Below are 144,179 nucleotides of genomic sequence, written 5' to 3'. Positions count from 1 at the left end.
CTAGGCCCAGGCGCGGATTCTTTGCGGCCCAAAGCCGTCCGCACGTCTTCCCGCCGCGGTCTCCGCACGCCGTTAGGGCGCAATAATCGCGGGACGTGGGGGAGTGGGCGCAGTAAATCCCACGTTCCTCCCCACGCCTTGCCTCCTCGGCTTCGCCACACGATGCTATAAGTAGGGGGAGGAGGGGGAAGCGGCAGACGCTCGCACGCTCCTCTCCGCCATCTTCTTCCTCCTGCTTTCCCTTGCAGCAGCGCCTCACCGCCGCGCCGTCCCACCATTCTTCACTCCGCCCCGCAGCTTTGCCGCCGCAGGGCCGTGCTTTCTCTGCCGCCGCACTCTTCCTCGCTAGCTACTCGCCACCATGCAGTACGGCGGGGACTGGGACGGCTCCAACGTCCACATGGACCACATCGAGTTCCTCCGCAAGACGCGGCGGTTGCCCGACGCGGACCAGGTGGGGGTCCGTCTCGCGCCTGAGAGGGAGATCACGCCGGAGCCGGAGGAAGGCGAGCGGGTAGTCTTCCGCTCGCATTTCCTGCGCGGCATCGGCTTGCCGGCGAGCGCTTTCTTCCGCTCCTTCCTCGACTTCTATCTACTCCAGCCGCACCACCTCACTCCGAACACGGTGGTGCTGCTGTCCGCCTTCGTCACCTTGTGCGCTACTCATAAGGCGCTACAACTAACCCATAGCAGCAGCGCGTGCGCGCCCGCGCTACTGCTATACAAGTGTAGTAGCAGCATGCTGCGTGGAAGCTCGCTACTGCTAATAGCTCTAGCGCGCTTTGGCCGTACATGCTACTGCTATAGTCACGCTGCTGCTAACTTTCCTCCACTCGCTACTGATACGTCTCCATCGTATCTACTTTTCCAAACACTTTTGCCCTTGTTTTGGACTCTAACTTGCATGATTTGAATGGAACTAACCCGGACTGACGCTGTTTTCAGCAGAATTGCCATGGTGTTATCTTTGTGCAGAAACAAAAGTTCTCGGAATGACGTGAAACTTCATGGAGATTATTTTTGGAAATAATAAAAAATACTGGCGAAAGAATCAAGGCCAGGGGGCCCACTCCCTTTCCACGAGGGTGGGGGGCGCGCCCCCTGCCTCGTGGGCCCCCTGGAGCTCCACCGACCTCAATTCCAACTCCATATATTCGTGTTCGGGGAGAAAAAAATAAGAGAGAAAGATTCATCGCATTTTACGATACGGAGCCGCCGCCAAGCCCTAAACTCTCTCAGGAGGGCTGATTTGGAGTCCATTCGGGGCTCCGGAGAGGGGAATCCGTCGCCATCGTCATCATCAACCATCCTCCATCACCAATTTCATGATGCTCACCGCCGTGCGTGAGTAATTCCATCGTAGGCTTGCTGTACGGTGATGGGTTGGATGAGATTTATCATGTAATCGAGTTAGTTTTGTTAGGGTTTGATCCCTAGTATCCACTATGTTCTGACACTGATGTTGCTATGACTTTGCTATGCTTAATGCTTGTCACTAGGGCCCGAGTGCCATGATTTCAGATCTGAACCTATTATGTTTTCATGAATATATGTGAGTTCTTGATCCTATCTTGCAAGTCTATAGTCACCTACTATGTGTTATGGTCCGGCAACCCCGAAGTGACAATAATCGGGACCACTCCCGATGATGACCGTAGTTTGAGGAGTTCATGTACTCCCTCCGTCCCAAAATTCTTGTCTTAAATTTGTCTAAATACGGATGTATCAAGTCACGTTTTAGTATTAGATACATTCGTATCTAGACTAATCTAAGACAAGAATTTTGGAACGGAGGGAGTATTCACTATGTGTTAATGCTTTGGTCTGGTACTCTATTAAAAGGAGGCCTTAATATCCCTTAGTTTCCATTAGGACCCCGCTGCCACGGGAGGGTAGGACAAAAGATGTCATGCAAGTTCTTTTCCATAAGCACGTATGACTATATTCGGTATACATGCCTACATTACATTGATGAATTGGAGCTAGTTCTGTGTCACCCTATGTTATGACTGTTACATGATGAACCGCATCCGGCATAATTCTCCATCACCGATCCAATGCCTACGAGCTTTTCACATATGGTTCTTCGCTTATTTACTTTCCCGTTGCTACTGTTACAATCACTACAAAACCCAAAAATATTACTTTTGCTTCCGTTACCATTACTTCCATATTACTTTGCTACTAAATACTTTGCTGCAGATACTAAGTTATCCAGGTGTGGTTGAATTGACAACTCAACTTTTAATACTTGAGAATATTCTTTGTATCCCCTTGTGTCGAATCAATAAATTTGGGTTGAATATTCTACCCTCGAAAACTGTTGCGATCCCCTATACTTGTGGGTTATCAAGACTATTTTCTGGCACCGTTGCCGAGGAGCATAGCTCTATTCTTTGAGTCACTTGGGATTTATATCTTCTGGTCACTATGAAGAACTTGAAAGACGCGAAAACAAAAATTTATCCCTCAACTATGAGGGGAGGTAAGGAATTGCCATCTAGCTCTGCACTTGATTGACCTTCTGTTTTGAGTAAGCTTGCGACACCTAAACCTGCTTCTGCTATTAATTCTGATAGGTCGCATGTTATTGATGATGCCACTTCTGCTATGCATGATACTTATAATGAAACTACTTCTATGATTGATACTACTGTGCCACTTGGTGAATTTCTTGATGAACAACTTGCTAGGGCTAGAGAGAATGAAATTATTGAAACTGATAATATTGATGGAAGTGATGATGAAGACTCTCCCCCGAAATATGAATTGCCTGTTGTGCCTGAGGGCTATGTTATGGATGAAGAAACTGCTAGAGACTTTCTTGCTTGCAATGATAGAAGTGATCTTAAGAAATTACTAGCTAAGCTGAAACAAAAAACTTTGAATGCTAGAATGGAATATGATCCTGCTTATGCTACTTCACCTATCTTTGTTACTGATAAGGATTATGAATTCTCTGTCGACCCTGATATAACTACTTTCGTTGAATCTGATCCTTTTTATGGCTATGAATCTGAAACAGTTGTGGCACATTTTACTAAATTAAATGATATAGCCACCCTGTTCACTAATGATGAGAAAACTTGCTACTATTATATCCTTAAGATATTTCCATTCTCATTAAAGGGAGATGCTAAGATATGGTTCAACTCTCTTGATCCTGGTTGTGTGCATAGTCCCCAGGATATGATTTATTACTTCTCTACTAAATATTTCCCTGCTCATAAGAAACAAGTTGCTTTATGGGATATATATAATTTTGTGCAAATTGAAGAGGAGAGTCTCCCACAAGCTTGGGGGAGGCTTCTCCAATTACTCAATGCTTTGCCTGATCATCCTCTCAAGAAAAATGAAATACTTGATATCTTTTATACTGGACTAACCGATGCTTCCAGAGACCACCTGGATAGTTGTGCTGGTTCTGTTTTTAGGGAAAGAACACCAGATGAAGCGGAAATTCTATTGAATATTATGCTGACAAATGAAAATAATTGGATACTTCCTGAACAACTCCTAAGCCAACTCCGAAGAAGAGGGGTGTTCTATTTCTCAGTCCTGAAGATATGCAAGAGGCAAAGAAATCTATGAAGGAAAAAGGTATTAAAGCCGAAGATGTTAAGAATTTACCTCCTATTGAAGAAATACATGGTCTTAATTTACCGCCTATTGAAGAAATATATGATCTTAATCCAATACCTATTGAAGAAACTCATGGTCTTGATAACCCGACACAGGTAGTAAAGGTAAATTCTCTCTATGGATTTGATGAAGGTGATATTCCTCGTTATAAGTCTGCTAGACAATGCTTAGAGGAGTTTGATAATTTTATTGTCAAACAAGAAAACTTCAATGCTTATGTTGGTAGAGAATTAAAACGTAATGCTTATCTGATTGAGCACTTGAGTAATTATATGTCTAGAGTTAAAGGTGAACTTAAACTCATTAGTAAACATGCTTCTATGGTTACCACTCAAGTAGAACAAGTACTTAAAGCTCAGAATGATTTGCTCAATGAATTGAATAGTAAGAACAGTGGCTATGCTGTTAGAGTGGCTACTAGAACTGGTAAAATGACTCAGGAACCTTTGTATCCTGAAGGCCATCCTAAGAGAATTGAGCAAGATTCTTAGAGAAATAATATTGATGCATCTAGTCATTCTAAAAAGAAGAAAAAGAAAAATGATAGGACTTTGCATGCTTCTAGTGAACCTGTTGTTGACACACATGAGAATCCCAATGATATTTCTATTTCTGATGCTGAAACACAATCTGGTGATGAACATGAACCTAGTGATAATGTTCATGTTGATGCTCAACCTAGCAATGATAATGATGTAGAAATTGAACCTGTAGTTGATCTTGATAACCCACAATCAAAGAATCAACGTATGATAAGAGAGACTTTGTTGCTAGGAAACACGGTAAAGAAAGAGAGCCATGGGTTCAGAAACCCATGCCTTTTCCTCCCAAACCATCCAAGAAAAAGGATGATGAGGATTTTGAGCGCTTTGCTGAAATGATTAGACCTATCCTTTTGCATATGCGTTTAACTGATATGCTCAAAATGAATCCTTATGCTAAGTATATGAAAGAAATTGTTACAAATAAAATAAAGATACCGGAAGTTAGGAGACCCAGGAGTACCCTCTATACCATGCTCCATTAAAGGAAATTATGTTAGAACTGCTTTATGTGATCTTGGAGCCGGTCTTAGTGTTATGCCTCTCTCTTTATATCGTAGACTTGATTTGAATAAGTTGACACCTACTGAAATATCTTTGCAAATGGCTGATAAATCAACTGATATACCTGTCGGTATTTGTGAGGATGTGCCTGTTGTGGTTGCAAACGTTACTATTTTAACGGACTTTGCTATTCTTGATATTCCCGAGGACGATAGTATGTCTATTATTCTTGGAAGACCCTTTTTGAATACCGCACGGGCTGTTATTAATTGCAATAAAGGCAATGTCACTTTTCATGTTAATGGTAATGAGCATACGGTACACTTTCTGAGGAAACAACCTCAAGTCCACAGTATAAATTCTATTGGAAAAATTCCATCAATTATTTTTGGAGGTTTTGAATTTCCTCTTCCTACTGTCAAGAAGAAATATGATATTCTTATTATTGGGGACGTGCATATCCCCGTTGAGGTAACATAGTGTTATTCGAAATTTCTCCGGTTTCATGCAATTCAGAATGAGTTTGTTAACAAGACCGGATCAACCTTGTTAGTGGATTCCTTTTGATGAGCATGAGATGGATGAAGTTAGAAAGCACAACCTTCTGTACCCTTCTTTTATTTTTGATATTTAGTTTAAATAAAGCAAAAATAATATTTTCTGTTAGTTTTCTGAATTATCCGTGCAATAAAAAATACCCTGAAAATAAAAGTTCTCCAAATGCCCCGAAATTGAAATATGATTTTTTTCTGGAATATTTGAGAATATCTGGCACTGAGAACACATCAGGGGGACCAAGCACCTGGCCACGAGGGTCCAGGGCGCGCCCACCCGCGCCCCCTGCCTCGTGGGCCCACGGTGGCTCCCCTCCACTTATTCCTGCACCCACACACTCCTTCTTCCTCCCAAAAAAATCACCAACCAGCTCAAGCACGAGTTCTAGCTCATTTTGCTGCGATTTTCGATCTCCTTGCTCAAAGCACCTCTCACAAAACTGCTTTGGGGGATTGTTCCTTGGTATGTAACTCCTCCAATGGTCCAATTAGTTTTTGCTCTTGTGCTTTATTCATTGCAAATTTTTGCTGCCTAGGTGACCATGTTCTTGAGCTTGCATGTCAAATTTATATGGTTCCAAGTAGTTCTAATGCATGATATAGGCTCTAGGCACTTGTAGGAGTAGTTGCTATCAATTTTGTTGAGTTTGGTTCACTTTTATTTGAAGTTACTAAAAATTTCAGAAATTTTTAGAAAATGATGAAGAGATTTTTGAGGGGCTCGTCGAGCCGAAGCTCGAAGGAGAAGCAAAGTGAAGAAGCAGAGATGCCCAAATATAATCTGCCTCGCACCGCGGAAGTTCGGCCGTGTGAATGGCCTGGTGATGATTTCTTGAGAGCAGCCGGGATTTATGATGATTTTTATGAATTGGCTGAGAATGCAGGCCTTACCGACTTCCTCCACGACCAACGCGAACAGTATCTCTTACTCACTAATACCTTTGTGCAAAATTTTCATTTCCATTCTAGGAGGTCACCACCTATGGTGGATTTTTATTTATATGATGAGTATAAGGAGATGAACCTTCGTGAATTCTGTGAGGTGTGCAAGTTACCTTTTCCGGGTTTCATAGAGGAACCACATTGTAATGATGTCGATGGGTTTATTGATACAATTGTTGTAGGGGAAACGAGGAAGGTTTCCGACGCACGAATCACTAGCATACACTGTCATGTTCTACGTTACTTTGCGATATTTGCTAGTAGATGCTTAATTGGTCGCGGAAACTGTGGAAACTTGAGTGTCCCTGATATTATTATTTTGTTCCATGCCTTGTTTCGTGATGACACATTTAGTATGGGCGCTATTGTTGCAAAGCGGTTAAATCTTAACCGTACTAAGGGCCCCATCTTGCGAGGCATCTTCGCCTCGCGCCTCGCTGCATACTATAACATACCTATTAGGCACTATGAGAAAGAAGAAAAGTTGTCGCCTACTATTTTTCTAGACTATAAGAGTATGATAGCACATTATTTTATTGTTAAGAATAGGGAAAGGGCGCTTAAATACAAACTGTTATTTGATAAAAATTACCCTGAGACTATTACCTTGCCTGCTCCTTCCTTGTTTGATTTGTCTGCAGGCAAGTATCTCGTTCCGCTGGCGGCCATCCACGCCTACCAGAACCCTACATCAGCTACAGAGCCATAGCCGGAACCACAATTTGATCCTCCACGATAGTCTAATTACTAGTGGGATCCGGAGGCGATTGCCAACCAGTGGCAATCCGAGGCTTCTTCTCAGTACGACCCCAACTACAACTATGGATATCCGCCAGGCCAGCCGTGGCAATAGACCAACTTAGGCCAAAAGCCTAAGCTTTGGGGAGTACGTATTTCTCACCGACATTACATTTATGTTCACACACTCATTGCTAGATGTCGGTCCTCATATTTTTTCACTGTAATATCCATGCTAGTTTATTTTATTTTTTATGCTTTCTTCTTGTGTGTTTGATAAACCTTAAGAAAAACAAAAAAATTAGTTGTAGCTTTTAGCTAGTTTACTTTCTTGCTTTAGTAGTAATAAAACCCAAAAATATTTCCTGTTCTTCTTTTGCTTGTTGGGAGCTTTCCCATGTAGATAGTTTTATTTATTTTCTTTTCTTCGGGGGTCGATAGGAGAAGACCATAATGAAAATGTTGAAGTGGCTCTTATATGCATTATTGTTGATTTAACCAAGAGCCCATATTGCCTTGTCTTCTCCTGTTTATTGAATGCTCGCAGATTCCAGCTTAGTCCAATGCACGTGCACTATTATTATTATTCACATCGTCCGGTCGTGCAAGTGAAAGGCAATTATGACGATATATGGTGGACTGATTGAGATGAGAGAAGCTAGTATGAACTCGACCTCTCTTGTTTTTGTAAATATGATTAGTTCATCATTCCTGATTCAGCCTATTATGAATAAACATGTTTGTAATGATGATTAGAGATTATAGTTGCTTATGTCATGCTTAATTAGCTAGGAGTTTATAATGGTTTACCTTGCGTGCCAACATGTTATTAAAATGGTTGATGTGGTATGATGGGGTGGTATCCTCCTTTGAATGATTTAAGTGACTTGACTTGGCACATGTTCACACATGTAGTTGAAACAAAATCAACATAGCCTTCATGATATTTATGTTCATGGTGGATTATATCCTACTCATGGTTGCATTCAATGTTTATTAATTTTAGTGCATGTTCATGACAGTTGTCGCTCTCTAGTTGGTCGCTTCCCAGTCTTTTGCTAGCCTTCACTTGTACTAAGCGGGAATACTGTTTGTGCATCCAATCCCTTAAACCCCAAAGTTATTCCATATGAGTCCACCATACCTTCCTATATGTGGTATCTACCTGCCGTTCCAAGTAAATTTGTATGTGCCAAACTCCAGACCTTCAAATGAAATTCTGTTTTGTATGCTCGAATAGCTCATGTATCAACTAGGGCTGTCCGTATCTTCCATGTTAGGCGGGTTATTCTCAAGAGGAGTGGACTCCACTCCTCACTCACGAGAAAATGGCTGGTCACCGGGATGCCCAGTCCCATGCTTTATGCAAATCAAATCAAAATAATTGCAAACAAAACTCCCCCGGGACTGTTGTTAGTTGGAGGCACTCGTTGTTTCGAGCAAGCCATGGATTGATGCTTGTTGGTGGAGGGGGAGTAAAAACTTTACCATTCCGTTTGGGAACCGCCTATAATGTGTGTAGCATGGAAGATATCGCCATCTCTTGGTTGTTCTGTTGACAATGAAAGTATAACGCTCAAAATATTATTTATCTCTATTTAAAAATCGAGCTCTGGCACCTCTACAAATCCCTGCTTCCCTCTGCGAAGGGCCTATCTATTTACTTTTATGTTGAGTCATCACCCTCTTATTAAAAAGCACCAGCTCGAGAGCACCGCTGTCATTTGCATACATTACTATTAATTTATACTGGGTATGACTATGATTTTATCTCTTTTACCATGAATTACAATGTTTAGTCAGTCCTTGATCTTTAAAGGTGCTCTGCATTTATGTTTTGTGGTCTCAGAAAGGGCTAGCGAGATACCATCTTGTTATATCATATCATGATTGTTTTGAGAAAGTGTTGTCATCCGAGATTTATTACTATTGCTCACTAGTTGATTATGACACTGATATGAGTAAACATGAGACCTAAGAGTTATTGTGAATATGGCCAGTTCATAATCTTTGCTGAAAACTTGAATGCTGGCTTTACATATTTACAACAACAAGAGCAAACCGAGTTTGTAAAAGTTTTTGTTTATCACTTTCAGTTTATCAACTGAATTGCTTGAGGACAAGCAAAGGTTTAAGCTTGGGGGAGTTGATACGTCTCCGTCGTATCTACTTTTCCAAACACTTTTGCCCTTGTTTTGGACTCTAACTTGCATGATTTGAATGGAACTAACCCGGACTGACGCTGTTTTCAGAAGAATTGCCATGGTGTTATCTTTGTGCAGAAACAAAAGTTCTCGGAATGACCTGAAACTTCACGGAGATTATTTTTGGAAATAATAAAAAAAATACCGGCGAAAGAATCAAGGCCGGGGGGCCACACCCTTTCCAGGAGGGTGGGGGGCGCGCCTGCCCCCTGGGCGCGCCCCCTGCCTCATGGGCCCCCTGGAGCTCCACCGACCTCAATTCCAACTCCATATATTCGTGTTCGGGGAGAAAAAAATCAGAGAGAAAGATTCATCGCGTTTTATGATACGGAGCCGCCGCCAAGCCCTAAACTCTCTCGGGAGGGCTGATCTGGAGTCCGTTCGGGGCTCCGGAGAGGGGAATACGTTGCCATCGTCATCATCAACCATCCTCCATCACCAATTTCATGATGCTCACCGCCGTGCGTGAGTAATTCCATCGTAGGCTTGCTGGATGGTGATGGGTTGGATGAGATTTATCATGTAATCGAGTTAGTTTTGTTAGGGTTTGATCCCTAGTATCCACTATGTTCTGAGATTGATGTTGCTATGACTTTGCTATGCTTAATGCTTGTCACTAGGGCCCGAGTGCCATGATTTCAGATCTGAACCTATTATGTTTTCATGAATATATGTGATTTCTTGATCCTATCTTGCAAGTCTATAGTCACCTACTATGTGTTATGATCTGGCAACCCCGAAGTGACAATAATCGGGACCACTCCCGATGATGACCGTAGTTTGAGGAGTTCATGTATTCACTATGTGTTAATGCTTTGGTCCGGTACTCTATTAAAAGGAGGCCTTAATATCCCTTAGTTTCCATTAGTACCCCGCTCCCACGGGAGGGTAGGACAAAAGATGTCATGCAAGTTCATTTCCATAAGCACGTATGACTATATTCGGAATACATGCCTACATTACATTGATGAATTGGAGCTAGTTCTGTGTCACCCTATGTTATGACTGTTACATGATGAACCGCATCCGGCATAATTCTCCATCACCGATCCAATGCCTACGAGATTTTCACATATTGTTCTTCGCTTATTTACTTTCCCGTTGCTACTGTTACAATCACTATAAAACCCCAAAAAATTACTTTTGCTACCGTTACCGTTACTTCCATATTACTTTGCTGCAGATACTAAGTTATCCAGGCGTGGTTGAATTGACAACTCAACTGCTAATACTTGAGAATATTCTTTGTCTCCCCTTGCGTCGAATCAATAAATTTGGGTTGAATACTCTACCCTCGAAAACTGTTGCGATCCCCTATACTTGTGGGTTATCAGCTACTGCTAATTTTAGTAGTTTTTTTTCTGCATATTTGTTTTGTATTTGAACAGGCTTTATAAAAGAATCTTTAGCACATACAAATGTCATCTTTATACACATACAAATGGCTGCGAGACCACAAATGTAATCATAGCATATACATACAAATAGTCTCATCATAATCATCATCCAACACAAAGTGGTATCTCATCATCATCTCGAAAATAGCAATACATGCAAGTCTCGAATACTTGCAACTACAACGTCATCCATCTAAACAATGATATACGCGAGAAGTGCTATCACTATGAGTGATAGTGGAACTATGCAGTACATGAGGCGGCGGTCATGAGTCCTCTCTCGCGCTCGCATGAACCTCAAGTCACTAGCTTGTGCTTCTTGTCTGCTTTTGAAGCCTTCATGGCTGGCGCCCGAGACCCCCTGCACTTGCGCCTGACACTCATGCCACTCGTCATACACTCCCGTAACCTTCCCTTCGTACATGACATAGCACTTCGCCATCAAGAAACTAGGTGCCTGTTAGAGATGCATCTTCATCAAGAGGATGTACAATCATATGGAACAAAATATACTAGAGCAACACGAAAAAGAAAGGGTTAGCAACTAGATGCAACATACAGTACGCAAACTAATTAACTAGAGGTACACAGGTCATCGTACACAAACTAACAAAGTAGCGTTACGCAAGTTCGGCAGGGACCATGGACATCACAAAGTTTCATCGCTACAGAAAGTATACAAGTTCAACCGACACATATCATCATCATCGGCATCGTAAATCACTAGAAGTTCCATCCTTCCATATCATCGAGGATGGACCCTAGCTTCTTGAACAGCGTGAGGTCTAGACGTTGCATGCCTATGCGAGTTCGGACGCCAGCTCGCGATATAGGGCCGTGGTGGAACATCCCCTTCTTATCGACGACTTCTTTCATGATGAGCGTTGCAATGTCCCTTTGGATGCGAAAGAAGTCATCTCTAAGTTTATAATCCGCTTCTCCATGAGATTCTAGCCACTTGTGGATATGATCATCATTTCTGCTTATCATGCGAAGCTTTTGGTGATCCGTTCTGAACTCAATCATGAGATGGACGATGTAGAATCCATCCTTCTTGCTTGGTTTTGGGACATGGATGCAGCAGAAGTTAGTTTTATGCGCGAAACCCATCTTCTCGTTCCTTTGTTTCCCGATCTGCATGTGGCCACCTCTAATGCTGAAGCCTTGGAGAGCATCATCTAGAATATTTATTATGTGGGTGTAGTCCTTTTTCTCGTAGTCACTGGAAGGGTCGAAATACACGGCGTGGGAGACTCGCGGGTAAAGAACGATAAGGACGGCGCGCCCGTTGCTGCGGGGAAAAGACACCTCAAATTATTCTCCATATGAGCGAGAAGGAATGATTGAAATGTATGAAAGGGTTGTCCAGAACTGACTTACTTTGGATGATAAGGCAGGAGGACAATTTCCTAGTCCTTATTCTGTACCATGAAGTTTTGGAGGTAGTCCCTAGCAGTTTCACGCTCAAAGTTGCCGAGACTCAAGAAAGACTCGTGCATGTAGTACGGATCCGCCACACAGATTTGCGAGACTTCTTCTCTCTTCATGACGGAGCTCATATGTAGCGCAAAAAGGCGGATGATTGTAAAATTGAGCCGCCTTGTCAGAAACATCTCAAAGATATGGTCAAACCATAGGAAGAACACCTCCGTGGGCCGTGTGTCGACGTAGCACTTCCCCTCAGGCACACGAGCCGCGTATGTCGGATATCCTGGATCCTTCGAGGCTAGTAGGCTTTTCTCAGTCGACAGCACATGGTCGTGCAGTCTCCTGAGATCCCCTGATAGTGCCTCCAGCGGTTTCGGCGGTAGCATCAGCTCGCCCGTGAGATGGAACATGGCCGCACCTTTCACGGGTACACGCTCTTCAGAATCCATCTTCTGGCTGCTATGTGCTCTGGCTTGTTTGGAGGCAGCTATCTTCCCCGATTTCTTCCTCTCCTTTTTCTTGGGCACACCTTCCAGACCCTTGCTTAACCCCTGCCCCAGTGTTCCCGGGCTAAGCACTGTACGACCCCTGGCTAGTTGAGCCTGTGTTGAGGCGGCATCTTCAGGCGTGTCCTGTGAGGATTTCTTGAAGGGAGACTTTTTGCAATCCCTGCTACGACCTTCCTGCCCGGGCAGATCATCCATATCCTCATTAGCATGCTGATAGCCCGATTCGTCATATGGTTGACTCATCTTATCTATGTCACAGTCATACGCGTTTGTATTGAGGAAACCTATAGGGTCGACCTCCGTCTCATCATCCATTCTCTGTTCTACAGGACCGATTACATCAGCCAGTACTATTGCACCCCCTTCATCACATCGTCCGCCGCTCTCACCGGCACTACAGGAGCTGGTAATTGCGTAGGCGGGGTAGTGGTCTCCGCACATGCTTGTTGATGTGTGGTTATTGGTGTGCTCTCGGCCGGCTCCAGACGAATAAGATTCTTCAGCCATAGCAGCACCCAACCCTTGCAGCTTCCAATCCACGGCGGGGTCTCGTCGTCCTCTCCCACATGCTGTACCGGAGGAGGCAAATCCTCGTGCCCTGATTTCACACTGGACAAGCTAACCCTGAAGTGCCCAACGGGGATCGGCTGGTTGTGGACTGTGGGTTGCAAGGGGTTCATTATCATCCCCTTTCCCACGTCCACCTTCTAGCCTTTGATCAAGTAGAGTATGGTGCACGGGGTTTCTTCCGCCTGCAAACACATATGTCTGTGGTGTAAAACATCTGAAAGGCAACGAAAATGGAATATTATATATATATATATGTTGGTGCGACATGTAATTACCGTGACGGCGTCGAGCTCAGCCAAAGACGAAGGCCCACCTAGCGCGCCAGAGACTGAGGACGGGCTGCTATGAGCGGGAGCGACTGCGAGAGGAGGCCCGGTTGCGTGAGCAAGTGATGGTGCGGTGGTGTTGTTGTTCACGGAGTTTCTCCCGACAAAACTGGGCAACGGGAAATCATGTACCGTCTTGTCTGGATTTTCCTTCGTCCAGTTGATGATAGCTGGAATCAAGTTAGTAGAAAAATCATTTCTGCAGGTAGTTACAACTGCATTGACTGCCTGCCGTAGCAACTCATTTTTCTCCTCGGTTGTTTTTTTCACGTCCTCAGCTGCTTTTTTCTCGACCGCAAGCTTCACCTTCGCGTCGATGTCCGCCTGACTAAACTTCTTTTTCTGCTTCTTGGCCTCCGGGCCCTCGTTTTAAAACACCTTCCATGTGGCGCCGTCTCCAGCGCCGTGCACACGACCATATTGCGGCCGCTGGCCCAAAGGGAGTCCCTTAAGTTCGTTCAAGGCCCGGTTGAGAGGGGTGTCCCACTTGGGCCTCATCGGAGAAGTAGGGCTTTCGGCTGCAAGCTGGTGTTGCTTCTCCTGGAGAAGGAGCGTGAACCGTTTAGGAATGTGTAGTCGACTAGATATGGAGCTAAATGTAAGGTGGTAAAAGAATAATTACTAGTAGTTTAATCAATTTCCTCATGATCTGGTCCGTGTAAAAAACCTTCTTTTCCTTGTCCCACTTGTAGCGGGCCATGACGAAGTCACGCTCCAAGGGGTTGGTGAACTTCGCGAAGGGGTCTGGGATACCCGCGGCTTCACGTTCCGCGTCCTCCTTATCCCATATGGGCCTTTTACCGAGGTAGCCACGGCTTCCGAGGTGATGCTTCCCCGTGTTCCTTTGCTGAAGGCTCTTGAATTTCGCAGCCTTAGCCTTGGCTACCTCGGTAGCGCAAGTGTCCTTGAACTTTTTGAACTCCTCTTCTGTAAGTGTCGGATTTTCCTCCAGAATCTTGGACATGGGTTCCTCAGCCTCAATAGCTCGTTTCACCCTCCCTTTCCAGGAGGCCAAATCATTGCTAACATGCCCATGGCGTGATTGTTAATCTTTTTCATCTTCGGATCATCCCACGGTTGTTCTATGTTATCATCCCGGTCGGGGAACTTGAATCTTTTGTGCAACTTCGTCAGGAGCAACTGCGTCAAATGTTCTTTACTCCTTAAGTCATCATCGTTGATGCTCGCGTATTCCCGTAGGATGCATCCTACTTGGTTACCATAGCACTTGCGAGGTTCTTCCGGCTCTAATGGCTCAAACTTGCCAGGTGCCATCTTTGTGATCACTAGTCGTCCAATCCCTAGTTTGTTAGGTTTTCGTATCCTCTGCTTCTTCTGCTTCTTCTTTTCGGTAGCGGCATCGGTGCCGGTACCTTCCCCGCCGGTATCTCCCCCGCCGATCTCGGCGCCGCCATCGGTGCCGGCGCGGTCGGTGTCGATGTCGGCGTTAGTACCATCAACGAGGCCGACCTGCAAACCTTTCTTAGCAGTCAAATAGTCGAGGTACTCTTGTTCACCCTCATAATCCATCTCGTCTGCATCTTGGTCAGAAGGCCCAGTTTCTTCGTTGTTCGACATGTTTCCTATGATTAAGTCTCCTCGTTTAATTCTAAAAGTGTGAAAAAAATGAGAAATGACATAAAAAAGAAACCTATGTTTTCTGGAATGTCGTTTCTCAGCAACTCCCAGCACTCGATATGCCTACTATCTAGCACAAATCATGCCAAAATTCACGGAAAATTTTGGCATGACGTTTGCTAAAAAATGGACATATCGAGCGCCTGAAATTCACCGGAACGGAAATGAATCGTCATTCCGGCGTAACATAGGCCACTCGGATCATTTACCCTGCACATAATCATCATTTTCCAAATATGACACGTCCAAAACATCACATGTCCAAATGACATGTCCAAATTCCAAACATGACATGTCCAAAACATCACATGTCCACATATCACATGTCCAGTTCAAATTTGCATATAAATTCAGCCTACCTAAATTCAGCCTACCTAAATTTGCTTTAACAAGGGATGTTGATTTGGACAATTGCTTAAATGTTGCCTTTTCTTTTAACTACAATTGCTTAACCCTAAATTTCTATCCTATTTTAAAACCTACGGTTCATAAAAACCTAGCTAAATTCATAACTAAATAGATAACCTAATTAACCTACTGCCCTAACTAAAACCTAAGTAAATTAACCGAAGAACCCTAGCTAGCAGAGAGAGGAGGAGCACTGGGGGGCTTACAAAGGGTGCAGGGGCGAGGAGGCAGGCCCGACGACGGCCGAGGTTGGGAGGGGAGGAAGCAGAGGAGGGAGGCGTGGCGCGTCGGGGTCGGGGGCCAGCGCCAGGGTCGGAGCCGAGGCCGGGGTCGGGGTCGGGGGCGAGCGCCGGGGTCAGGGGCGAGCGCAGGGGCGCGGCGATGGCAGGGCCCGCCGGCGGTGCGACTGGGGAAGAGAGAGTGGGGATTTGGGGGGGAAAGACGCGGGATGAAGCAGAGAGAGTGAGGATTTTGGGTTAATTGGACGTAGCAGTAGCGCGTTTAGACCAAATGCGCTACTACTATTACAGGTAGCTATGGCGGTTTTGTACGGAAACCGCTACTGCTACCTTGACTAGCTGTAGCTCATTTTCTGTAAAGCGCTACTGCTATAACCAGTACATATATAACAGTTTTACTTTTTCTTTTCCTTTATTTTCTCTCACCTTTCTTTTTTTTCCAAGAGAAGTGAACGAAGGGAAGGCGATATATATTGCATCATTTGACGGTTAAATATGTATACAAAATAGGAACATATATATTACATCATTGGACCCATGCATAATAATGGCTAAGTGTGTATACAAAATAGGAACATATATATATATATTACATCATTTGACCGATAACATACGGTTCCTCAGCGTTGACGTTTTCGTTTTTGAGTCAGCTTCTTTCCCTTCTTGCTCGTTGAAGAATAATTGAGCCCCTCATTGTGACTTTGCCTTTTCCATGGAGTACGATTTTTCTTAGGTAATGTAGTATTGATTCTTCTTTCGACGTATACTTCATCATCATCGTCATCTTCCCTCATTGGGTTGCCGTACTGATCGTAGTCTTCCTCGTTGGCGACTCCATCCATTCCAATGATGTTCCTTTTGCCTCTCCTCACGACAACACGGTTGGGATTGCACGGGTCGGTTATGAAGAAGCATTGTGTCACGTGCTTAGCGTGTACCCATGGCTCGTTTTTTGCGATAGCGTTCACGGTAGCGCTCTTGGCGTCGGGTATAGTCATGGTAGTGAAATTCTGGTTTTCTCTTTCGACATTCTTAGCCCATCTGACATGGAACATCGTCGCGTTGTGCAGTCCAGAGTAGTCAAGCTCCCAGATCTCCTCGACCCTTCCGTAAAATCTTTCAGTTGCGCCGTTGTCGCTGCCGGTCATGCATTCCATCGTCACCCTGAGTTCTGATCATCACTGTCCACATCTTTGGCCTCCATGTAGAACGTGTATCCGTTGATATCGTACGCCTGATATGTTACGAGGTTGGGCGAGGGGCCATGTGCTAAGGCGTATATGAGCAATCCATCCTTAGAGCCCTCCTCCGAGGGATTAGCAATAATATGCTCTTTGAACCAATGGAGGAAAGTGGAGTTGTGCTCTCTAGTAACTTCGGCGTCCGTCCTGCATACCCCCGGTCACGATACTTCTTTGCGATAATTTCTTTGTGCAGTGCCACGAGAGGATCTACCTCGTCTAGGTGTTGTAGCACTACCAAGTTTGCTCTGTCAAAGTCGCTGTGTCGATCTGAGTATGCCACGTGCAGTTCCCTGCGACCGTTGGAGTGACCTTCTCCTTCGAGCCTCGCATCATGCTTGTTAACGGGCAAACCAACACTAACACCAGGCGGCTGCAGGTCTGCGCTATATAGATTCTCGCAGAAAGAGATGCACTCTTGTGTCAGACAATATCCATGGCACACCTGGCCTGCGACATATCCGTAACCGACATAGTCGTGCACCGTCATGATCATCGCGGCTCTCATGTAGAAATACTCGCCTTTGCTGGCGTCCCATGTCTTGGCCGGTGTTTTCCATAACGTGTCTAACTCCTCTTGAAGTAGCCCCAGATACAAATTAATATTATTTCCTAGTTGTTTTGGCCCTTGAATAAGCATGCTCATGTGAATGTACTTCGACTTCATGCACAACCAGGGGGGAGGTTGTACATCCATACAAACACGGGCCATGTGCTATGGTTGGTGTTCTGGTTGCCAAATGGATTCATGCCATCGGTACACGCGTGGAGCACGATGTTCCTTGCATCACATTCGAAATACCGATAGAAGCTGTTCAACGCTCTCCACTGGCTTCCATCCTTGACGTGTCTCAGCTTCAGATCATCTCCATCGTCGGGCTTCTTCCTCTCCGCGTGCCAGCGCATTAGCTTTGCTTCGTTGGGATCTACGAAATACCGCTGGAGACGGGGAGTGATCGGTAGTACCATACAACTTTCTGGGGACATTTCTTCCCGGCCTTCTTGTATCAAGAAGCATTGCACACCGGACAGCTTGTTTTTTCCGCGTGCTCATAAATTATGCAATCGTTGATGCATGCATGGTATCTAACGTGCGGTAGATCAAGAGGGCACACGATCTTCTTGGCCTCATCAACACTAGTAGGACATAGATTCCCCGCAGGAAGAACATCCTTTAGGTACTTGAGATGCTCATCGAGGCTAGTGTCGGTCCATTTGTTTTTAGCCTTCGTCTTCAGGAGTTGGAGCGTGAAACTCAAGCGGGTCACCTCAGGATTGCAACCATCATACAATGGAGTGTTCGAGTCTACCACCAGTTGCTCCAGTTTAGCCTCCTCTCTAGAAGCAGCTCTCTCAGTACTCGTCTCCTTGCATAGCAGTGCTTGAACATGAGGGTCCCGCACGATTGAACTTAGTACCAACGAACTCTGCTGCGTGGAGTCCACGTCGTTCTCTCCGCCGCCATGTCCGGCCCCTTCTCTGCTGCCATGTCCGGCCTCTTCCCCGCCGCCATCTTCGATCATCTCTTCGTCTTGCCCCGTGTCGTCATTGCCTGCCCCGTCGGCGTCCTCAACATCGTCATCCTCATCTTCAATTATCCACCGAGTATAGCCATCCATGAAACCAGTCATGAGCAGGTGCGCTTCGACACGACCATCGTCATAGGGGTCGAACCAAACTATTCCTTTGCATTTTTGACACAGACATAAAACCTCCGTCCGGTTATTTTCTTTCATGTCCTGCACCGCGACCGCAACCACCTGTCCACCATCGTTCCACTGACCATCATGAACGTCTGCACTGTAATAATAAACAAATTGATTATAAAAATGCATGCGTGCATCAAAGTCATACAAAAAATCGGCATGACCTTCCCTAAAAATAGGACATATAGATCTAGAGTTTACCCAGAATTCGCCAAAACAGAAATAAATTGACATTTCGGCATAACATAGGCAACTCAAAAGCACAATTTGGTGTCAACTCATGCCACACACACAATTTCCATCATATTGCCCAATTATCATATCACACACATACCCATATTTCCATTTTGCAAAAGCATGAAATTTTAATCACCTCTATCTCGAGATCGAGCACACGGTGGAGATGATGATGTAGGGAGATCAAAAGTGCACAAAGCTCTTCTTGACAAAGATAGATCTAGTTAGGGGAAAATAGGTCACTTAACTAAATGCTACGTCTACCTAGCTAGCTAATTTGGGAGGAGACAACTTCAACTAGTGGAAGGGGAAGGAAAGAGAGAAAGGAGATGCATTAATGGAGGTGGTGTAGTTAGCTAGGAGTAATGAAGAGAGAGAAAGGTAGGTAGAAGAGGGAGAGTAATGGGGGGAGAAGTATTGAGGAAGAAGAAGAGTGAGAGAGGGAGGATGTGGGAGGTAGGGGAAAGGGAGGAGAGGAGATGGGGGACGGGACGACGGGTGTAAAGGTGGTGTGGTGCTGCGTCTTAGCAGTAGCGCGGGAGCAAAAACGCGCTACTGCTAAGAGCGTAGCAGCAGTACCCTTTTGTCACACGCGCTACTGCTAAATGGGCCAACCGTATGGAGAATTTCAAAATTAGCAGCAGCGACGTGACTCAAAAGCGCGCTACTACTACTGCATTAGCAGTAGCGCGCATCGTGACACCGCACTGCTGGTAAACTTAGGTTGGCGGGTACTGTCGGTGGATTTTTGTAGCAGCGCGGTTTAGACAACACGCGCTACTGCTAAATTTACATCACTAGCGTGGTTTCCTTACCATCGCTACTGCTAATTAGCAGTAGCGCCTCTTTTTGTGCCGCGCTGCTGCTAAGATTATGTGTATAAGGTTTTCCCTAGTAGTGTAGTTTTGAGTCCCTAGTAGTGTAGTTTTGAGATATGATGATGTGATATGTGAGTCATATTGATGAGTAATTATGCTTTAGTAAGAATATTGGTGTTAAGGTTTGTGATTCCCTATGCAAGCACGAAAGTCAATAATTCCTACTTGTGGTGCATTATTTGGTGTTAATTATGCTTAATGCTCGCTTATGAGATTATTCGTTTCTTGGTTGGTCGCTTCTCAATCTTTTGCTAGCCTTCATTTTGCACTAAGTATGATCACTACTTGTGCATCCAAAAACCTTTAAACCAGTTTTGCCACATGAGTCCACTATACCTACCTATATGCGGTATTCTTTTGCCGTTCTAAGCAAATTTGTATGTGCCATCTCTAATTTTCAAAATGAACTTCTCTTTTGTGTGCTCGTACCGCTAACAAGGCGGTGAGGGGTAGCTAATATTTTCCATGCTAGATGTGTTATTCTCACGATGAGTGTTTATTCACTTGTCATTGCACGGGAGTAAGGCAAAGGTATTAGGGATGCCCAGTCCTGAAATGGAAAATGAATTTACTTTATGTTGTCAAATAATAATTCCTTGGAAAGTGTTGGTATGGAGGGCAACCATGGATACGGCTAGCCATGGAAAGTGAAAGTATGGTTGAAAATGGAATAAACTTTATTTTCTGTTTGGGAACTGCCTATGATATATCTAGCATGGAAAGTGTTGGGAGCTCTAAGTCATTTTCATTGGTGGGAAAAGTATGCCTCTTAAAATGTTTTTATCTCTCAATTTTTGCTTTGAGCTCTGGCACCTCTACAAATCCCTACTTCCCTCTGCGAAGGGCCTTTCTTTTACTTTATGCAACTTTTATTTTTGAATTTGAGTCTCCATCTTCTCTTATAAAAGCACCAACTAGGAGGCACTATGATCGTACTTCAGTATTCGGTGTAGTTAATATGCGAGTGTTTTCATGAATGGATCAATGATTGAGCATGATGGGCTAGGGATAGCTTATTTTTGTTGGGGAACGCAGTAATTTCAAAAACATTCGTACGATCATGCAAGATCTATCTAGGAGAAGCATAGCAATGAGCGGGGAGAGTGTGTCCACGTACCCTCGTAGACCGAAAGCGGAAGTGTTTTATCAACGCGGTTGATGTAGTCGTACGTCTTCACGATTCGACCGATCCTAGCACCGAATGTACGACACCTCCGTGTTCAGTACACGTTCAGCTTGATGACGTCCTTCGTACTCTTGATCCAGTTGAGGCTGAGGGAGAGTTTAGTTAGCACGATGGTGTGGCGACGGTGATGATGAAGTTACCGGCGCAGGGCTTCGCCTAAGCACTATGACGATATGACCGAGGTGTGTAACTGTGGAGGGGGGCACCGCACACGGCTAAAAGATCAACTTGTGTGTCTTTGGGGTGCCCCCTTCCACGTATATAAAGGAGGGGGGGGGAGGAGGAGGCCAGCCAAGGTGTGGCGTGCCAAGGGGGGGAGTCCTACTTGGACTCCCGGTCCTAGTAGGATTCAGCCCCCCCTTTCCTATTCCAAGAAGGAGAAGGGGGGAAAAAGAGGGAGGAGAAGAAGGAAAGGGGGGCCCCCAACCCTAGTCCAATTCGGATTGGGCTTGGGGGGGGGGGCGCCTCCACTTGGCCGCCGCCTCGTCTCTTCCACTAGGGCCCATGAAGGCCCATTAACCCCCCAGGGGGTTCCGATAACCCCCCGGTACTCCGGAAAATGCCCGAACCTATCCGAAACTATTCCGGTGGCCAAACATAACCTTCCAATATATCAATCTTTATGTCTCGACCATTTCGAGACTCCTCATCATGTCCGTGATCTCATCCGGGACTCTGAACAAACTTTGGTTCATCAAATCACATAACTCATAATACAAATAGTCATCGAATATTAAGCGTGTGGACCCTACGGGTTCGAGAACTATGTAGACATGACCGAGACACATCTCCGGTCAATAACCAATAGCGGAACCTGGATGCTCATATTGGCTCCGACAAATTCTACGAAGATCTTTATCGATCAAACCGCATAACAACATACGTTGTTCCCTTTTGTCATCGGTATGTTACTTGCCCGAAATTCAATCGTCGGTATCATCATACCTAGTTCAATCTCGTTACCGGCAAGTCTCTTTACTCGTTCCGTAATACTTCATCCCCCAACTAACTCTTTAGTCACATTACTTGCAAGGCTTATAGTGATGAGCATTACCGAGTGGGCCCAGAGATATCTCTCTGATACACGGAGTGACAAATCCTAATCTCGATCTATGCCACCCCAACAAATAACTCCGGAGATACTTGTAGAGCATCTTTATAATCACCTATTTACATTTTGACGTTTGATAGCACACAAAGTGTTCCTCCGGTATTCGGGAGTTGCATAATCTCATAGTCTGAGGAACATGTATGAGTCATGAAGAAAGCAGTAGCAATGAAACTGTAACGATCAAGTGCTAAGCTAACGAATGGGTCTTGTCCATCACATCATTCTCCTAATGATGTGATCCCGTTCATCAAATGACTGCACATGTCTATGGTTAGGAAATATAACCATCTTTGATAAACGAGCTAGTCAAGTAGAGGCATACTAGGGACAATTATGTTTTGTCTATGTATTCACACATGTACTAAGTTTCTGGTTAATACAATTCTAGCATGAATAATAAACATTTATCATGAAATAAGGAAATAAATAATAACTTTATTATTGCCTCTTGGGCATATTTCCTTCAGTCTCCCACTTGCACTAGAGTCAATAATCTAAATCACATCACCATGTGATTAACACCAATAGTTCACATCACCATGTGATTAACACCCATAGTTCGCATCGCAATGTGACCAACACCCAAAGGGTTTACTAGAGTCAATAATCTAGTTCACATCGCTATGTGATTAACACCCAAAGAGTACTTAGGTGTGATCATGTTTTGCTTGTGAGAGAAGTATAGTCAACGGGTGTGCCATATTCAGATCCGTATGTATTTTGCAAATTTCTATGTCTACAATGCTCTGCATAGAGCTACTCTAGCTAATTGCTCCCACTTTCAATATGTATCCAGATTGAGACTTAGAGTCATCTGGATCAGTGTCAAAGCTTGCATTGACGTAACCCTTTACGACGAACCTTTTTGTCACTTCCATAATCGAGAAACATATCCTTATTCCATTAAGGATAATTTTGACCGTTGTCTAGTGATCCACTCCTGGATCACTATTGTACCCTCTTGCCAAACTCATGGTGAGGTACACAATAGGTATGGTACACAGCATAGCATACTTTATAGAACCTATGACTGGGGCATAGGGAATGCCTTTTTATTCTCTTTCTATTTTTTGATGTGGTCGGGTTTTGAGTTTTGACTCAATATCACACCTTGCAATACAGGCAAGAATTCCTTCTTTGACTGTTCCATTTTGAACTACTTCAAAATCTTGTCAAGGTATGTACTCATTGAAAAAACTTATCAAACGTTTTGATCTATCTCTATAGATCTTGATGCTCAATATGTAAGCAGCTTCACCGAGGTCTTTCTTTGAGAAACTCCTTTCAACACTCCTTTATGCTTTCTAGAAAACTCTACATCATTTCCGATCAACAATATGTATTTCACATGTACTTATCAGAAAAGTTGTAGTGCTCCCATTCACTTTGTTGTAAATACAGGCTTCACAGCAAGTCTGTATAAAGCTATATGCTTCGATCAACTCATCAAAGTGTATATTCCAACTCCGAGATGCTTGCACCAGTCCATAGATGGATCACTGGAGCTTGCACACTTTGTTAGCACCTTTAGGATTGACAAAACCTTCTTGTTGTATCATATACAACTCTTCTTTAAGAAATCCATTAAGGAATGCAGTTTTGACATCCATTTGCCAGATTTCATCAAATGTGGCAATTGCTAACATGATTCAGACAGACTTAAGCATCGTTACGAGTGAGAAAATCTCATCGTAGTCAACACCTTGAACTTGTCGAAAACTTTTTGCAACAATTCGAGCTTTGTAGATAGTAACACTACTATCAGCGTCCGTCTTCCTCTTGAAGGTCCATTTATTCTCAATGCATGGCTTGCCGATCATCGGGCAAGTCGAACCAAAGTCCATACTTTGTTCTAGTGTGAGGACTTAGTCGTGAGGCCAACGCATCCATGTGGTAGATTGAGAGGGGTTGATCGAGATGAGAGACGCGAGGCGGATCAACACACAAGACAAGGATTTAGACAGCTTCAGGCCCCGGGAAACGTCATCCGGTAAAAACCCTACATGTTGTTTGTGGCTAGGTCTCATTATCATCACGAGGGAGTCGCCGTAAACTGGCTCTCCTAGTTGTGTCTAGCCTTAAGATTATTCAACCTCCCCTCTTGGGGTGCCCTGCCCCTCCTTATATAAGTTGAAGGGGCGGGTTACACGTAGAGTCCAACTCGGATTAAGACGTAAACTATTCTGACTTCTCTTCACGGGCTTCTCTCCATGGGCTCCTCACCATGCGCTTCTTAACATCTTGGGCTTATTAACCCCAGGAGACTCTGTTACAATCTGACTTACCATCTGGCTTAGCATCTGGCGGTTTAAACATCTGGCTTAAACATCTGCCGGCTTAAACATCTGGCTTAAACATCTGCCGGCTTAAACATCTGGCTTAACATCTGCCGGCTTAAACATCTGGATTAAACATCTGTCGGCTTAAACATCTGCCAGCTTAAACATCTGCCGGCTTAAACATCTGGCTTTACATCTGCCGGGTCACCAATGAAACACCAAGTCCCAGTCGGGTGATATGTCTCCAACGTATCTATAATTTTTGATTATTCCATGCTATTATATTATCTATTTTGGATGTTTAATGGGCTTTAATATGCTCTTTTATATGATTTTTGGGACTAACCTATTAACCTAGAGCCCAGTGCCAGTTTCTGTTTTTCCTTGTTTTTGAGTTTTACAGAAAAGGAATACCAAACGGAGTCCAATTAACTAGCCAATTTTTGATGATTTTTTATGGACCAAAAGAAGCCCCCGGAGTAAAAGAGTTGGGCCAGAAGAGTCCCGAGCCGTCCACGAGGGTGGAGGGCGTGCCCACCCCCTGGGCGCGCCCCCCTATCTTGTGGACGACTCGGAGACCCACCTGACGTGAGACCTACGCAAAAAATTCCTATAAATACAGAAACCCCCAGAAAGAAACATAGATCGGGAGTTCCGCCGCCGCAAGCCTCTGTAGCCACCAAAAACTAATCGGGACCTTGTTCCGGCACCCTGCTGGAGGGGGGGGATCCATCACCGGTGGGCATCTTCATCATCCCGGCGCTCTCCATGACGAGGAGGGAGTATTTCACCCTTGGGGCTGAGGGTACGTACCAGTAGCTATGTGTTTGATCTCTCTCTCGTGTTCTTGATTCGGCACAATCTTGATGTATCGCGAGCTTTGCTACTATAGTTAGATCTTATGATGTTTCTCCCCCTCTACTCTCTTGTAATGGATTGAGTTTTCCCTTTGAAGTTATCTTATCGGATTGAGTCTTTAAGGATTTGAGAACACTTGATGTATGTCTTGCATGTGCTTATCTGTGTTGACAATGGGATATTCACGTGATCTACTTGATGTATGTTTTGGTGATGAACTTGCGGGTTCAGTGACCTTGTGAACTTGTGCATAGGGGTTGGCACACGTTTTCGTCTTGACTCTCCGGTAGAAACTTTGGGGAACTCTTTGAAGTTCTTTGTGTTGGTTCAATAGATGAACCTGAGATTGTGTGATGCATATCGTATAATCATGCCCACGGATACTTGAGGTGACATTGGAGTATCTAGGTGACATTAGGGTTTTGGTTGATTTGTGTCTTAAGGTGTTATTCTAGTACGAACTCTAGGATAGATCGAACGGAAAGAATAGCTTCGTGTTATTTTAATACGACTCTTGAATAGATCGATCAGAAAGGATAACTTTGAGGTGGTTTCGTACCCTACAAGCTATTAGTGACTTTGTAGTGACTCTTTGTTGCATGTTGAGGGATAGTTATATGATCCAATTATGTTATTATTGTTGAGAGAACTTGCACTAGTGAAAGTATGAACCCTAGGCCTTGTTTCAACGCATTGCAATCCCGTTTGTGCTCACTTTTGTCATTAGTTACCTTGCTGTTTTTATATTTTCAGATTACAAAAACCTATATCTACCATCCATATTGCACTTGTATCACCATATCTTCGCCGAACTAGTGCACCTATACAATTTACCATTGTATCGGGTGTGTTGGGGACACAAGAGACTCTTTGTTATTTGGTTGCAGGGTTGCTTGAGAGAGACCATCTTCATCCTACGCCTCCCACGGATTGATAAACCTTAGGTCATCCACTTGAGGGAAATTTGCTACTGTCCTACAAAACTCCGCACTTGGAGGCCCAACAACGTCTACAAGAAGAAGGTTGCGTAGTAGACATCAAGCTCTTTTCTGGCGCCGTTGCCGGGGAGGTGAGTGCTTGAAGGTATATCTTTAGATCTTACAATTGAATCTTTTAGTTTCTTGTTTTATCACTAGTTTAGTTTATAAAAGAAAACTACAAAAAAATGGAACTGAGGGTGCCCATATGCTTCATCTTTTTAAAATCTTTCGTGAAAATAAGGATTCCGATAATTGTGCCAAAATGTTAGAAGAAGAATGCATTAAAATATTTGGCACTAAATCTTTGAATGATGAGCATGATTGCAATGTTGTTAGTACGAACTCTTTGAATATCCATGGTACTAATGAGGATTGCACTATTCATGATGAAAATGTCTCTTATAAGCATGTCAATTTTTGTGAAGTGCATAGAGTTTGCAAGTACACACCAAATAGGGAAGATAGATTTTGCAAGAGGCATAAGTATTTAGAAACTAAATGGTTGCAAGAAAGGCTAGATTTTTGTGCTGAAAATTTAAATTTTCTTAATCATCCTTGTGAACTTTGCAATGAACGTGGTCATTTAAATATCCAATGCAATTTGTTTCATGATCGTATCATGTCCAAAAATTGTGATGACTTGATTTCCCTTGCACATCATAATGAACTTAGTTTGCTTTTGGGTTATGAAGAAATGAAACGTATAACTAAGGATATGCCAGAATTTGTCCTTGATAAAGTTCTTGATTTGGATCTAGAAGAAATTTTTATGCATTGTGCGGTGAATTGCATTGAAAATCCTTATATTGCCAATTACATAAAGAAAATAAAACAAATAGAAGATGAAGAGAATACTAATGAAAGGGAAGAGACTTCCCAATATCCTCCTATTATTTCTTATGATGAATCAGGAGGAGGAGCTTTCTATTCAACCAATCTCATTAATAAGGAGCTCAAAAAAGAGGTTTAAACCCACACATGATGTGAAGAAGAAAAAGAAAAGACGGAGAAGCAAAGGTAGAAAGGTATCCCTCCCAAATGATGTTGCTCCTATTACTCATTGTGATGATGATAATTGCTATACTATTGGTGCTATCCATACTATTCATGATGAGAGTGATTATGCTTATGATATGAAAAGGCACAAGCTTGGGGATGCTATGTTTGATGAGAATGACATGTTTGAGAATATATTTGTTGAAATTAATGTTTGTCCCAAGCTTGGGGATGCTATGTTAAATGAAGATGATATTTTTAGCCTCCCAAGTTTTGAAGAGCAAATTTATTATGAGTATAGCATGCCTCCTATTTATGATGATTATTGTGATGACACTTATGCTATAAAAAGTAGTGATGATTATATTTATCAAACTTGTCATGATTATGATTACCCTTTTTCTGAACATTACTCTTTTAATGTGGAAACAATTTATAGTATTCGAGTCTCTTATGATACTCCCACTATTCCGAATGAGAAGAATTTTGCTTATGTGGAGAGTAATAAAATTTCTATGCTTGTGCATCATGAAAATAGTGCTTTATGTGATATTTATATTGTTGAATTCATTCATGATGCTACTGAAAATTATTATGAGAGAGGATCATATGCTTCTACATATTGCAATAATATCAAGTTTCCTCTCTATGTGTTGAAATTTTTGAAGTCATGCTTGTTTTGCCTTCCTATGCTAGTTGATTATTGCTCCAATAAATTGTTTGATCACAAAATCCCTATGCATAGGAAGTGGGTTAGGCTTAAATGTGCTAGTCATATTCTTCATGATGCTCTCTTTATGTTTCAATTCTTATCCTTTATGTGAGCATCATTGAAATCATCATGCCTAGCTAGGGGTGTTAAATGTTAGCGCTTGTTGGGAGGCAACCCAATTTTATTTTTGTTCTTTGCCTTTTGCTCCTGTTTATTAATAAATAATTCATCTAGCCTCTGTTTATATCTGGTTTTATGTTTTAATTAGTGTTTGTGCCAAGTAGAACCTTTGGGAAGACTTGGGTGAAGTCTATGTGATCTTGCTGTAAAAAACAGAAACTTTTGCGCTCACGAGAGTAGCTGCCATGTTTTACTGGAGAGTGCTTTTAGGTTGATTCTTTTTGAAGATGATCAATAGACAAATTCCTCAGATCCACCAATTTACTTTAGAATTTTTGGAGTTCCAGAAGTATATGTTTGATACAGATTACTACAGACTGTTCTGTTATTGACAGATTCTGTTTTCATTGTGTTGTTTGCTTATTTTGATGAATCTATGAGTAGTATCGGAGGGTATGAACCATAGAGAAGTTGGAATACAGTAGATATTACACCAATATGAATTTAGAATGAGTTCACAACAGTACCTAAGTGGTGGTTTTATTTTCTTATACTAACGGAGCTTACGAGTTTTCTGTTGAGTTTTATGTTGTGAAGTTTTCAAGTTTTGGGTAAAGATTTGATGGACTATGGAATAAGGAGTGGCAAGAGCCTAAGCTTGGGGATTCCCAAGGCACCCCAAGGTAATATTCAAGGACAACTAAGAGCCTAAGCTTGGGGATGCCCCGGATGGCATCCCCTCTTTCGTCTTCGCTCATCGGTAACTTTACTTGGAGCTATATTTTTATTCACCACATGATATGTGTTTTGCTTGGAGCGTCATTTTATTTTCTTTTGTTTTGCTTGCTGTTTGAATAAAATACCAAGATCTGAAATCCTTAAATGTTAGATAGTCTTCACATAGTTGCATAATTATCCGACTACTCATTGATCTTCACTTATATCTTTTTTGGAGTAGTTTGTCATTTGCTCTAGTGCTTCACTTATATCTTTTTAGAGAACGGCGGTGGTTTTATTTTCAAGAAATAGATGAACTCTCATGCTTCACTTATATTATTTTGAGAGTCTTTTAGAACAGCATGGTAATTTGCTTTGGTTATGAATTTAGTCCTAATATGATAGGCATCCAAGATGGATATAATAAAAACTTTCATATAAAGTGCATTGAATACTAAGAGAAGTTTGATTCCTTATGATTGTTTTGAGATATGAAGATGGTGACATTAGAGTCATGCTAGTGAGTAATTGTGAATTTGAGAGATACTTGTGTTAAAGTTTGTGATTCCCGTAGCATGCACGTATGGTGAACCGTTATGTGATGAAGTTGGAGCATGATTTATTTATTGATTGTCCTCCTTATGAGTGGAGGTCGGGATCGCGTGATGGTTAACTCCTACCAACCCTTCCCCTAGGAGCATGCGTGTAGTACTTTGTTTTGATGACCTATAGATTTTTCCAATAAGTATGTGAGTTCTTTATGACTAATGTTGAGTCCATGGATTATACGCACTCTCACCCTTCCACCGTTGCTAGCCTCTCTAATACCATGCAACTTTGGCCGGTATCATACACCCACCATATATCTTCCTCAAAACAGCCACCATACCTACCTATTATGGCATTTCCATAGCCATTCTGAGATATATTGCCATGCAACTTACCACCGTTCCGTTTGTTATGACACGCTTCATCATTGTCATATTGCTTTGCATGATCATGTAGTTGACATCGTATTTGTGGCAAAGCCACCTTTATAATTCTTCCATACATGTCACTCTTGATTCATTGCACATCAAGGTACACCGCCGGAGGCATTCACATAGAGTCATATTTTGTTCTAAGTATTGAGTTGTAAGTAAATAAAAGTGTGATGATCATCATTATTAGAGCATTGTCCCAAGTGAGGAAAGGATGATGGAGACTATGATTCTCCCACAAGTCGGGATGAGACTCTGGACGAAAAGAAAAAAAGAGAAAAAAAGAGGCCATAAAAAAGAGAAAAAGGCCCAAACAAAAAATAAAAAAATAAAAAAAATAAAAAATGAGAGAAAAAGAGAGAAGGGACAATGTTACTATCATTTTACCATACTTGTGCTTCAAAGTAGCACCGTGATCTTCATGATAGAGAGTCTCCTATGTTGTCACTTTCATATACTAGTGGGAATTTTACATTATAGAACTTGGCTTGTATATTCCAATGATGGGCTTCCTCAAAATGCCCTAAGTCTTCGTGAGCAAGCGAGTTGGATGCACACACACTTAGTTTCTTTTGTTGAGATTTCATACACTTATAGCTCTAGTGCATCCGTTGCATGGCAATCCCTACTCATTCACAATGATATCTATTGATGGGCATCTCCATAGCCCGTTGATACGCCTAGTTGATGTGAGACTATCTTCTCCTTTTTGTCTTCTCCACAACCACCATTCTATTCCACCTACAGTGCTATATCCATGGCTCACGCTCATGTATTGCGTGAAGATTGAAAAAGTTTGAGAATACTAAAGTATGAAACAATTGCTTGGCTGAAACCGGGGTTGTGCATGATTTAAATATTTTGTATGATGAAGATAGAGCATAGCCAGACTATATGATTTTGTAGGGATAGCTTTCTTTGGCCATGTTATTTTGAGAAGACATAATTGCTTTGTAAGTATGCTTGAAGTATTATTGTTTTTATGTCAATATTAAACTTTTGTTTTGAATCTTATGGATCTGAATATTCTTGCCACAATAGAGAAGATTACATTGATAAATATGTTAGGTAGCATTCCACATCAAAAATTCTGTTTTTATCATTTACCTACTCGAGGACGAGCAGGAATTAAGCTTTGGGATACTTGATACGTCTCCAACGCATCTATAATTTTTGATTGTTCCATGCTATTATATTATCTGTTTTGGATGTTTAATGGGCTTGAATATGCTCTTTTATATGATTTTTGGGACTAACCTATTAACCTAGAGCCCAGTGCCAGTTTCTGTTTTCCTTGTTTTTGAGTTTTATAGAAAAGGAATACCAAACAGAGTCCAATTGACGTGCCAATTTTTGATGATTTTTTATGGACCAAAAGAAGCCCCCGGAGTAAAACAATTGGGGCAGAAGAGTACCGAGCCGTCCACGAGGGTGGAGGGCGAGCCCACCCCCTGGGCGCGCCCCCTATCTCGTGGATGACTCGGAGACCCCCCTGACGTGAGACCTACGCCAAAAATTCCTATAAATACAGAAACCACCAGAAAGAAACCTAGATCGGGAGCTCCGCCGCCGCAAGCCTCTGTAGCCACCAAAAACCAATCGGGACCCTGTTCCGGCACCCTGCCAGAGGGGGGGGGATCCATCACCAGTGGCCATCTTCATCATCCCGGCGCTCTCCATGACGAGGAGGGAGTAGTTCACCCTCGGGGCTGAGGGTATGTACCAGTAGCTATGTGTTTGATCTCTCTCTCTCGTGTTCTTGATTCGGCACGATCTTGATGTATCACGAGCATTGCTATTATAGTTGGATCTTATGATGTTTCTCCCCCTCTACTCTCTTGTAATGGATTGAGTTTTCCCTTTGAAGTTATCTTATCGGATTGAGTCTTTAAGGATTTGAGAACACTTGATGTATGTCTTGCATGTGCTTATCTGTGGTGACAATGGGATATTTATGTGATCTACTTGATGTATGTTTTGGTGATCAACTTGCGGGTTCAGTGAACTTGTGAACTTATGCATAGGGGTTGGCACACGTTTTAGTCTTGACTCTCCGGTAGAAACTTTGGGGTACTCTTTGAAGTTCTTTGTGTTGGTTGAATAGATGAATCTGAGATTGTGTGATGCATATCGTATAATCATGCCCACGGATACTTGAGGTGACATTGGAGTATCTAGGTGACATTAGGGTTTTGGTTGATTTGTGTCTTAAGGTGTTATTCTAGTACGAACTCTAGGATAGATCGAACGGAAAGAATAGCTTTGTGTTATTTTACTACGACTCTTGAATAGATCGATCAGAAAGGATAACTTTGAGGTGGTTTCATACCCTACAATAATCTCTTCGTTTTTTCTCTGCTATTAGTGACTTTGGAGTAACTCTTTGTTGCATGTTGAGGGATAGTTATATGATCCAATTATGTTATTATCGTTGAGAGAACTTGCACTAGTGAAAGTATGAACCCTAGGCCTTGTTTCACCACATTGCAATACCGTTTGTGCTCACTTTGATCATTAGTTACCTTGATGTTTTTATATTTTCAGATTACAAAAACCTATATCTACCATCCATATTGCACTTGTATCACCATCTCTTCGCCAAACTAGTGCACCTATACAATTTACCATTGTATTGGGTGTGTTTGGGACACAAGAGACTCTTCGTTATTTGGTTGCAGGGTTGTTTGAGAGAGACCATCTTCATCCTACGCCTCCCACGGATTGATAAACCTTAGGTCATCCACTTGAGGGAAATTTGCTACTGTCCTACAAACCTCTGCACTTGGAGGCCCAACAACGGCTACAAGAAGAAGGTTGCGTAGTAGACATCACCGGGTTATATCTCTGGCCGGGTCATACCGCGGGATATATCCCCGACATTAGCCCCCAGTTTAATTTGGATTTATACATGTTAAACTGATCCTGTAAAACAAAACACAAGAACAAATTTGACTGATTGTCCTCCGGGTTAAAAAGTTCTTGTAAGCTGGCACCTCAACATCCTTAAGTCCTTGTCATTTCCTTCTTCTAGAAAATCCGGGTCAATAGGCCAGCTTCATACTCAATTTGCTGACGTTGGTTTTTCACAGAGAAATATTGTGAAGAATAATCCATTTGATTCAACTCCCAATGCTTAACAAAAAATATTGGTCTTGAAATACTCATCTGATTTTCAGCCTCCCTTATATGGATATCACTTGTAGCCCCCAAGTCTTAAGAAGGGAGCGTAGTAACAGCTTTAAGACTTGCTTCAATATAAATGTTGCAACCTTGAAGAAATCCAGATTGTTCATCTCAGTCACTAGTCATAAACTGAATATTCCACATATGTAGCCCCCAAGTGCCGGGTTGTCATGCTTGCAGCAACCTGGGACTTGTTATTACCTTATACTCATGAAAACTTCAACCAGTATAGCCTCAAGGGCCGGGTCATTATGAAATAATGAGCAGGGTCATTATAGATATGATTATGTAGACTTAAACAACAGCGTGTAGCCCCCAAGGGCCGGCTTAGTAAGACAACATAGTTGGGACTTTATATATACTTCGTTGAAAATAATATCATATGATGAATCTGTTGGTAATCGTAGCATAATTTTAAAATTTTCCTACGCTCACCAAGATGCATCTATGGAGTCTACTAGCAACGAGGGGAAAGGAGTGCATCTACATACCCTTGTAGATCGCGAGCGGAAGCGTTCCAATGAATGTGGATGACGGAGTCGTACTCGCCGTGATCCAAATCACCGATGACCGAGTGCCGAACGGACGGCACCTCCGCGTTCAACACACGTACGGTGCAGCGACGTCTCCTCCTTCTTGATCCAGCAAGGGGGGAGGAGAGGTTGATGGAGATCCAACAGCACGACGGCGTGGTGGTGGATGTAGCGGGTCTCCGGCAGGGCTTCGCCAAGCTTCTGCGAGAGAGAGAGGTGTTGCAGGGGAGGAGGGAGGCGCCCAAGGCTGTAGTATGCTGCCCTCCCTCCCCCCACTATTTATAGGACCCCTGGGGGGGGCGCCAGCCCTTGGAGATCAGATCTCCAAGGGGGGCGGCGGCCAAGTGGGGGGAAGGGGTGCCTTGCCCCCCAAGGCAAGGGGGAAGCTCCCCCCCTAGGGTTCCCAACCCTAGGCGCATGGGGGGAGGCCCAAGGGGGGCGCCCCAGCCCACTAAGGGCTGGTTCCCTTCCACTTTCAGCCCACGGGGCCCTCCGGGATAGGTGGCCCCACCCGGTGGACCCCCGGGACCCTTCCGGTGGTCCCGGTACAATACCGGTAACCCCCGAAACTTTCCCGGTGGCCGAAACTTGACTTCCTATATATAATTCTTCACCTCCGGACCATTCCGGAACCTCTCGTGACGTCCGGGATCTCATCCGGGACTCCGAACAACTTTCGGGTTTCCGCATACATATATCTCTACAACCCTAGCGTCACCGGACCTTAAGTGTGTAGACCCTACGGGTTCGGGAGACATGCAGACATGACCGAGACGCCTCTCCGGTCAATAACCAACAGCGGGATCTGGATACCCATGTTGGCTCCCACATGTTCCACGATGATCTCATCGGATGAACCACGGTGTCGAGGATTCAATCAATCCGTATGCAATTCCCTTTGTCAATCGGTATGTTACTTGCCCGAGATTCGATCGTCGGTATCCCAATACCTTGTTCAATCTCGTTACCGGCAAGTCTCTTTACTCGTACCGCAATGCATGATCCCGTGACTAACGCCTTAGTCACATTGAGCTCATTATGATGATGCATTACCGAGTGGGCCCAGAGATACCTCTCCGTCACACGGAGTGACAAATCCCAGTCTCGATCCGTGCCAACCCAACAGACACTTTCGGAGATACCCGTAGTGCACCTTTATAGTCACCCAGTTACGTTGTGACGTTTGGCACACCCAAAGCACTCCTACGGTATCCGGGAGTTGCACGATCTCATGGTCTAAGGAAAAGATACTTGACATTGGAAAAGCTCTAGCAAACGAAACTACACGATCTTTTATGCTATGCTTAGGATTGGGTCTTGTCCATCACATCATTCTCCTAATGATGTGATCCCGTTATCAATGACATCCAATGTCCATAGTCAGGAAACCATGACTATCTGTTGATCAACGAGCTAGTCAACTAGAGGCTTACTAGGGACAGGTTGTGGTCTATGTATTCACACATGTATTACGATTTCCGGACAATACAATTATAGCATGAATAATAGACAATTACCATGAACAAAGAAATATAATAATAACCATTTATTATTGCCTCTAGGGCATATTTCCAACAGTCTCCCACTTGCACTAGAGTCAATAATCTAGTTCACATCACCATGTGATTAACACTCACTGGTCACATCACCATGTGACCAACATCTAAAGAGTTTACTAGAGTCAACAATCTAGTTCACATCACTATGTGATTATCACTCAATGTGTTCTGGTTTGGTCATGTTATGCTTGTGAGAGAGGTTATTAGTCAACGGGTCTGAACCTTTCAGAACCGTGTGCTTTACGAATATCTATGTCATCTTGTGGATGCTACCACGCGCTATTTGGAGCCATTTCAAATAATTGCTCTACTATACGAATCCGGTTTACTACTCAGAGTCATCCGGATTAGTGTCAAAGTTCGCATCGACGTAACCCTTTACGACGAACTCCTTTCCACCTCCATAATCGAGAAAATTCCTTAATCCACTAGGTACTAAGGATAAGTTCGACCGCTGTCATGAGATCCTTTCCCGGATCACCATTGTACCCTCTTGACCAACTCATGGCAAGGCACACTACATGTGCGGTACACAGCATAGCATACTATAGAGCCTACGTCTAAAGCATAGGGGACGACCTTCGTCCTTTCTCTATCTTCTGCTGTGGTCAGGTCTTGAGTCTCACTCAATACTCACACCTTGTAACACAGCCAAGAACTCCTTCTTTGCTGATCTATTTTGAACTCTTTCAAAATCATGTCAAGGTGTGCTGTCTTTTGAAAGTATCATCAGGCGTCTTGATCTATCTCTATGGATCTTGATGCCCAATATGTAAGCAGCTTTATCCAGGTCTTCCTTTGAAAAACTCCTTTCAAACAACCCTTTATGCTTTCCAGAAATTTTACATCATTTCGGATCAACAATATGTCATTCACATATACTTATCAGAAATGTTGTAGCGCTCCCACTCACTTTATTGTAAATACAAGTTTCTAACAAACTTTGTATAAACCCAAAAACTTTGATCACTCCATCAAAGCGTATATTCTGACTCCGAGATGCTTGCTCTAATCCATGGAAGGATCGCTGGAGCTAGCATACCTTTTAGCATCCTTAGGATCGACAAAACCTTTCTGATTGTATCACATACAACCTTTCCTTACGAAAACTGGTAAGGAAACTTGTTTTGACATCCATCTGCCAGATTTCATAAATGTAGCTAATGCTAACATGATTCCGACGGACCTAAGCATCGCTACGGATGAGAAAAACTCATCGTAGTCAACTCCTTGAACTTGTGAAAATACTCTTTGCCACAAGTCGAGCTTCATAGACGGTAACATTACCGTCCATGTCCGTCTTCTTCTTAAAGATCCATTTATCTCAATGGCTTGCCGATCATCGGGCAAGTTCACCAAAGTCCATGCTTTGTTCTGATACATGGATTCTATCTCGGATTTCATGGCCTCGAGCCATTCGTCGGAATATGGGCCCACCATCGCTTCTCCATAGCTCGTAGGTTCATTGTTGTCTAGCAACATGACTTCCAAGACAGGATCACGCATTACTCTGAAGTAGTGCGCATCCTCGTCGTCCTACGAGGTTTGGTAGTGACTTGATCCGAAGTTTCATGATCACTATCATAAGCTTCCACTTCAATTGGTGTAGGTGCCACAGGAACAACTTCCTGTGCCCTGCTACACACTAGTTGAAGCGACGGTTCAATAACCTTATCAAGTCTCCACCATCCTCCCACTCAATTCTTTCGAGAGAAACTTTTCCTCGAGAAAGGACTCGTTTCTAGAAGCAATTACTTTTGCTTCCAGATCTGAAATAGGAGGTATACCCAACTGTTTTTGGGTATTCTATGAAGATGCATTTATCCGCTTTGGGTTCGAGCTTATCAGCCTGAAACTTTTTCACATAAGCATCGCAGCCCCAAACTTTTAAGAAACGACAACTTAGGTTTCTATAAACGGTGTCGTCTCAACGGAATTGCGTGGTGCCCCTTTTAAAGTGAATGCGGTTGTCTCTAATGCCTAACCCATAAACGATAGTGGTAATTTGATAAGAAACATCATGGTATGCACCATATCCAATAGGGTGCAGTTATGATGTTCGGACACACCATCACACTATGGTGTTCCAGGCGGTATTAATTGTGAAACACTTTCCACAATGTCTCAATTGTGTGCCAAACTCGTATCTCAGATACTCATCTCTATGATCATATCACAGACATTTTATCCTCTTGTCACGACGATCTTCAACTTCACTCTGAAATTACTTGAACCTTTCAATAATTCAGACTAGTGTTTCATCAAGTAAATACACTCAGCATCTACTCAAATCATCTGTGAAGTAAGAACATAACGATATCCACTGCATGCCTCAGCACTCATTGGACTGCGTACATCAAAATGTATTACTTCCAATAAGTTGCTCTCTTGTTCCATCTCACTGAAAACGAGGACTTTCAGTCATCTTGCCCATGTGGTATGATTTGCATGTCTCAAGTGATTCATAATCAAGTGAGTCCAAACGATCCATCTGTATGGAGTTTCTTCATGCATATATACCAATAGACATGGTTCGCATGTCTCAATCTTTTCAAAAACGAGTGAGTCCAAAGATCCACCTACATGGAGCTTCTTCATGCGTTCTACACCAATATGACTCAAGTGGCAGTGCCACAAGTATGTGGTACTATCATTACTATCTTATATCTTTTGGCATGAACATGTGTATCACTACGATCGAGATTCATTTTAGGTGCAAGACCATTGAAGGTATTATTCAAATAAACAGAGTAACCATTATTCTCCTTAAATGAATAACCGTTTTGCGGTAAACATAATCCAATCATGTTCAACGCAAACACCAAATCTCGATGGTAGAGGGAGCATGCGATGCTTGATCACATCAACCTTGGAAACACTTCCAACACATATCGTCATCTCACCTTTAGCTAGTCTCCATTTATTCCGCAGCTTTTATTTCGAGTTACTAACACTTAGCAACCGAACCGGTATCTAATACCCTGGTGCTGCTAGGAGTACTAGTAAAGTACACATTCATATAACGTATATCCAATATACTTCTGTCGACCTTGCCTGCCTTCTCATCTACCAAGTATCTAGGGTAGTACTGCTTCAGTGACCGTTCCTCTCATTACAGAAGCACTTAGTCTCGGGTTTGGGTTCAACCTTGGGATTCTTCACTAGAGCAGCAAACGACTTGCTGTTTCATGAAGTATCCCTTTTGCCCTTGCCCTTCTTAAACTAGTGGTTTTACTAACCATCAACAATTGATGCTCCTTCTTGATTTCTACTCTCGCGGTGTCAAACATCGCGAATAGCTCAAGGATCATCATAACTATCCTTGATATGTTATAGTTCATCACGAAGCTCTACTAGCTTGGTGGCAGTGACTATGGAGAACTATCACTATCTCATCTGGGAGATTAACTCCCACTCGATTCAAGCGATTGTGGCACTCAGACAATCTGAGCACACGCTCAACGATTGAGCTTTTCTCCCTTAGTTTGCAGGCTTAAGAAACTTGTCAGAGGTCTCATACCTCTTGACGTGGGCACTAGTCTGAAATCCCAATTTCAGTCTTCGGAACATCTCACATGTTCTGCGACGTTTCAAAAACGTCTTTGGTGCCACAATTCTAAACCGCACTGAACTATCACGTAGTCATCAAAACGTGTATGTCAGATGTTTCGTAACATCTACAGACGACGCTGAGGTTCAGCACACCGAGCGGTGCATTAAGGACATAAGCCTTCTGTGCAGCAATGAGGACAATCCTCAGTTTACGGACCCAGTCCGCATAATTGCTACTACCAACTTTCAACTAAATTTTCTCTAGGAACATATCTTAACCAGTAGAACTAAAGCGCAAGCTATGACATAATTTGCAAATACCTTTTTGACTATGTTCATGATAATGAAGTTCATCTGATTATGAACTCCCACTCAGATAGACATCCCTCTAGTCATCTAAGTGAAACATGATCCGAGTTTAACTAGGCCGTGTCCGATCATCACGTGAGACGGACTAGTCAAGATCGGTGAACATCTCCATGTTGATCGTATCTTCTATACGACTCATGCTCGACCTTTCGGTCCTCCGTGTTCCGAGGCCATGTCTGTACATGCTAGGCTCGTCAAGTCAACCTAAGTGTATTGCGTGTGTTCCGAGGCCATGTCTGTACATGCTAGGCTCGTCAACACCCGTTGTATTCGAACGTTAGAATCTATCACACCCGATCATCACGTGGTGCTTCGAAACAACGAACCTTCGCAACGGTGCACAGTTAGGGTGAACACTTTCTTGAAATTATTATAAGGGATCATCTTACTTACTACCGTCGTTCTAAGCAAATAAGATGCAAAAACATGATAAACATCACATGCAATCAAATAGTGACATGATATGGCCAATATCATCATGCTCCTTTGATCTCCATCTTCGGGGCACCATGATCATCTTCGTCACCGGCATGACACCATGATCTCCATCATTGTGTCTTCATGAAGTCGTCACGCCAACGATTACTTCTACTTCTATGGCTAACGCGTTTAGCAACAAAGTAAAGTAATTTACATGGCGTTATTCAATGACACGCAGGTCATGCAAAATAATAAAGACAACTCCTATGGCTCCTGCCGGTTGTCATACTCATCGACATGCAAGTCGTGATTCCTATTACAAGAATATGATCAATCTCATACATCACATATATCATTCATCACATCTTCTGGCCATATCACATCACATAGCACTTGCTGCAAAAACAAGTTAGACGTCCTCTAATTGTTGTTGCAAGTTTTTACGTGGTTTGTAGGTTTCTAGCAAGAACGTTTCTTACCTACGTATGACCACAACGTGATTTGCCAATTTCTATTTACCCTTCATAAGGACCCTTTTCATCGAATCCGTTCCGACTAAAGTAGGAGAGACAGACACCCGCTAGCCACCTTATGCATCTAGTGCATGTCAGTCGGTGGAACCTGTCTCACGTAAGTGTACGTGTAAGGTCGGTCCGGGCCGCTTCATCCTACAATGCCGCCGAAACAAGAAAAGACTAGTAGCGGCAAGAAGAATTGGCAAACTCAACGCCCACAACTACTTTGTGTTCTACTCGTGCATAGTAACTACGCATAGACCTGGCTCATGATGCCACTGTTGGGAATCGTAGCATAATTTTAAAATTTTCCTACGCTCACCAAGATGCATCTATGGAGTCTACTAGCAACGAGGGGAAAGGAGTGCATCTACATACCCTTGTAGATCGCGAGCGGAAGCGTTCCAATGAACGTGGATGACGGAGTCGTACTCGCCGTGATCCAAATCACCGATGACCGAGTGCCGAACAGACGGCACCTCCGCGTTCAACACACGTACGGTGCAGCGACGTCTCCTCCTTCTTGATCCAGCAAGGGGGAGGAGAGGTTGATGGAGATCCAACAGCACGACGGCGTGGTGGTGGATGTAGCGGGTCTCCGGCAGGGCTTCGCCAAGCTTCTGCGAGAGAGAGAGGTGTTGCAGGGGAGGAGGGAGGCGCCCAAGGCTGTAGTATGCTGCCCTCCCTCCCCCCCACTATTTATAGGACCCCTGGGGGGCGCCAGCCCTTGGGAGATCAGATCTCCAAGGGGGGCGGCGGCCAAGTGGGGGGAAGGGGTGCCTTGCCCCCCAAGGCAAGGGGGAAGCTCCCCCCTAGGGTTCCCAACCCTAGGCGCATGGGGGGAGGCCCAAGGGGGGCGCCCCAGCCCACTAAGGGCTGGTTCCCTTCCACTTTCAGCCCACGGGGCTCTCCGGGATAGGTGGCCCCACCCGGTGGACCCCCGGGACCCTTCCGGTGGTCCCGGTACAATACCGGTAACCCCCGAAACTTTCCCGGTGGCCGAAACTTGACTTCCTATATATAATTCTTCACCTCCGGACCATTCCGGAACCTCTCGTGACGTCCGGGATCTCATCCGGGACTCCGAACAACTTTCGGGTTTCCGCATACATATATCTCTACAACCCTAGCGTCACCGGACCTTAAGTGTGTAGACCCTACGGGTTCGGGAGACATGCAGACATGACCGAGACGCCTCTCCGGTCAATAACCAACAGCGGGATCTGGATACCCATGTTGGCTCCCACATGTTCCACGATGATCTCATCGGATGAACCACGGTGTCGAGGATTCAATCAATCCGTATGCAATTCCCTTTGTCAATCGGTATGTTACTTGCCCGAGATTCGATCGTCGGTATCCCAATACCTTGTTCAATCTCGTTACCGGCAAGTCTCTTTACTCGTACCGCAATGCATGATCCCGTGACTAACGCCTTAGTCACATTGAGCTCATTATGATGATGCATTACCGAGTGGGCCCAGAGATACCTCTCCGTCACACGGAGTGACAAATCCCAGTCTCGATCCGTGCCAACCCAACAGACACTTTCGGAGATACCCGTAGTGCACCTTTATAGTCACCCAGTTACGTTGTGACGTTTGGCACACCCAAAGCACTCCTACGGTATCCGGGAGTTGCACGATCTCATGGTCTAAGGAAAAGATACTTGACATTGGAAAAGCTCTAGCAAACGAAACTACACGATCTTTTATGCTATGCTTAGGATTGGGTCTTGTCCATCACATCATTCTCCTAATGATGTGATCCCGTTATCAATGACATCCAATGTCCATAGTCAGGAAACCATGACTATCTGTTGATCAACGAGCTAGTCAACTAGAGGCTTACTAGGGACAGGTTGTGGTCTATGTATTCACACATGTATTACGATTTCCGGACAATACAATTATAGCATGAATAATAGACAATTACCATGAACAAAGAAATATAATAATAACCATTTATTATTGCCTCTAGGGCATATTTCCAACAGTCTCCCACTTGCACTAGAGTCAATAATCTAGTTCACATCACCATGTGATTAACACTCACTGGTCACATCACCATGTGACCAACATCTAAAGAGTTTACTAGAGTCAACAATCTAGTTCACATCACTATGTGATTATCACTCAATGTGTTCTGGTTTGGTCATGTTATGCTTGTGAGAGAGGTTATTAGTCAACGGGTCTGAACCTTTCAGAACCGTGTGCTTTACGAATATCTATGTCATCTTGTGGATGCTACCACGCGCTATTTGGAGCCATTTCAAATAATTGCTCTACTATACGAATCCGGTTTACTACTCAGAGTCATCCGGATTAGTGTCAAAGTTCGCATCGACGTAACCCTTTACGACGAACTCCTTTCCACCTCCATAATCGAGAAAATTCCTTAATCCACTAGGTACTAAGGATAAGTTCGACCGCTGTCATGAGATCCTTTCCCGGATCACCATTGTACCCTCTTGACCAACTCATGGCAAGGCACACTACATGTGCGGTACACAGCATAGCATACTATAGAGCCTATGTCTAAAGCATAGGGGACGACCTTCGTCCTTTCTCTATCTTCCGCTGTGGTCAGGTCTTGAGTCTCACTCAATACTCACACCTTGTAACACAGCCAAGAACTCCTTCTTTGCTGATCTATTTTGAACTCTTTCAAAATCATGTCAAGGTGTGCTGTATTTTGAAAGTAACATCAGGCGTCTTGATCTATCTCTATGGATCTTGATGCCCAATATGTAAGCAGCTTTATCAAGGTCTTCCTTTGAAAAACTCCTTTCAAACAACCCTTTATGCTTTCCAGAAATTTTACATCATTTCGGATGAACAATATGTCATTCACATATACTTATCAGAAATGTTGTAGCGCTCCCACTCACTTTATTATAAATACAAGTTTCTAACAAACTTTGTATAAACCCAAAAACTTTGATCACTCCATCAAAGCGTATATTCTGACTCCGAGATGCTTGCTCTAATCCATGGAAGGATCGCTGGAGCTAGCATACCTTTTAGCATCCTTAGGATCGACAAAACCTTTCTGATTGTATCACATACAACCTTTCCTTACGTAAACTGGTAAGGAAACTTGTTTTGACATCCATCTGCCAGATTTCATAAATGTAGCTAATGCTAACATGATTCCGACGGACCTAAGCATCGCTACGGATGAGAAAAACTCATCGTAGTCAACTCCTTGAACTTGTGAAAATACTCTTTGCCACAAGTCGAGCTTCATAGACGGTAACATTATCGTCCATGTCCGTCTTCTTCTTAAAGATCCATTTATCTCAATGGCTTGCCGATCATCGGGCAAGTTCACCAAAGTCCATGCTTTGTTTTGATACATGGATTCTATCTCGGATTTCATGGCCTCGAGCCATGCGTCGGAATATGGGCCCACCATCGCTTCTCCATAGCTCGTAGGTTCATTGTTGTCCAGCAACATGACTTCCAAGACAGGATCACGCATTACTCTGAAGTAGTGTGCATCCTCGTCGTCCTACGAGGTTTGGTAGTGACTTGATCCGAAGTTTCATGATCACTATCATAAGCTTCCACTTCAATTGGTGTAGGTGCCACAGGAACAACTTCCTGTGCCCTGCTACACACTAGTTGAAGCGACGGTTCAATAACCTTATCAAGTCTCCACCATCCTCCCACTCAATTCTTTCGAGAGAAACTTTTCCTCGAGAAAGGACTCGTTTCTAGAAGAAATTACTTTTGCTTCCAGATCTGAAATAGGAGGTATACCCAACTGTTTTTGGGTATTCTATGAAGATGCATTTATCCGCTTTGGGTTCGAGCTTATCAGCCTGAAACTTTTTCACATAAGCATCGCAGCCCCAAACTTTTAAGAAACGACAACTTAGGTTTCTATAAACGGTGTCGTCTCAACGGATTTGCGTGGTGCCCCTTTTAAAGTGAATGCGGTTGTCTCTAATGCCTAACCCATAAACGATAGTGGTAATTTGATAAGAAACATCATGGTATGCACCATATCCAATAGGGTGCAGTTATGATGTTCGGACACACCATCACACTATGGTGTTCCAGGCGGTATTAATTGTGAAACACTTTCCACAATGTCTCAATTGTGCGCCAAACTCGTATCTCAGATACTCATCTCTATGATCATATCACAGACATTTTATCCTCTTGTCATGACGATCTTCAACTTCACTCTGAAATTACTTGAACCTTTCAATAATTCAGACTAGTGTTTCATCAAGTAAATACATTCATCATCTACTCAAATCATCTGTGAAGTAAGAACATAAGATATCCACTGCATGCCTCAGCACTCATTGGACTGCGTACATAAAAAATGTAATGATGATGCTAAGTATGATGCAATATATGATGATGTATGTGTATGATGACAGAATACTTCAATGAAACTAGCCTGAGCCACTGGAAGGTACGTGCTTTCCGTGAGCCGGCACTCACAGTACCCAATCGACATTTGAACCCAGATAAGTTCAGGTCTTATTTAAAGATAAACTTATCAGGAGTACGCGGGGTCAGAGTAGCAGCATGCATCACGGGCCGATTTATCCAAGTTTCAAGGAAGGCGGCTTATGAAGCCTGTATCTATCCTCACTATCTGTAAGCCGTGCTCTCGCATGACAAACCGGCGTTTTAACCTTAACAAGCTCAAATCTTTGGTCGAATACGCCATAAAGATTGATCGTTAAGAGTTCGGCGGGTCAATCAGGATGACCTGATGGAGTTGAAGCAGCTGGTATATAGGTAGGATGCCCCGGAAAGGTTATGTCCTCTTTGGTCGAATACGCCTATGTTTGAACAAGATAACCTGGAAACTTTGGTGAATACACCTGGTGTTCCAAGCCAGTCAAGTGGGTAGTGACGCTATGTTCTCTCTGGTCGAATATGCCTATGTTTGAACAGGAAGCCCCCAAGTGACATAATTATGAGTTGTGCTCGTCGGGTACCTTTCTTTGAGCTGTGCTGTGCATCAAACACTCTTTGGTCCCTGTAACTCGGGCATCAAGCCTCCAAGTTATTTGTAATAAGGCGTGTAAGCCAGATCGGATACCCATGTTTGAACTGTGCATCATGGCAACAAATTCTCTTTGGCAACCTTTAATTTTTCTGAGAACTTGAACTTTGCGAGAGATAATATTCTTCTTGAGCCCGAATTTTAAACCAGATTTGAGAGCTTCAGAGCTTTGTGGGAGAACAGATTGCCCTTGAACCGGATTTTAAACCGGTATTCTTCATTTTGAACCGGAAATTTTCTGACGGCCTTTAAATTTTCATCAATATATCAGTAGCCTCCGGGACCAGGTTATCTTCCCCTTCAACGTCCTGGGGTTCTTGAATTTGCTGATACTGTTTAAGACTTCGCTGAGTCATATCATTGTAGCCCCCGAGTCTTAAGATGACTCGAGGAGTTGGCTTGAGACTCTCCATACTTGACCGTGATATGAACCGGCATATATTTGAACAGCGGAAAGCTGTAATATGTTGAAGCTGGAGGTAAGGTGGCGAGTTGATGATCTTCGCAACACTCATTGTATATCCCAGCATGAGTTATTCAACAAACTCCGTGACATAACGGTCACCTTTGTTGTTGACAATTTTGTCCTGCACATGAAAATATATAGACCAAAGTAATTGTTCTTTGACAAAAACAATATGTGGTAATAAAATAGACTTTAGACGGATATCACCTGATTTATTCGGACGATAGATGATCGTATGATCGTGGGTTGTAAGTGCTAGTTGCTTTTGCCTCTGTTTTCTTGTGAGAAAGTGGAGAAGGCAGTGCATAGTATTTTTTCTTTGATCTTCTGGCTGATTTGACCGCCACAGTAGCATAGTATTTTTCTTTGATCTTTTGTTCGTTTCCAACATCAGTCTTGAGACTACGGGAGCCCATCATGGCTATTGCTGCAGCCCGTCGCATGTCCAACGCCAGCACGACCCGGGCGGCGCCAGTGCCGTGGTTACTGCGCAGCCGACTTGATGAGGGACCGTGGCATCAGAGGCGACTGCTCTGGGCGGCTCACACCGGACGTGCGGCAGCTTAGAATAAGGCCGACCGGATCACGGGTCTCTTGTTTTTTTAAATTTAACCAACGTCTGCAGCTTTAAGAGGCAGACCGGCAGCTGTTAGCGATGTGAAGCAGTGCCGGCTTGCGGCAGAGACTCCAGTGGGCGCCGGCTCACAGTAGCAGCGACCAGCCCGGAACAAAGAATGGGTGAGGGCGACTCGCGAGCAGAGGTTATGCAGGGGCGGCTCAGCGATGCAGGGCCGCAGCAAAAGCGGAGAGCAGCGGCGGCTCAATGGGGGTGCCGGTCGGGTCACGCCCTTGGCGGTCTTCAAGGAAAGGGCACCGGCGGAACAGAGCCCGTTACACTACAACGGCGGCTCTCCTGGGAGGAGGAACGACGCGCTGGTGGATCAAGAACAATAGGGCGGCTCGTCACGTGATAGGAGCGGCTCAACACAGCCACAGCGGTTCTTCCAGGGAGATGATGTGGATGCTGGTGAAGATGTCTTGCAATTTGGCCGCATGGTTTTGAATGCATGTGTGCAGAAGGTGACTCGCGAATTGACAACAGTAGCGTAGCGGACGTTTGCTTCCATCTTGGCAGATTGCACACGAGCCGATCACCACTGCTACGTACGAGTTTAATCAGTTGCAGGAAACCTATTAGTCTTGGCGACTTAAGGTTGGCTCAGAGGCGGCTCACGATGACTCAAACAGCGGAGGCAACCTACATCGGAGGTGAGGCCATAGCTGTGAAGGCGATGCTAGCAAGTGGATCCATGGCGACAGAGGTGGGCCGGTGACGATTTGTCCGCTGTTGAATTGGTCGCCGGTGACTTGACGCAGCGAGTTTGGCGCCGGTGACTTGATACAGTTGTTGGAGAGCACTAACGACGAGCCCGTCTGAAGTGGCGGCTTAACAGGTGTAGCAGAATCGCGGAGCGGCCACTACGGTAGCTTGAAACGAGGCAATAATGAGGGTCAGTGCAGCGTTGAACCGACATGTGCGGGAGCTGTGGGCTCAAACCAGAAAGGCCATGACGATGACTTAGCTGTGGCTTGTGTCGGGTGGTTGGTGCGACATATGCCAAGGGATGGCTTATCATTGTGGGAGCCAATAAAACGTCGCCGGTGCCCGGAAACGGGATGAGGCGAAGACATGCACGCCGGCGAATCTTACCCAGGTTCGGGGCTCTCTGAGGAGATAACACCCCTAGTCCTGCTCTGCGGGGTCTCCGCATGATCACTAGATCGATAAAGGGTAGCTACAATCGCTCCTAGAGCTGTTGAGATCAAGGGAGAAGAAGAAGGCTCGCTCTTGCTTCTCTCTATCTATGGTGTGTGTGCTATGCGTGGGTGCGAACCTAGAAGCGAACCCTTTGCATGGGTGCTCCGGGGGGTTTATATAGGCCTACCCCCCGGGGGTACAATGGTAATCCGACTGGGAACGGGTCCCAGCCGTCAGTGTCTACGCTCGCCGGCTTCTCCGCCGGCTGCTGGGTCCCGCCGGCTGGTGGGTCCCGCCGGCTGCCGGCTACTTGGTCGACAGGCCGGTCCCACCGCCTAGGGTTTGTCGGCGGCTGCTTACTGTAGCCGCGCCTCTGATGATGAGGGCTTTGTCGAGGTGAGCGTGGCTACAGTGGGCCGCCTCGGGGGCTATCACTGTAGCCTCACCTCGTCTTGTCTCCTTAATGGGGCTCCTGCTTCGAGGAAGGGAGTAGCCGGCTTCTGGAGGCCGGCTATACTCTTGGCCGACTAGGAAAAGCCGGGCCGCCTTCACGCCTCTCTCTGGCTGAAGGGGCCCGCAGTCCTTGGGCCGTACAGGAGTGGGTCGTGGATGACGTCGAGGCTAGCGTGGCTACAGTGCCGAGCCGCACGGGAGACGTCCCTCCCGTACGGCCTCCTGTAGCCATGCCCGCCTCGGGCTTCGGGGGTCATGGGCCGCACTGTGGCCACACCCCGTCACGTCGCCGTTATGGAGGAGTGGTTGTGATCTTGGCCGGCTCCTAGGAGTCGGCGTCCTTCCTGGTCGGCTTCTTGGAGTCGGCCACCCCGTAGTCGTCCTGGGAGGAGTCGGTGAGGCTGGGTCGCCTTCCGGGAGTCGGCTTTAGTGGTAGCCGGCCAGGGAAGGCGGCCCAAATGCTTGGAGTGCTTGAAGGCCCAAAGGCCTGATAAATTTTCCGAAGAGCCAGGGGTAGTCGGTTAGGCTACCCGTGGCCATTTACTCCGACAGTAGTCCCCGAAGCTGATTGGGCTTCGAGGTGGAGTGGGGTTCAAGAAGCTCGATCAGCTTCCTATCGTGACAAGCCGGCAGCTGGGAGCCGGCCTTGGTCAGGCGCGCCGCCTTAGTCGAATTCTTCTGGAGTCGGGGGGCGGGAACCCGCGGGCACGTGCACCGGGCCGCGGGCCGGCCTCGGGCCGTTGGCGTGCCACGTGGCCGGAAAGCCTGCCAGCCCACGCGCGTGACGGGACGTCGCCGCAGGGAGGGGGCCCGCCACGTCCGCGCCCCGGCCCAGGCGCGGATCCTTTGTATCCCGAAACCGCCCGCACGTTCCGTGCGGCAGTTTCGGCTCGCACTTATGCGTAATAAACGCGAGACGTGGGGGGAGTGGGCGCAGTTAATCCCACGTCTCCCCCCCACGTCCGGCCTCTTCGGCCGCGTGAGGCTATAAGTAGGGGGAGGTGGAGGGCGGCAGGCCCTCGCACGCTCCTCCTACTTCCACCGTCTTCTTGCCTTGCTCGTTCTCGCGACAGCGCTTCGCCGCCGCGCTCTTCCTCCGCACGCTCCTCCGCCGCCGTGCTAGCTTCCGCTATGCCTCCCCACGTAGAGCAGCTTGGCGGGGATTGGGACGGCTCCATCGTCCATAACGACCACATCGACTTCCTCCGCGACACCCGGCGTCTGCCCAGCGCGGACAAAGTGGAGGTCCGCCTCGCGCCGGAGAAGGAAATCAGGCCGGCGCCGCGGGAGGGCGAGCGGGTGGTCTTCCGCTCGCACTTCCTGCGCGGCTTCGGCCTGCCAGTGAGCGCCTTCTTCCGCTCCTGGCTGGAATTCTATCAGCTCCAGCCGCACCACCTCACCCCCAACGCGGTGGTGCTGCTGTCGGCCTTCGTCACCCTGTGCGAGGGCTATCTTGGCGTCCTCCCCACCCTCGAGCTCTGGGGGGAGTTCTTCCAGTCGAAGCTGGGCACGCGCGTGCGGGGCGTGCCGGCTCAGACCGGCGCCTTCATCGCGTCGCGGAGATCAGGCGCCGACAACCCCTTCCCCATCATCACGCTGATCCAATCGGTGAAGAAGTGGCAGAAGTCATACTTCTACGTGCGGAGCATCGCTCCCCGGGGCGACTACCTCAACTTGCCGGCCTACGTAGCCGGCCCACCGGCGGGCAGGCTGCCCCAGTGGTCCTTCCGGGCCGTGACGCTGTCGCAGGGAGGAAACGCCGCCATCGCCCGCCTGCGGGTGATGGTCCAGTCGGAGGGCCTGACGGGGCCCGACCTCCTGGCCGCGTTCGTCACGCGCCGGGTCCTTCCGCTCCAGAGCCGGCCTCATCTGATCTGTCAGATGAGCGGCCAGCTCGATCCGAGCCGAATGTGCACCAAGGAGATGCCGCAGCACGACGCCGCCGACATGGTGAATTACCTCGCCAACTGCCAACTTTCCGAAGACTGGCAATTCGGCAAGGAGCCATATAGCCGTGCCAATCCTCCGCCTACGGTACGCTCCCCTCGTCTCTTTTTCTCTCTCTCTCTCAGCTTTGTCGCCGAGTTCCTCTGGGCCGACTCTAACTCAGTCGGCTTGCTCTTTTGACAGAGTCCTCTGCTTCGGCCGGCCGGCGGGACAGACGTGGAGCGCCGCTTCGTCCCCGACCGGACCGAACACGACCAGGAGGACCCCGACCTGGGGGCGGTCCATATGGAGGATGCCGTCGAGCCGGCCGGTGGCCAAGCCGGCGGCGAAGCAGGCGGCTCCGGGTTCACCGCTACCTTCGACGACTGGCCGGACGAGGACGAAGCCGAAGCCGTCCCGCACCGCCAGCCGGCATCCGGACGCGGCGCGGGCTCCTCCGGCGCGCAGCCTGCTCGGGGTAGAGGCCAGAAACGTCGCGCCGCCCAGGGCATGTTCGGCAGCCGGACGAAGAAGCCCAGGGGTGGGGCGGCAGCCACCAGGCGGGAAGAGGCGGCCGCGAAGGCGGCTCGCTTCCGCAAAGTGGTGAAGCAGCCGCAGACTGTGTCGGCGTAAGTTCTCTCTTTCTATGTACTCTCCTTCTTTCTTTTCTTGGGTGGTTCTTGAACCTTCGTCTTCTTTTTCAACGGTCAGAGCTCCGCTGTCACTTGAGCGGGCGGCTGCCGGCTCCGTCGTCGAGTCGCCAGGGGGCTCTGGGAGCACCACCCGCCGCGTAGATCCCCGCGCCGCCCTCCTGGAGGCGACGGAAAGGAACGCGCGGGAGGTGCGGGAGGAGCAGGAAGCGCGGGAGGCGGAGGCACGGAGGGCAGCCGCCGCCCAGGCAGCTCGGGAGGAGGAGGCGGCGAAGGCGCTCGCCGAGGCCGCAGCCAAGGCCCAGGCAGAGGCCGAGGCCGAGGCGGCGGCAGGGGAGGCTTTGATGGTCACCCCCCTGCGCACCATGGCGCCAGGGGACGTGGATCCCTCGCCAGGGGGAGCCAGCGGTTCCCAGCCGGGGCTGGGAGGAAGCGGCGACGACGTCATCATCTTGGGGGAGGCGCCGGGGCCGACTCCTCCGACTAGGGCGGCCCAAGGCGGCCAGCCTGAGCCTGCGCCCGCACAGTCGGCGGAGGGCGAGCCGGCCGCGGGAGCTGAGGTGGCGGTCCGGGTTCCGCCAAGCCGGCGTGCAGGGAAGGCCGCGTCGGAGCCGCAGAAGGCTGCGTCGGAGCCACAGCCGGCCGTGGGCTCCAGCTCGTCGGCCCGAGACGCGGAGGCGGCCAGCGCTACCTCGGGGTGGACGCCGGGCGGAGGAACAGCCGTGGTGAACGTCGCTGCACAAGACGTCCGGACCCGGCTCCAAAGCCAAGCCGCGGCGCTGAGGCAGTTCACCGACGAATTCCTCGCAACGCGGGCAGCCATCCGGGTTAGCATTCCTATCTTGTTCTTTCTTGATCTTGATTTCTCTTCTTGATCTTGATTTCTCTCGTGGGGGCGCGTCAGCGCACCCACTGGGTGTAGTCCCCGAGTTCCGAGTCGGCTGCTGAGCAGGCGGCTTGGAACTTCTTGGAGATTTTGTCTTTGCTGCTTTTGTTCTCACTTCGGTCTTCTGTCCGTCTTGCAGGACTACCACAACCTCCGAGCGGCCGCCTTCAACTCCCAGGCTCGGGAGCTGACCCAGAAGACCGCCGATCTTACTGAGAGCCGAGGTATGTGACTTGATCTTTATCTCATGTGGGGGCGCGTCAGCGCACCCACTGGGTGTAGTCCCCGAGATTCGGGCCGACTGCTGAGCAGTCGGCTCGGATCTTCCTTGATGATTTCTCATTGTTCTTCTTCTTCTTCTATCTCTGCAGCGGCCAACGCCGGTCTGAGGGCACAGCTGGGGGAGTCCCAGACTGCTCTTCGTGCCAAGGACGCGGAGCTCGCCGCCTTGGTGCAGGAGCGCGACCGCCTGGTCAAGAAGCTGGCCGACCAGGAGGAAGGCCACAAGGCGGCGCTGAAGGCTGCGCAGGATCGCGAAGCCACCCTCCAGGCCGAGTTCGAGACGGAGGCGGCCGGCTGGGCAGAGGCCAGGCAGACTCTGGTCTCCGGCTATGGCCAGATTGAGGATCTAGTTGACGGTAAGTCGTCTACCCCTTCGTCCTTTCTTGCCATCTGCCACTTTGGCTTGTTTTTCTGATTTCGGTGTTTTTCTTTTCTTTTCTCCTTCGCGCAGAGTACTTCCCTGGCTACTCAACTGCCGCCAACCAGGCCATCGAAGCCCGTCGCCAGGCGAAGAGGCAAGCCGGCTTCGAGATCTCGCCAACCGCCGGCCGCTCGCTGGAAGAACAGCTCCTGGCGATCCAGGCTCGCATCCAGCCGGCTCACAGGCTGCTCCGCCGGCTTCAGCGCGCGGGATCGCAGGTCTTGGCCGCCCTCTGGCCCGGCCAAGTGGTCCCTCGCACCCCCAGTCGGACCGCCGACTGGCTGGAGGTGGCAGTCGGCCGCTTCGAGGCTTGGAAGGCGTCAGCAGCTCGCTCCGGCGCCAGGCGGGCGCTGGAGTTCGTCAAGGCCTGGTATCCCGGCCTGAACCTGGACCAGCTGGCTACCTGGCGGCAGCAAGCCGACACGGAGCTGGAGCCGGCGCGGCCGGCCATCATTCGGCGGGCTTCAGCGATCGCCGACTACACCGACACCAACGTCTTCGCCCCCGAGGTGGACGACAATGGAGTCGCCCAGCCGGAAGATTGGTTCGGGCTGGACCCGGCGTACGGCGAGGACTCGGCGGAGGAGATCGACTCCAGCGACGAGGGCGAAGAGGAGGAGGAGGAGGGTGAAGACGCCGAGCCGGCTGGCGGAGTAGCCGGCCAGCCTGACCGCGCCTCCAGCACTACGTCGCGTGCGAGTGCGTCTCCTGCCGCGGGAGGTGGTCAAGCCGGGACCAGCTAGGCGGCCACTCCTTCAGCCGGCGAGGCCGCCTTCACCGACCAGCTCGGCCTTCCTGTCGCGCCTTAGTCTTCTTTCTTTTGTTTTCCTGTCTTGTTACTTTTGAACAATGTTTGGTTAAGTCTGCACAATTCCACCCACTGGGTGTATTCAAACTCAAGTCTGTTGCCAGCCTGTGGGCGGCTTTATGTATATAAGTTATGCAATCGGTCTTTCCTTGTACTTTCGCTTTTTGTCCTTCTGCTTTTTTCCTTTGCCGCCCTCCCTTGGTTGCCGCCTCCCCAGTCAAACAGTTGCTCTGCAATCTGTGGCCGGGGGGTGCCTGGCCGATTGGGGAGGGGGAAGTACTTTTAGCTCTGCCGGACTTAAGCTAAGTTTTTTAGGAAGCCGGCCAGCCGGCTGCTTTGACAGCCGGCAGGCATATTTGGAGGCCGTCTCTTTGCTATATAGGTTAGTTGTTCCTTAGCCGTTTTTCGTGTGGGCGTCCTTTCTGTCTTCTCTCTTGCTAGTCGGACAGTCAGTTCTTTGAGCTGCGACTTTCAGCAAGAGAGGACTTGGGAGCCGGCGCACTACTTTGCTGACTTCGGGAAGAACTTTGAATATAGCTCAAGGCGGCCAGTCCCCGGGCCGACTAGTCGGACCCGGTGCCGGACAAGAATTCAAAATGTAATAATACATTCATGGATATGATACTCGTCATTCATAGATAAATAAAAGGCAGTCCCCGAGTACTGTTCGGGGGCCTGTTGGTTTGTACTTAATACAAAAGGGGTAGCGTGATACATACTGCTTTTCAGCTGTAAAATCGTCTTAGGAGGTTTGCGTTCCATGGTCGCTCCGACTCCTTGCCGGAGTCGTCTCTCTTGCGTGCTCTTGGTTTTTGCGCGTCGATCAAGTAGTAGGAGTCGTTGCCGAGTGCCTTGCTGACGACGAAAGGGCCTTCCCAAGGGGCCGAGAGCTTGTGCTGGCCGGCTGTTCGCTGGATCAGCCGGAGCACAAGGTCGCCCTCTTGGAAGGATCTTGGCTTGACCTTGCGGTTGTAGTAGCGGCGCAGGCCTTGCTGGTAGATGGCGGACCGGCTGAGGGCTAACAGCCGGCCTTCTTCCAGTAGGTCGACGCCGTCTTCTCTTGCTTCTTTGGCTTCCTCCTCCGTGTACATGGTGATCCGAGGCGAGTCGAACTCGATGTCTGTTGGGATGACAGCCTCGGCACCGTACACAAGGAAGAATGGAGTGAAGCCGGTTGACTTGTTGGGTGTAGTGCGCAGACTCCAGAGGACAGCCGGCAGCTCTTCGAGCCAGCAGCCGGCCGATCGCTCCAGTGGTACAACCAGTCGGGGCTTGATGCCGGAGAGGATAAGTCCATTTGCTCGCTCGACCTGGCCGTTTGACTGCGGGTGGGCAACGGACGCTAAGTCCAGTCGGATGCCCTGCGTCGCGCAGAAACGTGCCAGTGCGCCTTTGGCGAAGTTCGTGCCGTTGTCGGTGATGATGCTGTGCGGCACGCCGTACCGAGTAGTGATGTCGGTGATGAATGTCACGGCAGTCGGCCCGTTCAGCTTCTTAATTGGCTTGGCTTCAATCCACTTTGTGAACTTGTCCACCGCAACGAGTAGATGTGTCAAGCCACCGCGGGCTGTCTTGAAAGGGCCCACCATGTCCAGTCCCCAGACGGCAAAAGGCCAGGTGAGGGGAATGGTCTTGAGGGCAGAAGCCGGCAGGTGTTGTTTGGAACTGAAGACTTGACATCCTCTGCAGCTCTTGACTATTTCTTTAGCATCCTCCAAGGCAGTCGGCCAGAAGAACCCATGGCGGAAAGCCTTGGCCACGAGGGATCTTGAGGCGGCGTGATGGCCGCATTCGCCTTGGTGGATGTCTTTGAGGATTGCCACTCCTTTTTCTGGCTCGACGCAACGCTGGAAGACTCCAGTGACGCTGCGCTTCACGAGCTCCCTGTTGATTATTGTGTATGCTGCGGCTCGTCGTTGCACTAGTCTTGCTGCGATCTCATCAGCCGGCAGCTCTCTGCTGACTAGGAACTTGAGGATGGGCTGGGCCCATGAGGGAGCTGTGACTTCTTCTGCTGTTAATGTGGCCACCATGACTCGGGTGGGTGGGTTGGGTGTTGCATTGGAGTCGACCACCGCTTCTTGTGTCGTTGCAGTCCCCGGGCCGACTGCTGCAGTCCCCGGGCCGGGTTCTGAAGTCCCTGGGCCGGGTGCGACTACGTCAGTCCCCGGGGCAGTCGTCGAAGTCCCCGTGCCGCCTGCGGGATTTCTTGAGCCGGATCCGGCTGTTTCTGGCGCAGGCGGTACGAAGATGGAATCCGACTCTGGAGACGGCTTGATGGACGGCTTGAGGAGGCGCTGGAGGGAGACGCCAGTCGGTATGGCTTGTCGGGTGGAGCCGATCCGTGCTAGGGCATCTGCTTGGTCGTTGTCGGCCCTTGGCACGTGAAGGAACTCGCACCCTTCGAAGTATCCGCTCATCTGCTGGACGAGGAAACGGTAGCTCGCCATGTTCGCGTCCTTGGCGTCCCAGTCGCCAGATGATTGCTGGACCACCAAGTCTGAGTCGCCGTAGCACAGGATCCGGCGTATGCCGAGTTCTTTGGCTAGCCGGAGCCCATGTACGAGCGCCTCGTACTCGGCCACGTTGTTGGAGGCGGCGAAGTGGATCTGCAGCGTGTACTTGAGCTTGTCGCCTTTGGGAGAGGTGAGGACGATGCCGGCTCCCAAGCCGGTGCGCATCTTGGACCCGTCAAAGTGCATCCGCCAATGGGTAGAGTCGGGAGCCGGCGGTAAGTACTGGGTCTCGGCCCAGTCGACGAGGAAGTCGGCCAATGCTTGCGACTTGATGGCGGTGCGGGGTTGATAGAAAATCGTGTAGGGCGCCAAGGCAATGGCCCATTTGGCCACCCGGCCGGATGCATCCCGGCTGCCTATGATCTCGGCGAGCGGGGCAGTGCACACGACCGTGATGGGGTGCTCTTGGAAGTAGGGCTTCAATTTCTTGGCAGCGAAGTACACCCCATAGCACATCTTCTGGTAGTGCGGGTAGTTTTGCTTTGAGCTGGACAGTACTTCGCTGAGATAGTAGACCGGCCTCTGGACCAGCTGGGCTCGGCCTTCCTCCGGGCGCTGGACCACAACAACAGTGCTGACGACTCGGCTTGTCGCGGCGATGTAGAGGAGCATGGGCTCCTTCTCAGTCGGCGCGGCCAGGACAGGCGGAGTGGTCAACATTTTCTTCAACTCATGGAAGGCTTGGTCGGCTTGATCATTCCACTCAAAGTGAGTGGACTTCTTCATGAGTCGGTACAGGGGGAGAGCCTTCTCTCCTAGTCGGCTGATAAAACGGTTCAGGGAGGCTAAGCAGCCAGTGAACTTCTGCACATCTCGCAGCTTGGTGGGAATCTCCATCCTCTCGATGGCCTTGATCTTGACAGGGTTGCACTCAATGCCGCGTTCGGAGACCAGGAAGCCTAGCAGCTGGCCGGCTGGCACTCCGAACACGCACTTCTCGGGGTTGAGCTTGATCTGGAATCGGCGCAAGTTGGCAAATGTTTCCTTCAGGTCTTCCAGCAAGGTACCGCGCTTCTCTGTCTTCACCACAATGTCGTCTACGTAGACGTGGGCATTTCTGCCGAGTTGTTTCAAGAGACATTTCTGCATGCAACGCTGAAAAGTGGCACCGGCGTTTCTCAAGCCGAATGTCATTGTCAGGTAGCAGAAAGCTCCAAAGGGTGTGATGAAGGCAGTCTTCAGGCGGTCAGCCGGGTCCAACTTGATCTGATGATACCCTGAGTATGCATCCAAAAAACTTAACAGCTCGCATCCGGCTGTGGAGTCTATCACTTGGTCAATCCGTGGCAAAGCAAACGGATCCTTTGGGCAGGCCTTGTTCAAACTTGTGTAGTCTATACACATGCGCCACTTGTTATTCTTCTTCAAAACCAGAACTGGATTGGCAAGCCATTCTGGAAAGAACACTTCCATGATGAAGCCGGCTGCAAGGAGCCGGGCTATCTCTTCTCCCACGATTCTTCGCTTCTCTTCTGATAGTCGGCGGAGGGGTTGCTTGACCGGCTTCGCATCAGCTCGGACATGTAATTTGTGCTCGGCGAAATCCTTCGGGACACCCGGCATGTCCTTTGGGGACCATGCAAAGATGTCTCGATTCTCACGGAGGAAGTCGACGAGCTCGCCTTCCTATTTACTGTCCAAGTTCGCCCCAATCACGGCGAACCTCTCCGGGTGCTCCGGGTCTAGAGGTATCTTCTTCGTCTCTTTGGCAGGCTGGAAGGAGCCCTGCGCATCACAGTCCTTGGGGTTGGGGGACAAGGCCGGCTGCTTGCCGGCCATGGCCACAACCCGCTCCAACATCTTCTTCTCTTCGGCCACCACGAGGGACTCGGCCAGCCGGCTGCTGGCCATGGCACACTCGATGGACTTCTTGTAGTCGCCGGCTACCGTGATGATCCCCTTCGAGCTCGGCATCTTCATCTTCAGGTAGGCGTAGTGGGGCACAGCCATGAACTTGGCCAACGCAGGTCGGCCAAGCAGTGCATGATAGGGGCTCTCCAAATCCACCACCTCGAACCATATTGCTTCCCGGCGAAAGTGATCTTTGTCTCCGAAGAGAACATCCATTTTGATCTTGCCGATTGGAGAGCAAGATAGGCCGGGTACGATACCATGGAAGACGGTGCGGCTCGGCATGAGCTGCTTTGCTTTGATGTTCAGCTTGTCCATGGTATCGCGGTACAGTATGTTGATACTGCTTCCGCCGTCTATCAGGACGCGGGAAAATCTGGCAGCTCGCCTCTCCGTCGCAAGGGTGACGTCCAAGACCATAGCATAGGAGCCAGGCGAAGGCATCACCTCTGGGTGGTCGGCCTGGCTCCAGCTGATGGGCTTTTCCGACCAGTGCATGAACTCGGCGGTGCTAGAGGCGACTGCGTTTACTTCTTGGTGCTGCCGGCGTCGGCTGCGCTTGTCGTCGACTTGACTTGTGAAGACGACGTAGGCGTCGTGCGCTTCGGGGAACTCGTCTTGGATGGCGCCGACTGCCGGCCGGGCCGCCGGCTGCTGGGGAGCTGGAGGCGGCGGGCCGGGAGGCGGAGGCGGCACCATCCCTTCGCCCTTGGTGATGCGGGTGAGCCAGTGGCATTTCCGTGTCGTATGGTTGGACGGCTTCGCGCCGCTGTGGAATTTGCAGGGAGCATCGAGTGCTTGTTCGTAGGAGAAAGACGGCTGCCAAGGCGGCCGTCCACCCTTCTTCTTGGGAGCGGGCCGCTCTTCGGGCTGCTCGTCTTCAATGGTGGCCACCTGCCGACTGGAGGAAGTCGGCATGGGGCCCTTGCGCTTGTGGTCGTTCTGGTAGGGGCGCCGGTTAGGGTCGCCAGCCGGCGTCTTGGGAGCCGGAGCAACTACCTTCCCCGAGGCGTCCACTCGGAGCTCGGTCTTCATGGAGGAGTCGGCAGTGGCATACTTGTCGGCGGTGATCAGCAACTCATCGAGGGTAGCCGGCTCGTCGCAGAGGAGTCGGTGCTTGAGGAGGGTGCCCTCTCGGCACCCGGCAGTGAAATACTCGATGGCCTGGACCTCGTGCACTCCCTCGCAGGAGTTGCGGAGCTCGGCCCATCGCGTGAGGTAGTCGCGGGTCGACTCGTTGGGCCCCTGGACGCAGAGGGAGAGCTGGCGAGGCTTGGGAGGCCGCTTGTAGGTGCTGGTGAAGTTGCGGACGAAAACTTCGGTGAAGTCCAGCCAGCTGTTGATGCTGTAGGGCTTGAGGCTGTTGAGCCATGTGCGCGCCGTGCCTTGCAGCATCAAGGGGACGTACTTCACGGCGACGCGCCGATTGCCGTTGGCGATGCTGACGGCTGTGGAGTAGTCGATGAGCCAATCTTCCGGCTTCACCGAGCCGTTGTACTTGGGTGTGTCTCTGGGGAGCGAGAACCCTTTGGGGAAGGGCTCGTCGCGGATGCGGGGGCCAAAGCATGGCGGGCCGACATCGTCTTCTTCTTCTACCGCCAAGGATCGAGCAAGGCGGTCGATCCTGTGGCTGGCGTCGTTTTCGCCGACTCCTTCTCGGCGGCCGAGTCGGTCGCCAAGAGTCGGATGGGTGATAGGCGGTGGAGTGAGGCGTCTTTCTCTTCGAGGCGGGGGAGGAGGCAGGTTTCCCTGGTGCTCTACAGCTCGAGGGTGGCCATCCGCGTCGCGCTCGATGGTAATGCGAGTCCGGCTGCGGCTGGCAGCCGGCTCCTTGTCTTTCTTCTGGCGCGCACCGCTCGCAGTCGGCGAGCGGGACGTCGCGGCGTGCTCCCGGCGCGGGGGATGGCTATCAGCTCGGGCGCCGGCTTCGTGCCGTTCTGCAGCCGCGTCGATCAGCTGCTGGATTTGTCTTGTCATGTAGGGGAGCTCATCGGCTCCCAGCCCATTGAGCTCCTCTGCAGCCGCCTGAGCGGCTCGCAGATTCTCGAGCGGGGTGGCGTAGATAGGGCGATCTGCGCCCAGCATGCTGGCAACGGCTGCGCCGCGCTTCTGGACGAAGCCGGCTCGGCTCGGGCCGCTAGGCGGCGGCGTCCCGAAGGCGGCGCGGTCGACTTCGCGCTGGTGGGCCTCATCGAGGCTATCTTCTTGCCCTCCACGATGAGGGCAAGGCGGCATGTTTCCAGGGTCTCGGCGTCGGCGTCGGCCGGGATGGGGACGGAGAGGTCGTGCATCGCCGCTTGCTGAGCGTCGCGGGCGTTCTTGCTCGAGTTGGAGACGTGGCTGATGACCAGCACTTCAGTGACAGCGCTGCTGCCGCTGTCAGCTCGAGGGAGGGGGTCGTCGAAGACCACCACGTCGGAGGCGTAGGCGTCGAGCGACGCGGTGTCGGAGTCGACGAGCATCGGGTCGGTGGAGCCGACCGACTCCATGTCCGCAGCGGGCTCGCTTGAGACGTGAAGTTGGTCGAGGAGGCTGACGAGGCGGCTCTCGGGGTAGTCGGTGCCTGCGTCAGACGCAGGCTCGTCGGAGATGCGAGTCTCGCCGAGCAGATCGGCGAGGCGGCTCGCTGCGCAGGCGTCGTCGACGCCTTGCAGCGCGTCGGGCAAACGCCATCGGGCGCAGCAGGCTGGCTGCGCTCGCTGGGAAGGAAGAGGGTTCCCGTCCAGAACAGGTCTCCGAACGACGGTGCACCTGGCCCCACGGTGGGCGCCAAATGTCGGGTGGTTGGTGCGACATATGCCAAGGGATGGCTTATCATTGTGGGAGCCAATAAAACGTCGCCGGTGCCCGGAAACGGGATGAGGCGAAGACATGCACGCCGGCGAATCTTACCTAGGTTCGGGGCTCTCCGAGGAGATAACACCCCTAGTCCTGCTCTGCGGGGTCTCCACATGATCACTAGATCGATAAAGGGTAGCTACAATCGCTCCTAGAGCTGTTGAGATCAAGGGAGAAGAAGAAGAAGGCTAGCTCTTGCTTCTCTCTATCTATGGTGTGTGTGCTATGCGTGGGTGCGAACCTAGAAGCGAACCCTTTGCATGGGTGCTCCGGGGGGTTTATATAGGCCTACCCCCCGGGGGTACAATGGTAATCCGACTGGGAACTGGTCCCAGCCGTCAGTGTCTACGCTCGCCGGCTTCTCCGCCGGCTGCTGGGTCCCGCCGGCTGCCGGCTACTTGGTCGACAGGCCGGTCCCACCGCCTAGGGTTTTGTCGGCGGCTGCTTACTGTAGCCGCGCCTCTGATGATGAGGGCTTAGACGAGGTGAGCGTGGCTACAGTGGGCCGCCTCAGGGGCTATCACTGTAGCCTCACCTCGTCTTGTCTCCTTAATGGGGCTCCTGCTTCGAGGAAGGGAGTAGCCGGCTTCTGGAGGCCGGCTATACTCTTGGCCGACTAGGAAAAGCCGGGCCGCCTTCACGCCTCTCTCTGGCTGAAGGGGCCCGCAGTCCTTGGGCCGTACAGGAGTGGGTCGTGGATGACGTCGAGGCTAGCGTGGCTACAGTGCCGAGCCGCACGGGAGACGTCCCTCCCGTACGGCCTCCTGTAGCCATGCCCGCCTCGGGCTTCGGGGATCATGGGCTGCACTGTGGCCACACCCTGTCACGTCGCCGTTATGGAGGGGTGGTTGTGATCTTGGCCGGCTCCTAGGAGTCGGCGTCCTTCCTGGTCGGCTTCTTGGAGTCGGCCACCCCGTAGTCGTCCTGGGGAGGAGTCGGTGAGGCTGGGTCGCCTTCCGGGAGTCGGCTTTAGTGATAGCCGGCCAGGGAAGGCGGCCCAAATGCTTGGAGTGCTTGAAGGTCCAAAGGCCTAATAAATTTTCCGAAGAGCCAGGGGTAGTCGGTACGGCTACCCGTGGCCATTTACCCCGACAACTTGTAAGGCGGAGTATGGCGGCTCATGGATGGCAGCTCTCAACCTTGTAGCAGGCCGGCTCCTCCTTCGAGTCACTCTTATGCCAGGAGATGAGGCGCGATGGCGATTCAGACGGGAGGCAACAGTGGCTGCTGCAACATCCGGTTCAAGGGTAAAACGAGGCGGCGCCGGCGACTCACAGCAACGGGGCGGCTCTCGCAGCAGGGGAGAGGCGCACGGCAGGGATCCGGCGGCGACTTAAAGTGAGGCTGGGACGGCTCAATCCGGCGTAGCACCGGGTGGAAGACAGGCGTGGCCGGCGAAAGGCGCGGTCGGCGAGCGATGACTCAAGGCCGACCGAGGCGGCGGCACAGGGCGCTGCGAGGGTGACCCGGTGAGGCAGGATCCGGTTCAAGGCCGCGCCGGTCGAGGCGGCTTAGGGCTGATGGTGGCTCGGAGGAGTGATAAAGCATGGTGAGTTGCCCACAGATTGAGCCACGGCGGCTCGTGGTAAGCAACGAGGCAGATCGGGACCGTTCCAGCAAATTACAGCCACGGAGGCGGCTTAGCAGCGGAGGTGACGGAGGCGCAGGCCGCAGTCGGCATGGACAGGGCAGTGCCAGCACGAGGCAAGCCGGCAGCGGCCTCGGGCGTAGAAGATGCCGGTGAGGCGGGCCACAGTAAGGCGGCAGCAGGAGGCGGGTCACGCGTTTCGACGAGGGTAGCCGCGAGTGAAATCCATTGCGGCAGTGGTTTAGCGGAGGCGACTTGGCGGCTCAGAAGTGGAAGGCGAGGCGGGCCCGCGGGGGTGGCTCCAGGTGATTCAATGGCGGAGCGAGGAGGGTCACCACAGCAGGACTCAAGGTGGAAGCGAGGCCGTGGATGTGGGCCCCGACAGCGTCTCAGGGCAGCGAAGCAGGGTCGCAGTGGCAACTTAGGCCCACAGGCGAAGGCGGCTTGGAGCAGCAGAGCCGGCGCGGCGGCCGGAGGGGCGGCTCAGAGGCGGCGAAACATGGCGAGTCCGAGGGTGAGGAAGAGCAGGCGCGGCCGGCCAATCCGAGTCCGGCTGTAGTTGGAGTCTGATATGATGCTTTGTTCAATTTCACTACTGAATACGGGCGTCTCATAGAGGACCAAGTCCAATTCCAGTCCAATTTGACTCGCCGCTGTTGATCGATCTGGCATGTTTGAGTCGCCGAGTCGAAATCATCCTCTGCTTGCAAGTTTTTTGTGCCGGCGTTTGATGTTTTTCACAACTCGCAATGGCGGATATTTGCAGCACATACCTATTCATCTTCTGACTTGACAAATCGCCGGGTCATGATCATCTGTTGCAGTGTACGCAACCCTAATTTTTTCTTGAACGCAAGTCTCACCTATTGCTAGTGCAGACCCTTCCAAATCGGTTCTTTCTTCATCCGGAAATTTGCGAACTTCTCGAAACCCTAGAAAGACCCCTTCAAGAACTCAACACCATCGTGCGCAGGCCCCACGGTGGGCGCCAACTGTCGTGGAATTGTCACGGCAGATGTCCTAGTGTGAGGACTTAGTCGTGAGGCCAACGCATCCATGTGGTAGCTTGAGAGGGGTTGATCGGGATGAGAGACGCGAGGCGGATCAACACACAAGACAAGGATTTAGACAACTTCGGGCCCCAGGAAACATCATTCGGTAAAAACCCTACATGATGTTTGTTGCTAGGTCTCATTATCATCATGAGGGAGTCACCGTAAACCGGCTCTCCTAGTTGTGTCTAGCCTTAATATTATTCAACCTCCCCTCTTGGGCTGCCCTTCCCCTCCTTATATAAGTTGAAGGGGCAGGTTACACGTAGAGTCCAACTCGGATTAAGACTTAAACTATTCTAACTTCTCTTCACGGGCTTCTCTCCATGGGCTCCTCACCATGGGCTTCTTAACATCTTGGGCTTATTAACCCCATGCGACTCTGTTACAATCTGACTTACCATCTGGCTTAACATCTGGTGGCTTAAACATCTGGCTTAAACATCTGCCGGCTTAAACATCTGCCGGCTTAACCATCTGGCTTAACATCTGCCGGCTTAAACATCTGCCGGCTTAAACATCAGGCTTAAACTTCTGCCGGCTTAAACATCTGGCTTAACATCTGCCGGGTCACCAATGAAACACCAAGTCCCAGCCAGGTCATATCTCTGGCCGGGTCATACAGCGGGGTATATCCCCGACAGGGAGTGACTTTTTATTCTCTCTATTTTCTATTGTGGTCGGGTTTTGAGTTTTTACTCAATTTCACACCTTGCAATACAGGGAAGAACTCCTTCTTTGACTATTCCATTTTGAACTACTTCAAAATCTTATCAAGGTATGTACTCATTGAAAACCTTATCAAGCATTTTGATCTATCTCTATAGATCTTGATGCTCAATATGTAAGCAGCTTCACCGAGGTCTTTCTTTGAAAAACTTCTTTCAACACTCCTTTATGCTTTCCGGAAAATTCTACATCATTTCCGATCAACAATATGTCTTTCACATATACTTATCAGAAAAGCTGTAGTGCTCCCACTCACTTTCCTGTAAATACAGGCTTCACCGCAAGTCTGTATAAAACTATATGCTTCGATCAACTCATCAAAGTGTATATTCTAACTCCGAGATGCTTGCACCAGTCCATAGATGGATCACTGGAGCTTGCACACTTTGTTAGCACCTGTAGGATTGAAAAAACCTTCTTTTTGTATCATATACAACTCTTCTTTAAGTAATCCATTAAGGAATGCAGTTTTGACATCCATTTGCCAGATTTCATCAAATGTGGCAATTGCTAACATGATTCGGACAGACTTAAGCATCGCTACGAGTGAGAAAATCTCATCGTAGTCAACACCTTGAACTTGTCGAAAACTTTTTACAACATTTTGAGCTTTGTAGATAGTAACACTACTATCAGCGTCCGTCTTCCTCTTGAAGATCCATTTATTCTCAATGGCTTGCCGATCATCGGGCAAGTCAACCAAAGTCCATACTTTGTTCTCATACATGGATCACATCTCAGATTTCATGGCCTCAAGCCATTTTGCGGAATCTGGGCTCATTATCGCTTCCTCATAGTTCGTAGGTTCATCATGGTCTATTAACATGACTTCCAGAATAGGATTACCGTACCACTCTGGTGTGGATCGTACTCTGGTTGACCTACGAGGTTCGGTAGTAACTTGATCTGAAGTTTCATGATCATCATCATTAACTTCCTCACTAATTTGGGTAGACATCACTAGAACTGATTTCAGTGATGAGCTACTTTCCAATTCGAGAGAAGGTACAATTACCTCATCAAGTTCTACTTTCCTCCCACTCACTTCTTTCGAGAGAAACTTATTCTCTAGAAGGGATCCATTCTTAGCAACAAAGATCTTGCCTTCGGATCTGTGATAGAAGGTGTACCTAACAGTTTCTTTTGGGTATCCTATGAAGACGCACTTCTTCGATTTGGGTTTGAGCTTATCAGGCTGAACTTTTTCACATAAGCATCGCAACCCCAAACTTTAAGAAACGACAGCTTAGGTTTCTTGCTAAACCACAGTTCATACGGTGTCGTCTCAACGGATTTTTAGATGGTGCCCTATTTAACGTGAATGCGGCTGTCTCTAATGCATAACCCTAAAACGATAGTGGTAAATTGGTAAGAGACATCATAGATAGCACCATATCTACTAAAGCATAGTTATGACGTTCAGACACACCATTATGATATGGTGTTCCAGATGGCATGAGTTTGTGAAACTATTCCACATTGTTTTAGTTGAAGGCCAAACTCGTAACTCAAATATTCACCTCCACGATCAGATCGTAGAAACTTTATTTTCTTGTTACGATGATTTTCCACTTCACTCTAAAATTCTTTGAACTTTTCAAATGTTTCAGACTTATGTTTCATCAAGTAGATATATCTATATCTGCTCAAATCATCTGTGAAGGTCAGAAAATAACGATACCTGCCACGAGCCTCAACACTCATCGGACCGCATACATCAGTATGTATTATTTCCAACAAGTGTGTTGCTCGCTCCATTGTTCCGGAGAACGGAGTCTTAGTCATCTTGCCCATGAGGCATGGTTCACAAGCATCAAGTGATTCCAAAAGCCCATCAGCATGGAGTTTCTTCCTGCGCTTTACACCAATATGATCTAAACGGCAGTGCCACAAATAAGTTGTACTATCATTATTAAACTTATATCTTTTGGCATCAATATTATGTGTATCACTGTGATCGAGATTCAGTAAACCATTTACATTGGATGTAAGACCATAGAAGGTTTAATTCATGTAAACAGAACAACAATTATTCTCTGACTTAAATGAATAACCATATCGCAATAAACATGATCCAATCATATTTATGCTCAACGCAAACACCAAATAACAATTATTTAGTTCCAATACTAATCCTGAAGGAAAAAGGGAGCGTGCGATGGTAATCTTATCAATCTTGGAATCACATCCAACACACATCATCACCTCGCCTTAACTAGTCTCTATTTATTTTGCAACTCCCGTTTCGAGTTACTACTCTTAGCAATTGAACCAGTATCAAATACCGAGGGTTTGTTATAAAAACTAGTAAAGTAAACATCAATAACATGTATATCAAATATACCTTTGTTCACTTTGCCATCCTCTTATCTACCAAGTATCTAAGGTAGTTCCGCTTCCAGTGACCATTTCCTTTGCAGTAGAAGCACTCAATTTCAGGCTTAGGTCCAGACTTGTTTCAGGCTTAGGTCCAGACATGGGCTTCTTCACTTGAGCAGCAACTTGCTTGCCGTTCTTCTTGAAGTTCCCCTTCTTCCCTTTGTCCTTTTTCTTGAAACTAGTGGTCTTGTTAAACATCAACACTTGACGCTCTTTCTTGATTTCTACCTTTGCCGATTTTCACATCGCAAAGAGCTCGGGAATCGTTTTCGTTATCCCTTGGATATTATAGTTCATCACAAAGTTCCAGTATCTTGGTGATAGTGTCTAGAGAACTCTGTCAATCACTATCATATCTGGAAGATTAACTCCCACTTGATTCAAGCGATTGTAGCACTCAGACATTCTGAGCACATGCTCACTGGTTGAGCTATTCTCCTCCATCTTGTAGGCAAAATAGAGGTCTCATACCTCTCGACACGGGCATGAGACTGAAATACCTATTTCATCTCTTGGAACATCTCATATGCTCCGTGGCGTTCAAAACGTTTTTGAAGTCCCGGTTTTAAGCCGTAAAGCATGGTGCACTAAACTATCAAGTAGTCATCATACCGAGCTTTGTCAAACGTTCATAACGTCTGCATCTGCTCCTGCAATAGGTCTGTCACCTAGCGGTGCCTCAAGGACATAATTCTTCTGTGCAAGAATGAGGAAAATCCTCAGATCACGGACCAAGTCCGCATCATTGCTACTATCAACTTTCAACTTATTTTTCTCTAGGAACATATCAAAAAATAAACGGGGAGCTACATCACGAGCTATTGATCTACAACATAATTTGCAAATACTAGCAAGACTAAGTTCATGATAAATTAAAGTTCAATTAATCATATTACTTAAGAACTCCCACTTAGATAGACATCCCTCTAGTCATCTAAATGATCACATGATCCATATCAACTAAACCATGTCCGATCATCACGTGAGATGGAGTAGTTTTCAATGGTAAACATCACTATGTTGATCATATCTATATGTTGATCATATCTCAGTGTTCCGAGGCCATATATCTGCATATGCTAGGCTCGTCCAGTTTAACCCGAGTATTCTTCATGTGCAAAACTGGCTTGCACCCGTTGTATGTGAATGTAGAGCTTATCACACCTGATCATCACGTGGTGTCTCAGGACGAAGAACTGTAGCAACGATGCATACTCAGGGAGAACACTTATACCTTGAAACTTAGTAAGGGATCATCTTATAATGCTACCGCCGTCCTAAGCAACATAAGATGCATAAAAGATAAACATCACATGCAATCAAAATATGTGACATGATATGGCCATCATCATCTTGTGCTCATGATCTCCATCACCTAAGCATCGTCATGATCTCCATCGTCACCGGCGCGACACCTTGATCTCCATCTTAGCATCGTTGTCGTCTCGCCAACTACTGCTTCTACGACTATCGCCGCCGCTTAGTGATAAAGTAAAACAATTACATGGCGATTGCATTTCATACAACAAAGCGACAACCATATGGCTCCTGCCAGTTGCCGATAACTTTTACAAAATATGATCATCTCATACAACAATTTATAGATCATCACGTCTTGACCATATCACATCACTGCAAGCCCTACAAAAACAATTTAGACGTCCTCTACTTTGTTGTTGCAAGTTTTACGTGGCTGCTACGGGCTTCTAGCAAGAACCGTTCTTACCTACGCATCAAAACCACAACAATTTTTCGTCAAGTGTGTTGTTTTAACCTTTAACAAGGACCGGGCGTAGTCAAACTCGATTCAACTAAAGTTGGAGAAACAGACACCCACTAGCCACCTGTGTGCAAAGCACGTCGGTAGAACCATTCTCATGAACGCGGTCATGTAATGTCGGTCTGGGCCGCTTCATCCAACAATACCGCCGAATCAAAGTATGACATGTTGGTAAGCAGTATGACTATTATCGCCCAACACTCACTGTGTTCTACCCGTGCATATAACATCTACGCATAGACTTGGCTCCGATGCCACTTTGGGGAACGCAGTAATTTCAAAAAAATTCCTACAATCACGCAAGATCTATCTAGGAGAAGCATAGCAACGAGTGAGGAGAGTGTGCCATGTACCCTCATAGACCTAAAGCGGAAGCGTTTTATCAACGCGGTTGATGTAGTCGTACGTCTTCACGATCCGACCGATCCTAGCACCGAACGTATGGCACCTCCGTGTTCAGCACACGTTTAGCTCGATGACGTCCCTCGTACTCTTGATCCAGTTGAGGCCGAGGGAGAATTTCATCAGCACGACGGCGTGGCGACGGTGATGATGAAGTTACCGGCGCAGGGCTTCGCCAAAGCACTATGACGATATGACCGAGGTGTGTAACTGTGGAGGGGGCCACCGCACACAGCTAAAAGATCAACTTGTGTGTCTTTGGGGTGCCCCCCTTCCACGTATATAAAGGAGAGGGGAGGAGGAGGCCGGCCAAGGTGTGGCGCGCCAAGGGGGGAGTCCTACTTGGACTCCCGGTCCAAGTAGGATTCGGCCCCCCCTTTCCTATTCCAAGAAGGAGAAGGGGGAAAGAGAGGGAGGAGAAGAAGGAAAGGGGGGCCGCCCACCCCAACCCTAGTCCAATTCGGATTGGGCTTGGAGGGCGCCCGCCTCCACCTGGACGCCGCCTCCTCTCTTTCACTAGTGCCCATGAAGGCCCATTAACCCCCCGGGGGGTTCCGGTAACCCCCCGGTACTCCGAAAAATGCCCGAACCTATCCGAAACTATTCCGGTGTCCAAACATAACCTTCCAATATATCAATCTTTATGTCCGTGATCTCATCCGGGACTCCGAAAAAAATTTGGTTCATCAAATCACATAACTCATAATACAAATCGTCATCGAACGTTAAGCGTGCGGACCCTACGGGTTCGAGAACTATGTAGACATAACCGAGACACATCTCCGACCAATAACCAATAGCGGGACCAGGATGCTCACATTGGCTCCTACATATTCTACGAAGATCTTTATCGGTCAAACCGCATAACAACATACATTGTTCCCTTTGTCATCGGTATGTTACTTGCCCAAGATTCGATCGTCGGTATCATCATACCTAGTTCAATCTCGTTACCGGCAAGTCTCTTTACTCGTTCCGTAATACTTCATCCCACAACTAACTCTTTAGTCAAATTGCTTGCAAGGCTTATAGTGATGAGCATTACCGAGTGGGCCCAGAGGACCTCTCCGAAACACGGAGTGACAAATCCTAATCTCGATCTATGCCAACCCAACAAATACCTTCGGAGATACCTGTAGAGCATATTTATAATCGCCCATTTCTGTTGTGACGTTTGATAGCACACAAAGTGTTCCTCCGGTATTCGGGAGTTGCATAATCTCATAGTCTGAGGAACATGTACGAGTCATGAAGAAAGCAGTAGCAATGAAACTGTAACGATCATAATGCTAAGCTAACAAATGGGTCTTGTCCATCACATCATTCTCCTAATGATGTGACCCCCTTCATCAAATGACAACACATGTCTATGGTTAGGAAACATAACCATCTTTGATAAATGAGCTAGTCAAGTAGAGGCATACTAGGGACACTTATGTTTTGTCTATGTATTCACACATGTACTAAGTTTCCGGTTAATTCTAGCATGAATAATAAACATTTATCATGAAATAAGGAAATTAATAATAACTTTATTATTGCCTCTAGGGCATATTTCCTTCAATTTTAGCGTTGATATTTTGAAAGACATTTTTGCTTATTGATATGCTTGAGTACTTAAATCTCATGTCAAAACTAGACTATTGCTTTGAACCATATAAAAGTGCAAATGTCCATGCTATGAAGAAAAGAATATGATATGACATGTTAGGCAGCATTCCACATCAAAAATTCTGTTTTTATCACTTACCTGCTCGAGGACGAGCAGGAGTTAAGCTTGGGGATGCTGATATGTCTCCAACGTATCTATAATTTTGATTGTTCCATGTTGTTATATTATCAATCTTGGATGTTTTATAATCATTTAATATCATTTTTTGGTACTAACCTATTGACATAGTGCCAAGTGCCAGTTGCTATTTTCTGCATGTTTTTTACATCGCAGGAAATCAATACCAAACGGAGTCCGAATGCAACAAAACTTCACGGAGATTTTTTATGGACCAGAAGACACCCAATGGGCCAAGGCAGCGCCTGGGGGGTGCTCTGAGGGGAGCACAACTCACCAGGGCGCGGCAGGAGGCCCAGGCATGCCCTGGTGGGTTGTGCCCACCTCGGGTGCCCCCCGGACCGCCTCTTTGCTCTATAAATACCCCAATATTCCAGAAACCCTAGGGGAGTCGACGAAAATCAATTCCAGTGGCCGCAGAGTCCAGAACCACCAGATCCAATCTAGACACCATCATGGAGGGGTTCACCACTTCCATTGGTGATGATGGCATGTACCTAGGGTAGGGAAATAGACCTGATCTAACCACCCTACCCAAGGACACCGCCTTACAGTCAAGGACATTCAAAGGACGGCAAAACTCTATCGACTGAAATCACCAAAAGATACAACCCACTCGACCGTGGGTTCCACTCGGAAAACCCAATTCCATTCGACCAGGATGTAATCATTTGACCATATCAGAAACCACTCGGAGTACAGGAGATCTAAGGTCATTCTGGATGGCAACGGTCGAACATTCACTCCGTAGTCTTAATGATCATTTATACGTCTTTAATGCTGGCTTTACCAGTAACGTCCCCTCTTTATGTACATTGAACCCTGTGTAACTGAGGGCCGGAGAGGCCTGGGGAACTCTATATAAGCCACCCCCCTCCTCAGGAACAAGGGTTCGCACCCCCTGTAACTTCACGCATAATCCAGTCGACCTGCCTCCGGGCACCGAGACGTAGGGCTGTTACTTCTTCCGAGAAGGGCCTGAACTCGTAAATCTTGTGTGCACAACCTCACCGTAGCTAGAATCTTGCCTCTCCATACCCACCCCTCATTCTACTATCAGACTTAGAACCACGACAGTTGGCGCCCACCGTGGGGCAGGTGTCTTAGCGACTTTCCGATGAGGTTGCGATTTTTCCGACTCCCATCATCATGGTTTCCGGCAGCGGATTAGCTGAGGGCCGCGAGATCCGTCTCGACACGCTCGTTTTCGTCACCGATGACTCAGCTTGGCTCCAGGAGGCCCCCTCGACGTCGAGGCGCTCCCCGTCCGCGGGGCGATGCACTTTCGCGCGTGCGTCGGCGTCCTTTTGCGGCAGCCGTCGACCCAGTATCGGCCGGCTCCCGCAGTGTCCTCGCTCCCCGCTGTTCAGCGTCGCAAGCGATCCGGCCGGTCGCGGCTTCAGCGGTGGGTGAGGCATGCGGTGGCGCGCTAGTCGGCCACCTCCCAAGTCATGGCAATCGAGCCCGACGAGTCTCTCTACGGCCTGTTCGATCTGTCGACTGGCTCCGTCGAGACCCTTTCTGAGTGCGACAGTGGTGATCCCGCAGCGGAAGTCTTGGTGGTCGACGCGCCACACAGCCCGCCAGGTTTCTGTCGAGGCGACGGTGGTGATGGCGGCGGTGATCCATCGCGTGTCCACGAAAAATATCATCCCGAAGCCCTCACTTCGCAACAGAGGGAGGAGTTGCGTCGTCGCAACGAAGAGGCGCTCCACACTCCCATCGTCGGAGAAACCTCCGACGCTCGGGCCTTGGAGGCCACGCGTCTGGCCACTTTAGCCGAGCGCACTCGACTGGAGAACCTTCAGCATGCACTCGACGAGCGTGCTCGACAGCAGATCCCTGAGTCCAATCAACGTCGACAATTGTTCCCGCCTCAACCTCAGGTATACCGCACTCCAATTCAGAATCTTACAACCGCAGCCCGTATAGCAGAGTCTATTCAGCCGTCCCAGTCGGAGGCTGGAAGAGGTTTGATGCAAATCAGAGCGTTGCTTCGAGCAGCGGGACAGCAAAACACAGCAGTACCCCAGTCGCGGAACAGAATACACATCATGTCTGTAATGGCTGATACAGTTCAGTCGGCTGACAGCCCAAGATCACCCCTACGGCATGAAGGACGTGGGCATCACCAAGAGCAGTACGTGGGTCGGAACCACGAGCAGTATGATCACCAACTCGATCGTGATGACCGCCGTCGGGTGCCCACACCTCCTCCGAGGAGTGGATCATATGTGCCCGGCAATATGATGATAGGCGTTCGCACAGTGGCGAGCGGAGGGTACCAATCGACCCAAGGGAGCCAGGTTTTGATGCGAGGTCGATCCTCGTTCAAGGTCTGGTATACAGGAACAGAGCACACAGAGAAGGATTTGACAGAAATCATCCAGCTGGCAGCAGAGTCCATGTTTCCGGTCCAGAGTGTTTCAGCAAGGCCTCCAGGGCCGCAGAGATTCCTGCCAACTTCAGATTGGCGACTGGAGTTAGCAAGTTCACCGGTGAGTCCAAGCCTGACACTTGGCTCGAGGATTACCGAGTGGCTGTATAGATCGGTGGTGGCAATGATGAGGTGGCCATGAAACACCTCCCCCTGATGCTCGAAGGGTCAGCCAGAGCTTGGTTGAATCAGTTGACTCCAGGCAGTATATTCAGCTGGGAAGAGTTGGCCCGAGTGTTTGTCAGAACGTTTGAAGGTACATGCAAGGGACCTGCAGGGTTGGCAGAATTACAGCATTGCATGCAAAAACCGAATGAAACTTTGAGAGATTACATCCAGAGGTGGACCACTTTGCATCACACAGTGGAGAATGTGTCTCAGCATCAAGCAGTTTGCGCCTTCAAGGAGGGCATTCAGTATCGTAAGCTTAACCTGAAATTCGGTCAGACAGGAGACATGACCCTGACCCGAATGATGGAAATAGCCGCTCGATACGCAAATGGTGAAGAAGAGGATCGACTCTGCAGTGGTAAGAGCAAACCATTTGGTCAAGACACCGGAGGAGGTAATTCCAATCGAAAACAGAACCGCAAAGCTGAGCCTGGAGGACCTGGTGAAACTGCAGTCGTGATCCAAGGAAAATTTAAGGGAAAACCTAAGGAGCCCTGGACCCCCAAGAAGGTGAAAGATCAAGCAGGGAATGATGTGTTGGATTTGCCGTGTCACATTCACACCAAGAAAGACGAAGAGGGAAATCTGATTTATCCCAAGCATACCACTCGACAGTGTCGACTCTATATCCAACAATTTCGAGAGAAACAACCCAGTGAGAAAGAGAGGGAGTCTGATAAGGATGAGGACAAAGAGGAGGATGATGGCTTCCCCAATGTCAATTCCACCTTGGTGATTTTTGCTGACATTGAGAGCAAAAGTCGACTGAAGGTCATAACCAGAGAAGTAAACATGGTTGCCCCGGCAACAACGACATATTTGAAGTGGTCGCAAACTGCAATCACATTTGACCAGTCCGATCATCCAGCACGTGTTGCCACTCCAGGGCGGCAAGCGTTGATAGTCGACCCAGTTGTTGGAGGCACTCGACTGACCAAAGTGTTGATGGATGGTGGCAGCGGTCTGAATATTCTTTACGCTGAAACCCTGAAGGGAATGCGCATTCCGATGTCCAAGCTTAGTGAGAGCAACATGAGTTTCCACGGTGTTATCCTTGGAAAGAAAGCTGAATCACTCGGCCAAATCACTCTTGACGTGGTTTTCGGCGATTCGAAGAATTACCATAAGGAAAAGTTGACATTTGAAGTGGTGGATTTTCAAAGTGCTTATCATGCTCTTCTGGGCAGACCTGCATATGCTCGTTTTATGGCTAGACCATGTTACGTGTATCTTAAGCTGAAGATGCCTGGTCCCAAAGGTGTGATCATAGCCACTGGTAATCGGCAGAAAGCAGAAGAGTGCCTTCAGAAGGGCTCAAAAATTGCTGATGAACAAATGGCAGAAGTGGAAATGCAAGAATAGCAGAAGAATGCAGATCCGAGTGATTTGTTGCGAGCCAAGAAACTTGCTTCAGATTCTGCATTTCAGTTGTCCGGTGAAACAAAGTCAGTTCATATTCACCCGACCAACCCCAATGCTGCTCCGACTCATATCTCAACAACACTCGACAACAAATAGGAAGAAGCGCTCATCCAATTCCTCCATGAGAACTGGGACATCTTCGCATGGAAACCTTCTGACATGCCAGGTGTACCCAGGGGGCTGGCTGAGCACCGTTTGTGAGTCGACCCGAAGGTAAAACCAGTCAAAGAGCATCTCCGACGGTCCGCCGTACAGAAGAGAAAAGCAATTGGCGAGGAAGCGGCTCGGCTTTTGGCAGCTGAGTTCGTTAGAGAGATTTACCACCCCGAGTGGCTCGCCAATGTCGTCATGGTTCCTAAAAAAGATGATTCACTCCGTATGTGTATCGACTTCAAGCATATCAATCGGGCCTGCCCGATGGATCACTTCCCTCTTCCTCGCATCGATCAGATAATCGACTCGACCGCGGGATGTGAGCGGTTGTCTTTCCTGGATGCATATTCGAGGTACCATCAGATCCGACTGTATGGGCCCGATGAAATAAAAACAGCTTTTATCACCCCATTCAAGTGCTTTTGCTATGTCACCATGCCTTTTGGTCTCAAGAATGCTGGTGCCACATTCATGCGCATGATACAGTAGTGCCTGCTCACTCAAATCAGTCGGAATGTGGAAGCATACATGGATGACATCATGGTTAAGTGACATAAAGGTTCCGACCTGCTGACTGACCTTGATGAAACCTTTGCCAATCTGAGGAGATATGATATCAAGCTCAATCCGTCGAAATGTACATTTGGAGTCCCGGGTGGCAAGTTCCTCGGTTTTCTCGTTTCCGAACGTGGGATCGATGCAAACTCGGAAAAAGTTGGTGCAATACTCTGAATGAAACGCCCTATGCGTGTTCACGACGTTCAAAAGCTTACTGGTTGTTTGGCCCCTTTGAGTTGATTCATCTCTCGTCTCGGTGAAAAGGCACTGCCTCTTTACCGATTGATGAAGAAATCCGATAAGTTCGAGTGGACTCCTGAAGCTGACGCAGCGTTTGCAGAGCTCAAAACCCTTCTTTCCACCCAACCGGTGCTTGCTACTCCAATCAGCAAAGAGCCTTTACTGCTTTATATCGCAGTCACTGGACAAGTTGTCAGTACAGTACTCACGGTCGAGTGGGAAGAAGAAGGTAAAGCCTACAAGGTTCAGCGCCCAGTGTATTATATTTCTGAAGTCTTGAGTCCATCCAAGAAAAGATATCCACATTATCAGAAGCTTGTTTATGGAATATACTTGACCACGAAGAAGGTTGCACATTACTTCTCAGATCATTCGATTACAGTCGTCAGCGACGCTCCATTGTAAGAAATTCTGAACAACAGAGATACAACTGGTCGAGTGGGAAAATGGGCTATTGAACTCCTTCCATTGGATATCAAGTTTGAGGCAAAGAAAGCAATCAAGTCCCAAGCAATAGCAGATTTCCTCGCCGAGTGGGTTGAGCAGCAACAACCGACTCTGATTCACTCGGAGCATTGGACTATGTTTCTTTGATGGATCCAAGATGCTGAATGGTTCCGGTGCTGGAGTAGTACTGGTATCCCCCCGAGGAGACAAGCTCAGTTACGTTCTCCAGATTCACTTTGATTCCTCCAACAACAAAGCTGAGTATGAGGCACTTCTGTATGGGTTGCGTATGGCCATTTCACTCGGCGTCCGCCGGCTCATGGTTTACGGCGACTCAGATCTAGTAGTCAATCAAGTGATGAAGGAGTGGGATGTCAGGAGCCCAGCTATGACTGGCTATTCCAATGCGGTGAGAAAGTTAGAGAAGAAGTTTGAGGGGCTAGAGCTCCACCACATTCCCCGACTGAAGAACCAAGCAGCTGATGACCTAGCAAAGATAGGATCCAAGAGAGAGCCCATTCCCAGCAATGTGTTTTTGGAGCATCTTCACACACCATCAGTACAAGAGGATCCCTTCACAGAAGAGCCCCCACAACCAAAGAGGTCTGTAGATTCGACTGAAGTCGAGATTCCAGCCGTGGTCGACCTGATCATGGAAGTTTTGGTCGTCATCCCCGATTGGACGATTCCATATATTGCATATATTCTCAGGAAAGAACATCCATAAGACGAAGATGAGGTGCGTTAGATTGTCCGTCGATCCAAATCCTTCACGGTAATAGGTGGACAGATTTACAGAGAGAGTGTTACCGGAGTTGCTCAGCGATGCATCACACCAGAAGAAGGTCGGATGATCCTCAATGATATTCACTCGGGGGCCTGTGTTCACCATGCGTCCTCTCAGACCATCGTGGCCAAAGCATACCAAGCGGGATTCTATTGGCCACGAGCAAATGAGATGGCAAAAGACATAGTCGACAAATGTGAAGGCTGTCAGTTCTACTCCAACATGTCCCATAAGCCGGCATCAGCCATGAAGACCATTCCACTCGTTTGGCCCTTTGCAGTTTGGGGATTGGATATGGCTGGACCTCTGAGGACCGGCAGAAGTGGTTTCACTCATGTGCTTGCGGCAGTCGACAAGTTCACTAAATGGATTGAAGCCAAACCCATCAAGAATCTTGACTCTGGCACTTTCGTCAGTTTCATCAGAGAGCTAACATTCAGATATGGAGTCCCTCACAGCATTATCACGGATAATGGCTCCAACTTTGATTCCGATGAGTTCAGAGCATTTTGTACTTCTCAAGGCACTCGAGTCGACTACGCTTCAGTCGCCCACCCACAGTCGAATGGACAGGCAGAAAGAGCAAATGGTTTGATCCTTCAAGGGTGAAACCCCGATTGATGCGTGACCTCAAGCATGCAGCTGGCGCTTGGGTAGATGAGCTTCCATCAGTCCTTTGGGATTAAGAACAACACCAAATCGGTCGACTGATCGAACCCCCTTCTTCATGGTTTACGGGGCTGAAGCTGTATTGCCGAGTGACTTGCTTCACAATGCACCCCGAGTAGAGCTCTTCTCAGAAGCTGAAGCTGAACAGGCTCGACAAGATGCAGTTGACCTACTGGAGGAAGAAAGGGAGATGGCCTTGATCCGATCGACCATTTATCAGCAAGATCTCCATCGATTCCATGCCAAAAATGTGAGAGGTCGAGCATTTCAGGAAGGAGACCTCGTGCTCCGAGTGGATCGGCAATGACCTCACAAGCTTGCCCCTGCCTGGGAAGGCCCCTTCATCGTCACCAAGGTGCTCCACAACGGAGCATATCACCTCTACAATGTGGAACACAACAAAGAAGAGCCACGCGCTAGGAATGCGGATCTGCTCCGCCATTTTGATACTTAAGCACTCAGACGGTTGAGATGTAATAAGAAGTACTAAGGGAGTCCTGGATTAGGGGGTCCTCGGACTGCCGAACTATATACTTTGGCCGCGCTGTTGGACTATGAAGATACAAGATCGAAGACTTCGTCCCGTGTCCGGATGGGACTCTCCTTGGCGTGGAAGGCAAGCTTGGCAAATCGGATATGTAGATCTCCTCCCATGTAACCGACTCTGTGTAACCCTAGCCCCCTTCGGTGTCTATATAAACCGGAGGGTTTAATCCGTAGGACAACAACAATCATAATCATAGGCTAGCTTCTAGGGTTTAGCCTCTACGATCTCGTGGTAGATCAACTCTTGTAATACTCATATCATCAAGATCAATCAAGTAGGAAGTAGGGTATTACATCCATCGAGAGGGCCCGAACCTGGGTAAACATTGTGTCCCCCGCCTCCTGTTACCATCCACCTTAGACGCACAGTTCGGGACCCCCTACCCGAGATCCGCCGGTTTTGACACCGACATTGGTACCTTTCAGTTTATTTATCAAAGACATGGTTTTACAGTCTCCTAAATGATTATTGTTACATGTGTTCAAAATCCCCCAGTGGGTGGCTTAGCTGCAAATCCGATTCGCCTAAGTTTAAAAACAAAATCCTACCGAGTGAAGAGCAAGGCTCTCGCTCGGAGGCTTAGCTGCGAATCCGATTCGCCTAAGTTTAAAAACAAAGTCCGACCGAGTGAAGAGCAAGCCTCTCACTCGGGAGCTTAGCTGCAGTCTCGCACTCGCCTAAGTTTGAAAAAATCCTGCCGAGTGAAGAGCAAGCCTCTCGCTCGGAGGCTTAGCTGCGAATCTGATTCGCCTAAGTTTAAAAACAAAATCCCCCCGAGTGAAGAGCAAGCCTCTCACTCGGGGGCTTAGCTGCAGTCCCGCACTCGCCTAAGTTTGAAAAAATCCTGCCGGGTGAAGAGCAAGCCTCTCACTCGGGGGCTTAGCTGCAGTCCCGCACTCGCCTAACTTTGAAAAAATCCTACTGAGTGAAGAGCAAGCCTCTCACTCGGGGGCCTGGCTGCAGTCCCGCACTCGCCTAAGTTTGAAAAAATCCCGCCGAGTGAAGAGCAAGCCTCTCACTCGGGGGCTTAGTTGCAGTCCCGCACTCGCCTAAGTTTGAAAAAATCCTGCCGAGTGAAGAGCAAGCCTCTCGCTCGGAGGCTTAGCTGTGAATCCGATTCGCCTAAGTTTAAAAACAAAATCCCACCGAGTGAAGAGCAAGCCTCTCACTCGGGGGCTTAGCTGCAGTCCCGCACTCGCCTAAGTTTGAAAAAATCCTGCCGAGTGAAGAGCAAGCCTCTCACTCGGGGGCTTAGCTGCAGTCCTGCACTCGCCTAAGTTTGAAAAAATCCTGCCGAGTGAAGAGGAACCCTCTCACTCGGGGGCTTAGCTACAGTCCCGCACTCGCCTAAGTTTGAAAAATACTGCCGAGTGAAGAGCAACCCTCTCACTCGGGGGCTTAGCTGCAGTCTCGCACTCGCCTAAGTTTGAAAAAATCCTACTGAGTTAAGAGCAACCCTCTCACTCGGGAGCTTAGTTGCAGTCCTGCACTCGCCTAAGTTTGAAAAAATCATGCCGAGTGAAGAGCAACCCTCTCACTCGGGGGCTTAGCTGCAGTCCCGCACTCGCCTAAGTTTGAAAAAATCCTGCCAAGTGAAGAGCAACCCTCTCACTCGGGGGCTTAGCTGCAGTCCCGCACTCGCCTAAGTTTGAAAAAAAATCCCACCGAGTGAAGAGCAAGCCTCTCGCTTGGGGGCTTAGCTGCAGTCCTGCACTCGCCTAAGTTTCAACACGCTCCGAGTGGAGAATGAATCTTTCACTCGGAGACTTGGCCGCAAGTACAAGGTGCGCTCCATCCTGATCCGAAAGGACGACGAGGTGCAGGTCGACTACGACCTTCTCCTCAGAGCTGCGCCACAAGTACAATGTGCGCCCCATCCTGATCCGCAAGGACGACGAGGTGCAGGTCATCTGCGACCCCTGATGTCTACTACGCAACCTTCTTTTTGTAGACGTTGTTGGGCCTCCAAGTGCAGAGGTTTGTAGGACAGTAGCAAATTTCCCTCAAGTGGATGACCTAAGGTTTATCAATCCGTGGGAGGCGTAGGATGAAGACGGTCTTTCTCAAACAACCCTGCAACCAAATAAGAAAGAGTCTCTTGTGTCCCCAACACACCCAATACAATGGTAAATTGTATAGGTGCACTAGTTCGGCGAAGAGATGGTGATACAAGTGCAATATGGATGGTAGGTATAGGTTTTTGTAATCTGAAAATATTAAAACAGCAAGGTAGCAAGTGATAAAAGTGAGCGTAAACGGTATTGCAATGCTAGGAAACAAGGCCTAGGGCTCATACTTTCACTAGTGCAAGTTCTCTCAACAATAATAACATAATTGGATCATATAACTATCCCTCAACATGCAACAAAGAGTCACTCCAAAGTCACTAATAGCGGAGAACAAATGAAGAGATTATTGTAGGGTACGAAACCACCTCAAAGTTATTCATTCGGATCAATCTATTCAAGAGTTCGTACTAGAATAACACCTTAAGATACAAATCAACCAAAACCCTAATGTCACCTAGACACTCCAATGTCACCTCAAGTATCCGTGGGTATGATTATACGATATGCATCACACAATCTCAGATTCATCTATTCAACCAACACAAAGAACTTCAAAGAGTGCCCCAAAGTTTCTACCGGAGAGTCAAGACGAAAACGTGTGCCAACCCCTATGCATAAGTTCACAATGTTATGGAACCCGCAAGTTGATAACCAAAACATACATCAAGTAGATCATGTGAATATCCCATTGTCACCACAAATAAGCACATGCAAGACATACATCAAGTGTTCTCAAATCCTTAAAGACTCAATCTGATAAGATAACTTCAAAGGGAAAACTCAATCCATTAAAACAGAGTAGAGGGGGAGAAACATCATAAGATCCAACTATAATAGCAAAGCTCGCGATACATCAAGATCGTGCGAAATCAAGAAGACGAGAGAGAGAGAGAGAGAGATCAAACACAGAGCTACGGGTACATACCCTCAGCCCCGAGGGTGAACTACTCCCTCCTCGTCATGGAGAGCGCCGGGATGATGAATATGGCCACCGGTGATGGATCCCCCCTCCGGCAGGGTGCCGGAACAGGGTCCCAATTGGTTTTTGGTGGCTACAGAGGCTTGCGGCGGCGGAACTCCCGATCTATTGTGTTCCCCGATGTTTTTAGGGTATATGGACATATATATAGGAAAAAGAAGTCGATAAGGGGAGCCACGAGGGGACCACGAGGGTGGCGGCACGCCCAGGGGGTAGGGCGCCCCTCCCTGCCTTGTGGCTTCCTTGAAGCTTCCCTGATGTCTACTCCAAGTCTCCTGGATTTCTTCCGTTCCAAAAAATAACTCTCCCGAAGGTTTCATTCCGTTTGGACTCCGTTTGATATTCCTTTTCTTCGAAACACTGAAATAGGCAAGAAAACAGTAATTTGGGCTGGTCCTCCGGTTAATAGGTTAGTCCCAAAAATAATATAAAAGTGTTTAGTAAAGCCTATAAACATCCAAAACAGATAATATAATAGCATGAATACTTCATAAATTATAGACACGTTGGAGACGTATCAGCATCCCCAAGCTTAATTCCTGCTCGTCCTCGAGTAGGTAAATGATGAAAGAAATAATTTATGAAGTGTGAATGCTAGCAGGTGCACAAGTTTGATCAATGATAATTTCAATCACCTTTTCAAGCATCATTATATGTCGTAACAGTAGCTCATATCATAAAGCTTCTCATGATCAAGTAACAAGCTATTCACATGTTAAAGTATAGATCATAAACTTTCTTGAAAACTAACAAACAGTTCTCAGTCATCAAACAATTGCAATTCAACTTATTTTCAGGAAGGGTCTATGTAAGAGCTTTGATTTAGCAAATCCCACATACTCAACTATCATATAGTCTTCCATGATTGCTACCACTCAAAGCATATTTTTAGTACAAATAGCATCCATCGAACACAGAGAAAGATAGGGGCTTAATGTTTCGCCTCCCAACTTATTTATCATATAGATAATTGTCAACAATAATAATTCATGATCAAATATATTTGAATGGCCATATATGCTTAGATCTTTCTCCACCACATGATGCTTGCCAACTAAAGAGTAGGTTGGAATGAGAAGGAATACTACTAACTCTTGCATAAAAGTAAAAGATAGGCCCTTCGTAGAGGAAAGCAGGGATTTGCAGAGGTGCCACAGCTCGAAGCAAAAACAGAGATGAAAATAATTTTGAGAGGTATGCTTTCATTGTCAACATAACGACCAAGAGTTCCCAATATCTTCCATACTAGATACATTATAGGCGGTTCCCAAACAGAAAGGTAAAGATTTTACTCCCCCTCCACCAACAATCACACTCCACGGCTTGTTTGAAACAACGGGTGCCGTCAAACTTTCAACAATCCTGGGGGAGTTTGTTTAAATTATTTGCGAATTTGTTTTTGATCTTTTGATCATGGGACTGGGCATCCCAGTTACCAGCCATTTTCTCGTGAATGATGAGCGGAGTCCACTCATCGTGAGAATAACCCACCTAGCAGGGAAGATACTGACAGCCCCTAGTCGCTACATGAGCGATTCGGGCATACAAAACAGATTATTATTTGAAGGTTTAGAGTTTGGCACATGCAAATTTACTTGGAACGGCAGGTAAATACCGCATATATGTAGATATGGTGGACACTCATGGAAGAAACTTGGTTCAAGGAATTTGGATGCACAAGGAGTATTCCCGCTTAGTACAGATATTTTGGCTAGCAAAGGATTCTAAATAGCAAGCACCACATGTTATAGGATCCATAAAAATATAACTTCTATACAAATATACCCAAGCACAACTCATTATGTTGTCTTCCTTCTCCAACTTCAACTAATTTTCTGAGGTTTGACAATAATTAATGGGGCTCACAATCATACAAGATGTCCAAGATAGTATATTTATATGTGAAATCTCTCTTCCTTCAATATTCTTTCATGAATTGTTCAAGTGACCAATACAATATTTGCTAACCTTCAATAAATTTACCACCTCTACTTCTTATATTTGAAGGCATTACTCCCCATGGGAAAGGCCTATGAAACATATATAATTTCAGATTTATGACATTCAAATCATTAAACCATTTACTCATAGGATATAAGTGAAGCACACGAGTAAATGACAAACTACTCCAAAAAGATATAAGTGAAGATCAATGAGTAGTTAAACAATTATTTAGCTATGTGAAGACTCTCCCATTTAATAATTTCAGATCTTGATATTTTATTCAAACAGCAAGCAAAACAAAATAAAATGACATTCTAAGATTGGCAAACATCACGTGAAGAAGCAAAAACTTAGGATCAACCGAAACTAACCGATAGTTGTTGAAGAAAAAAGGTGGGATGCCAACCGGGGCATCCCCAAACTTAGATGCTTGAGACTTCTTGAAATATTATCTTGGGATGCCTTGGGCATCCCCAAGCTTGAGCTTTTGTGTCTCCTTAATTCCTCTCATATCACGGTCTCCCTAAATCTCAAAAGCTTCATCCACACAAAACTCAACAAGGACTCGTGAGATAAGTTAGTATAAACCAATGCAAAAACCTTATCATAATCTACTGTAGAAAATCACTAAAATTATTATTCAACATTGCATACTAAATGCCTCTGCATATTTAATAGTCCTATCCTCAAATAGAATCATTAAAGAAGCAACCATATGCAAACAATGCAAACATAACAGCAATCTGTCCTAAACAGGACAGTCTGTAAAGAATGCAGCAAGATCCTTGCTTCCCTAGATCCAAAAATTATGAAAGAAAATTCCCACTGTAGTAAATTACTTAGATCTTATTATGCAAAAGGTTTCAACATTTTATCACATTCTGACTTTTCTAGGGAATCTTTGTAACAGCGGTAAACTTTCTGTTTTCAAATAGCAACATGTAGACTTGTAAAATAGGCATAGTAAAGGCTATCAATGCCACTTTTATTGAAATAAAAGATGCAAAACATTGTTCTAAATAACAGCAAGCAAATCCTAACAAAATAAATTTACGCTCCAAGAAAAAAACATATCAAGTGGTGAATAAAAATATAGCTCCAAGTAAAGTTACCGATGAACGAAGACGAAAGTGGGGATGCCTTCCGGGGCATCCCCAAGCTTAGGCTCTTGATTGTCCTTGAATATTACCTTGGGGTGCCTTGGGCATCCCCAATCTTAGGCTCTTGACACTCCTTATTCCATAGTCCATCGAATCTTTAACCAAAACTTGAAAACTTCACAACACAAAACTCAACAGAAAACTCGTAAGCTCCGTTAGTAGAAGAAAATAAAACCACCACTTAGGTACTGTTGTGAACTCATTCTAAATTCATATTGGTGTAATATCTACTGTATTCCAACTTCTCTATGGTTAATACCCTCCGATACTACTCATAGATTCATCAAAATAAGCAAACAACACACTGAAAACAGAATCTGTCAAAAACAGAACAGTCTGTAGTAATCTGTATCAAACGTATAGTTATGGAACTCCAAAAATTCTTAAATAACTTGGTGGACCTGAGGAATTTGTCTATTAATCATCTACAAAAAGAATCAACCTAAAACAACTCTCCAGTAAAACATGGCAGCTAATCTCGTGAGCGCTAAAGTTTGTGTTTTCTACAGCATGATCATAACGACTTCACCCAAGTCTTCCCAAAGGTTCTACTTGGCACTTTATTGAAACAAAAGCTATAAAACATGATTAATACAGTATCTTAATCATGTGAACACACAAAAATAGTAGGGGTAAATATTGGGTTGTCTCCCAACAAGCGCTTTTCTTTAATGCCTTTCTAGCTAGGCATGATGATTTCAATGATGCTCGTATAAAAGATAAGAATTGAAACATAACGGGAGCATCATGAAGAATATGACTAGCGCATTTAAGTCTAACCCACTTCCTATGCATAGGGATTTTGTGAGCAAACAACTTATGGGAACGATAATCAACTAGCATAGGAAGGCAAAACAAAGCATAACTTTAAAACTTTAAGCACATAGAGAGGAAGCTTGATATTATTGCAATTCTTACAAGCATATATTCCTCCCTCATAATAATTTTCAGTAGCATCATGAATGAATTCAACAATATAACCATCACATAAAGCATTATTTTCATGATGCACAAGCATAGAAATTTTACTACTCTCCACATAAGCAAATTTATTCTCATGAATAGTAGTGAGAGCAAACTTAACAAAATAACTATCATGTGAAGCATAATCCAATTGAAAATTAAAATCACAATGACAAGTTTCATGGTTATCTTTATTCTTTATAGCATACGTGTCATCACAATAATCATCATAAATAGGAGGCACACTTTCATGATAATAAATTTTCTCATCAAAACTTGGGGGACAAAAAGTATCATCTTCATCAAACATAGCTTCCCCAAGCTTGTGGCTTTGCATATCATTAGCATCATGGGTATTCAAGGAATTCATACTAACAACATTGCAATCATGCTCATCATTCAAAAATTTAGTGCCAAACATTTTAATGCATTCTTCCTCTAGCAGTTTGGCACAATTATCGGAATCCTTATTTTCACGAAAGACATTAAAAAGATGAAGCATATGAGGCAACCTTAATTCCATTTTTTTGTAGTTTTCTTTTATAAACAAAACTAGTGAGAAAACAAGAAACTAAAAGATTCGATTGCAAGATCTAAAGATATACCTTCAAGCACTCACCTCCCCGGCAACGGCGCCTGAAAAGAGCATGATGTCTACTACGCAACCTTCTTCTTGTAGACGTTGTTGGGCCTCCAAGTGCAGAGGTTTGTAGGATAGTAGCCAATTTCCCTCAAGTGGATGACCTAAGGTTTATCAATCCGTGGGAGGCGTAGGATGAAGATGGTCTCTCTCAAACAACTCTGCAACCAAATAACAAAGAGTCCCTTGTGTCCCCAACACACCCAATACAATGGTAAATTGTTGTGACGCCCCCGATTCAATCGTACACTAATCATGCACACAACCATGTACGATCAAGATCAGGGACTCACGGGAAGATATCACAACACAACTCTAAAACATAAATAAGTTATACAAGCATCATAATACAAGCCAGGGGCCTCGAGGGCTCGAATACAAGTGCTCGATCATAGACGAGTCAGCGGAAGCAACAATATCTGAGTACAGACATAAGTTAAACAGGTTTGCCTTAAGAAGGCTAGCACAAACTGGGATACAGATCGAAAGAGGCGCAGGCCTCCTGCCTGGGATCCTCCTAACTACTCCTGGTCGTCGTCAGCGGGCTGCACGTAGTAGTAGGCACCTCCGGTGTAGTAGGAGTCATCGTCGACGGTGGCGTCTGGCTCCTAGGCTCTGGCATCTGGTTGCGATAAACCAGGTAGAAGGGAAAGGGGTAAAAGAGGGAGAAAAGCAACCGTGAGTACTCATCCAAAGTACTCGCAAGCAAGGAGCTACACTACATATGCATGGGTATATGTGTAAAGGGCCATATCGGTGGACTGAACTACAGAATGCCAGAATAAGGGGGGGGGGTAGCTAGTCTTGTCGAAGACTACGCTTCTGGCCACCTCCATCTTGCTGCATGTAGAAGAGAGTAGATGGTAAGTTCACCAAGTATCATCGCATAGCATAAACCTACCCGGCGATCCCCTCCTCGTCGCCCTGTTAGAGAGCGATTGCCGGGTTTTATCTGGCACTTGGAAGGGTGTGTTTTATTAAGTATCCAGTTCTAGTTGTCATAAGGTCAAGGTACAACTGCGGGTCGTCCTTTTACCGAGGGACACGGCTATTCGAATAGATAAACTTCCCTGCAGGGGTGCACCACATAACCCAACACGCTCAATCCCATTTGGCCAGACACACTTTTCTGGGTCATGCCCGGCCTCGGAAGATCAACACGTCGCAGCCCCACCTAGGCTCAACAGAGAGGTCAGCACGCCGGTCTAAATCCTATGCGCGCAGGGGTCTGGGCCCATCGCCCATTGCACACCTCACGTTGCTTACGCGGCCAGAAGCACACCTAGCCCCCTTATACAAGCGCGAGCTTACGGTCCAATGCGGCGCGCGCCACTCAGTCGCTGACGTCAAAAAGAGCTTCGGCTGATACCACGACGCCGAGTGCCCATAACTGTTCCCGCGTAGTTGGTTAGTGCGTATAGACCAAATGGCCAGACTCAGATCAAATACCAAGAACTCGTTAAGCGTGTTATTTTAAGTATCCGCGGACGCCGTCCAGGGCCAGGCCCACCTCTCTCCTAGGTGGTCTCAACCTGCCCTGTCGCTCTGCCACAAAGTAACAGTCGGGGGCCGTCAGGAACCCAGGCCCACCTCTACCGGGATGGAGCTACCTGTCCTTTCAGCCCCCTCATCAGAATCACTTGCGGGTACTCAACGAGCTGACCCGACTTTAGTCACCACATGTGTCATGTATATAAAGTATATAGTATATACCCGTGATCACCTCCCGAAGTGATCACGGCCCAGTAGTATAGCATGGCAGACGGACAAGAGTGTAGGGCCACTTATGGAACACTAGCATCCTATACTAAACAGTAGGATAGCAGGTAAGGGTAACACCTGTAGTAACAATGACAGGCTATGCAGCAGAATAGGATTAACCAAAAGCAGTAACATGCTACACTACTCTAATGCAAGCTGTATGGAGAAGAATAGGCGATATCTGGTGATCAAGGGGGGGCTTGCCTGGAAGCTCTTTTGCACAGGAAGAAGGGTCGTCAACAACGTAGTCGAACTGGGGGTCACCGGCAGCCTCGGGGTCTACCAGAAAGAAGTAACGGAGGCGGAACAAAATAAATAATAGAGCAATCAAAGCATCACAAAGCGTATCATGGCAATACGCGGTGCTATATGTGACCTAACGCAAAAGGAGGTGATACCGGCGAAGGGGAGGAACATCCGGGAAAGTATTCCCGGTGTTTCGCGTTTTCGGACAGATAAACCGAAGGGGAAAGTTGCGTGTTTGCTATGCTAAGGATGTGTGGCGGACGAACGGACCGCGTATTCGGATTCGTCTCGTCGTTTTGCGCAACTTTCATGTACAAAGTATTTTCATCTGAGTTACGGATTATTTTCTATTAATTTTCAAAGCTTTAATCAATTTCTGGAATTATTATAATTACTAAATTCGAATTATTCCATAACAGTAATTGTTAAGTGTACCAAGAACTGTACCCAGCTGACGAGCAGAGAGGCTGACCAGTGGGCCTAGTTGACTGGGTCAACTGCCCAGTCAGTAGAGGCTGACTGGTGGGGTCTCTGCTGAGCCAGTAGGTCCAGTCAACAGTCAACAGTTTGACTGTTGACCGGTCAACCTAACCAGTGGGCCCCATGTGTTAGTGTAACACTCTATTTAACAGCTTTTATTTATTTCATTTTAAACTAATTAGCCGGTGGGCCCTGCCTGTCAGTGGGGCACTAATTGACAGGGTTAATTTAGCTAACCTAATTATCAACAGGGTGGGCCCGCGTGTCAAGGGGGATTAGGGGTGGTGGCTAGGGGCTAACGAAGTTCACGTCGACGACTAACTCCGGTGCGGCAGGGGAAACTCCAGTCGGCCGATTTCGGCAACAGAGGGACGCGCGGCGGGGCTCTATGTGAAGCTGACGGCGCGGTGACGCGAGCGCGGGACGGCGTGCCGCGACGGGCGCGCAAGGCAGGGAGCGGGGTTGCTCGGCCAAGAGCGAGCGATGGCGGCAGAGCCGCAGCAGGTGAAGGCGAGGCCATGCGAGGGCGTGGCGAGGGCAGCAGGGGGCGGCGCCGGCGCGAGCCGGGTGAAGGCAGGCTCGGACGGCTGCGGCGGCGCGTGCGCGCGTGGTGAGGAGAGGCGCTGGGATGGGCAGGAGTGGGGAGCAGGCACGCGCGTGCAGGTGACCGTGGGGCTCCAGAGAGTTCAGCCGCGGTGGTGTATGGCGTCAACGGCGACGGGTTCGACTAGGGAAGGGGGAAAATTGGTGGAGGTGCTCACGGGGAAGTCATTGGTGAGCTCGAGGGGGTCGAGGAAGGCTCGGAGCAACGGCATTTGGCGACAGGCGACGATGATGTGGTGCGGTGCCCGAGTTGGGGAAGACGGCGGGAGATCCGGCGATGCAGCGCTCCTCGGCTCGAGCTGGGGTTGTAGTCGAAGAAGTGGTCGACGGTGGAGCTCGCTGGCACAGTCCTAGGGTGCGGAGTGGCCGGAGAGCACGCGGGCGAGGAGATCCATGGCGATGGTGGCTCGGCCATGCGCGAGGAAGAAGAAGGCGGCGCGAGGGGGGAATGGCTAAGCTAGGGTTAGCCAGGGGACGAGGAGGCATCCTTGTAGGCATCGGCGGCGAGCGGGAGGCCGCGGGATGGCTGACGTGTGTCCAGAACCCAGCCATGGCGGGTAAGATGGCGCCACGCCTCTGTCTGATGAACAGAGAGAGGGGATGAGGGGAGCTGGTGGGCTGGGCCTCACTGTGCACTTGAGGCCCAAGTGCACAGTGGGGGGCTTTTATTTTCCTTTTACCTTTTCTGTTTTCACTTTTGTTTCCTATTATTTTAGTTTCTGTAAAATATATTATTTGCATCTAATTTTAGCATTTCAATTTAGTCCACCGCCTCAAAAAGTCTAGACCCCAATTAATTTGGTTTGATATTTTATCAATTTGTAAAGGCATTTAAATAATCAGGTTTGCTAATATTTAAATCATTTTAGTGCATTCAAACACATAATAAAAGTGTGGTTCCTTCACAAATATTTAGTATGGATTATTTTCCACAAACCGAACATTTTGGTTTTAATGTTTCAAAACTTTTATCATTTGACTATATTTTCAATTTGAATTCCGAATCAATTTTGAATTAACGCGAGATTAACAACGGTAATCGAAGCGATGTGGCACCATTAGCAGAGAATTACGGTAGCTTAATAATCCGGGCGTCACAATTCTCCTCTACTACAAGAAATCTCGTCCCGAGATTTAAGAGGGGAAGTAAGGGGGAAGGGATTTGGTTACGAAATTCTAACGGGTCTTCTCGGTGTTGGTTGCTCTTCTCGAAGAGGTCACCATGATGTCTTTATTTCTCTGCTCCAGGTCATCATGATGAAGTCGGCATCCTTTCTTCGGGAACTCCATCGTACTTACGAAAGAATAAAGGGTGGGCATATTCCGGGAGAACGGACCTCTGCAAGGTTGACTATCTGGTAGCTAACATCGGGGAAGGTGGCAGAAAGTAACTCTCGAACTAAAACTTAAGAAAATATCGAGAGTAAAGTAAGGAGGTACCATGAGAAGTTTCAAGCGGGTAGGCAATCGTTCGTTTCCTGAAACAGAGTGTGAAAGGGGTTCAAAGCAACGGAAACAAGTACTATGTTTAATACCAGAATTGAGGATCACACGGAAGGTGGCTCGTGAATTACATACGAGGCCAGGTGCCAGGAACAACCTTAAGAACAGGGGGTGTATTGGAGAGTCAGGTTTCGATCCTGTGGAACTGTGGGTTATGGGCCCACCATGTGTTTAAAAGTAGGAAGGGCGTTGACATCTGGCACGGTCATGATAGCAAGACATGTCAGAGGGTAGCCTATCAGTTATGTCGGCAACAATGTTGGTACCAAGGGCGAGGGACGAAGAGAACCATTTTCCTGCTCGTCGAAACGAGGCGGACCAATAAGCAAAGTTCTTGTCCATCGGTGGTTACCGAAATGTCATCAACAATAGTAACACGGTCTTACTGACAAGGTTGTACACCAAGGTGTTTACACAAGCAGCGAATTATTACTGCTTAGATCATATAAACAAAGAGAAAGGTTAAACAAGACTATGAAAAGGAAAATGTGATTATTAGATTAAACAGAACAATGGAAAGGAAAATGTGTCTAAACACATATTTCAAGGGTATATCCTTCCCAAGGACAAGTAGAGCATGATATCCATGACAGGATAGAACGTAGAGAACCATTTAGGTAAGGGGAGAGGAAGTTCATGTCATTACCCAAACAACGGTGTTTGAATAATTGATAAAGGAAATTTAGCAGGGTGCTTCAAAATGTTCTTATCGATGACCAGAGTACCAAAGACATGCTTCGAGATAGCACTGACCTTGTCTTCAAGCAAAGGTCAGACTTTCGATACACAAGGGATCCATCAGGAACAACTTGTAAAGTATGTCTTACTATTTCCTCATGGAAGAATGGATAACCTTGCTGAAAAGGAATCTATAACAATAGGGCCTCCGGCCAGGTGTGCCAGGCACGACATCACCTTACCGGGTCACATAAACACCATTGTTATAACTGTTGGAAATATGTTCCAACCATCATATCTGACCGAGATTCAGATCTGATTGGTGTCAGGGTGTCTCAGACTCAGGATGCCTGAGAAGAAAAGGCGTGACACAATTTGACGAGATGACATTGTAAGATTCTCGGGAAATGAACTATGAGAGCGAGTTCCGAACAAGGGTTCATCATTAAACCAAGGAGAGGATGAGGGGGTGGCTGATGGACTCAGCGACAATTCCTCGAGATTTCCAAAAAGATGGATTTCCACAATCATGTGAACCAGGAGATAACATTTCCAGATCAAATGATATAATGATGTATGCCTGAGGAAAACATACGCAAGTAAACATTGGTTGAAAGGTACACCCGAAATATGGGCTGGGTTGCACGACGAATGTCGGAATGGCGATTGAGCAACCAACACTCTAAATTGGAATTATTGTCCAATAACTCTGAAGCAATAGGGTTGCTAGAGATATTAAATTCGCACAACAGAGTTCACACAACACGGGGACCAAGAAAAGAATGGTGATGGTGAGAAGCATCACTGTATCACAAATTCTTAAGAGGTGGTTTAATTCTCAAAACATTCATGACATAAGAGATGGTAATGTTCCGAGTAAAGAAGAACAATTGCTGGATGGCAGGGAACTCAAGGTATAACACCAAACACGAACAAGTTGTGTTGGTGGGAAGGCAATAAAGTGGTCGATGATAATAAAATTCATCGAGGGCAAGGATGGTATTTCTCATCATGAATTCAATTGATATCCTAGAAGATCTCAGAATGCTGAGGATGATCATGACACATTTGTTGAGAAATTTCATGAAGATGTAATCAACCGGTGATGACATCAAGTCACGGGAATGATGAAGCGAAAGGTTATTGGAACCAAGAGTACGACACAAACTCGAAATCAAACTTGTCGTTCAAGGACAAATGATATGACGAGGAAGATCGACGTAAGATTAGCTCACCGTCGAAACTTTTGCTCCGGGAAGAAGGACCCGGTAGCACAATTAAAATTTAGCACGATAATGATATAGCCGATCAGGCTAGGAATGGCTTGAAGGATTATTAAACTCGTAAGCCACGAAAATTACTTAAGAGTTATTGAATCGGAGTGCGGAATCGGTTCACATATCGGTGTTCGTGGTTGACGACAACCCAGAACCCAGGAAAATTGGAATCGGTGAGAAATAACAGTTGATGAAGAACCCATAAGAAGTTATGCTGTTCCATGATATTTTTGAGATACAAGAGTGTAATACTCGATGGTAGATCAAAGTAAAGGTTGGACAGGTGCAAAGATCTGCAGAAGACAAGTACTTCAACTTGTCCGAGAAATGGTATTTAAAGGAGAACATGGCCGGAACCACGATTGCAAAGGGGTCAATTCTCAGATACCATATGATATTATATCAAGGAAACAATTATTATTACAAGAAGCTTTTATGATAGGATCTACATCGTGTCCATGGGCATGAACACAAAGTTCAAGGTCGACTCCCACTTCTCTAATGCATAACCTTTCATTCACTTCTCGCCTTCAACGAAGTTGTGTTGAAATTTTATCTGACATAACAACAGTAGAGTATGACCTGTAGTAGTTTCCGGGGTCACACAGACTAGAGAAGGCATATGTCCAACCCATCGGGGCCTCTTAGGAACATACACCACAAACTTCAGGAGTAAATAACACAAGCTCAATAGCAGAGCATGGTCGACAAAGCAGAGGATACAATTTACCAAAGGCATTATGTATCCTAGAAGAGACTCACAAATTTATTGAATATGAAGGACGTCGTCGGATAAAATCCAATAAAGGTTCTGGTGGTCCTCAAGGGATCGGATGTGAGCATCGGTACTCAACCAGAAGAAGAAAGAAAGCAAGGCGATCGGAATATCAAAACAACTGACTAATTCAAAGCTCAAATGCAAAGGAATTATGAGTTCCAAATCAAGGGATCAGAAGCAATGTTCTGATTAGGGATGGATAAGTTGAATAGTCTTAGGGGTACAATCGACGGCAATTGGATTGGTTGAGAACCAGCTCATGTTCAAAATGACATCTGAGCCGGATAGATAATTTAAAAGGATCAACCGATGATTGCGTGCATTCGCACTCATGTTGAATCAACAGGATCAAAATGACGGTGTCAAAGGAGACTAATGAATATTGCCAGATATATGGGAAGCATCCATAATGCATGTAGACAAGTATTTGCAGAGCAATAAAGCTGCTAAGGATTTTCGGAGGATTGAATAGTATTTCAAAGACTTTTGTGAAACACCTGAACAACTGGGGATGAGCGGATACTCGGAAGTGCGAGAAATTATTCTTAGGGGTATTCAGGTGGCAAAACTGCAAGGCAGTAGGCACAAAATATTCTCGGGGTATCTTGTAATAACAAGATCGACTGGGAATAAAAGTAAGCACGACAGGTGTAAGTATTTATCCATAGGGATATTTCGATGGTAGGGAATTGCAAAAGCAACGAGCACAAAGTCTCGAGAACATTGGAGAGTATCTTCGAAATCCTTCAGTGCACCAAGCAATCATCTGGAGTGAGGGGCTCTCCGGGAGGAAGTAGTTACAAGAACCTAGAGTCAGAGTTAATAAAATCATTTCACCCGAATAGAAGAGAGGTCAGAGTCCCAGAGTATAGGTCGAGGAATAAAAGATCCTAATACCACCCAATGGCGACATGGGCCCGTAAGACACACATCCATGTTAGTAAAAGTTTTTGCAATGTCTAGACTCGACTTCGGCCAAGGAGTTGGAAAGGGGGATTCCTACAGGCAGTCGGCTCTGATACCAACTTGTGACACCCCCGATTCAATCGTACACGAATCATGCACGCAACCGTGTACGATCAAGATCAGGGACTCACGGGAAGATATCACAACACAACTCTAAAACATAAATAAGTCATACAAGCATCATAATACAAGCCAGGGGCCTCGAGGGCTCGAATACAAGTGCTCGATCATAGACGAGTCAGTGGAAGCAACAATATCTGAGTACAGACATAGGTTAAACAGGTTTGCCTTAAGAAGGCTAGCCCAAACTGGGATATAGATCGAAAGAGGCGCAGGCCTCCTGCCTGGGATCCTCCTAACTACTCCTGGTCGTCGTCAGCGGGCTGCATGTAGTAGTAGGCCCCTCCGGTGTAGTAGGAGTCATCGTCGACGGTGGCGTCTGGCTCCTGGGCTCCGACATCTGGTTGCGACAAACCAGGTAGAAGGGAAAGGGGGAAAAGAGGGAGAAAAGCAACCGTGAGTACTCGTCCAAAGTACTCGCAAGCAAGGAGCTACACTACATATGCATGTGTATATGTGTAAAGGGCCATATCGGTGGACTGAACTGCAGAATGCCAGAATAAGGGGGGGATAGCTAGTCCTGTCGAAGACTATGCTTCTGGCCACCTCCATCTTGCAGCATGTAGAAGAGAGTAGATGGTAAGTTCACCAAGTATCATCGCATAACATAAACCTAACCGGCGATCCCCTCCTCGTCGCCCTGTTAGAGAGCGATCGCCGGGTTTTATCTGGCACTTGGAAGGGTGTGTTTTATTAATTATCCAGTTCTAGTTGTCATAAGGTCAAGGTACAACTCCGGGTCGTCCTTTTACCAAGGGACACGGCTATTCGAATAGATAAACTTCCCTGCAGGGGTGCACCACATAACCCAACACGCTCGATCCCATTTGGCCGGACACACTTTTCTAGGTCATGCCCGGCCTCGGAAGATCAACACGTCGCAGCCCCACCTAGGCTCAACAGAGAGGTCAGCACGCCGGTCTAAATCCTATGCGCGCAGGCGATATCTAGTGATCAGGGGGGGCTTGCCTAGAAGATCTTTTGCACAGGAAGAAGGGTCGTCAACAACGTAGTCGAACTGGGGGTCACCGGCAGCCTCGGGGTCTACCAGAAAGAAGTAACGGAGGGGGAACAAAATAAATAACAGAGCAATCAAAGCATCACAAACCGTAACATGGCAATACGCGGTGCTAGATGTGACCTAACGCAAAAGGAGGTGATACCGGCGAAGGGGGGAACATCCGGGAAAGTATTCCCGGTGTTTCGCGTTTTCGGACAGATGAACCAGAGGGGAAAGTTGCGTGTTTGCTCTGCTAGGGATGTGTGGCGAACGAACGAACTGCGTATTCAGATTCGTCTCGTCGTTCTGAGCAACTTTCATGTACAAAGTATTTTCATCCGAGTTACGAATTATTTTCTATTAATTTTTAAATTTTTAATCAATTTCTGGAATTATTATAATTACTAAATTCGAATTATTCCAAAACAGTAATTGTTAATTGTACCAAGAACTGTACCCAGCTGACGAGCAGAGAGGCTGACTAGTGGGCCTAGTTGACTGGGTCAACTGCCCAGTCAGTAGAGGCTGACTGATGGGGCCTCTGCTGAGCCAGTAGGTCCAGTCAACAGTCAATAGTTTGACTGTTGACCGGTCAACCTAACCAGTGGGCCCCATGTGTTAGTGTAACACTCTATTTAACAGCTTTTATTTATTTCATTTTAAACTAATTAGCTGGTGGGCCCTGCCTGTCAATGGGGCACTAATTAACAGGGTTAATTTAGCTAACCTAATTATCAACAGAGTGGGCCCGCGTGTCAAGGGGGATTAGGGGTGGTGGCTAGTGGCTAACGAAGGCCACGTCGATGACTAACTCCGGTGCGGCAGGGGAAACTCCAGTCGGCCGATTTCGGCAACAGAGGGACACGCGGCGGGGCTCTACGCGAAGCTGACGGCGTGGTGAGGCGAGCGCGGGACAACGTGCAGCGACGGGCGCGCGCAAGGCAGGGAGCGGGGTGGCTCGGCCTTGAGAGAGCCACGGCGGCAGAGCCGCGGCAGGTGCAGGCGAGGCCATGCGAGGGCGTGGCGAGGGCAGCAGGGGGCGGCGCCGGCGCGAGCCGGGTGAAGGCAGGCGCGGACGGCTGCGGTGGCGCGTGCGCGCGTGGTGAGGAGAGGCGCGGGGATGGGCAGGAGTGGGGAGCAGGCACGCGCGTGCAGGTAACCGTGGGGCTCTAGAGAGTTCAGCCGCGGTGGTGTATGGCGTCAACGGCGACAAGTTCGACTAGGGAAGGGAAAAATCGGTGGAGGTGTTCACGGGGAAGTCGTTGGCGAGCTCGAGGGGGTCGGGGAAGGCTCGGAGCAACGGCATCTGGCGACAGGCGACGATGATGTGGTGCGGTGCCCGAGTTGGGGAAGACGGCGGGAGATCCGGCGATGCAGCGCTCCTTGGCTCGAGCTGGGGTTGTAGTCGAACAAGTGGTCGACGGTGGAGCTCGCTGGCACAGTCCTAGGGTGCGGAGTGGCCGGAGAGCACGCGGGCGAGGAGATCCATGGCGATGGTGGCTCGGCCATGCGCGAGGAAGAAGAAGGCGGCGCGTGGGGGAATGGCTAAACTAGGGTTAGCCAGGGGACGAGGAGGCATCCTTGTAGGCGTCGGCGGCGAGCGGGAGGCCGCGGGATGGCCGACGTGTGTCCAGAACCCAGCCATGGCGGGTAAGATGGCGCCACGCCTCTGTCTGATGAACAGAGAGAGGGGATGAGGGGAGTTGGTGGGCTGGGCCTCACTGTGCACTTGAGGCCCAAGTGCACAGTGGGGGGCTTTTATTTTTCTTAAGCTCGTAGAATTTTCCTAAGCCACCATGACGTCATTTAGCATTAATATCGCAAGAAGCCCAGAGCATCTTAATTGATACTTATCTTAATGAACCTCCCGAAAACCAAGGCATCCATATAGCCATAGGATGATCTTGGCCTCCTCGATTCCCGCGCATTCCTTGTATCCACTGCCTTATAAATAGGGACATGGGGCTTTTATTTTTCTTAAGCTCGTAGAATTTTCCTAAGCCACCATGACGTCATTTAGCATTAATATCGCAAGAAGCCCAGAGCATCTTAATTGATACTTATCTCAATGAACCTCCCGAAAATCAAGGCGTCCATATAGCCATAGGATGATCTTGGCCTCCTCGATTCCCGCGCATGCCTTGTATCCACTGCCTTATAAATAGGGACAGAGGGCCCCTGTTTTCATTTTTACCCCCTGCCGCTGCTTCCTCTTCTCCTTCCTCTCGACGCTAGCACAACCAAAGCTCCGCCGCCGCCGTCGAACTTCCTCCACAGCCTGAAGCCAGGCCACTGCATCAACCTGAACGCATCCAGAAATCACGTCACTCCTCCGCTGTCCATCAGCGCCAGTAGGTATTCATTATCCCTTGCTACAGATCTGCATTAGGGTTCCACTGCTCGTCGGCGTTCTTGCCGTTCTTCATTGTTTCCTCTCTAAATCGTGTAGTTGATTCTGAACATGATACTGAAAAACGCACAGTAATAGTTTTAGCATCCTTTTTCCAATCGTAGTAGATACTTTCCCTGCACAAGATCCATCTGAACACCTAAGTTCCTTCACTGCCCTCATTTTAGGTCTAGAATTTTATTTTATTTCCACACTGCTCTAGATCCAAATTTTCAGCACCAATCTGTAGAACATGTTTGTCCAACACTTAGCCATTCCTCACTTATAGATCTGTCATATGACCCCTGTTCGGGTGGCTTAACTGATAATCCAACACTCAGCCATCTATGAAGTATGTCTTGACTTTTAGACCTTGCCTGGTTTAACAACAGAACTCTTAATCCGGTAGGTATCATTAGTCCCCACTTAAGCTGCCAATGTGAATATCTGCATACTTCAATGTTCATTCTCCGGCTTAAGATACTAGCCTTTTTATAACATTTTACCCTTGAATCAATAGCCTGACTTAATAACATGATACTCAAACCGACAATATCTTTATTTGCAGTCCAAAATCTCACAGGCAAAAACTGTCACCTCCTTCAACTGGGTCATTTCCCGGGTTACCGAGGAAGATTGAAATGAATATGTGCAAACATGTGTCCTGGCCAAAAAGGACATCATCCATTGAAGGGTCCTGGGTACCGAGATTCGCCCTGAGCTGAAGAATGGAGAAGTAGTGGTTTTTAAGGATCATATGGACCGGAGCTTCAGTCCTCCCGGTTCAAAAAAATTCTGAGATGTATTGCATTTCTTCAAGCTCCACCCACAGGACATCGGACCAAATTCTGTTTCCAACATCTACAACTTTCAAGTACTCTGCGAGGTGTACCTTCAATAGTACCCCATCGTAGAACTATTTAGGGAGTTCTACTACTTGAACCAGCAAAATGAATTCACTGACGGGCCTAGTCTCGAATTAGGCGGCATATCCATACAGCGCCGGAAAGAGGCCACCTTCCCAGCTGCTGCTCTTCCTAGTCACCCCAAAGATTGGAACCACACTTGGTTTTATTTCCAAGATACTTCACCAGAGGGAGAGAATCCCCTGCCGGGTTATCGTGCCAGCCGGCTTAGCAGCATACATCATCTTCCGGATCGTATCAGTACAGCAGAACGGAAGAAGTATGTGTCCGTTTTTGCAAAGGTCCGGGCCTTTATGGCCAACGGCCTGACTGGTATTGATCTAGTTCGATGCTGCGTCACCTGGAGAGTCTTGCTACTAAGCCGCCGTCCCGGTTTAATGTGTGAGTACACCGGCGAGCTAACAGATCCTCAACGCCACTGTCAGATCGAAATCACTGAGGAAGACATCAATGACATGACCAAGACTCTGTTAAATGAGACTCTGGAAGACTGCAGTCAATTCGGACTGAGTCCTTTCTGTACTCTGAATAAGCCGCCAGCTGTAAGTTTTTGAATCAAGCTCTTAGTTAGCTCATATCTTGATTTATACAGTCTGCTTATACTCACTGAAATTTTTACAGGCCGATTCACCCTTTTGGACCAAGAAGCTTCAGGAGAAACCAAAGAAAACCCAGGCGAAGAACAAGGGTGCCAAAAAACCTGCTAAGAAGAAAACCAAAGCCGCCGAGTTATCCGGAGCATGATGATGATGAGTCGGAGGTATCTCTTGGCTCATTTTTTGTACATCTTATTGACAATGACTATTATCAGGATGATGCAGAAGCCAGCCGTGCAAATGATGACGAGGTAATTATCCTTTCCTCCGACTCAGAACCTCTGCCAACATAGAAAACTCGACAAGCAAGCTGGAAAGTAAGATTTTCTCACCCTTTAGCTTACTTGGATCCCAGCTTTCTTTTGAAGAAGCAGCAACATGAAGCTCGCCGCGCAACCCGGAATAGTGGCGGCGGAGTATTATCCTCCAGCTTACCAAACACCCCGGCACCTCGCAAACGTCGACGAAGGTCTCAAAAATTTCTGACTTAGATTATCCCAAGGAGGGTCTTGTTCGTCACCCTCTTAACCCGTCTGATTCAAATTATCAGGGCACATCTCGTTCTTCCTACGGCAAATCAACGGGGACTCAAATCCCAACTTTCAAGACTATACCTGGGTAAGGATATATTCACTCATTCAAACCTTATGCCTAATCAATATACTGACCTTTTTGTGCTTCTTATCTTCAGGGGCCAACAAAAAGGCGAAACTGAATAAGCCGGTTGACGATTCCAACCCGTCTGAGCCAGAAAAACAACAACCAGAATCCTCTCCTCCAATTACAGATGCCACCATTGCTGACCCGCCTTCGGAAGAGCAAGACCTTACCTTTGATCATGTCGACGTTGAACCGGTCATCCCTAACCCGCCGAGTCCCATCAAGCCTGCTGAAGAAAAGGCTGATGATGTCGTCGTCACTGGGTTTGGTTATACAGCACCGGGTAACCCCACTGATTTCTCCAAGTATAGTGCCAAAGAAGAAATTACTACCGTTGATAAAGGCAAGTGGAAGATAGCCTTAGAAGAGTACTCCCAATTCGGCGCCGAAGAAATCCACTCTAGTTATTTGAACCGTCTATACACTAGCCGTGATTTTGAAGCCGGCTTAGTTAATTTGATGAAGGAACGTTATGAGGTAATCCAATCACTATTCTCTTCATAAATATATGTCTATCAGCCGCCAAGTCTATAGGGTATGATAGGATTGAATATGCTGTAGACTTTCCAATTGTCATTAAAACTGTACATAATCACTAATAGCCCCCAAGAGCTTGCTTAAATCATCAACCTAAGCCGGGACTTTAAGTAGTAGTAATGAACTTCGCATCCGTAGCCCCCAAGGATCGATTTAACTAGCATAGTTAAACCCGGACTTACCAACGTTTATAAGTCAATATGTCAATATGTAACCTTGGTAAACCAGAATATATCACTCTATCCAAGTCATTAGATAAGTTTGTCTTTGAAAAAGAGCAATAGGCATTAGCCCCAAGTGCCAAGGATAATACTTGTATTGTGCTTGGGACTTCAAAAGTTCTTAAGAGCAATAAACATTAGGGACACTTACATCTATGCCCTTAACTCGAACCCACTACTCAGTTTTGCCCCTAATTTTTAGGTATGCTCAGTTTTGCCCCTCCGCCGTTAGTTTCACTTATAGAAATGCCCTTCTCTGCCGTTACCGTCCGGTCAAAGGTCTTTGACCATCCTAAAAAAATAGCAAAAAATATCAAAAAAATATGAAATTTGGTGGGATCGAAGATAGTCATGTCCGCAAGGCGCGTGCACATTTTCATGCCGTTCGGACACTCCGGGAGCTCGTGGCAAAGGAAAACATAAATTTTGTACGCATGCGAAAAGTAAATTCAAAAAAATGGAAAAAAAATCAAAAAATTATGAAATTTCGTGGGACTGAAGATATTTAGGTGCGCAAGATGTGTGCACGTTTTTGTTGTGTTTGGACATCGTAGGAGCTCGTGGAGAAAAAACAAATTTTAGCTCAAAAATACTTTGAAAAAATGCACTATTTTGTTTGTTTTTTCTCTAGAGCACCTCGTACGTCATTTGATCACCAAAACTTGCAAGCACCTTGTGCACTCAAGCCTCTTTGACACCAAATAAATTCAATTTTTTTTGAACTTTTTTGCTATTTTTTTTAATTTACTTTTCATAGGCATAAATTATTTTTGTTTTCCTTTGCCACGAGCTCCCGGAGTGTCCAACCAACACAAAAATGTGCACGCGCCTTGCGGACATGACTATCTTTGATCCCACCAAATTTCATATTTTTTTGATTTTTTCTGCTATTTTTTCTGGATGGTCGAAGTACTTTGACCGGACGATAACGGTGCAAAAGGGTATTTCTATAAGTAACACTAACGGCGGAGGGGCAAAACTGAGCATACCTAAAAATTAGGGGCAGAACTGGAATTGGCCCTAAACATTAGCCCCCAAGTGCCAAGGATAATACTAGTATTGTGCGAGGGACTTTGCAATAATCATGATCATAATGGCTTCCTTGTTTGCTTATGTCACAGGTTGAACTGATTGAAAAGGATGCACAGTTGAATGATCTGAAGGCCAACGTTAAAACACAGCTATCTGAGACATCCAAGGCCAAATGAGAGTTAAAAACGGCTATAGAAAATATTGAGCAGCTTAAGCAAAACTTCAATACTGAGAGAAATGGCTGGGAGACTGAAAAGGCGGCTCTATTGAAGATAGCAGAGGATGTTGAAGCCGCACTCAAACCGGTGACTGACGAGTTGTCCGGCTTAAGGCAACAGATCAATATCATGTCGTCAGCCATCTTCGGTAAGTAGGAAACATGTTTCCATTGCATTTTAATAATCATATTATAAACAGCTGCCGGCTTACCCAGATTTTTACTGATATAGGTTCTCGGACCGCCAAGTTGGGCTCAAATATGCGCATCCGGCTTAAAGCTGTCCACACTCTTGTAGAACAGTTATATACTGGCACCCAACGTACCATTGCTGCTGCTATGCACAAGAAATCTCCATCCACACTCATCAAAGACACATTGGAGCAGTTATCCGTGCTACCCCAAAGGATTGATGACTTAAAACGGGGAGCTGCCAGAGCCGGCGCCTAGACTGCTTTGAGCCAGGCAAAGGCATGGCAAGCAGATCTTGATCCGGAGGATTTGGCCAATGGCTGCCCCAGCGTTAAAGAGGACAAATCTACCTTCAGTGCTGATGATTTTGCAGAAATAGTAAGAGCAATGTGTCCATTAGCCAGTAAGTTGGTTGACGAAACCAATCTATCCACATACCAGGCGGCTTATGATGCTGAAAACAAGAAAGTGAAAGCGCCGGTTCATGAGCCGACGGATCTCATCCCGCCGATTCGTAAGCACACCTTCGCTCCTGACATTGATCCATCAAACCTTATTGGTGATGAAGTTGTGTTTAGAGCATTGACCGGTATCAACTGGGCTACGCATGACTTCCAGCTGATGGATAATCAAAGAGCTGAAGACGAAGAAGAGGCGCAGGATGATCCGGAGGCTTCAACCCGCCAACAGTCATGAGCCGGTTTACTAAGCATAATACTTTGTTGTGTTGTCATCTCCAAAACACTTATCCTCGTTGGTCCATCAGATGCCTTGTAATAGGCTAGTTAAAATCTTGATCTGCCGTGCTATCGTGCACGTTTTGTTTTGCATAACACAGCTGATCCATTATTTAAAGACCCGCCACTGTATGCGTCATGACACTATCAAATACTCAGAGTAGATTCATTATTTTTACCTGCAAATAAACAGATAACGTACCCTAGCGGTTTACCCCAGGGCAGGTCGCAATATCCGTGTATGAACCTCTGATGACTAAATAGTCTAGAATCAGGGCCAGCTTATAGAAACCTCATATCTCTACCTAATAATAAAGCACGTAGGGTTTCTGCCCGTCCGTCGCGTCAATTTCGCAAAAAAGCCCTTGCGTTTTCATGAAATCAACCCGCAGTCCAGATTTAAGTCACACCAAACCGTTATTTTCCAGTTTTTCAAACCCCCCCTGACTTTTTAGGTATTCCATCCGCGGATCATATTTAAGTCAAACAAATGCTTTTCTAAACCATCCATATCTTTTAAACCGTAACTCTGATTTAAACATGTTATATATGAAATTTGATTAGAAAAATATGTAGAATATGAATATAAGATTATTTTAACCTGTTAAGTATTTATAAATATTATTTTGAAAGATATTTAATTCAAAGAAATGGTTTTCTAAATTATACGTATCTTTTAAACCGTCACTCTGATTTTAATATGTTATATATGAAATTTGATTAGAAAAATGTGTGAAATCTGTATATGATGTTAATTTTACCTGTTAAATATTTTTTAAATATTGTTTTGGAAGCAAACTTATAACTATAGCGCACGATCCATTTTTCTTTCATACAGGCGGTGATCCGGATTGCAAATAAACACCCACTATAATCATATAGGGAAAAGCAAACATCGAGAACTACATATGCATACCTCTAAATACGTCGCAGGGGAAAACAACAGATTTATAATCGCGAGTGTGAGAGAAAGGGAGAGGGAGGAGAGAGGGAGAGAGAGATGTCTTAGGATTAACCGCATTCTAACACGTTTTGGTTTGTGTGAACACTAAGGCCACCGCCGGCGAGGGTGAGAAGAAGGATAAGCGGCAACATGAATATGATATGTCGCTAAAATAAAGGAGATGGACCTATTGTGGTCTTGAGTGATGGTTGTTCGGTTAAGAGTGTGTTTTGTGTTTTCTCTCCCGTTGCAACGCACGGGCTCTTTTGCTAGTAATCATAATAAATAAATATCATACATGTGATATCTTAGTCACATCGCTGGTTCATCATATATCGTGCAATGAAGGTAACAACCCGGCTTTGTTCAATTAGTCATGCAGCCGGCTTATAACGTCGCATGCAGCAAAGGACATTATTCCATAGCCTAGAGCATAACACTCCAAGCATATCCCAATGACTTATAGTCCAAGACCAGGCTGGGTGAAATAAAACCCCAGAGAGGCTCATAATATGAACCATAAGGCATGATAGCCGTTATCAGTTTCCAATCATATGTCAACATGTCACAAAAGAAAAACCTCAAAAAAGAGTCTTCAAAATATCAAAAAAAAACAAGGCTTTCGTAGGCAGCCAGGCCTAAAACCCAAGTGCTTTTCATGGGCTTGCACAACCACGAGTTAATCCTTCAAACCTAGTAAGCCGGACCTCACGTGATCAACCGCTGTTTTAACCTTGACAAGTTCAGGGTCTTGATAAGATTGACTGCCAAGGGTTCGGCGGGTCATTCCAGGATTACCCGGGCGGAGTGGCAGACGTACAAGGCAGGATCAACTGAAATTCTTTGGTGTTATACACCTGGCGTTTCAATCCAAGAAGGGGTTATCAAAGCTATGTTCTGTGAACAGGGAGCCCGCAAGTGATATATTTTTGAGCTGTGCTCGCCGGGTACCTATGTTTGAGCTGTGTTGTGCAGCAGACTCTCTTTGGTCCCTTTAGACCGGGCGTCAAGCCTCCAAGTGATCATATGAAGTGACAATAAAGACTCACATTCTGAGAAATGAAATGACAGAGGCCCTGAATTATCAGGGATGCCGGTTTTATTACATTCATCATAATATATACACTGATATAAATATGTACATCACAAGGGCCAATGGCTCAAGTGTAATAAGGCCGAAGATGAGCAATATTCCACGGCGGTGGGTCTCCTCCTCCGATGTGCGTCAGTTCTTATGGTCTTGAACATCGATAAGGTAATATGACCCATTGTTTAGATTCTTGCTTACCACAAAGGGCCCTTCCCAAGGTGGGGATAGCTTGTGCATATCAGTTTGATCCTGGATAAGCCGGAGCACCAAATTGCCTTCTTGAAAGGTCCGGGTTTTAACCCGGCGGCTGTGGTAACGACGTAGATCTTGCTGGTAAATCACCGAATGAGCCGCCGCAAGGTCACGCTCCTCATCCAACAGGTGAAGTACATCCTGACGTGCTTTCTCATTATCAGCTTCAACATAAGCCTCCACTCGGGGCGAGTCGTGACGGATGTCACTAGGGAGAACCGCCTCTGCTTCGTAAACCATGAAGAAAGGCGTGTAACCCGTCGATCTGTTGGGGGTAGTATTGATACTCCATAACACTGAGGGTAACTCCTCCACCCAACAACCCGGCGTCCTCTGCAAAGGGGCCATAAGCCGGGGTTTGATGCCTCGCAAAATTTCTTGATTGGCTCTCTCAGCTTGACCATTGGACTGGGGGTGAGCCACTGATGATACATCAAGTCGAATATGCTCTCGTTGACAAAACTCTTTCATAGCACCCTTGGACAGAATAGTGCCATTATCAGTAATAATGTTGTGGGGAAAGCCAAAACAGAAAATCACCTCTTTGATGAATTGAACCACCGTCGCCGCATCACACTTACTAACCGGCTCTGCTTCAACCCACTTTGTAAATTTGTCAACCGCCACCAAAAGGTGGGTCTTTTTATCCTTGGACCTTTTGAAAGGTCCAACCATATCAAGCCCCCGGACTGCAAACGGCCAAGTAATTGGAATCATCCTCAATTCTTGAGCCAGCACATGAGCTCGTCGTGACAATTTCTGAGAACCATCACATTTACTAAACAAATCCTCTGCGTCAGCATGAGCCGTCAGCCAATAAAATCCGTGACGGAAAGCCTTGGCTACGAGAGACTTAGAGCCGGCATGATGACGACAATATCCTTCATGAATCTCTCGTAAGATCTCACAACCTTCCTCAGGAGAAACACAACGTTGAAACGCCCCTGTGGCACTGCGATGATGCAACTCTCCATTGATGATAGGCATTGACTTAGACCGCCGGGTTATTTGCCTTGGCTAAAGTTTCATCCTCAGGTAACTCACCCATGGTCATATAAGCCAAATATGGGACCGTCCAATCCGGAATAGCATGAAGAGCCGCCACCAATTGTGCCTCCGGGTCAGGAATAGCGATCTTCCTCTGTAGGCAATTTAACTGAAGGGTTATGCAGGATATCCAGGAAATTTTCAGGTGGCACCAGCTTACGCTGGGACCCTAACCGGCTCAAAGCATCAGCCGCCTCATTTTTCCTGCGATCAACATGTTCCACTTGATAACCTTTGAAGTGACCAGCAATAGCATCAACCTCGCGGTGATAAGCCGCCATGAGAGGATCCTTAGAATCCCAAGTGTCTGAAACTTGCCGAGCCACCAAATCTGAGTCACCAAAATACCTCACACGGCTTAAATTCATCTCCTTAGCCATCCGAAGACCATGGAGCAAGGCTTCATACTCAGCTGCATTGTTAGTACAAGGGAACATCAACCTTAAAATATAACAAAATTTATCCCCCCGTGGGGAGGTTAAAACAACTCCAGCCCCCGAGCCTTCCAACTGTCTGGATCCATCGAAGTGAATAGTCCAATATGTGCTATCCGGCTTCTCCTTAGGCAACTGCAGCTCTGTCCAATCATTTATTAAATCCACAAGTGCTTGAGACTTGATGGTTGTGCGAGGCATATACTTCAAACCATGGGGTCCAAGCTCAATGGCCCACTTGGCTACCCGACCTATGGCTTCTCTCTTTTGAATAATATCCCCTAAGGGAGCAGAACTAACCACAGTAATGGGATGACCCAGAAAATATTGCTTAAGCTTTCGACTAGCCATGAAAACCCCATATACAAGCTTCTGCCAATGCAGATACCACTGTTTGGACTCAATGAGCACTTCGCTGATGTAGTAAACCAGCTGCTTAACTGGATATTCTTTGCCTGACTCCTTCCTTTCCACCACAATCGCCACACTGACAGCTCGGCTATTAGCAGCCACATACAACAACAAGGGATCTTTATCAATGGGAGCAGCAAGAACCGGCTCAACTAACTGTTTCTTCAAGGCCTCAAACGCCTGATCAGCAGCATCACTCCAGACAAAGTGATATGTCTTCTTCATCATCTAGTACAAAGGGATAGCCTTCTCACCCAACCGCCTTATGAACCGGCTTAAGGCTGCAATACGACCCGCCAGACGCTGAACGTCATTGATACACGCCGGTTTAACCAGGGAAGTGATAGCCTTTATCTTCTCTGGATTAGCTTCAATACCCCATTCAGAAACCAGAAAGCCTAAAAGCTTGCCTGCTGGCACACCAAAGACACACTTGGCTGGGTTAAGCATCATCTTGTAGACCCGGAGATTGTCAAAGGTCTGTTTCAAATCATCTATCAGGGTTTCCTTCTTCCTGGACTTTACCACAATATCATCCACATATGCATGAACATTACGCCCAATTTGATCATGAAGGCAATTTTGCACACACCGCTGGTAAGTCGCCTGGGCACTCTTGAGCCCAAAAAGGCATAGACACATAACAGAAGGCTCCAAAGGGAGTGATGAAAGCCATCTTCTCCTGGTCCTTAACTGCCATTTTGATCTGATGATAACCATAATAAGCATCCAAAAAGCTCAAATACTCACAACCCGCTGTAGCATCAATAATCCGATCAATAGGGGGAGTGTCGGGTGGTAGGTGCGACATATGCCAACGGATGGCTTATCATAGTGGGAGCCAGTAAAACGTCGCCGGTGCCTGGAAACGGGATGAGGCGAAGACATGCACGCCGGCGAGTCTTACCCAGGTTCGGGGCTCTCCGTGGAAATAACACCCCTAGTCCTGCTCGGCGGGGTCTCCGCATGATCACTAGACCAATACAAGTAGCTACAAGCGCTCCTTGAGCTGTTTGGCTAGAGGAAGAAGAAGGGCAAGGCTAGCTCACCTTTTCGCTCTATGTGGTGTGTGGAATTCTCTTAGATCAACCCTTTGCATGGGTGTCCCGGGGGGTTTATATAGGCCTACCCCCAGGGGTACAATGGTAATCCGGCTGGGCGCGGGTCCCAGCCGTCAGCGTCTATGCACGCCGGCTTCTCCGCCGGTCATTGGGGCCCGCCGACTGGCGGGTCCCGCCGGCTAGCGGCCTCTTGGCCGACAGGCCGGCCCCACCACTTGGGGCTTTGTCAGCGGCTGGTTACTGCTGCCTCGCCTCTGATGACGAGAGCTTTGTTGAGGTAAGCGTGGCTACAGTGTCGCCGCCTTGCGGGCTCTAACTGTAGCCTTACCTCGTCTTGTCTCCTTAATGAGGCACATGTTTCGAAGGAGGGAGGTAGCTGGCTGTTAGGAGCCGGCCACACCCCTGGCCGACTAGAGGAGGCCAGGCCGCCTTCGGATGTCTCTCTGGCAAAAGGGGCCCGCCGCCTACGGGCCGTACTGGTGCCTGTCGTGGGTGATATCGAGGTCAACACGGCTACAATGCCACGCTGGAAGGGGGATAGCTGGCCCGTACGGCGCCCTGTAGCCATGCCTGTTCCGGGATTCAGGGGCAGTGGGTTGTACTGCGGCCACGCCCCATCCTATCGCCGTTATGTGGGTACAGTCTTTAGTGGGTGCAGTCTTGGCCGGCTTCTCGGAGCCGGCTTTCTTCATGGCCAGCTTCTGGGAGTCGGCTTTCTTCATGGCCGGCTTCTGGGAGTCGGCTTTCCTCATGGCCGGCTTCTGGAAGTCGGCCCTGGGGATAGCCGGCCGGGGGAAGGCGGCCATATGCTTTGTATGCTTGAAGGCTTGAATGGCCCGATAATTTTTCAAAGAGCCAGGGGGAGTAGGTTAGGCTACCCGTGGCTATTTACTCCGACAGTAGTCCCCAAAGCTGGTTGGGCTTCAAGGCTGAGAGGAGGTCGAGAAGCTCGGTCAGCTTCTTATCTTGACGAGCACCCAGCTAGGAGCCGGTTTCGGTTGGGCGCGCCGTCTTGGCAAAAAATTTAAAGTCGGAAGGCGGGAGTCTGTTGGCGCGTGCACAGGGCCACGGGCCGGTCACTCGCCTCCTGTGAACCACGTGGCATCCCTTGGCTGAAAAGAGCCTGCTAACCCACGCGCGCGACAAGACGTCGCCGCAGGCCGAGGGCCCACCACTCCACCGCCTGGGCCCAGGCGCGGATCCTTTGTGGCCCAAAGCTGTCCGCACGTCTTCTGGCGGCAGTTTCCGAACGCCGTTAGGGCGCAGTAATCGCGGGGCGTGGGGGAGTGGGCGCAGTTAATTCCACGTTCCTCCCCACGCCTCGCCTCCTCGGCTTCGCCGCACGAGGCCATAAGTAGGGGGAGGAGGGGAAGCGGCAGACGCTCGCACGCTCCTCTCCTCTCCGCCATCTTCTTCCTCCTGCTTTCTCTCGCAGCAGCGCCTCGCCGCTGCGCCGTCCCATCAATCTTCACTTCACCCTGCAGCTTTGCCGCCGCAGGGCCGTGCTTTCTCTGCCGCCGCACTCTTCCTTGTTAGCTTCTCACCACCATGCAGTACGCCGGGGACTGGGACGGCTCCAACGTCCATATGGACCACATCGAGTTCCTTCGCAAGACGCGGCGGTTGCCCGGCGCGGACCAGGTGCGGGTCCGTCTCGCACCTGCGAAGGAGATCACGCCGGCGCCGGAGGAAGCGAGCGGGTAGTCTTCCGCTCGCACTTCCTGCGCCGCATCGGCTTGCCGGCGAGCGCTTTCTTCCGCTCCTTCCTCGAATTCTATCAACTCCAGCCGCACCACCTCACTCCGAACACGGTAGTGCTGCTGTCCGCCTTCGTCACCTTGTGCGAAGGCTTTCTTGGCGTTCTCCCCACCCTCGAGCTCTGGGGGGGAGTTATTCCAATCGAAGCTGGGCACCCGTATGCAGGGTGTGCCGGCCCAGAGCGGCGCCTTCATCGCGATGCGGATGCCGGCGCCCGACAAACCCTTCCCCGTCATCACGTTAATCCAGTCGGTCAAGCTCTGGTAGAAGTCATATTTCTACGTGAAGAACGTCGCCCCACAAGGCGACTACGTCAACTTGCCGGCTTGCGTAGCCGGCCCGCCGGCTGGAGGCGGCCCCAGTGGTCCCATCGGGCCGTGACACTATCGCAGGCTGGAGCTGCGGCCGTCGCCCGACTGCGGGTGATGATCCAGTCGGAGGGCCTGGTTGGATCCGACTTGCTGGCCGCCTTCGTCGCGCGCCTGGTGCTTCCGCTTCAGAGCCGCCCTCGCCTGATCTGTCAGATGAGCGGCCAACTCGATCCGAGTCGGATGTGCACCAAGGACATGCCGCATGAAGAGGTGGCCCACATGGTGAATTATCTTGCGAACTGCAAGCTCTCCGCAGAGTGGCGGTTTGGCAAGGAGCCATATTCCCGTGCACATCCGCCGCCCACGATATGTTCTCTTTTCCCCTTTCTTCTCTTAGTTTTGTTGCCGAGTTCCTCTTCGCCGACTCTGACCAGTCGGCACGCCTTGGTAGAGCCCTCTCCTTCGACCAGCAACCGGGTCGGAGACGGGGCACCGATTCCTCCCCGACCGGGCGGAGCATGACCTGGAAGACCACGACTTGGGGGCGGCCGCCATGGATGAAAACACTGAGGCGGGTGGCGGCGAAGCCGGCGGCGAGGCAGGCGGCTTGGGGCTCGGAGCCAGCTTCAACGACTGGCCGAATGACGACGAGGCGGAAATCGTCCCACGCCGCCAGCCGTCGCCCGGCCACGGCGCGGGTTCCTCCGCCGCGCCGCCTGCCCGGGGCGGCGGGAAAAAGCGCCGGGCCGCGTCGGGCTTGTTCGGCAGTCGGCCGAAGAAACCCAAGGGCGGGGCGGCGGCGACCAGGCGGGATGAGGCGGCCATGAAGGCGGCCCGCTTCCGCACGGTGGTGAAGCAGTCGCAGACGGTGTCGGCGTAAGTGTATATTCCTTTGTACATTCTTTCTTCTTTTCTTGGTGATTTCTGAATCCTTGTCCTTTCTCGAAAATCAGGGCTCCGCTTTTGCTCGAGCGGGTTGCTGCCGCCTCCGTCGTTGGATCGCCAGGAGGATCCGGGAGCACCCGCCGCATGGACACCCACGCCGAGCTACAGGCGGCGACGAAGCGAAACACGCGGGAGGCGCGGGAGGAGCGGGAGGCGGAGGAGTTGAGGGCGGCTGCCACCAAGGCGGCACAAGAGGAGGAGGAGGTGGCGAAGGCGCGCGCCGACGCAGCGGCCAAGGCCCAAGCGGAGGCTGCGGCCGCGGCAACAGCGCAGGGGGCCTTGCTCGTCACCCCTCTGCGTGTTGCGGCGCCCGAGGCCCCGGAGCCCCCGCCGGAGGAAGCCGGCGACGACCAGCCGGGGTTGGAGAGGGAGGACGACGTCGTCCTCCCGGAGAGGGAGGCGGCACCGGCCCCGCCGACTGGGGCGGCTCAAGGCAGCCGGCCTAACGTGCCGCCTGCGCAATCGGCCGGGGGTGAGCCGGTCGCGAGGACGGACCTGGTGATCCAGTCGCCATCGCGCCAGCGCACGGGGAAGGCCGCATCGGACCCGCAGAAAGCCGCGGGCTCCGGCTCGTCGGCCCAGGACGTGGAGGCGGCCAGCGCCAGCTCGGGGTGGACGCCGGGTGGAGGGACGCCGTGGTGAACGTGGCGGCGCAGGACGTCCGGAACCGGCTTCAGTCCCAGGCTGCGGCGCTGAGGAAATACAACGATGAGTTCCTTGCGACGCGAGCGGCCATTCGGGTTAGTCTTCCTATTTTTGCTTTTTTGATCTTGGTTTCTTCCATGGGGGCGCGTCAGCGCACCCACTGGGTGTAGTCCCCGAGTTCTGAGTCGGCTGCGGAGCAGGCGGCTTGGAACTTCTTAGCGGGCTTTGTTTTGCTATCTTGTTCTCATTCGCTCCTCTGCCTGACTTGCAGGACTACCACAACCTCCGCGCGGCTGCCTTCAACTCCCAGGCTCGGGAGCTGACCCAGAAGAATGCTGACCTATCTGAGAGCCGGGGTAAGTGCTTCGTCCTTTATCTCATGTGGGGGCGCGTCAGCGCACCCACTGGGTGTAGTCCCAGTGATTCGGGCCGACTGCTGAGCAGTCGGGTCGGATCTTCCTTGACGACTTCTTCCTTATTGCTTCTTTCTTTTCTGCCATGCCTGCAGCGGCCAACGCCAGACTGAGGGAGCAGCTGGGTGGGACTCAGGCCGCCCTCCGCGCTAAGGAGGCCAAATTTGACGCCTTGGCCCAGGAGCGTGACCGCCTGGCCAAGAGGCTGGCCGACCAGGAGAAGAGCCACAAGGCGGCCCTGAAGGCGGTGCAGGACAGCGAGGCCGCCCTCCAAGCCGAATATGAGACAGAGGCGGCAAGCTGGGCCGAAGCGAGGCAGTCGCTGATCAACGGCTACGGCCAGATCGAAGACTTGGTTGACGGTAGGCCGCCCTCTTCTTCGTCCTTGCTTGCCGCTTGCCGTTTGGCTCATTTTCTGACTTGGTGTTTTTCTTTCTTTCTCTTTCTTTCTTGCGCAGAGTACTTCCCTGGCTACTCTACTGCCGCCAACCAGGTCGTCGAGGCCCACCGCGAGGCACAAAGGCAGGCTGGCGCCGAGATCGCGCCGGACGCTCGCCGGTCGCTGGAGGAGCAGCTCTTGGCGATTCAAGCCCGCCTCCAGCCGGCTCACCGCATGCTCCGCCGGCTTCAGCGTGTTGGGGCGCAGGTGTTGACCGCTCTCTGGCCTGGTGAGGTGATTCCCCGCACCCCCAGTCGGACTGCCGACTGGCTGGAGGTGGCGGTCGGCCGCTTCGAGGCCTGGAAGGCTTCTGCGGCTCGGTCCGGCGCCAGGCGGGCGCTGGAGTTCGTCAAGGCCTGGTATCCCGAGCTGAGTCTGGACCAGCTGGCCACCTGGCGGCAGGAGGCCGACACGGAGCTGGAGCCGGCGCGGCCGGCTATCATCCAGCGGGCTTCGGCGATTGCCGACTACACCGACACCAGCGCCTTCGCTCCTGAGGTGGACGACAACGGCGTTGCCCAGCCGGAAGAGTGGTTCGGGCTGAACCCGGCAGACGGCGAGGACTCGGCGGAGGAGATCGACTCCAGCGACGAGGGAGGAGGAGGAGGAGGGTGAAGACGCCGCGCCAGATGGTGGAGCGGCCGGTCAGCCTCAGCTTGACCGTGCCTCCAGCAACAAGGCACGCGCGGGTGCACCGCCTGCAGCCGGCGATGATCAAGCCGAGACCCGCCAGTCGGCCACTCCTCCAGCCGGCGGCGCCGTCTCCACCGACCAGCCCGGCTCCCCTGCTGCGCCCTTAGTCTAGTCTGCTGCCTCTACTTTCCTGTTTTACCACTCTTGGAACAATATTTTGTTAAGTTTGCACAATTCCACCCACTAGGAGTGTATTCGAACTATATTGACTACCGGCCTGTTGGGGGCCTTATGTGTAAATATAATTATGCATGCGTTTGGCTTTCCCTTGTTCTTTGCTTTTCATCCTTCGGCTGTTTCCTTTGCCGCCCTCCCTTGGTTGCCGCCTTCCCAGCCGGACAGCTGCTCTGCAATCTGTGGCTGGAGAAGTGCTTGGCTAGTTGGGAGGGCAAGTACTCTAGCTTTGTTGGATTATAGCGAAGTGACTGGGAGGCCGGCCAGCCGGCTGTTTTGACAGCCGGTAGGCGTGGTTGGAGGCCGTCTTTGTGTTATATAAGTTCGTTAGTCCTTAGCCATTTTTCGTGTGGGCATCCTTTCTGCCTTTGGCTCTTGCCAGTCGGACAGTCGGTTCTTCGAGCTGCGACTTTCGACAAGAGAGGGCTCGGGTGCCGGCACACTACTTGTCTGACTTCAAGTAGAACTTCTAATATAACTTAAGGCGGCCAGTCCCCGGGCCGACTAGTCGAACCCAGTGCCAGATAGGAAATCAAATGTAATAATACATTTATGAGTATGACACTCGTCATTCATAGATAAAGGAGGGCAGTCCCCGAGTGTGCCTCGGGGTGCCCGTTTGTCTCATATTTAATCTAAAAACGGTAGCATGATACATACTGCTTTCAACTGTAAAATCTTCTCAGGAGGTTTGCGTTCCATGGTCGTTCCGACTCCTTGCCGGAATCATCCCTCTTGCGTGCTCTTGGCTTCTGTGCGTCGATCAGGTAGTAGGAGTCGTTGCCTAGTGCTTTGCTGACGACGAAAGGACCATCCAAAGGGGCCGAGAGCTTGTGCTGGCTGGCTGTTCGCTGGATCAGCCGGAGCACAAGGTCGCCCTCTTGGAAGGATCTTGGCCTGACCTTTCGGTTGTGGTAACGGCGCAAACCCTGCTGGTAGATGGCTGACCGGCTGAGTGCTAACAGCCGGCCTTCTTCCAGCAGGTCGACGCCGTCTTCTCGTGCTTCCTTGGCCTCGCCTCCGTGTACATGGTGACCCGAGGTGAGTCGAACTCGATGTCAGTTGGGATGACAGCCTCGGCACCATACACAAGGAAGAACGGAGTGAAGCCGGTTGACTTGTTTGGGGTAGTACGCAGACTCCAGAGGACAGCCGGCAGCTCGTCGAGCCAGCAACCGGCCGAGCGCTCCAGTGGTATGACCAGTCGAGGCTTGATGCCGGAAAGGATGAGGCCGTTTGCTCGCTCGACCTGGCCGTTTGACTGCGGGTGGGCAACGGACGCTAAGTCCAGTCGGATGCCCTGTGTCGCGCAAAAACGTGCCAGGGCTCCCTTGGCAAAATTTGTGCCGTTGTCGGTGATGATGCTGTGAAGCACACCATACCGAGTAGTGATGTCGGCAATGAATGTCACGGCAGTCGGCCCGTTCAGCTTCTTGATCGGCTTCACTTCGATCCACTTGGTAAATTTGTCCACGGCGACAAGCAAATGTGTCAAGCCGCCGCGGGCTGTCTTGAATGGGCCCACCATGTCCAGCCCCCAGACGGCAAAGGGCCAGGTGAGGGGGATGGTCTTGAGTGCAGAAGCCAGCAGGTGTTGCTTGGAACTGAAGACTTGGCATCCTTTGCAGCATTTGACTATCTCTTTGGCATCTTCCAAACAGTCGGCCAGAAGAAACCACGGGGGAAAGCTTTGGCCACAAGTGATCTTGAGGCTGCGTGGTGGCCGCATTTGCCTTGGTGGATATCCTTGAGGATTGCTACACCCTTCTCTGGCTCGACGCAGCGCTGGAAGACTCCAGTGACGCTGCGCTTGACAAGTTCTCTGTTTATTATAGCATATGCTCCAGCTCGGCGTTGCACTAGTCTTGCCGAGATCTCATTAGTCGGCAGCTCTCTGTTGACTACGAAGTTGAGGATGGGCTGGGCGCATGATGGAGCTGTGACTTCTTCTACTGTTAGTACGGCCGCTGTGACTCGGGTGGGTGGGTTGGGTGGTGGAGAGTTGGAGTCGGCCACCGCTTCTTGTGTCGGTGCAGTCCCCGTGCCGACTGCTGCAGTCCCCGGGTCGGGTTCTGAAGTCCCCGAGCCGGGTGCGACTACGGCAGTCCCCGGGCCGCTTGTCGAAGTCCCCGAGCCGCCTGCTGTGTAACGCCCCGGACACACCCGCCGGTGGTCGTTACTCCTGGCGGGATCTAGACTGGCCTCACAGATCAATACTAGTGTTTTCTGCGCACTTTGTCCTCACTCGTGCACACCCGGGAGCAACTTCCCGGTCGGTCACCCATCCTGAAACTACTCCAAGCTGAGCACGCTTAACTTTGGAGTTCTTTCTGAATGGGCTCCCGGAAAAGAAGGAATTCCTTATTGATATGAGTAGTCTATCATCCCTAATAAGCCAGGATCTCGGCAAGCGGGGCGGTGCATACAACCGTGATGGGATGCTCTTGAAAGTAGGGTTTCAGCTTCTTGGCGGCGAAGTACACTCCATAGCACATCTTCTGGTAGTGTGGGTAGTTTTGCTTTGAGCTGGACAGTACTTCGCTTAGATAATACACCGGCCTCTGGACTAGCTGGGCTCGGCCTTCTTCTGGGCGCTGAACTACGATGACTGTATTGACCACTCGGCTAGTTGCGGCAATGTAGCGGAGCATGGGCTCCTTCTCAGTCGGCGCCGCCAGGACAGGTGGAGTGGTCAGCATCTTCTTCAACTCATGGAAGGCTTGGTCTGCTTGGTCATTCCACCCGAAATGAGTGGATTTCTTCATGAGTCGGTACAGGGGGAGAGCCTTCTCTCCTAGCCGGCTGATAAAGCGGTTTAGGGAGGCTAGACACCCAGTGAACTTCTGCACGTCTCGCAACTTGGTGGGAATCTCCATTCTTTCAATGGCTTTGATCTTCGCAGGGTTGCACTCAATGCCGCATTCGGAGACCATAAAGCCTAGAAGCTGGCCGGCTGGTACTCCGAACACGCATTTCTCGGGGTTAAGCTTGATCTGGAATCGGCGCAAGTTGGCAAATGTTTCTTTGAGGTCTTCCAGCAGGGTGCCGCGCTTCTCTGTCTTCACCATGATATCGTCTACGTAGACGTGGGCATTTCTGCCGAGTTGCTTGAGGAAGCATTTCTGCATGCAATGCTGAAAAGTGGCACCGGCATTCCTCAAGCCGAATGTCATAGTCAGGTAACAGAAAGCTCCGAATGGTGTGATGAAGGCGGTCTTCAGGTGGTCTGCTGGGTCTAACTTAATCTGGTGGTATCCCGAGTAGGCATCCAAGAAACTCAACAGCTCGCATCCGGCTGTGGAGTCTATCACTTGGTCAATCCGTGGTAGAGCAAACGGATCTTTGGGGCAGGCCTTGTTGAGGCTGGTGTAGTCTATACACATACGCCATTTGTTGTTCTTCTTCAACACCACGACTGGGTTGGCAAGCCACTCTGGGAAAAACACTTCCATAATAAAGCCGGCGGCAAGGAGCCGGGCTATCTCTTTTCCTACAATTCTTCTTTTCTCTTCTGACAATCGGCGGAGAGGCTGCTTGACCGGCTTCGCGTCCGCTCGGACGTGTAACTTGTGCTCGGCGAAATTCTTCGGAACACCCGGCATGTCCTTTGGGGACCATGCAAAGATGTCTCGATTCTTACGGAGGAAGCCAACGAGCTCGCCTTCCTATTTGCTGTCCAGGTTTGCACCAATGACTGCAAACCTCTCCGGGTTCTCTGGGTCTAGAGGTATCTTCTTCGTCTCCTTGGTCGGCTGGAAGGAGCCCTGCGCATCATATTCCTTGGGGTTGGGGGACAAGGCCGGCTGCTTGCCAGCCATGGCCACAACTCGCTCCAGCATCTTCTTCTCTTCTGCCACTACGAGGGACTCGGCCAGCCGGCTGCTGGCTGCAGCGCACTCGATGGACTTCTTGTAGTCGCCGGCTACAGTGATGATCCCCTTCTAGCTCGGCATCTTCATCTTCAGGTAGGTGTAGTGGGGCACAGCCATGAACTTGGCCAGAGCAGGTCGGCCAAGCAAGGCGTGGTAAGGGCTTTCCAGATCCACTACCTCGAACCAGATTGCTTCTCGGCGAAAGTGATCCTTGTCTCCGAAGAGAACATCCATCTTGATCTTGCCGATCGGGGAACAGGACAGGCCGGGTACGATGCCATGGAACACGGTCTGGCTTGGCATGAGCTGCTTCACCTTGAGGTTCAACTTCTCCATGGTATCGCGGTACAGTATGTTGATACTGCTTCCGCCATCAATCAGAACGTGGGAGAATCGGGCAGCCCGCCTCTCCGTTGCGAGGGTGACATCCAGCACCAATGCGTAGGTGCCAGGGGACGGCATCACCTCTGGGTGGTCGGCCCGGCTCCAGTTGATAGGCCTTTCGGACCAATGCATGAACTCGGGGTTGCTGGAGGCGACTGCGTTGACCTCTTGGTGCTGTCGGCGCCGGCTGCGCTTGTCTTCGACCTGGCTTGTGAAGACGACGTAGGCGGCGTGTTCATCAGGGAACTCATCTTGGATGGCTCCGACGGCTGGTCGAGCAGCCGGCTGCTGGGGGGCTGGAGGCGGCGGGCCGGGAGGCGGAGGCGGCACCAGCCCCTCGCCCTTGGAGATCCGGCTGAGCGAGTGGCACTTTCGGGTCGTGTGGTTGGGCGGCTTCGCGCCGCTGTGGAACTTGTAGGGGGCATCAAGAGTCTGCTCGTAGGAGAAGGCTAGCTGCCAAGCCGGCCTGCCGCCCTTCTTCTTGGGAGGGGGCCGCTCTTCGGGCGGCTCATCTTCGACCGTGGCCACCTGCCGGCTGGTGGAAGGCGGCATAGGGGCCTTGCGCTTGTGGTCGTTCTAGTAGGGGCGCCGATTGGGGTCGCCAGCCGGCGTCTTAGGAGCCGGAGCGAGCACCTTTCCAGAGGCGTCGACTCGGAGCTCGGTCTTCATCGAGGAGTCGGCCGTTGCGTACTTGTCTGCAATGACCAGCAGCTCGTCGAGGGTAGCCGGCTCGTCGCAGAGGAGTCGGTGCTTGAGGAGGGTGCCCTCTCGGCACCCGACGGTGAAGTATTCGATGGCTTGAACCTCGTGCACCCCCTCACAGGAGTTGCGGATCTCGGCCCACCGCGTGAGGTAGTCGCGGGTCGACTCGCTGGGCCCTTGGACGCATAAGGAGAGCTGGCGGGGCTTGGGAGGCCGCTTGTACGTGCTGGTGAAGTTGCGGACAAAGACTTCCGTGAAGTCCAGCCAGTTGTTGACGCTGAAGGGCTTGAGGCTGTTGAGCCAGGTGCACGCCATGCCTTGCGGCATGAGAGGGCCGTACTTCACGGCTACGGCTACGCGCCTGTTGCCGTTCGCTATGCTGACAGCGGTAGAGTAGTCGATGAGCCAATCTTCCGGCTTCACAGAGCCGTTGTACTTGGGCGTGTCTCTGGGGAGCGAGAACCCTTTGCGGAAGGGCTCGTCACCGATGGGGGGGCCAAAGCATGGTGGGCCGACATCGTCTTCTTTTAGCGCCAGGGATCGAGCTAGGCGGTCGATCCGGTGGCGGGCGTCGTTCTTGCCGACTCCTTCGCGGTGGCCCAGTCGGCCACCAAGAGTCGGATGTGTGACAGGCGGCGGGGTGGGATGACTCTCCCCACGAGGCGGGGGAGGACGCGGATTGCCTTGGCGCTCCACCGCCCGAGGGCGGCCTTCCGCGTCGCGCTCGATGGTGATTCGAGTCCGGCTGCGGCTAGCAGGCGGCTCCTTGTCTTTCCTTGCGCGGGCGCCGCTCGCGGTCGGCGACCGGGATGTCGTGGCGTGCTCTCGGCGTGGGGGAGGACTCTCAGCGCGGGCGCCGGCTTCATGCCGTTCTGCGGCCGCGTCGATCAGCTGCTGGATGCGCCTTGTCATGTAGGGGAGCTCATCGGCCCCCAGCCCATTCAGCTCTTCTGCGGCCGCCTGAGCGGCTCGCAGATTCTCGAGTGGTGTGGCGTAGACAGGGCGGTCTGCCCCCAGCATGCTGGCGATGGCCACGCCGCGCTTCTTGACGAGACCGGCTCGGCTCGGCCCGCCATGCGGCGGCGTACCAAAGGCGGTGCGGTCGACTTCGCGCTGGTGAGCCTCAGTGAGGCGTCTCATGGAGGCTATCTTCTGGCCCTCCGCGATGAGGGCGAGGCGGCGTGCCTCCAGGGTCTCGGCGTCAGCATCAGCCGGGATGGGGACGGATAAGTCGTGCATCGCCGCTTGTAGGGCGTCGTGGGCGTTCTCGCCCGAGTCAGCGACGTGGCTGATGACCAGCACCTCAGTGACAGCGCTGCTGCCGCTGTCAGCTCGAGGGAGAGGGTCTTCGAAGACTACCACATCGGAGGGGTAGGCATCGAGCGATGCTGTGTCGGAGTCGACAAGCATCGGGTCGGTGGAGCCGATCGACTCCAAGTCCACAGCAAGCTTGATGGAGACATGAAGCTGGTCGAGGAGGCTGACGAGGCGGCTCTCGGGGCAGTCCGTGCCCACGTCGGACGCGGGCTCGTCGAAGATGCGATTCTCGCAAGGAAGATCGGCGAGGCAGCTTGCTGTGCAGGCGTCGTCGACACCTAGCAGCGCGTCGGGGCAAGCGCCATCGGGCGCAACACGCTGGCTGCACTCGCGCGGGAGGAAAAGGGTTCCTGTCCAGAACAGGTCTTCGGACGACGGTGCACCTGGCCCCACGGTGGGCACCAAATGTCGGGTGGTAGGTGCGACATATGCCAACGGATGGCTTATCATAGTGGGAGCCAGTAAAACGTTGCCGGTGCCTGGAAACGGGATGAGCCGAAGACATGCATGCCGACGAATCTTACCCAGGTTCGGGGCTCTCCGTGGAGATAACACCCCTAGTCCTGCTCTGCGGGGTCTCTGCGTGATCACTAGACCAATACAAGTAGCTACAAGCGCTCCTTGAGTTGTTTGGCTAGACGAAGAAGAAGGGCAAGGCTAGCTCTCATTTTCCCTCTATGTGGTGTGTGGAATTCTCTTAGATCAACCCTTTGCATGGGTGTCCCGGGGGGTTTATATAGGCCTACCCCCCAGGGGTACAATGGTAATCCGGCTAGGCGCGGGTCCCAGCCGTCAGCGTCTATGCACGCCGGCTTCTCCGCCGGTCATTGGGGCCCGCCGACTGGTGGGTCCCGCCGGCTGCCGGCCTCTTGGCCGATAGGCCGGCCCCACTGCTTGGGGGCTTTGTTGGCGGCTGGTTACTGTTGCCTCGCCTCTGATGATGAGAGCTTTGTTGAGGTAAGCGTGGCTACAGTGCCGCCGCCTTGCGGTCTCTCACTGTAGCCTTACCTCGTCTTGTCTCCTTAATGAGGCACATGTTTCGAAGGAGGGAGGTAGCCGGCTGTTAGGAGCCGGCCACACCCCTGGCCGACTAGAGGAGGCCAGACCGCCTTCGGATGTCTCTCTAGCAAAAGGGGCCCGCCGCCTACGGGCCGTACTGGCGCTTGTCGTGGGTGACATCAAGGTCAACACGGCTACAGTGCCACGCCGGACGGGGGATGGCTGGCCCGTACGGCGCCCTGTAGCCATGCTTGTTCCGGGATTCAGGGGCAGTGGGCTGTACTGCGCCCACGCCCCATCCTATCGCCGTTATGTGGGTACAGTCTTTAGTGGGTGCAGTCTTGGCCGACTTGTGGGAGCCGGCTTTCTTCATGGCCGGCCTCGGGGAGTCGGCTTTCTTCATGGCCGGCTTCTGCGAGTCGGCTTTCCTCATGGCCGGCTTCTGGAAGTCGGCCCTGGGGATAGCCAGCCGGGGTAAGGCGGCCATATGCTTTGTATGCTTGAAGGCTTGAATGGCCCGATAATTTTTCAAAGAGCCAGGGGGAGTAGGTTAGGCTACCCGTGGCCATTTACTCTGATAGGGAGAGCAAAGGGATCAGCCGGACAGGCCTTGTTTAAGTCCGTGTAATCCACACACATACGCCAGGTACCGTTTTTCTTAAGTACCAGCACCGGGTTAGCCAACCACTCAGGATGAAAAACATCAACAATAAACCCAGCCACCAAGAGCCAGGTCACTTCTTCACCAATGGCGTTGCACCTCTCTTCATTGAAACAGCGAAGGAATTGCTTGACCGATTTAAACTTCGGATCAATATTGAAAGTGTGCTCAGCGAGTTCCCTCGGTACACCTGGCATGTCTGAAGGTTTCCATGCAAAGATGTCCCAGTTCCCACAGATGAACTCAATGAGCGCGCTTTCCTATTTCTGATCCAGATTAGCACTGATGTTGAACTGTTTGGATGAATCGCCAGGAACAAAGTCAACTAGCTTAGTGTCATCTGCCGACTTAAATTTTTCAACAGGGGGTCATGCTCTGTGGTTGGCTTCTTCAAAGATGTCATATCCGCCGGGTGAACATTATCCTTGTAAAATTTCAATTCTTCTGTTGCACAGACAGACTCAGCATAAGCAGCATCGCCTTCTTCACATTCCAAGGCTATCTTCCGGCTTCCATGCACTATGATGGTGCCCTTGTGACCCGGCATCTTAAGCTGCAAATAAATATAACAAGGCCTTGCCATGAACTTAGCATAAGCCGGCCGCCCAAACAGAGCATGATAAGGGCTTTTGATTTTAACCACTTCAAAAGTCAACGTCTCAGATCTGGAATCATGATCATATCCAAAGGCGACTTCCAAAGATATTTTGCCCACTGGACACGCCGACTTACCCGGCACCACACTATGAAAGACAGTGTTTGACGGCGTAAGATCCTTGTCAGTCAAGCTCATGCGACGAAAAGTTTCGTAATATAGAATATTGATGCTGGTGCCCCCGTCCATGAGTACTTTAGTAAATCTGTACCCTCCAACCTGAGGTGGTACCACCAGAGCCAAATGACCGGGGTTATCAACCCGGGGCGGGTGATCCCCACGACTCCACACAATAGGCTGCTCAGACCATCTCAAATACCGAGGAATCGTCGGCTCAACCGCATTTACTGCCCTTTTATGGAGATTCTGATTCCGCTTACATAAACTCATGGTGAAGACGTGGTACTGTCCACCATTCAACTGCTTTGGATTACTCTGATAACCAGACTGCTGCTGATTCCCTTGGCCAGACTGCTGATTAAAGCCACATTGATTGCCTTGACCCTGGAATCCAGAGTTTGAACCGCCACCACCAAAGCCCGGTCCATGAGAGCCGGATCCTGAACTGCCATTCGGGCCATGGTTGTTCTGAAAAAGATTGGAAGCCTTGAACTCCTTCATGATAAAGCAATCCTTCCACAGATGAGCGGCCGGCTTCTCGCGTGTACCGTGCATCGGACAAGGCTGATTCATCACTGCTTCGAGGTTGAATTTCGATCCTCCAGGCTGGGCCGGCCTTCCTTTGCGATGCTGATTATTATTTTGCGCACTGGTGTTAGCCACAAAGTCTAAATTGCCATCGGCCTTATGCTTACCATTACCACCTTGGCTTGCCGTATTATACTGCTGCCCCTTTGTATTACCGCTCTTCTTCCCCTTCCCAACCTTCTCTTCATCAAATTCAGGGTCCTTGGTACTATCAGAGTCAGAATACTTGACAAGAGCCGTCATGAGCTCCCCCATGTCATTGCAGTGGCGCTTAAGCCATCCAAGCTTCTGCTTGAGGGGGAGGAAACGACAATTTTTCTCCAACATCAAAACCGCTAAGCCGACGTTGATGCTGTCGGACGAGTGTATAATAGTTGAAATCCGGTGCACCTAGTGGGTTGTTGACTCGCCCTCACCTTGGACACAGGAATCCAAATCTAGGATTGACATAGGCTGCTTGCACGTGTCTTTGAAATTTTGGATAAAACGGGCCTTCAGCTCCGTCCACGACCCAATAGAGTTGGCGGTCAGCCCTTTCAACCAAGTGCGAGCCGGCCCGTCCAACATCATGGTGAAATACTTAACACAAGCAGCATCGCTAACATCCAGCATCTCCATGGCCATCTCATAACTTTCAATCCAAGCTTCGGGGGGTTGATCTGCTGTGTAATTAGGCACCTTGTGAGGACCCTTGAAATCCTTGGGCAAACGCTCGTTACGCTAAGCCGGCACTAAACAGGGCACACCCAAGGTCCTAGAGGTTACGCCTGCCTCCACCGAAGCCGACGGATAAACTGGAGAATATTGATGAGCCGCTTGCTGAGCCGCCAGCTTGGCCTCCCGACGCGCTCTGCCCTGATCGACCAAAGTCTGAGCATTGGCACCATCACGCGCCGGGTCATGCCCACGAGGCTGGTTATGGCGCTGTTCACTGCTTGAAACTGCTGGTGAGTCAATGTGCCTGCTATAACCCCGGCTTGGACGGGGGTTGAGTGTATCCTCTCACGACTGTAAGAATAAGCCGCCTGTTGAGCCACAGCTGTTTGAAGAAGTTCTCTGGCCCTCCGTGCCTCTATCGCCATTGGGGACTCGCCTTCGACTGGTATAGCCGCCAGTCGTGTTACCGCAGCAATCATATTATCCAATGGGTTAGAATAATGACCTGGAGGCGTCGAAACATGCTGAGGCAGAGTATTATTCAAATGTGGCGGGTCCATCGCCCGTGGCTGAACCGGTGCTCTAGTCCCAGGTGCTTCGACCGCCCGGTTCACCACCAGCGGGTCACTGGTCCCTGCTCCAGGCGTGTTGAAGAGGTTTCTCGCCTCATAAACCGAAGGTAAACGAGTCTGATGCCTCCTCCTCATGATTTCATTTGAAGCGTTCTGATCCAATGTGAGCCGGAAGGAATCTGCTTGAATCCGCTATGCCTGGGCGTCCAAAACAGCCTGTTCTGCAGCCATCCTAGCGTTCTCAAGCGCCAGCTCTTCCTTGGCTTGAGCGATCTCATCTCGCAATTTCACCACATCAACCTTATGTTGTTCCTAGTTGTCCGAGGTCACCTCTACCCCCATCAAAGTTGCCAGATCCTCCAACAATTATGTGAGAACTTGAGCCGGCGGGCGCACAGAACCGCTAGCACCAGCCACCGCTGCAGCTATTGAACTAGAGGTCATAGCCACGACAGTTGTTGAACCAAGCACCGGCTGTGTACCGGCCATGAAGATCGTGACCCTGTTCGGCGGCTCATAGAGGTCCGGAATACTTTCACCATCGGAACAACCCCCGAGCCGGCTGTCTTGCAGTTGATACAATGAATTAGTCTCGCCTGTGGACGACTCGCCATCAGAGTAGATGGACGTATCACCGCCAGACACAGATCCTTCCTCGCCTTCTGCCCCATGGATGAAACCAACAAAGGCGTGCTTCACGGCGGGCTGAACCCGGGCGGGTCATGCATGCTGAGCCGTTTCGATGATGTCGGTGCAGATGTCTGGCTCAGGGCCCGGTTTGCTGATCTTGCCGATGAAGACGTGGATTCCGCCGAAGGGGACTCGGTACCCGTACTCAATTGAGCAGGCCTCGGGGCCCAACCCTGCATCGTCGATGTAGAGCTTGCTGCGACGACTCTTGGTCATCCGGCCCACAGCGTATCCCTTGATCCCTTCGAAGCTGCCCTTCAAGAACTCGAAACCACCGTGCGCTGGCCCCATGGTGGGCGCCAACTGTCGTGGAATTGTCATGGCAGATGTTCTAGCAGAAGGACTTAGTCGTGGAGCCATCGCAACGAGTGTTAGCTTAAAGGGGTTAATCGGGACAAAGGACACAAAGAGTTTATACTGGTTCGGCCCCTGGCGGTGAAGGTAAAAGCCTAATCCAGTTTGTGCTGGTATTGCTAGGGTTCCGATTACCAGAGCAAATACGCTTGGCCTAGTTCTCGATCTCTTGTTTCTTGCCCTAAACCGCTGCCGGGTCGTCCCTTTATATACACAGGTTGACACCCGACGGCTCACAGAGTCTCGGCCGGCTCATACACAACGTGTCCGGCTCAGTAACTAACCATGCTTGCCTTACAACACAAGTCATACATACATGGCGGTTCATCCACCTGGGCCTTAAGTCACCTCTGGGTCTTGGGCTATCAACAGGCTCGTATGATCCGCCATCTTCATCAGTAAGCCACCAGTGGTATAACCCAACCCCTTCTAGGCGTTTCATACCCAATAGTCATATCCCCAACAGGTTTTGTTTGGCCAACTTGATCTATTTATCTTGCCATGGGAAGAGGTGCTTTGTAGTGGGTTCGATCTTACGGTGCTTGATCCCAGTGATAGAATGGGAACCGACACGTATGTATCGTTGCTACTGAGGATAAAACGATGGGGTCTATCTCTACATAGATAGATCTTGTCTACATCATGTCATCGTTCTTATTGCATTACTCCGTTTCTCCATGAACTTGATACACTAGATGCATGTTGCATAGTGGTCGATGTGTGGAGTAATAGTAGTAGATGCAGGCAGGAGTCGGTCTACTAATCTTGGACGTGATGCCTATATAATGATCATTGCATGGATATCGTCCTGATTATTTGAAGTTCTATCAATTGCCCAACAGTAATTTGCTTACCCACCATTTGCTATTTTTCTCGAGAGAAGCCACTAGTGAAACCTACGGTCCCCGGGTCTCTTTCTCATATTATTTGCCTTTGCGATCTACTTTTCCTTTGCTTTTATTTTTAGATCTATTAAACCAAAAACACAAAAATACCTTGCTGCAATTTATTCTTATTTATTTTATTTGGCGTTCGATCTATCAATCTACTACAATTTACTTCACGTCCGTTTGCCTATCTTGGGGTGCCGCTACCTGAAAGGGATTGACAGCCCCTTTTACACGTCGGGTTGCGAGTATTTGTTATTTGTGTGCAGGGGCTGTTTACGTTGTGTTGCTTGGTTCTCCTACTGGTTCGATAACCTTGGTCTCATAACTGAGGGAAATACCTACCGCCCATGTGCTGCATCATCCCTTCCTCTTTGGGGAAATACCGACGTAGCTTCAAGCCGCATCAATACATTGGAGACGTATCAAGGAGCTAAAGGTTGAACAAATATTTCCTCAAGTTCTATCGACCACTGATACAACTCTATGCACACTTAACGTTTTCTTTACCTAGAACAAGTATGAAACTATTTTGTAGGTGTGATGCTAGAACTACTTTGCAAGAATAAAAATACGAGTACTGAGATAAGAAAAGTTAGTTGTTTAGTAAATAGCTTTTCGTCACACAAGAAGGTTATTTGTCCCTTGGCAATCGATAACTAGATCGGTAATCATTATTGCAATTTTATATGAGGGAGAGGCATGAGCTAACATACTTACCACACTTGGATCATATGCACTTATGATTGGAACTCTAGCAAGCATCCGCAACGACCAAAGATCATTAAGGTAAAACCCAACCATAGCATTAAGTATCAAGTCCTCTTTACTCCCATACGCAAAAAAACCCTTACTCGGGTATAAGTTGTTGTCACTCTCGCCTCTCACTATAACAGAATCATGAACGTATTGCAACACCCTACAGTGGGAATCCCTCACGTTTGCATGACATGGAGGGCACCATAGGACAGCACCAAAATAAAACATATACCTCAAACCAATCACGGTCATCAATTAACCCATAGGACAAAACAGATCTACTCAAACATCATAGGATAACCACATATCATTGGGTAATAATATATAGTGTTGAGCACCTTGTTTAAGTAGGGAATTACAGCGGGAATAAAGAGAGTACACCGCTACATAGAGGGGGGAAAATTGGTGTTGACAGTAGCAAGGTTGTTTGTGTAGATCGTCGTCACGATCCCAGCCCCGGCGGCACTCTGGTGTCACCGGGAGAGAGGGGAAGAGAGCCCCCTCCTTCTTCTTCTTCCTTGGCCTCCCCCTAGATGGGAGGAGGGTCTCCCCTCTGGTCCATGGCCTCCATGGCGGCGGAGGGGCGAGAGCCCCTCCGAGATTGGATCTCTCCATCTGTTCTCTTCTGTTTCGCATTCCTGTTTTCTGGCTATTCACCATTTCTTAAATATCCGGAGATCCGTAACTCCGATTGCGCTGAAATTTTAACACAATTTTTTTTCCCGGATATAAGCTTCCTTCTGCCTCAAAGAAGAGCCCCAACCGACTTACGTGGTGCCCACTAGGCTCCACCATGCGCTAGGGGGGCATGCTCGCACTGGTGGTTAGTGGAGGCCATGGGCCTCCGTTTCCGTTGATTCCACCTCCCAAAAATCACATATATTCCAAAATAATTCTCTGTAAATGTTTATCACGTTTGGACTTTGGTTGACATGGGTACTCTGCGAAACAAAAAACAGGCAACAAACAGGAACTTGCACTGGGCACTAGATCAATATGTTAGTCTCCAAAAATAATATAAAATGTTGCCAAAAGTATATAAAAGTTGTATAAAGTTGTCATGGAACAATAAAAAATATAGATACGACAGAGATGTATCATCATCCCCAAGCTTAATTCCTGCTCGTCCTCGAGGAGGTAAATGATAAAAAAGATAATTTTTGATGTGCAATGCTACCTAGCCTACTCTTGATCATATATCTAATCATGGCATGAATTTAAGACATGAGTGATTCAAAGCAATAGTATACAATTTGACATAAAGACATCAATACTCAGGCATCCTAACAAATAATCATGTCTTTCAATATGTATCCAGATTGAGACTCAGAGTCATCTAGATTAGTATTAAAGCTTGCATCATCGTAACCCTTTACGATGAACCCTTTATCACCTCCATAACCGAGAAACATTTCCTTAGTCCTCTAAGGATAATTTTGACAACTGTCCAGTGATCTGCTCCTGGATCACTATTGTACCCCCTTACCAAACTCATAGCAAGGCACACAACAGGTCTGGTACACGGCATGACATACTTTATAGAACCTATGGCTGAGGCATAGGGAATGACTTTCATTCTCTTTCTATCTTCTTCCGTGGTCGGGCTTTGAGTCTTACTCAACTTCACACTTTACAATACAGGCTAGAACTCCTTAGACTGATCCATTTTGAACTCTTTCAAAAATTTGTCAAGGTGTGTGCTTTGTGAAAGTCCTATTAAGCCTCTGATCTATCTCTATAGATCTTGATGCCCAATACATAAGTAGCTTTACTGAGGTCTTTTATTGAAAAATTCTTATTCAAGTATCCTTTTATGTTATCCAGAAATTCTATATCATTTCCAATCAACAATATGTCATCCACATATAATATCAGAAATGCTACAGATGTCGGAGTAAATGGCCACGGGTAGCCTAACCGACTCCCCCTGGCTGTTCAAAAAATTATCAGGCCATTCAAGCCTTCAAGCATGCAAAGCATAGGGCCGCCTTCCCCCGGCCAACTATCCCCTGGGCCGACTCCCAGAAGGCAACCCAGTCTCAGAAACCTTCCCCAAGAAAGCTACGAGATGGCCGACTCCGGGAAGCCGGCCCCAAGAGGACCGACTCCCAGAAGCCGGCCATGAAGAATGCCGACTCCCAGAAGCCGGCCAAGACCGCACCCACCAAGACTGCACCCACATAACGGTGATAAGACGGGGCGTGGCCGCAGTACAGCCCACTTCCCCCGAATCCCGAAGCAGGCGTGGAAACAGGACGCCGTACGGGTCAGCCATCTCCCGTCCGGCGCGGCACTGTAGCCATGTTGGCCTCAACGTCACCCACGACAGACGCCAGCACGGCTCGCGGGCGGCGGGCCCCTTTAGCCAGAGAGACGCTCGAAGGCGGCCTGGCCTCCTCTGGTCGGCCGGGGGCGTGGCCGGCTCCCAATAGCCGGCTACCTCCCTCCCTCGAAACATGTGCCTCATTAAGGAGACAAGACGAGGTGAGGCTACAGTGAGAGCCCGCCAGGCGGCGACACTGTAGCCACGCTTACCTCGACAAAGCCCTCGTCATCAGGGGCGAGGCAACAGTAACTAGCCGTCGACAAGACCCCCAAGCGGTGGGGCCGGCCTGTCGACCAAGAGGCCGGCAGTCGGCGGGCCCCAATGGCCAGCGGAGAAGCTGGCGAACACGGACACTGACGGCTGGGACCCGCGCCCAGCCGGATTACCATTGTACCCCCGGGGGGTAGGCCTATATAAACCCCCCCAGGGCACCCATGCAAAGGGTTGGTCTCATAGAATTACACACACCACATAGAGAGAAAAGGAGAGCTAGCCTTGCCCTTCTTCTCCCTCTAGCCAGACAGCTCAAGGAGCACTTGTAGCTACTTGTTTGATCTAGTGATCATGCGGAGACCCCGCAGAGTAGGACTAGGGGTGTTATCTCCACAGAGAGCCCCGAACCTGGGTAAGATTCGCCGGCGTGCATGTCTTCGCCTCATCCCGTTTCCAGGCACCGGCGATGTTCTACTGGCTCCCACAATGATAAGCCACCCGTTGGCATATGTCGCACCTACCACCCGATATTTGGCGCCCCCCGTGGGGCCAGGTGCACCGTCGTCCGGAGACCTGTTCTGGACGGGAACCCTTTTTTTCCCCGCGAGCGCAGCCAGCCTGCTGCGCCCGACTGCGTTTGCCCCGACACGCTGCAAGGCGTCGACGACGCCTGCGCAGCGAGCTGCCTCGCCGATCTGCTCGGCGGGACTCGCATCTCCGACGAGCCCGCGTCCGACGCGGGCACGGACTACCCCGAGAGCCGCCTCGTCAGCCTCCTCGACCAACTTCACGTCTCCAGCGAGCCTGCTGCAGACTTGGAGTCGGTCGGCTCCATCGACCCGATGCTTGTTGACTCCGACACGGCATCGCTCGACGCCTACCCCTCCGATGTGGTAGTCTTCGACGACCCTCTGCCCCGAGCTGACAGCGGCAGCTGCGCTGTCCCGGAGGTGCTAGTCATCAGCCACGTCGCCAACTCGGGCGAGAATGCCCACGACGCCCTGCAAGTGGCGATGCATGACTTATCCGTCCCCATCCCGGCTGACGCCGACGCCGAGACCCTGGAGGCACGCCGCCTCGCCCTTATTGCGGAAGGCCAGAAGATAGCCTCCATGAGACGCCTCACCGAGGCTCACCGGCGCGAAGTTGACCGCGCCACCTTTGGCACGCCGCCTCATGGCGCGCCAAGCCGAGCCGGCCTCGTCAAGAAGTGCGGCGCGGCCATCGCCATAATGCTGGGGGCAGACCGCCCCGTCTACTCCACCCCGCTCGAGAATCTGCGAGCCGCTCAGGCGGCCGCTGAAGAGCTAAATGGGCTGGGAGCCGATGCGCTCCCCTACATGACAAGGCGAATCCAGCAGCTGATCGACGCGGCCGCAGAACGGCATGAAGCCGGCGCCCGCGCTGAGAGTCGTCCCCCGTGCCGAGAGCACGCCACGACATCCCGGTCGCCGACTGTGAGCGGCGCCCGCGCAAGGAAAGACAAGGAGCCGGCTGCTAGCCGCAGCCGGACTCGGATCACCATCGAGCGCGACGCGGAAGGCCGCCCTCGAGCAGTAGAGCGCCAAGGAAATCCGCCTCCTCCCCCGCCTCGAGGGGAGAGATATCCCACCCCGCCGCCTGTCACGCATCCGACTCTTGGTGGCCGACTAGGCCACCGGATCGACCGCCTGGCTCGATCCCTGGTGCTAGAAGAAGAAGACGATGTCGGCCCGCCATGCTTTGGCCCCCGCATCCGCGACAAGCCCTTCCCCAAAGGGTTCTCGCTCCCCAGAGACACCACCAAGTACAACGGCTCTGTGAAGCCTGAAGATTGGCTCATCGACTACTCTACTGCTGTCAGCATAGCAAACGGCAACAGGCACGTAGCCGTGAAGTACGTCCCTCTCATGCTGCAAGGCACGGCACGCACCTGGCTCAACAGCCTCAAGCCCTACAGCATCAACAGCTGGCTGGACTTCACGGAAGTCTTCGTCCTCAACTTCACCAGCACGTACAAGCGGCCTCCCAAGCCTTGCCAGCTCTCCCTATGCGTCCAAGGGCCCAACGAGTCAACCCGCGACTACCTCACGCGGTGGGCCGAGCTCCGCAACTCCTGCGAGGGGGTGCATGAGGTTCAGGCCAACGAGTACTTCACCGCCGGGTGCCGAGAGGGCACCCTCCTCAAGCACCGACTCCTCTGCGACGAGCCGACTACCCTCGACGAGCTGCTGATCATCGTAGACAAGTACGCCACGGCTGACTCCTCGATGAAGACCGAGCTCCGAGTGGACGCCTCTGGGAAGGTGCTCGCTCCAGCTCCCAAGACACCGACTGGCGAGTCCAATCGGCGCCCCTACCAGAACGACCACAAGCGCAAGGCCCCTATGCCGCCTTCCACCAGTCGGCAGGTGGCCACAGTTGAAGATGAGCAGCCCGAAGAACGGCCCGCTCCCAAGAAGAAGGGTGGCAGGCCGGCTTGGCAGCCGGCCTTCTCCTACGAGCAGACTCTCGATGCCCCCTGCAAGTTCCACAGCGGCGCGAAGCCGTCCAACCACATGACCCGAAAATGCCACTGGCTCACACGGATCTCCAAGGGCGAGGGGTTGGTGCCGCCTCCACCTCCCGGCCCGCCGCCTCCAGCCCCCCAGTCGCCGGCTGCTCGACCAGCAGTCGGAGCCGTTCAAGATGAGTTCCCTGAAGAGCACGCCGCCTACGTCGTCTTCACAAGCCAAGTTGAAGACAAGCATAGCCGGCGCCGACAGCACCAAGAGGTCAACGCAGTCGCCTCCAGCAACCCTGAGTTCATGCATTGGTCCGAGAAGCCTATCAATTGGAGCCGGGCCGACCACCCAGAGGTGATGCCGTCCCCTGGCTCCTACGCATTAGTGCTGGATGTCACCCTTGCAACGGAGAGGCGAGCTGCGCGATTCTCCCGCGTTCTGATTGATGGCGGAAGCAGTATCAACATACTGTACCGCGATACCATGGAGAAGCTGAACATCAAGGCAAAGCAGCTCATGCCAAGCCGGACCGTGTTCCATGGCATCGTACCCGGCCTGTCCTGTTCCCCGATCGGCAAGATCAAGATGGATGTTCTCTTCGGAGACAAGGATCACTTTCGCCGAGAGGCAATCTGGTTCGAGGTAGTAGATCTGGAGAGCCCTTACCACGCCTTGCTTGGCCGACCTGCTCTGGCCAAGTTCATGGCTGTGCCCCACTACGCCTACCTGAAGATGAAGTTGCCGAGCTCAAAGGGGATCATCACTGTAGCCGGCGACTACAAGAAGTCCATCGAGTGCGCTGCAGCCAGCAGTCGGCCGGCCGAGTCCCTCGTAGTGGCAGAAGAGAAGAAGATGCTGGAGCGAGTTGTGCCCATGGCCGGCAAGCAACCGGCCTTGTCCCCCAACCCCAAGGATTATGATGCGCAGGGCTCCTTCCAGCCGGCCAAGGAGACGTAGAAGATACCTCTGGACCCGGAGAACCCAGAAAGGTTTGCAGTCATTGGTGCAAACCTGGACAGTAGTAGGAAGGCGAGCTCGTCGACTTCCTCCGTGAGAATCGAGACATCTTTGCATGGTCCCCAAAGGACATGCCAGGTGTTCCGAAGGATTTCGCCGAGCACAAATTGCATGTCTGAGCAGACGCGAAGCCGGTCAAACAGCCCCTCCGCAGACTGTCAGAAGAGAAGCAAAGAATCGTAGGAGATGAGATAGCCCGGCTCCTCGCCGCTGGCTTTATTATGGAAGTATTTTTCCCAGAGTGGCATCCCAACCCAGTCTTGGTGTTGAAGAAGAACAACAAATGGTGTATGTGTATAGACTACACCAGCCTCAACAAGGCCTGCCCCAAAGATCCGTTTGCTTTGCCACGGATTGACCAAGTGATAGACTCCACGGCCGGATGCGAGCTGTTGAGTTTTTTGGATGCCTACTCAAGGTACCATGAAATCAAGTTGGACCCAGCAGACCGCCTGAAGACTGCCTTCATCACACCATTCGGAGCTTTCTGTTACCTGACTATGACATTCGGCTTGAGGAATGCCGGTGCCACTTTTCAGCGTTGCATGCAGAAATGCCTCCTCAAGCAACTCGGCAGAAGTAACCACGTCTACGTAGACGATATTATGGTGAAGACAGAGAAGCGCGGCACCCTGCTGGAGGACCTCAAAGAAACATTTGCCAAATTGCGCCGATTCCAGGTCAAGCTCAACCCCGAGAAATGCGTGTTTGGAGTACCAGCCGGCCAGCTTCTAGGCTTTCTGGTCTCCGAACGCGGCATTGAGTGCAACCCTGTGAAGATCAAGGCCATTGAGAGAATGGAGATTCCCACCAAGTTGCGAGATGTGCAGAAGTTCACTGGGTGCCTGGCCTCCTTAAAGCGCTTTATCGGCCGGCTAGGAGAGAAGGCTCTCCCCTTGTACCGACTCATGAAGAAATCCACTCATTTCGAGTGGAATGACCAAGAAGACCAAGCCTTCCATGAGTTGAAGAAGATGCTGACTACTCCACCTGTCCTGGCGGCGCCGACTGAGAAGGAGCCCATGCTCCTCTACATTGTCGTGACTAGCCGAGTGGTCAGTACAGTTGTCGTGGTCCAGCCCGGAAGAAGGCCGAGCCCAGCTAGTCCAGAGGCCGGTATATTATCTAAGCGAAGTACTATCCAGCTCAAAGCAAAACTACCCGCACTACCAGAAGATGTGCTATGGAGTGTACTTCGCCGCCAAGAAGCTGAAGCCCTACTTTCAAGAGCATCCCATCACGGTCGTGTGCACCGCCCCGCTTGCCGAGATCATAGGCAGCCGGGATGCATCCGGCTGGGTGGCTAAATGGGCCATTGCGCTGGCACCTTACACAATCTTCTACCAACCCCGCACCGCCATCAAGTCCCAAGCATTGGCCGACTTCCTCGTCGACTGGGCCGAGACCCAGTACCTACCGCCGGCTCCCGACTCCACCCATTGGCGGATGCACTTCGACGGGTCCAAGATGCGCACCGGCTTGGGAGCCGGCATCGTCCTCACCTCTCCCAAAGGCGACAAGCTCAGATACACGCTTCAAATCCACTTCGCCGCCTCCAACAACGTGGCCGAGTACGAGGAGTTCATACACGGGCTCCGGCTAGCCAAAGAGCTCGGCATACGCCGGATCCTGTGCTATGGCGACTCAGACTTGGTGGTCCAGCAGTCATCTGGCAACTGGGACGCCAAGGATGCAAACATGGCGAGCTATCGATTCCTCGTCCAGCAGATCAGCGGGTACTTCGAAGGGTGCGAGTTCCTTCACGTGCCATGGGCCGACAATGACCAAGCAGATGCCCTGGCGCGGATCGGCTCCACCCGACAGGCTATACCGACCGGCGTCTCTCTCCAGCGCCTCCTCAAACCGTCCATCAAGCCGTCTCCAGAGTCGGACTCTATCTTCGTACCGCCTGCCCCCGATGCAGCCGGATCCGACTGGAGGAACCCAGCAGGCGGCTCGGGGACTTCGACAGCCAGCCCGGGGACTGCCGTAGTCGCACCCGGCTCGGGGACTTCAGAACCCGGCCCGGGGACTGCAGCAGTCGGCCTGGGGACTGCAGCGACACAAGAAGCGGTGGCCGACTCCAACTCCCCATCACCCAACCCGCCCACCCGAGTCACGGTGGCCGTACTGACAGTAGAAGAAGTCACAGCTCCATCATGGGCCCAGCCCATCCTCAACTTCCTAGTCAAAAGAGAGCTGCCGGCTGATGAGATCTCGGCAAGACTAGTGCAACGTCGAGCCGGAGCATATGCAATAATAAACAGAGAACTTGTCAAGCGCAGCGTCACTGGAGTCTTCCAGCGCTGCGTCGAGCCAGAGAAAGGAGTGGCAATCCTCAAGGATATCCATCAAGGCGAATGCGGCCACCACGCAGCCTCAAGATCACTTGTGGCCAAAGCTTTCCGCCACGGTTTCTTTTGGCCGACTGCTTTGGAAGATGCCAAAGAGATAGTCAAGAGCTGCAAAGGATGCCAAGTCTTCAGTTCCAAGCAACACCTGCCGGCTTCTGCACTCAAGACCATCCCCCTCACCTGGCCTTTTTCCGTCTGGGGGCTGAACATGGTGGGCCCATCCAAGACAGCCCGCGGCGGCCTGGCACATCTTCTTGTCGCCGTGGATAAATTTACCAAGTGGATCAAAGCAAAGCCGATCAAGAAGCTGAATGGGCCGACTGCCGTGACATTCATTGCCGACATCACTACTCGGTATGGCGTGCCGCACAGCATCATCACCGACAACGGCACAAACTTTGCCAAAGGAGCACTGGCACGTTTCTGCACGTCGCAGGGTATCCGACTGGACTTAGCGTCTGTTGCCCACCCGCAGTCAAACGGCCAGGTCAAGCGAGCAAATGGACTCATCCTCTCTGGCATCAAGCCCTGACTGGTCGTACCACTGGAGCGATCGGCCGGCTGCTGGCTCGATGAGCTGCCGGCTGTCCTCTGGAGTCTACGTACTACACCTAACAAGTCAACCGGCTTCACTCCGTTCTTCCTTGTATATGGTGCCGAGGCTGTCATCCCAACCGACATCGAGTTCGACTCGCCTCGGGTCACCATGTACACGGAGGCGGAGGCCAAGGAAGCGCGAGATGACGGCGTCGACCTGCTGGAAGAAGGCCGGCTGTTAGCACTCAGTCGGTCCGCCATCTACCAGCAAGGTTTGCGCCGTTACCACAACCGCAAGGTCGAGCCAAGATCTTTCCAAGAGGGCGACCTTGTGCTTCGGCTGATCCAGCGAACTGCCGGCCAACACAAGCTCTCGGCCCCTTGGGAAGGCCCTTTCGTCATCAGCAAGGCACTAGGCAACGACTCCTACTACCTGATTGACGCACAAAAACCAAGAGCACGCAAGAGGGATGATTCCGGCAAGGAGTCGGAGCGACCATGGAACGCGAACCTCCTGAGAAGATTTTACAGTTGAAAGCAGTATGTATCATGCTACCTTTTTTGTATTAAGTACGAAACAATGGGCCCCCCGAGGAGCACTCGGGGACTGCCTTCCTTTATCTATGAATGATAAGTGTCATAGTCATGAATGTATTATTACATTTGATTTTCTGTCTGGCACCGGGTTCGATTAGTCAGCCCGGGGACTGGCTGCCTTAAGTTATATTAAAGTTCTACCTGAAGTCAGACAAGTAGTGTGCCGGCTCCCGAGCCCTCTCTTGTTGAAAGTCGCAACTCGAAGAACTGACTGTCCGACTAGCAAGAGCCAAAGGCAGAAAGGATGCCCACACGAAAAACGGCCAAGGACTAACGAACTTGTATAACGAAAAGACGGCCTCCAACCACGCTTGCCGGCTGTCAAAACAGCCGGGTGGCCGGCCTCCCAAACACTTCGCTATAATCCAACAAAGCTAGAGTACTTGCCCTCCCAACTGGCCAAGCACTTCTCCAGCCACAGATTGCAGAGCAACTGTCCGATTGGGGAGGCGGCAACCAAGGGAGGGCGGCAAAGGAAACAGCAGAAGGATGAAAAGCAAAGAACAAGGGAAAGCCAAACACATGCATATTCATATTTACACATAAGGCCCCCAACAGGCCGGCAATCAACATAGTTTGAATACACCCCTAGTGGGTGGAATTGTGCAAACTTAACAAAATATTGTTCCAAGAGTGGTAAGACAGGAAAATAAAGGCAGCAGACTAGACTAAGGGCGCAGTGTGGGAGCCGGGTTGGTCGGTGGAGACGGCGCCACCGGCTGGAGGAGTGGCCGGCTGGCCGGTCTCGGCTTGATCATCGCCGGCTGCAGGCGGTGCACCCACGCGTGCCTTGTTGCTGGAGGCATGGTCAAGCTGAGGCTGACCGGCCGCTCCACCATCTGGCCTGGCGTCTTCACCTTCCTCCTCCTCCTCGCCCTTGTCGCTGGAGTCGATCTCCTCCGCTGAGTCTTCGCCGTCCGCCGGGTTCAGCCCGAACCACTCCTCCGGCTGGGCAACACCGTTGTCGTCCACCTCAGGAGCGAAGGCGCTGGTGTCGGTGTAGTCGGTGATCGCCGAAGCCCGCCGGATGATAGCCGGCCGCGCCGGCTCCAGCTCCGTGTCAGCCTGCTGCCGCCAGGTGGCCAGCTGGTCCAGACTCAGCCCAGGATACCAGGCCTTGGCGAACTCCAGCGCCCGCCTGGCACCGGACCGATCCGCCGAAGCCTTCCAAGCCTCGAAGCGGCCGACCGCCACCTCCAGCCAGTCGGCAGTCCAACTGGGGGTGCGGGGAATCTCTTCACCAGGCCAGAGAGAGGCCAACACCTGCGCCCCGACACGCTGAAGCCGGTGGAGCAGGTGATGAGCCGGCTGGAGGCGGGCCTGGATCGCCAAGAGCTGCTCCTCCAGCGACCGGCGAGCGTTTGGTGCGATGTCGGCGCCAGCCTGCCTTTGTGCCTCGCGGTGGGCCTCGACGACCTGGTTGGCGGCGGTAGAGTAGCCAGGGAAGTACTCTGCGCAAGGAAGAAAGAGAAAGAAGAGAAAAACACCAAGTCAAAAAACGAGCCAAAACGGCAAGCGGCAAGAAAGGACGAAGAGGAAGGCGGCCTACCGTCAACCAAGTCTTCGATCTGGCCATAGCCGTTGATCAGCGTCTGCTTCGCTTCGGCCCAGCTGGCCGCCTCTGTCTCATACTCGGCTTGGAGGGCGGCCTCGCTGTCCCGCACCGCCTTCAGGGCCGCCTTGTGGCTCTCCTCCTGGTCGGCCAACCTCTTGGCCAGGCGGTCACGCTCCTGTGCCAAGGCGGCAAACTCGGCCTCCTTAGCACGGAGGGTGGCCTGAGTCCCTCCCGGCTGCTCCCTTAGATTGGCGTTGGCCGCTGCAGGGATGGCAGAGAAAAAAGAAGCAATAAGAAGAAGTCGTCAAGGAAGATCCGGCCCGACTGCTCAGCAGTCGGCCCGAATCTCGGGGACTACACCCAGTGGGTGCGCTGACGCGCCCCCACGTGAGATAAAAGACGAAACACTTACCCCGGCTCTCAGATAAGTCAGCAGTCTTCTGGGTCAGCTCCCGAGCCTGGGAGTTGAAGGCAGCCGCGCGGAGGTTGTGGTAGTCCTGCAAGTCAGGCAGAGGAGCGAATGAGAACAAGAATAACAAAACAAAGCCCGCTAGGAAGTTCCAAGCCGCCTGCTCAGCAGCCGACTCGGAACTCGGGGACTACACCCAGTGGGTGCGCTGACGCGCCCCCACGGAAGAAACCAAAATCGAAAAAGCAAAGACAAGAAGACTAACCCGGATGGCTGCCCGCGTCGCAAGGAACTCGTCGTTGTACTTCCTCAGCGCCGCAGCCTGGGCTTGAAGCCGGTTCCGAACGTCCTGCGCGGCAACGTTCATCACTGCCGTCCCTCCACCCGGCGTCCACCCCGAGCTGGCGCTGGCCGCCTCCATATCCTGGGCCGACAAGCTGGAGCCCGCGGCCATCTGCGGCTCCGATGCAGCCTTCCCCGCGCGCCGGCGCGACGGCATCTGGACAACCAGATCAGTCCTTGCGGCCGGCTCGCCCCCGGCCGATTGCTCAGGCGGCAAGTTAGGCCAGCCGCCTTGGGTCGCCCTAGTCGGCGGGGCCGGTGCCGCCTCCCTATCCGGGACGATGACGTCGTCCTCCCTCTCCAGCCCGGCTGGTCACCGCCGGCTTCTTCTGGCGCGGGCTCTGGGGCCTCAGGCGCCGCGACGCGCAGAGGGGTGACTAGCAAGGCCCCCTCCGCCATAGCCGCAGCCGCAGCCTCCGCTTGGGCCTTGGCCCCTGCATCGGCGTGCGCCTTCGCCGCCTCCTCCTCCTGCGCCGCCTGCCTCGCCACCGGCTTGGCCACCGCCCGCCTCGGTGTTGTCATCCATGGCGGCCGCCCCCAAGTCGGGGTCCTCCAGGTCGTGCTCCGTCCGGTCGGGGATGAATCGGCGCTCCGCCTCTGACCCGCCTGCAGGCCGAAGGAGAGGGCTTTATCGAGACATACCGACTAGTCAGAGTCGGCCAAAAGGAACTCGGCGACAAAACTAAGAGAAGAAAGGGAAAAAGAGAACATACCGTGGGCGGCGGGTGGGCTCGGCAGTATGGCTCCTTGCCAAAGTGCGACTCTGCGGAGAGCTTGCAGTTCGCAGGGTAGTTCACCATGTGGACCACTTCGTCGTGCGGCATGTCCTTGGTGCACATCCGACTCGGATCGAGCTGGTCGCTCATCTGACAGATCAGATGAGGGCGGCTCTGGAGCGGAAGCACCCGGCACGTGACGAAGGCGTCCAGCAAGTCGGGCCCAGTCAGGCCCTCCAACTGGATCATCACCCGCAGTCGGGCGACAGCCGCAGCTCCAGCCGACGTCAGCGTCACGGCCCGATAGGACCACTGGGGCCGCCTACCCGCCGGCGGGCCGGCTACATAAGCCGGCAGATTGACGTAGTCGCCTTGCGGGGCAAGGTTCTTCACGTAGAAGTATGACTTTTGCCAGAGCTTCACCGACTGGATTAGCGTGATGACGGGGAAGGGGTTGTCGGCTACCACCCTCCGCATCGCGATGAAGGCGCCACTCTGAGCCGGCACGCCCTACATACGCGTGCCCAGCTTGGACTGGAAGAACTCCCCCCAGAGCTCGAGGGTGGGGAGGACGCCGAGATAGCCTTCGCACAAGGTGACGAAGGCGGACAGCAGCACCACCGTGTTCGGGGTGAGGTGGTGCGGCTGAAGTTGGTAGAATTCAAGAAAAGATCGGAAGAAGGCGCTCGCCGGCAAGCCGATGCCGCGCAAGAAATGCGAGCGGAAGACCACCCGTTCACCTTCCTCCGGCTCCGGCGTGATCTCCTTCTCAGGCGCGAGGCGGACCCGCACCTTATCCATGCCGGGCAGCCGCCACGTCTTGCGGAGGAACTCGACGTGGTCTTCATGGACGTTGGAGCCTGTCCCAGTCCCCGCCGTACTGCATAGCGGCGTGAGGCCGGCAAGAATGAGCGCAGCAGCGGGGAAAAGGATGGTGGGACGGCGAGGCGCTGCTGTGAGGGAGAGCAGGAGGAAGAAGATGGCGGAGAGGAGATGAGCGTGCGAGCGTCTGCCGCTTCCCCTCCTCCCCCTACTTATAGCCTCGTGCGGCGAAGCCGAGGAGGCGATGCGTGGGGTGGGACGTGGGACGTGGGATTAACTGCACCCACTCCCCCACGTCCCACGATTACTACGCCCTAAAGACGTGCCGAAACCGCCGCAGGAAGACGTGCGGATGGTTTTGGGCCGCAAAGAATCCGCGCCTGGGCCTGGGCGTGGGAGTGGTGGGCCCCGACCTGCAGCGACGTCTTGTCGCGCGCGTGGGCTGGCAGGCTTTTTTCGGCCAAGAGATGCCACATGGTTCGCAGGCGGCGAGCAGCCGGCCCGCAGCCCGGCGCGCGCGCCAACAGACTCCCGCCCTCCGACTTTAAAAAATTTCGCCAAGACGGCGGCGCCCAACCGAAGCCGGCTCCCAGCTGCCGGCTCGTCAAGATAAGAAGCTGCCCGAGCTTCTCGACCTCCACTCAACCTCGAAGCCCAACCAGCTTCGGGGACTACTATCGGAGTAAATGGCCACGGGTAGCCTAACCGACTCCCCCTGGCTCTTCAAAAAATTATCAGGCCATTCAAGCCTTCAAGCATGCAAAGCATAAGGCCGCCTTCCACCGGCCGACTATCCCCTGGGCCGACTCCCAGAAGGCGACCCAGTCTCAGAAACCTTCCCCAAGAAAGCTACAAGATGGCCGACTCCAGGAAGCCGGCCCCAAGAGGACCGCCTCCCAGAAGCCGGCCATGAAGAATGCCGACTCCCAGAAGCCAGCCAAGACCGCACCCACCAAGACTGCACCCACATAACGGTGATAAGACGGGGCGTGGCCGCAGTACAGCCCACTTCCCCCGAATCCCGAAGCAGGCGTGGAAATAGGACGCCGTACGGGTCAGCCATCTCCCGTCCGGCGCGGCACTGTAGCCATGTTGGCCTCAACGTCACCCATGACAGACGCCAGCACGGCTCGCGGGCGGCGGGCCCCTTTAGCCAAAGAGACGCTCGAAGGCGGCCTGGCCTCCTCTGGTCGGCCGGGGGCGTGGCCGGCTCCCAATAGCCGGCTACCTCCCTCCCTCGAAACATGTGCCTCATTAAGGAGACAAGACGAGGTGAGGCTACAGTGAGAGCCCGCCAGGCGGCGACACTGTAGCCACGCTTACCTCGACAAAGCCCTTGTCATCAGGGGCGAGGCAACAGTAACCAGCCGTCGACAAGACCCCCAAGCAGTGGGGCCGGCCTGTCGACCAAGAGGCCGGCAGCCGGCGGGACCCACCAGTCGGCGGGCCCCAATGGCCGGCAGAGAAGTCGGCGATCACGGACACTGATGGCTGGGACCCGCGCCCAACCGGATTACCATTGTACCCCCCGGGGGTAGGCCTATATAAACCCCCCAGGGCACCCATGCAAAGGGTTGGTCTCATAGAATTACACACACCACATAGAGAGAAAAGGAGAGCTAGCCTTGCCCTTCTTCTCCCTCTAGCCAGACAGCTCAAGTAGCACTTGTAGCTACTTGTTTGATCTAGTGATCATGCGGAGACCCCGCAGAGCAAGACTAGGGGTGTTATCTCCACGGAGAGCCCCGAGCCTGGGTAAGATTCGCCGGCGTGCATGTCTTCGCCTCATCCCGTTTTCAGACACCGGCGATGTTTTACTGGCTCCCACAATGATAAGCCACCCGTTGGCATATGTCGCACCTACCACCCGACAATAGAGCTCCCACTCACTTTCTTGTAAATACAGGCTTCACCATATGTCTGTATAAAACCTTATGCTTTGATCACCTCATAAAAGCGTATATTCCAACTCTGAGATGCTTTCACCAGTCCATAGATGGATCGCTGGAGCTTGCACATTTGTTAGCAACTTTAGGGTCGACAAAACCTTCTGGTTGCATCATATACAACTCTTCTTTAATAAATCCATTAGGGATTGCAGTTTTGACATCCATTTGCCAATTTTCATAAAATGCTGCAATTGCTAACATGATTCGGACAGACTTAAGCATCGCTACGGGTGAGAAAGTCTCATCGTAGTCAACCCCTTGAACTTGTTGAAAACCTTTTTCGACAAGTCAAACTTTGTAGACAGTAATATTACCATCAGTGTCCGTATTTTTCTTGAAGATCCATTTATTCTCTATGGCTTGCCGATCATCGGGCAAGTCCACCAAAGTCCACACTTTGTTCTCATACATGGATCCTATCTCAGATTTCATGGCTTCAAGCCATCTGTGGAAATCTGGGCTCATCATAGCTTCTTCATAGTTAGTAGGTCCGCCTTGGTCTAGTAACATGACTTCCAGGACAGGATTACCGTACCACCCTGGTGCGGAACGTGTTCTGGTTGACCTACGAAGTTCAGTAGTAACTTGATCTAAAGTTTTATGATCATCATCATTAGCTTCCTCTCTAATTGGTGTAGGCACCACGGGAATGGTTTTCAGTGATGTGCTACTTTCCAATTCGAGAGAAGGTACAATTAGCTCATCAAGTTCTACTTTCCTCCCACTCACTTCTTTCAAGAGAAGCTCCTTCTCTAGAAAGGACCCATTCTTAGAAACATAGATCTTGCCTTCGGATCTGTGGTAGAAGGTGTACCCAATAGTTTCCTTAGGGTATTGTATGAATATGCACTTCTCCGATTTAGGTTCGAGCTTATCAGGCTGAAGCCTTTTGACATAAGCGTCGCATCCCCAAACTTTAAGAAACAACAGCTTAGGTTTCTTGCTAAACCATAGTTCATACGGTGTCATCTCAACGGATTTAGACGGTGCCCTATTTAATGTGAATGCAACTGTCTCTAATGCATAACCACTACAAAAAAATACACTTCCGTGATGATACGTGTTTGTCACAGTAGGTCGTATTTTCTGTCATGCATGTACGTCCATGACAAATTTATGACAGAATCAAGATAGTCATACCTGTGCTGTCGTAGAAGTGTTCCATGACATTGCCAAAATTATCATCACGGAAGTGTCCACTTCCATGACGATAAATCGCGCGTCACATAAGTGCTTTCCTCAAGGGTGACCGACACGTGGCATCCACCGTAAGGGAACGCTGTTAAACTATCGGGTCGGATTTTGGATCCGATAACCCGTTGACAGCCATGACCAATGCTGATTTTCCACGTGTAAAACTCTCATTGGCTGACGGATCCACGCGTCAGCTCCGCGTTGGCACAGGTGTCACTCATCCAATGGTCGAGATGGGCCTATGATATGTTGACACGTGGACCAGCCCAAAAGTGGCCCACAAAGTTTAAATGGGCCGGCCCAACCGAAGGCCCATAAGATTTAGTGGACCATGATGGGCCGGCCAGCTAAAGGCCCACAAAATTTAGCGGACCATAATGGGCCGGCCAAGCTAAAGGCCCACATGATTGTGCAGACCATAATGGGCCGGCCCAGCTAAAGGCCCACAAGATTTTGCGGACCACAATGGGCCGGCCCAGCTAAAGGCCCACAAGATTCTGCAGACCATAATGGGCCGGCCCAGCTAAAGGCCCAACATTCTCTGTCAAATCGGCCCGTCAACGGCCTGTCCTAAACTTGTCATCAACGCGGCCCATGGTCACTTCTAGCCCGTTAACAGTCCGCTATGTAATTGGGCCGAATTACGGCCCGATGTATTTCTGGCCTGTTAAAGGTCCGGCTTCATTTGGGCCCATTTACAGGCCATCAAAACTTTCAGCCCATAAACGACCGTGAAGGATTTGGGTCATATTCGGCCATGTCTGACATTCGGCCTGCCAGAGGCCCACTATAGCTTTGGGCCACTTTCGGCCTGTTGTCATTTTTGGCCTGTTAACGTCGGACGTAAACCATGGGACATATGTGGCCCAACCTCATATCGGGCCCATTAACGGCCCATATAAAAATGACGATAATCTAGCCCGACCGAAGTTCCGGCCTGTTAAAGGCCCGTGTATTAGGTCGGCGCATTTATGGCCCGTCCGAATTTCGGCGTGTCAAAGATCTGCATCGTAAATGGGCCACCATTTCGGCCTGCTAAGTCCAGTGGGTTATTTGGCACAATCAGGGCCCAATCTCACTTTTGGTCTATTAAAGGGCCATGTTTTTTATGGGCTCGAGATATTTACACCTGTAAACGGCCTATTTTTACTGAGGGCCCAAATTATGTTTAGGCCTGTTAAAGGCCCACTATGGGCACAGGCCTACCAGAAAAATATGAAATCTTATGCTGATTTAGGCCCAGATATTTTTAGTGGGCTACATGCCAATTTCGGCCCGTAATCGTTTTTAGCCCAATTGGAATGGGCCCGACGAATGTTGGCATGTTGGGCTCCTACGAAGCTTTCGGCCGAATACATTACTAAGATAAACCTACACTATACAAAAATTGCGTCGTAATTACTGCAGCCTGAGGCAGCATCATAAATTTTGTATCACAACAAAATAAATTCCAACCATACAACAAAAGGCCTGTTGGCATAAAGTTTACAGTCCTTCCAGATAAAAGCACCATCAGATGTATAGAAGCACAGATCATTTGACCTGAGTGCTAATGTTTCAGGCTGTAGAATCTGATGGAGCAGCACGATCTCCACCTTTTTCCGCCATTGCTCTTGAACAACGAAGCGAATGTCTGATAGTCTGGTTTCAAAACCATTCATATCTTGACGGCATTTCTCAACCACTATTCTTGTTTCCGAAACGTCCATTAGGGATTGGACTTGTGACTGGAGCACAGATATATCACTCTGTCTAGCAGGAAGATTTTGTTCAGTAGGCGATTTGGACGAGGTTACCTTGACAACCAACCCAGAATTACGCAGGAAGGTGCTTTTTGCACTGTTAGTGGATAGATACTAACGCACTGCAGCAAGAGGTGACATTGTGCCTGTAGTAGCCTCGTCACCTTCAAGTGGTTGTGGTTGTTCAATCATTTGTTCCATAGCTTCCTGAAAGTTTGAACTTGTAGATTAGTGTACCAGATAAGTTACTAATGAGACAAAAACAAACAAAGTAGGTTAAACGTTTATACATAACTTATTTTGGTGAACTACTGTAATACATTAGCATGTATTGTAGTGCCAACTACATAATAAAATCACTTTCGGAACATATGTCCATGTAGCATGCCTACTGTATTGTCTATTTCCTCACATTCGTTGACATCTAAGGATAAAGAGACATGGTTTAAAGTAGGATGAACATAGTATGACATCATTCATATCATGGGCAAACAGATATAAAACAAACAGGCTATTTTATCATTGTGTGCGCACGTGAACATAACAACTAGATTACAGATCAAGACCAAAAGAATATCCTTCATCTCTTTTAAACCATGTAAG

This window comes from Triticum aestivum, chromosome 5D (genome assembly GCF_018294505.1).
Source record: "Triticum aestivum cultivar Chinese Spring chromosome 5D, IWGSC CS RefSeq v2.1, whole genome shotgun sequence".
In the NCBI taxonomy this organism is placed as follows: Eukaryota; Viridiplantae; Streptophyta; class Magnoliopsida; order Poales; family Poaceae; genus Triticum; species Triticum aestivum.
This window is presented reverse-complemented; position numbering follows the sequence as displayed.